Source organism: Passer montanus, unplaced genomic scaffold (assembly GCF_014805655.1).
Source record: "Passer montanus isolate IOZ18808 unplaced genomic scaffold, ASM1480565v1 scaffold2, whole genome shotgun sequence".
NCBI lineage: Eukaryota > Metazoa > Chordata > Aves > Passeriformes > Passeridae > Passer > Passer montanus.
The window spans coordinates 19847098-19979029 of record NW_024366591.1 but is presented as its reverse complement, the minus strand read 5'-3'; the positions used below and the strand labels follow the sequence as shown (position 1 = coordinate 19979029).

The 131932-nt window shown below is 40.3% G+C and overlaps 1 protein-coding gene across 1 annotated transcript; it reads right to left on the bottom strand.

Annotated features, from left to right (window-relative positions):
- Positions 1 to 17865: 17865 nt before the first annotated feature.
- On the bottom strand, positions 17866 to 72244 carry CNKSR3 (CNKSR family member 3). The gene is made up of 13 exons (XM_039707146.1): positions 72041 to 72244; positions 44439 to 44602; positions 36743 to 36945; positions 35465 to 35552; positions 32938 to 32979; positions 30962 to 31081; positions 29108 to 29167; positions 26338 to 26406; positions 25477 to 25623; positions 23830 to 23954; positions 21181 to 21389; positions 20640 to 20729; positions 17866 to 19177 (listed from the first exon to the last, which is right to left on the bottom strand). Exons 1-13 carry the CDS (start codon positions 72090 to 72092, stop codon positions 18879 to 18881), a joined length of 1668 nt encoding a protein of 555 aa, XP_039563080.1. The 5' UTR covers positions 72093 to 72244; the 3' UTR covers positions 17866 to 18878.
- Positions 72245 to 131932: the final 59688 nt, after the last annotated feature.

Below are 131932 nucleotides of genomic sequence, written 5' to 3'. Positions count from 1 at the left end.
CTGTCTGCCAGAAACACTCAGCTATAAGTTTCTCTACAGACTAACCCCACATTAAAAATCTGAACCAGAATGACCCAGCCTTCTGAGGCCATGGAGTGTTTAACCATTAACTACTTGTTGGACCACAGCAGATTTCTATCAGCAGCACTTTTCCTGCTCCAGCCGCTGCACTAAGGTTGGATGAAGCCCTGGTTTAAGAAAAGAATGCGACAGCTGGTGCAGTGCCCTGCTCCAGCAGAGCTAAGCAGGGATCTAGGCTTGCCTGCAGGACTCAGGCTTCAGTGGGATGCTCCTCTGGACTTCTTGTTCTCTGAGACAAGATAAGGAGAGTCTAAAAAGATATCTAGTTCCTGTGCATGACTGCAGGAACTCCACCCAACCAAAGCATGGTAGAAGTTGGTAATGTAGAACTGCATTCATTTGTGTAAAATGTTAGAGACTACAGATATACAAAGTATTAAATAAATCACTAGTTATGACTAATTTTTAATCCCAAAAGTGGTAGTCAAATTAAATATTTAAGTGTCCTTTTCCAATCCTGTCTTATCACATATTTCTCTTTTATTAGAGAAATTCAAAGGGAACATCACACATAGCTAAAAAGCTTTAGGAACCAGGTATGAAGATATTTTAGAAGAAATGCCACATATAAATCTGACTGCACCAAAATCTGTAAGAGATGACAGGTTCATTTCAATGATTATACCCATCAGAGGCTCCCCCACCCACAGCTGTCTGCTCAGCCTTGTGCTGCAGAATATGACAGCAGTATGGGCACCTTGTCCCCAAAGACATGGTGCTCCATGGTGCTTACACAATGGAGAAGGCAGTGGAAACACCACAAAACACAAACCCTAAGCCTCTCTTTACACAACTTTTCCATACCACAGCTCAAACCATTTCCTTCCTCCTCCTCCAGTAAGGAAAACTGCATTCTAATCCACAAGAGAGAAATATCCAACTGCATTTTTTTCTCAGGGCTTATTTGCAGACTTAAATTTTCCAAGTTCTTCACTAAATACAGTTCAGCTGAATCCTCTGCAGGCACAGAAACCCCATCAGGCACAGGTCATTTCAAAGACTGAGTAATGGCTGGTGACCACTGCCATGCACCACTGAATTATCACAGGAAAGGAAGAGTTAGGAGATTGACAGCAGGGAAGATAGTCCAGCTGCAGAAGAGCACTGGTTTACAGTTCTAGGCCTTTCCATACCCTCCTCATTTGCTGTGCAGTGCTGAGCCAGCTTGGCTTACCTCTGTCTCGGTTCCTCAAATCATCCAAGGAAAGCAATGGCTGCTCTCTCCTGCAGATGGAAGTGTTGTGAAGGGCAGATATAAATCCACAAAACACTGGGGAACTTAGCTCCCTAGATGTGGGGATTGCAGTCCCCAGTCAGCACCCAGAACAAGTACTTGTTATTCAATGCCGGCTGAGATCTATCCACCTCATTAACAGCAGCAATGAGCCTTTCAACACAGGAAATAAAAAAAATTCCTGACCAAACCCTCATGATTTTAAGTTAAGGAAGCTGATGGCAATGCCATAGTTACAATGACACAGAAGTCAGCTTTCAGAACAAGAACAGGAGGTTCTCCCCCACAGAAACAACTCTGATCCACGGGCTGCCAGTGCTCCAGTCCTCACCTAACAGAATTAGTGCTGATGCATTCTTGACAGCCATTTTCCTTAGGATTATGTGCAACATCTGCTTATGATGTCTGACAGCAGAGCCTAAATAAAAACTAAACTTTTTTAACCTACCCATCCTTCTCCTATAGAAAGCCCTCAAGCTTCCAGGCATTTACAGAGGAACATCCCCTTTTTTTTTTTTTTTTTTTTTTTTGCAGAGAAACCAGATGATGGAGTGGAACCTGTGTGTTCAACACTTAATTTCATAACATGCAATCTCAAGAAAACTCTTCCTTTTATCCCACCACTTAAAACATTCAGACCTTGCTAGACAGTGAGGAAGTTTCCTCAACTTACAGAACGCTTGCCCTTCTCTTCCTCTTCCCTTACATCCTCCAAGTTGGTGAAGCAGAGGACATGGGCAGAGCTCCAAGAAGAGTGCAGTAGGAAGAGCAGTGATTCTTGCTACCTTCTCACCAGCTGTGCCACAGACCTCCCAGACACGAGCAGGAGATGAAGTGAGCACCAGACTTTCTCTACCATGTGGGCATGTTCCACATGAGAGACAATTACACTTCTGCTTACTGAGTCTCTTCAGAGATACAGAAAGAAAAGACAACTCCAAACAAACAGAAATGCTGACTTTGCTTTCTTTCTTCAGATCTACTGACACCCCCTTTTCTCACTCTTCAGTTCCAAGAATTGTGTTTTACCTGCCAAGCTTACTTCAGTTCCGGGAACATCTGGGGCTGAGAAGCGACCAATCATTCAGAGCAGCTACTTTTTCCAAGCTACTTTTCCATCAGCCCAGCTGCAGCAGAGTTGAAGCTGCAACTGTGACAGCCAAGTGGGGAGAGAAGCTCTGGGAGTTTGCTCTGGCACAGCCTGGGAGGACTGGAAGAGCACTGACGTAAGGAGACCTACATAAGGCTTTGTGACAACTAGCAGTTGTCTCAGTGGTTTTACAAGTATCAGTTGTATTTACTCTAGCTGAGGTGTTGCTGTCTGCAATAGAAATTCAGCTTTCCTATGGCTGCTTCTCAATTCAGCATTCATGAAACAGCCAACACCCTTGGTCAGGATCAAGGGCTCATCATGGTAGATACTAGGTAGATAAAGAAGATGACATCATGCCATCCCAAAGACTTGGCAGAGATAAAGAGGAAGTAAGATGATGACAAAGTACCTGGAAAGTGAAAAAACAAATCCAACCATGCCCCCTCTTGGCCTCTATCAAAGTAATGATTATATGTAAAGCCCTGACTGTATGCATATACATAAATAAAAATCAAGACTCATACTCAGCACCAGGAAGTTGTTTAGTTAAAGTCTGCAAGCTCCTGCTTGTAATAATCTTCCAGCCTTCTGATTGTAGCCAAGAAAAGGGTTTAACATTTTTCCTTTTCTCTAACCTAATACTATTTGTAAATGTGTTTTTCCTCTCTCCTATCTTTCCAGTTGGTTTTATTTATGTAGACATGCCAGTGTGGTAAATTTCAGACCTATAATTTGTGGCTTCCTGACTTGGGGATGGTTCTGAAGTAGTTCTTATGTGGCTGTTCCTCCAGCTGAATGTTTACACACATATACACTGTGCACAGCTTCTACTTATGTGCATGAGCAAGGGTTCTGCATGCTTCACATAACTTTTCAGAGTCTACATGTGTTTCTGATCATGACAACACATCGAAAATATGTGCCTACAAAACGCATTTGAAATGTATTTATACAACACAGTATGTGTTTGCCCTTGAGGTGATTTCTATATATAGAAAAGCTGAAGATTAGGCTTCCTGTTCTCATTCTTTCCCTTTAAGTTCTTCTCATTGTAGCCAGGTTTCCATTACCACTCAGCTATACACTATTTTTCAGTGGCATGAAATCAATCAAACCTGAATTCTGATAACACACACGCACATGATAAAGCATGAGACTATTCCCTAAGGAGATACTGGGCATTCACATTTCAGTCAATTCAACAACAGTGATGGTGTGGGAACGAGCATCAGCTCAATGTCTGCTGAGAGACCATGCCTCATAAGCCTTCAAGGTATCAAAAAGTACAGTTACAAATATCAGTGCTCATTGTCACCATATATTGAACATATACATGTTTTGAATCTCTTTTCAAAAAAACCCAAGAAAACCCAAAAAAACCAAAAGTAAAGCTAACAAATTCTGTCCTGTTTTTAATGGTTTTAAACAGTGATTTAGCTCCAAAGTCCTTTTTTAAATTTGGTTGTTTTTGCTTGAGATGAGGCCTAACAAGCCATTCTAAGTTTCCTTCCAGATGTCAAACTTGAAGGCATTAATAAGAATTTTCACACCTGAATCTTGCAATAAGCTACACGCAGCATAAAAAGTCAGTCACCCTATTGGCCCCCAATAGGAAACACAAAGAGCCATGGCTAGTTCTTGATTGGCTCACACTTCTGAAAATATTCACTCTTCTAGGACTTTACAGTATGAGAGTAAAACATTACTTTCTCCACCATGACCTTCCTTTTCCTAAGGCCAAGATGCAGGAAGGGAAGGCAGGCAGGCTGCACCAGCTCTGGGACCTGCACTCACAACTTGCCAGCTCCCAGCTGACAGCTACAGCCACCTCTGGGGTGGCCTTCCCTCACTGAGGAAATACAAAACAGGTATGATCACAGCCTGAAGATGGTAACACATTAAACTAGAGGAGTTTAACAAAATGACTGTGTGTGTTCCACAGCCTTTGGACTAATCTTATAAACTCGAAAAGTCCTAAAAGTCAACAGTGCTACATAAATGTATTCACATGCTGATAACTGCCTGCAGGACCAAGACCTAAGTTAAGTAGATTCTACAAACCTCATTATTGTCTGTATTTACAGAATATGATCTGACATATGTATGTTCCCTTTCTGTCATCATTATCTTGAATGGATTTTTATTTATGAGCATGACTAGACAGGCTGTGTTTTTATGAATGCCAGCATTCATCCACAGAGACAAACAAAATGTCTTTCTTTCACTGCAAAAGTTTGTCTGGCAGCAGAGACCCACACAGCTCAGCCAAGCAGTCAAACGCCACAAAAAAATCCACATAGGAAATCATGTAAGCAAACAATTTCCAAAGGACTTGTACAGCAGGCTGTGATACATAATCTGCTTGCTGCACTGTTACAGACAAGTCCATTTTTACCATTCAGAATATTTTCACAATCTATTTGAGATAAGAAGAAACAGAAGGCTGAGAGGACTAGAAAATCCAACCAAGGTTAGTCCCCACTGACAAGCCCTCAGCAGCCCAACCAGCTGAGTAATTCCTGCAGTGCTCTCCTACAGCAGAGTCACACGGATAAAAGCCCAATGGCACCACCAGTCACACAGCAAGTGCCAGCTGCTCACAAAATAATATTTGAAAAAAAGGTTAAATAGTACAGCAGCAAAATATTGTCCAGAAATCCAGATGAAGGCTAGCCTTCTGCATGGATCCATGGCACAAGAGGAGGCATCATTCCTCCTCCCCCCTGTTAGCAGGACATGGAGCTGCTGCCACCCTTTCCTGCAGTGGGAGGAGTCCAGTGGGGAAGACAGACAATGGCAAGATAAACATCTCACTCTGGATCTCTCTTATAGCCAGTTGGTCCCCAAACACACTCTGGACTACATTACCTCCCACCCATCAACTTTCTCTTCCTAAAGAGAATGCTGGATAAGCTGACAGGATCATTGGGAAGAGTAAAGTACTGACAAGGAGCAGTTTTGGATAGATAGGAAGCCAAAGGGCATATGATGGCATGTTTGAGAGAGAAAGGTTCAAGCATGTCCTGAAAGCACAGGTGTTCCACACAAGTGTCCCTGTGCTGGTTCTGTGTATTCTAGAACCAGTCAGGTATCCAAGAGGCAGAGACTGATGGTAAAAATAAATAATTAACCCACATCCCACCATTGGGAATAATGGTTTTGTTCCCCAAAACATTTACCATGCTTGAGCCTTGTTTAAAGCCTGCAATGGAATTTCAGACCACTGTTTTACCCAAATTTTATCTAAATCCGTAATTTGGGGGGAAAAAAATACAACAGGAATTTTAAGTCAAATTATCTTCTAATCAAATTGATCTAGTTTCTTCCATTCTCTTAAACCCAGTCTCTTATATTACAAATTAAATTCAGAATAATCCCCTTTTTCATTCATTCTGATGATGGTTTTTCAGGAGAATAAATACATATTTATCAGAAAAGGAATAAAAATAAAACATTTTTTTAGAAGGTTAAGTGGCGCCTAATAGTCTACAATCCAGCAAGTTAAGCAAACAAGGAGAAGGGGAAACCCTACCTTGTAAATAAGGCAATTACAAATCTAGTTTCTACACCCTGGAATGAAGCCAAGATCTAAGTGTGAAGGACTCAGAGGAAAATCTGTTGTAAATTCCTTCAAGTGAAAGTCCCTATTTAAAAGGCAAAGAACACACTTTAGAAAGGTCATAAAGTCACAGCAGTTGTTTGGGGTTTTTTTCAAAGCACAACTCTAAGTGAAATTTGACTTCTTTTTATAAAGACAGAGATACACACAGCTGCACTTGAAGTGCAACCCTGACACTAGGAGAACAGCAATGATTAAAAATAGGTTTTGCACTGAACCTTAGTAAGTACTTCGGATACCTACTGAGTAGGAATTGCAACATCAGTGATCGTGATCCTTATATATTCTCAGTTTAAAGAAAAGGGGGAAAAAAAGATAAATGTACCTCATATAGGCATAAAATGAGAAGTTACACAAAAGCTGTTTCAGTAAACTTTCATAAGCCTGGTTTTATCATCTCTCTAGGTAAGGGGGCTCTGTGAATAGGGAAATATGGCAACAGCAGACACATTTTCCTTGACTATAGTTTGTAAGTCTAAGCTGTTTGGAAGATTTTTAGCAAAGGTAAGTGACTAAATCTGAAAGACAGAGCTGACAAGTCCTGCCATTCCATCTCAAATATTATGGTTGAGTAGTTTAAACAGAATTCAGTGCATGGGTATATACATTCACCCACAGGCATACACACATGTAAATACTTTTATACTTATATAAAGCTCAGGCAAATTCTACTGAAACTAGGAAACCAGACTGGAAAATCCACTTACATTACACCTTTGCATTTTAGTCATGAATTAAAAAGACTGTGGGTGTTGTGACTAACTGACAGAGAGTAAATTGAGTCACAACCTGGTGTTTACCATGGGGTAAACTGTTGCCTCTCCTGATTTTTAATTGGAGGTTAACTTTGGCACACTCCACTATAAACAAGTCCTGGCACTAAAAACAAAGGGGCAAGGAATCATTTCATGTATGTATTCCTGCAGTTCATCAAATATTCATCACTTACATTGCCCAGATATATTGTCAAAGGTGATAAACACACACATATCAATAACAATAGTCTGATATTCTGCTCCATTCCTCATCACAGAGATACCCAATCCTGATTCCAAGGAAAGCAACAGTGCAGTGTGCAACCATATCCAAGAACATGAAAGGTCTGGCTCTAATTCTCAGAAGCCTTCCTGAGCAAGTATAGCAAAACAGTGCCTTGATCCTGGCCCCCATTTCTATTAATCTTACATATAATTGCACACACATACAAAAGTGACTCTGAAGCAGATATAGAATGACCCAGCAACACTTCACCACACCTTCTACACAACACCAGGAGGCCTCGTGGGAAACACCCCGGTCACTTGCTGTCTCTCTCCCAGTCAGGATGCTGACAGATCACACACACACACAAGTTACTGCAAAAAAGGGTCCTGGCAGGAAAATGATGGCAAATCCCAGACCAAAGCTACTACAATACCACAGGATATATAAGTGGTCTCAGACTGACCAGCTGGCAAGACTGCCAGATTTCAGGCAGTACATGCTTGAGCATGCCCAGCTTACTTGGAGTTGTACTGTGGCTCAAACAGACATGAAGAGACACAAGTATCTCATTTATAACTTTATGAATACTTTGAAAAACAGAGGCTCTCTGTTATTGGTTTCTACCTTATCAGGCTGTTACTCTCTTGCATTGTTACTTTACAAAGTATATTATTTCCCCCAAAAAATTAAAACACAACACCCTTAATCATAGGTTGCTCCCACTAATAAATTACCTATTTAATATGTTTACATGGGCTCTTTCCACAGTACGAGTCATGTTGAAATTGCCCTAATTAAAATATCTCTATTCATTTGCATGACTAATCAGTACTTATCTGTAACATGGCACTTTATATCTTCAAAGCACTCCAACTGCATATAAATGGATTATCTGAAAACTTGCCCAAAAATGCATCTTGAAATCTGATGCAAAGACTCAGCTATTGCTTCCTAAAATAACTACTGGCTTTACATGCACTCTGAATCATAGTGAGGGCAATACTGGCAGGCCTGCAGAAGCACATGTGTTAGTTATGGAAAAAGTAAATATTACAGAGAAGAGATAAAGGCAGCAGACCAGACAGTGTTCCTTGATGACATGGAAAAGCAGATGGCTTAGTCCTTTGAGTGGTAGTAAAGGCAAAGTCTATCCCACTTCCCACCATGCTTTTTGCTTAAAAGAGCTGTCACACTCATGTGCAAATGAAGTCCCACATCCCTAAAATTGCTTGCAAGAGACTTGCCACCATTCTTTCACTTCCTCCTCTTTGGAGCTTTCTGCAGACTTCAATGTCAAAATATTCAGGACATCTGGTATTGCTTTCTGGAGACTCTGGCCACTGATGATTTGCACTGCATGAGAAATTAATTTCTTAGTACTATGCCACCCGTGTATCTCCCCATAAAGTTCATACCCCTAGGCCACCCATCGGTTAAAAGACAATGAAGGTGGGTACTTTTTTGCTTCACAGCTTGTTCCAACAAGGAACTTACATACAGAAACAAGCTACTTCCATAATCACAGAGCTACCCTACCTGTCTGCAAGTTATTTTCCTTTTTAAAAATTAAAAATCACATTAGAAATAGCAGGGATGTGAGGATGGGTCTTTCAACTCTATCAGGAAGCAGTATAAAAGAGCAGGTTTTGTAGGTCTATTGTCTTGATTTTAAAATGCCAAACTGTATTTTAGAGCTATCAATATGCTTTCCCTCATCAGAAGTGTAGCACCATTACTAATACCTTCCTCCTATTAAGAGGAAAACCCCCGCAGTTCTTCAAAACAAAAAGTGGTGGTTTTGTAATGTTCTGCAAGTGCCTCAACTGAAGGAACAACAATGGTAATTTTCAATGATGCTTTTACTCTAGATAAGTACAAAAGTGCAAAATTGCTGAATCTGAATGTTATTGCTCCCTGTCCCTCTTTCCTCTGTGGTGGCCCTGAACTGCATCTTCTCATGCATTCATTTGATTGCTTCAGGGTCCTTTAAACCTCCAAATTTCACCAGGGTTATGGTGAAGTGTGCATGATGGCTTTTATCCAGAAGGGCCTGAAAGCACGTGATGAACTCTAGCAGGATGCAATCACACACAGCCTACTCACATCTCTGCAAATTCATCAGGTTGTAGAGACATGAAGAGACCATTATGTCTGTCCCTCCCAGGAGGATCAATTATACTCGGGCTATATCTGACAGAGGCCGCCTAACCTGTTCTTTAAGACATCAAATAATGGAGGTTCCACAGCTCCCTTCAGCATCTTAAACCAGTGCTTAACTCTCATTGACATCAGGTTTTTCAACCAAATTCAAGCTCCCTGCTGTAATTTAACCTTATTGTCTCTTGTCCTATAAAATTCTTACATAAATCTTTAATGTTTGTTCGTATGACACCAATGCAATCATCTTTTCTTAAGACTATGCAACATAGTTTGAGTTAATATTTTCTCAAAGGCCAATGTTTTCTAAGCAAGAGGGGCTGTTGCCCCCTCACTGATACTACCTTCTGATATGGTAAGTACTTCAGGTTACTACAGGCACTGCCAACCCTAAAATGACAGTCACCAAAAGGAATGGAAGTGCCCCCCTTACACAGTTAATGAGAGCCTCTCTTGAAGAATCTGCTGAGAACCAGAGCCACAGCCCTTTTTTCCTGTTCTGTGTTGGTTAGAAATACAAGTAATTTGCCATCAATTCCCAGGCAGTTCATTACTCACACTGACAGAGTCACACAGTTTGGTTTAGACTCAAAAGATTTGAATGCCTGCTGGTTGTGTCCCTCTACAGCTTTGCGAAAAAAGAAAGACCCAAAGAAAAGTCAGACAAACAAGATCTGAGCAAAGCCTTTCTGCACTGCTTTTTCTATTCTGCTGCTCTTTAGACCCTTTCAACTGTACTAATAAGTACAATACAAAACAATTAAATCCCCAACCCATTACACTCAGGAAGTTAAAACTAGAAGACAAAGCTTGATTTAAAAAATCTTATCCTCTAACTAGGTAAGACAGACTGTAATAAAGGGATAGATCATTAAAAAATAAGAAAAAAGCTTCTTCATCAATGTCAATATGAACAAAATATCCACAGAAAAATAGATACATCCTAAATTAGAAAACTAAGGATGCATCTGCAGGGAGTACGTGTGGGGTTTTCTGCAAAACTACTGTTCCCCCAACCCTGTCACATGTCTGCCCCCCTCCTGACCTGAGAGATTTTTAGCACTGAACAGCCCTATATTACCACTGAGCTTCACTAGGCAAACATGTAAATTGGGTGTTAAGTTTACAACATGAGCAGCACAAGACAAATTGAGTTACCATTTTTTGGCTGGTGACTGAGGTAACAAATCTCACAGTTCACCTCCTTATTTCAAGAGGGGAGCAGGAGACACAGAAGCTACCAAGTCTGAAGGACTCCCAGCCCTAGCTCATATCCCATGTCTTCTTCCAGGAAGAACTGCTTGAAATAGAACTTATAATGAACAAAACATGCGTAAAATGTTCATAAAGCATTATTACTTTAAAATAAAAACACTTTATAACCTAATTGCAATATACATTGCCTCTTCAATCCTCTTAATATAGTTTTAACTTACCACAAATTTAGAGATCTCAGGAAAACCATAAAGTTTGCACACATGAAGCAATAGCTTCTCCCCCCACCCTGGGGACTCCTTTCTGTCTTCCTTTTTTCCTCCCCCACCCAAGCTCCGAATACAGGAAGAGAGATCACCAGCTGCCTGATGAAGAAAACAACTACTAAATAGTGTGCATCATTCAGATGGCTTGGATGATTCAGCTTTTCCATGTGAACTTTAAGTGGCACAAATGGTGCTTTGTGCATTTCTGAATCAAGAGTGTATTTAATAGTCCAAGAACATAACAAAATTTCTACTTGAAGAAAAACTTCTCATCTTAAATACAGCAGCATATCTGTTACCTTATAATGGCTCCAGTTCTCAAACCAATCATCTACCTGTGCTTATGGTATTGCAGCATCTTCAGCCTTTAAAAATACATTTTCAATTGTTCTCAAAAGTTGAACTGAGTAGCACAGTGGAAAGAGGATCTAGTGACAAGCTTATAATATTGAAAGCCATCTGATGTGATGTGCACTGGTTTTAGAGTGGGAGGGCTGGGAAGGAACAGAAAACCCAGGTGTAGCAAGCAGCCTGCTCTCCCAAAATACAACAGCACAATAATACACCAGCAGCTTGATCATAAGCATCCCACAGTTATCTTTCATTGTCAAGAAACAGGAGAATAATATTAAGTTTCCAGACAGTAGGCTGAGATATGAAAACCCACACAAATGCAAAACACATACACATTTACGTTGTGTATTTTTTGTTTAGCATTGCTCAGATAAGGAATTAGTGCCTGGTTTTACTTCTCTAGTTTCTTTGGCCTTTATTAATTTGTTCAAATGTTCATTTGAACCTTCTTCATCAACAAGATCCTATTTTCATTTCACCCTTTCGATCATAAATAAAAAATAGCTCTAATCAATTAATCAGATTTGACACAAAAGCTAGAAGGAACAATCAGACCTAGTGCTGAGGACAGAACCTCTTGCATTACAAACCCTATTTATTTAGTGGGAGAATTTATTTATGCTCAAGTACAAAAGCAGCACAAGCATGCTGAACACAACACTGCCTTCTGCAGGCACCCAAGTGTGACAATGCCAAAACTGCCTGAGGTGCTCAGCAAGGGCACCTTGAGCAAAGGGAGAAGGTGGCAACAGACTGAATAGACTAGTCATCACTGGAAATCACTGAAGACCTAGAGAAAAACAACAGAAATGTTGCTTGGCCTATGCTTTGAACAATGGAAACAAGCCTTTGGTGTCACGTAGTGTGCCACCTTCCATTAGGACAGCACCTGGAATTTTGTCTTAGGAGTGCAAACTAGGCAAGAGTACTGAAAAGCAACCAGAGAAAAATGCATTGGCAGCATCTCTACTCCCACTAATGGCTTTTGTATGTTTTTGTGATTCTATAACTGACTTTCACTTCATTTTAAAACGTAGGCATGTTACGCACATCCAGCCCAAAAAGGTTGTATCAAACTAGTCAGGGTGATGCAATTCTCACTTTACAGCCCCTGCCCTGAGACAATGCTGCAAGAGCCAGCCTCACTAGCCAAGATGTTTCTCTTCACAGCCAGCTACATGAACAGCAAATAATGTGAGAGACCAGAGGGTGTCCAAAATCTTCTGCATTTTGAAAATGCACCAAATGCTTCATTGCAAACTAGATGAAAAATCCACATTTGCGAGAGTGACATGTCAGAGAAGTCATGCGTTTTGGTAACCGTGTGTGATTCAGGTGTTTTGAACTTCAGACTTCTGGTGATGTTTGTTTTCACTCCTTGACATTTCTTGATAGGGAGAAAGATAGCAGGAGTACTGCTCATCACGGCTTCCCATCACACCTCCCCCACTTTGGTCAACCACTGGGAAAATGAGTCATGATGCCGAAACCTGAGCCTCTTCCACATCCTTCCAAAAGCCTTATTTCCCACACAAACCACATCCATTCCAAGCACAGCAGCCAGCTATGGGCAGTACAGGTCAAACGCATTTCTTGTGCCCAGATTCACCCATGTGTGAGCACCCTGGGGTATCTGCCTCGCTGCCTCTCCCAGACAGCCCCAGCTCACTTGTGCCCTTTACTTTAGTAAAGGCCTCTCTGTGCAGGACTGGGTGAAACATGCCTGTGCCATACAGGAGCTCATATGCTGCCAAACCTTTTTGTTTTAGGTAATGGCTCCCTCATTTACCTCTGCACTAACACTGTGTGACACATCAGGTCACTCCACAGTGTTCCCACACTTCTGCAGGAAAACAAACTTTGCAAATCAAGTACTTTTTGTCCCATTAGCCTTTTATTGAGAGGCCTGTCACTCCTATCCTGAGCATGAGGGAGGGTAGAGAGGGGCTGCTGCTTTAGCTGATGGGTTTCCCCTTGCCTTCTTGTCCCTCCACCCCACACAGCCATAGCACAGACAGGGAAGGGCAGGAGGTCCATACCCATCTCTCCAATGCAACCTATGAATCCAGCATTACAAAACTCAGAAAGGGGACAGAAAAACAGACCTTTCTTCCTACCCAGTGATAAGAAGCTGATGTGTCTGGACCTAAAGGACCAAGGACTGCTTGGGGTGGTCTAAGTAACTTCAAAGCAGAGTCTAAGCCAACAGCTTACTAAGCAGAGAGGAATTCTTACACAAATCAAGAACTTGGAAATGTTGTCTTGTGGGCAGCACTATTTTTGCTGGAAGGCTCTGACCAAAACTATCTCGGACATGAAAACTGATTATGCTATAAATATTAAAGACTTTATAGCTGTTTGTGAAATAAATTCTTGTAAAGTCCCTTAGCCTTAATGTAGGGAGGAAAAGGTCAGAGAGGAAAGACATAGGAAAAGGGAAATAATTAATTTAGGACATAATTTATTTTGCTCTCATCCTATTCACCTATAGGAACTTATACCAACTTCCCCCCAGAAACCAGTGGTCAACAAATATGCCAGACAATATTAAGACTTCTGCATGTTCAATGGGACATTCAGTGAAGTGGGAGAGTTTCAGCTAAAACTGTGTGACACCTAAGAAAGCCTTTGGTCACCTTCTGTGGAGACACATTTAAACACCACAGTTGCACTACAAGAATCTACAATACCTGAACTACAGCCCTCATTTTCTACTATCAGGTAATAAAATCAAACAAACCACCCAAGATGCTGCCACTAAAGTTTGGCTGATCTTTTACCTGGATGAAAATCCTTAGCTTCATTATTATTCATGAAGTCATTATTCACAAGGCAGGAAAACTGTTTTTTCTTGTGTTTTTCTAATGGATTTTTGTTTGGTTGGGGCTCTTTTACAGTTTACAGATTAAAATGTTATGGCTCATTTGTGACTGCTTGCCATTAGGAACATTTTCACTAGAAACATGGGAGAATTTCAATAGAAACATTGGTACTGAAAACAGCTAATGGGGATGAAAGAGGAAAACACATTAATAAGTAGCACTGAGAAGCATGCAGTTACTTGGGGAAAAAACCCAAAACATTAAATACATGGTCAAAACACTGAATATCAGTTTAGGCTGTGGCATATTGTATACCCCTCAGTAAATATTGCCCAAACAAAAAAGCTTCTAAGCAAAGGTCACAAGGGTCTGAGGCTCCTCACCTGCAAAAGCACTCCCAGAGCACATCTAAACACATGGTGGCTGAGCACCAAACAGTCAGCACAGCCCAGTGATCCACCAGAATCTTGTCAGATTTGCTCCACAGGTACATTTCAACAATTCCTACTCTGGCTCACTTGCACTGAAAAAGGCCTACACTAACCAAGGAGGGTGGGGTGTCAGAAACAACCAACCAAAAAAAGCCCAAGTAACTACCCCTCTCAGCTGAAGATGGCACAGTAAACAGGAATTCTTGTTCTCCGACTCCTTGGCTGCTGTCTGGCATAGAGAACATTCACCCTCACCTCAGAGAGCAAACAGAAACCACAATCATAAATTGACCCCACGGATTTTCCCTATAACTCTGCACTCTCTGGCACTTATTTTATGCCTAATTACTCTGCCTCCATACTCTGTTAATCAATCATATAATTGTCTAAGATATCTTTACCCTCTCCCAAAAAAAAACATATTGGATAACTCCATAACCTCTTAAGGGAGAAAGTGGCTTACATCATCATGAATAAGTGAGGTGACCACACAGAGAGGTTTAAAAAAATGTTTACATCTATTCTATGTCATGCTAAAACAAACACATTTCTCCCACTGGCAGGAACTGGAGGACACCCAAAGGTCTGGGGTTTTTTCCTCCATTGAATATGTAATCCTAATTTTTTCTTCCACTGGCAAAATATGTGCAACAGACAACTCCTGCCTGTTTCATATCCAGTATGTATTAAAAAAAAATCCCAACTCTAAGTGTTGTTGGTGCAGTAACATTGTTTTTAAATTTGACTTTCCACTTTTGGACAAAGTCCAGAATAACCCAAACTAACTAACCTTTTGGACCACTGCACGAGGCCTTGTGGGAATGACACAATCTTACCAGCAGTTGCTATCACAAAGGAAGACAAAATTATGGTTAGGAACTTGCACTGTGCAGGCAACAGGATAAAGAGAGGTTACTATTTTAAACTGATGCAGCAGAAGCACAGGCAGTAGAATTTGGTGAAATTACACACTGACAGCAGCTCTTGACTGCTTTTGTCAATATATCTTACAGCTCCAATGTGGTGTGTGGAACTATATTTAACTGCTTTGAAAGACTGCCCTTGTTTCATATTCTAGCTTCATACAAATGTAGCAGTAGAAACAAATGTGCATGCTGCAGTTGTGTGGGGTGCTTTCTTTGCAGAGTTGCTGCCACTCAGATGAAGCTGCATTCGACACAACACAGACCCACACATTTAGCTTAGCCTGACCCCTCTTTTTTCATTCTCCAAACTGAGATATTTGGAGTGCTCTTTCTACATTTTAAGTGAATCACAGAATATGCTGAGTTAAGTCAGTCGCTTCCTCAAGAGCTCTTGTCCATTATAAAAACCTTACAGCCTGCAAGGAGACAAAAGCATTCCTATGTGACAGCAACAAAGAGCACGTGAATAACCACAGCATGTGCAAAGTAAAGCTCAGGCTACAGCGAAGAAAGAAGACACAGTTGTACAGCAAGACAAAGGTTACTTCAAAGGTCACAACACTTTTTTGCAATTGCCCATGAGCATTTCTATCTCATGCTTTGAGATGGTGCACTAGGATGTATGGTGGAAATCAGGGAATGAATATTTTAGTGCAGAAAACTCAAGCAGAAGCCAACATTCACACTCACTCCTCAATCCTGCTGGCAAAGGCATTTCTGAGAATGCATGAACACGAAAGCCTTTCTGCTCATGTGTAAGATATTCCAAAAATTGAATGATGAATGCAGAAAAGCTCCTAGGGAAGTAAAACCTGCAGAAAAGGGTTTGTGCTGAATTCATCAAGATCTAAGTTAAAGCCTGATGAGGGGTTTAACTTGGTCTGTTCAGGATGTGATTGCAGATACAGAGCAGTTTGTAAAGACTGCCTGGTGGCAGTGTAATAAGACAGGATGCAAAATTTGGACTAAAGAAACATTTATGCAAGAAGAAAATTCTTTATCCTCTCCAACTCTAAAACTAGTCTTTACCATCTGTTTCTTGGTTTGGTTAAGTTTTGAATTCTTACTCACTCTCCTTTCTGTTCAACAAGCACCAAGACTATGGTGCATGTTACTGGTAAAACAAGCCCTGCTTATGAGGAAGGAAAAGTTATTGGCTCATTGATTAGCACAAAATTAGTATAATACTCTCAGTACTGTGTTCACCTCTGTTGGTCATCCAGAATTCAAACACTGATTAATTGTCCATTATACTAGAGGAAACACATGGCTTGGAGAATTGCCCTGCACTCTGTCTCTACAAGCTGTTAGTGTTCATTTTTATGTCTTATTTCCTTTCACACATTACCATCCAAAATAGGACTTTTTTTTTTGCAATGGTTATGTAAGAGAAACCAAAGGTATTGGCTTTCACGTATTCTACGGACTTCAACAGAAGCCTGCTCAGTATTTCAAAAGTGCATGATCCCTACTATACATATATGCAACAGTACTAAATATTATTTTTCCATTTTGTGGGTTTTATGATCTTTTCCAATTAACTGCATTTTTTGTTTTCCCACCATGAGAGTGTATTTAAAATATTGTGGAGTACTGTACCATGGCAGGATATCTGGAAATGTACATTAGGTGGTACTCATTAGGGAAGTCAGCCTAGATACAGTTCTTGATCTGATAGATACACATACCTTCAACATCAAGAGATGAGCGAAGTTTTTGCATAATAGCAGAATTTTTTGCAGGTTAAGCAAGAAGGGTATCAGCTGTGATTTATGCCTAGATCTGTGGGACTTTTTTTTACCCCTAAACTGTAGAGCATCCTCTACATTCACTATACACAACAAGAGATTAAGCATGATGGCCCCCTTTCATTTTTAAAGTAAACACAACATTGAAGATGAGCAGAATTGCCATTTTAAAAGTCTTGTTTGGACAACAGCTTTAGAACAGTTCAGCCTTTTGAGGCTGGACTATACTACAGCACAGAGCCTACAACATGGCAGTCTCAGCCCTCTTCTTGGAGGCAAGACCAAACTGTTGCAGGGTTCAGCTGCACAGGAGCAGTTCATGTCTAGTACAGACTGCCATCTCGGGGAGCGGAGGAGAGTGGCAGAAGACAGACATATCTGCTTTGATCAGAAAGGTCCAAACCAGCCAACCCAGTCATCAATGAGTCACAATCAAACATAATTAATTGAGAAGTGAATGAAACACCCTGTCTCTCTCTGCGGGGCGGTAGCACACAACTTCATCAGCTCGTTGCAGCAGAATGGTGACATCTTCACAGACAGAATTACAGTGTGTTTTTAACATCCTGCTATCACATGCGATTCCTGCCCCAGTCCTAAGTGCAAACTAGCATTTAACTTCCCTCTCTTTCCCCACCACTCATTAAATACAAATCCTTCTTTTCAGCAAGGCCAAAGGAGAAGAGGCTGCTGGCAACGTCTCATCTACAAAAATAGTTAGTCTTATAATTATAAGGTAATACAAAATCTTATTTTCTTTTCATTTGACTAAGCTGTGCCCAATACATCAATACAGGAAGGTACAAACTATCTGTTTAAATGTAAAAATATATACAACTATATTTAACATTTAAATAACTTTAAACACAACTGTTTGCATACTAACAATCTTATGTACATTCCTTCTTAAACAATACCTCTTTAATGTCCTCCTCTTTTGTTAAACAAGTTTTATTTTCCTCCCAAAATACCCAATGCTACTTTAAAATTCTGGAGGGCTAAAAATTAGAGCTATATAGAAAATAGCAAGATGTCTTACAATTGTAGTGTGTAATAGCACATATTTTTCATAAAAACAACACATCATTCAAAAACTGAACCACTGTAAAAGTTCTCATAAATCCAACAGGACTGTCTTTAAAGGTTACTTTGGTTAACAGCAAGTCATTCTTAAACAATTAAGGAAAAAATATATATTCTTTCACCACCTCTAGAGATGCATTTCCTTGGCTTGTTGTAGCAATCCATATACCCTTACAGATGAGCACCGCAGTTGTTCAGTGCTCCTTATTTGTACTGTGATTTCAAATAAAATAGATTATATATATAAGCTTGGATTGATTTATAATTAAATTAGTCCAACTTCCTAAAATCTCTGAATAAGAGAACTCTCTTCCTAAGACTTCACAGGAACTCTGGATATCAGAGAAAGAATGGTAATACCACCACTTCTTCCTCCCAAGGTTGATCTCATGCAGTACGTGAAACAGCATCACCAAGTTGCATGAAACTGCTGTTTCCCTGCTTATTTTCCCAGCCAGGAGAGTGACAACTTCTGTGAGCTCTTCATACTCTGACGCCCTGCCAGTTGCACCAGCCTCTGAGCATTCAGACAACTAAAGTGCCACTGGGCTTCACAGTAATGCAATGTTTTCCTCTGAGTCACCAGGCATTTTCCAGGTCACGTGTGGCCTCTACCTCACTGAAATTTTACTCATTTCCATGGGAATAATAGCCTTTAGTTTTTGGCCAGGAAGAGGAGCTTAATCTTTCTTCCCTCCTTGCACTATGAAACCCTCTGATCCATCAAAAATGACAAACAAAAAGGCTAAAGTGTGAGATTCTCCAGGAAAAGAATACTGCATTAGTCTCTGTGTGTCAGTTAAGCTGCAAAGTAGAGAATTCTGACCGACGAGCAAAGGCACTTGGTAACAGCGCTGGGGACGAGTCAGTGAGTCAACAATTTCAGTCTCGTGAACCAATTGACCAGCAGCGAGGGCTCCGCTGAGGAGGATTTTGTGGATGATGTAACCGATGATTTTTTAGCACCTTCCTCTTGAAAAGGAATCGTTGCACTGTTGTGGAGGTCTGTATTCATAAAACACCTGCTGCCTCGAATATAATCCGTTCCCCTCACTAACTGCTTGTCAGACACTGGTCTGCAGAGCGGGTGCTGCGTGGAGGGGCTTTCCTCAATGATCGGGGGTATCCTTTCATTGCTGAAGTACCTGCAGAGGACATCTTCACCTGCACAAACAGGAAGGGGAAAACCAATTATTGCTGACTTCAAAACCCTCCACTGACATTTGCTATTTTTATAAAAGTATTCTGGTTACACGTCAAAAACCTAAATCTGAGGTTTTGTTCATAAAACACCTGGATATAAGCAACTATCAGTAAATTCATAGCTTTTTGCATCTTTAATGTTTTTTAAGTAACACAATAATGAAATAAATCCATAATCAGAGGACATAACATTTGACTGTTATATTCCAGATTCACACACACCAAAAATGATGATACGGACTACCTTCATGCAAATCATTATCATAGGTGATATGTAACAAATTTCTTCTAATGTGTTATTCAAAATGCTGAAGAGACCAGAGTTGAATCCATGTTAAACTTCTCAGTATAACTCATGAGTAATTTAAAAGCTACTAATATTACTTTGGACAAGAGAAATTAATTTTGCAGGTGAAGATGTAAGCACTTCCCTCCCTGGTTTTGACCAGTGATTCATGATGCTCTCTCTGTTTTAACTCTTCCCCAGACACCTGACCAAGGCAGCTGCTGCTGAAGAAATCTGCTAGACTAGGCAAGCCTTTAGTTCTGATCCAACACAGCTTAAATACAAGCCTGCAGCACTTAGGTACATTTCAAGCATTAAAAAAGGCAACGCAAAACCAAAGGTAAAACCATACACACAAAAACCAGCCCTGCCACCTGGTGATCGCTCTGTTAGTATCCCTCCAGGTTGATGCTTCTCGTTATCAACTTCTACTTTTATATGAAAATAATAGAATCTAGCTTGGATTTTACCTAGAATTAGACATTAGCTTTCATAACTGATTCCAAGAATAAACTAGTCATCCCCATTTCCCACTCCAACAGGACTAAAAGTCTTTCAGATGCAAAAGAGGGTGGGAAGAGGACTGTGTAGGAAGTAAAAAAGTCATCCAACTGAACACAAAATGTTATGAGTTTCTGTCTCTCTCCCATTCAGTGATGCCTGCAGAATATGTTCCTTTCTAACAGCAGTAAAAGCTGTTAAAAGGCCCTACATTTCACATTTTGTGAACAAGCTTGCTTCTTCAACAGCCTCCAGAGTGAGTTAAACAAAAAGACTTAGCACAAAAGTAGTTTCATGATCAATATTAAATGCTGTAGAAAGGGAAAAGGCTGTGTGCAGGAGCAAAATGGTAACCTGTGCTATAAAATCACAAGTACAGATCTGCCCTAGTCATTGTAGCTAACTTTTAATGCTCACTACAAGTCTAAGGCAGAACATTTGAGTCCCATCACTGAATAGCTTCAGAAATTTAATTTACCATCTGGCATTTCTGCTAAACCCAACAATGGTCACCTTGCATCAGTTCAGCAATATGCAAACTATAATCCTCCATTCCTAATTTAAACACTTTTATGTAGTTCACCCCAAGAAAATTTTGGAGAGGAAGAGAGTGAAGGATAAAACCTAAAACCTTGCCTTTTCTCCCTGATCCTCGTGGCCTAGAGAAGGGTTCTGCAGCTCCTATCCAGCTTCCATCAGCAGGCATTGACAAAGGACGAGGTTTTCCTAGAGACAACATAGAAGGTTATGAGGAGTTACATAAAGTTGAGGGAACAAATTTTTAAATTTTTGCTTTTCTCAGTTAAACAAAGGAAGAGATAAGCAATAAGGAGTTCAAATTGCAGAAAAAAGAATATCTGAAGGTAATTCCACTGGTGACATATAAGAAATCAGTGTGCTGAGATTAAACAGCTGCTCTCTTGCTCATTTAGAGCAGGAGGGGACATAATGTTATAACCACAATACATGTGGAAATGGTGTTCTGTAGCAGCAGACCCCAGCTGAATGACATTCATTACAGAAATAACCCGTTTAAGAGAAATTATTTCAGATGTAGAATTTCAGATTCACAATTTGTACCAATAGCCTTAACATCAATCAAGTCTAACAGGCAGTTTTCTAAGACAAATCATTTCAGACTGATTGAACAGTGATAAAAAGAGAGGAATGAACTCACCGTAGGACTGTGTTTTTTCTCTCATCTTGGCTGGTAGGACGTTTACTTCCATGGGATACCCAGGCAGCTGATCTGAATCAGCAATAGTGAACCTCCGCCTTCGGCTCTCCTGATCCAAAAAAGAGTTGGGAGACTCGGCGCCCTTGGACCCCGGTAGTGGCTGACTGCGTTTGCTGCCTCCTCCATACACAAAGCTCCCCTTTTCATCTCTGAAAGGACATGTCACTGCAGTTAAAGGCTTGAAAGAGTTTAAAGCTACAGACATTAATAGGTTTGAAAGATGCTTCTAGCAGCAAGTCATGCTCGTGACAACTGGCATTGTGCTGCAAACAAGCTGGAAGAAACCCCCAAGAAAGTCAGGTGATAGAAGACTTCATTATATTTAACAAGGAGAAAAGAAAGCTACCCTCCTCATGCTAATTCACTCTTAACAAGCCAGTAATTTAACACACTGAGAAATTTAGAGGCTCCATTCCTGCAAAAGATTTTGATAAATGAGATTGTTCTGTCCTGAGGGCATCAAAGGCCCTGACTCACTGCCTGCTCAAGTACATATCTGTGACTCAGGAGTGCTACATGAATTTATCCATCTCTGTATGGGTAATGGTAACACCTATTACCTCCATCTGAAGGTTTCTGCCTTTCAGTCATTATAGGAGCCCAATACCTGTCACTGAATATTTACCACCTTCTCTCTCCCTCCTTGAGAGTTCCAGTAACAGATTCATAGTGTGTGTGTGTGTGTCTATATATATATATATATATATATACACACTCACACACACATAGATTATTTTGAGTAAATTCTGCAAGTACTTTTGGAAGAGAAGCTATCCTTCAAGTTAAGATTTGCCTGGAGGTTTTTCCCCTTCCTACATGTTACAATCTTACTGCTTGAAGCAACCACTAGCCAAGTCAGGCATACCTGACCACCTAAGCACACATATACCCCAGTGTTCATAGCAGTCCCTGGACAGCACATCCCACTTGTCCAGCTCTCCAGCAAGAACAATGCTAAAGCTCACTGAATAGGAAGGAGCTATTTATGGAGATGGAAAGACCAAAAACTGCACTCAAGTGTTACACCAGAAATGTATGTACATGGAGAGCTCTCCTACACCACCACCATGTGGAGACTGTGCCATGGGGAGGGAAACCAAACACTGCCCTCTGACTCACAGTCAGAGGAGCAGAGGAGATTCATGCCAAGAAGGGAAGAGAACAGGATGATGAGGGAGGGAGAAAAAAGCAACCACACAAATGCATCACAATTTCAAGAGAAAAGCAAAACATGCAGAGGTCAAAATAAATGACCAAACTGAAGGCAAAAGAACTATCCTTTCTCCTCTTCCTCCTGCCATAGCTTCTCACATTTGCTTTCTTTAAAAGTCAAAGTCAAGATGCCTTTCCCTTTCCACCTATCATCCAGGATGAGTTTTACATCTCGTATTGTGATTTCCATCCTTTTCAACAGGGATTCAGGTCTAAAGGCATTTGAAGCTCGATATAATTTTGTGATTCTTTAGGAAAGATAAACAAATTGAGCACATGGACATAATTCACCAACATGTTTGAGATACTTAATGATTTGAAGAAACAACTAAGGCATTCATCTGCTAAATCTATATGCTTGTCATTGTGCCAAAAGATTTAAAGATTTGAGGGTTTTTTAGTAAGAAGAGCATATGTAACCATAAAAGCAAGGCAAGCACAGGTCAAGGTGGGTCCAACTTTAGTGAAGAGACCCTATCTAAGCAAACCCCCCCCCCCAAGCCCCCCACCCTGGTCCTGCCCCAAAAACTGCAGTAATAGCACCTCTGTCTCTGTATCAGCCCTTACACAGCAGGAGTCAAGTGCCCTGCCACAAGGCCTGCAGCAAAAGGTCACAGTTTCTGTGCTGGGCTGCCTACATGTAACCTAAGGCTAGGGAAGGCCAGGAAGCATGCCTGCCTTTCACATCTTGCCTGGAAACACGTTTTCCCATCACATTCCCAGATCATCTGGCAGGGTTCTGGCATGAGTCAACATGGACTTGAGAAGAAACAACAGCCAGCCTTACCATATACACAACTCCCCTCCCGCTGTGTATACAGGTATGCACTTTTATAGCTTACACCACAGGATAAAAAAAGAGGAGTTGATGTATTGCCTCTCCCTTCCCTTCAGTGGGAACATATTTGTTTTAAACAACTTGCAAGTTTAAAAATTTAACGTGATAGGCATCATTTAACTTGACATTCTTTTCTATCCTAACTCCCACAACAGTTACTCAACTTGCTAAAAAAGAAAAAATCCAACAGTGAAAAAATGTTAGGGATAAAAATTACTTCTTGCTGTGTGCAGTTGGATTTAAACAGTGTCAGAAACATAGCTCCACAACAAAACCAGAGATGACATTGGTGTGATGTTCTGGGAACAACTCTGCTCCCTGTGGCACACAATCTTCCAGTAATAAAATCTGCTGCAATCCTGGTAGTATACACATTTAAGCATGAGTTCAAGCAATCCAACTCATTTAGGCAGCTAGAAGCAAGTTTGAGATTTGCAGCTTCCTCAAGCTAATCCGCACAGAGCTCTAACAGCAAGCCAGCTCAGGAACAAGTGCAGTGAAGGAGGTTTCTGTTGAGAGGTGCAGGTTTGTTTGCATACCGAGGAGAATACGGAACAGCTGGTGGAGGGGGGATGTACAGGTCCAAAATGGCTGGCTTCTCCTTCTTCAGCGAGGTATCCACAGTGCTTTCTGGTGACTGGGTTGAAGCTGGTGAGGGACTGGTCTGAAATGTTAAACAGCTATCAAACATCTGAGCATTCATTTATCATTTACAAAAAGATAATTTAATAACCAATAGCACCATTTTCATCCCCTAGTGAACTACCATAAACTCTTAAGAGTCCACATTTTCCTCCACCCCTAGTCTTGGCTGGCTTTACAGGGCCTCCCACAGAAGTCCTATCATGGGTAATGCATTGCTCAAGAATACTTTGCTCTTTCCAGTTCTATTTTTCATGTAAATTCCACAGACAAAAAAAGCAACTGAGACAAAACCCCCTCTTTTATATTTAGATGCATCAAAATAATGCAACTTGTTTAATACAGATATGATTAACACGCCTTGTGAAGCTGGCATATGCTACCTTTATTCCACACACTCCAATGCCTGGGGCAAGACAGGAATATAGTAAAGTTCACCATAGATTGGATCAATGGGCCAGGGAAACAAATTAAAAATAGATTTGGCATTGCTCATCTCTGTGCCTCACTTCTATATATTCTCAGCATCTCGCCATGTTCCTGTCTGCCTACAGGAGAGAAAAGGTTTCAAAGACCTTTCTTCTCCAATCACTCCCACCCACTAAGGAAACACTGCTGGGCACAGCCTATAAGCCAGCCCACCTCAGCTCTTCACACTGGTAGCACATGTCAGGCACGATGCCACAAAAACGGGGCACGTGCATTGGTGAAAGGAAGGATGAACATGTAGTTAAGTATACATCTTCTACCCATTTTGAGAGAAATCTGCCTTCGTGGAGACTTGTGACAGCCACAAGCATTTCACAGGTTGAAATCATCCCCACAGCTGTAGGGAGACTTGTATCACAACAGGAGGAGAAGGAGGGGGAACTCTCCCTGCTTTTAATAATTTCAGATAAGTAGTTTAAATTCAGTTAGGTTGCTCACTCCTGCAAGCACTAAGCTCCAAGTTTCCTAATGCAACATGCCATTCCTCAACATGGTTATTTAAGAATTACTTAACATCACTTTCTCTGTCTGCTCAGTACCCAACCTGTGAATTGCCCAACAACCAAATCTTATTTTAACAAGTTGTTTAAATAATTTTTTGAAAAAAACCACTCTTTCTCGCCCTTCACTAGACAAAAAGAGGACAAATATATGGAATAGTCTTAAGCTATTTCAGCAAAAAGATATTACTTTGATAAACAGAGAAAGCATTTATTTATTGCTCCATGCTGATGAATTCCATACATATCAGCAGTTTTGCCTCAGATAAGTTCTCCCAGTGGCATACAGACTGATTAAAATATGCAGCACACCTAGTCCCTTTGTGTACCAAGAGGGCATTATCTGGTAGCAAGGAAAAAGAAAAAAAATAAAGAAAAAGAAAAGAACATTTTCCCTTTTATCTAGAAACCATAGGAGGACAGCCATTTCAGCTAACCTGCCTTGTCGTACACTCAAACATGAGTACTTTGGGGCATTTATGGTATTTTTCTTTTTTCCAGCTGCAACCAAGGCATTCCCATCCCGAGATGAGAGTGGAACTGGCAGGCTCTCACCTGCACCAAGGGTGGTTTCCAGCGCAGGTTCTTCAGTGGAGCAGGAGTGAAATGGAAAGAGCCAGTAGGACGTTTCTTAAGCAGCAGCCTAACTCCAGCAGGATTCTCTCGCAACTTTGCCACCAGATTTTTTAGCTGCCATCCAACCTGGAAGAGAAGAAAGGCATCCTTTATTCAGCATTTCTTTTCTGAAAGCAAACAAACAAGAAAAGCCCAAATCTCCAAAGTCAGACAGCTTGTTTTGACATAAAGGAGGATTTAGAAGAGATAAAGGATCCAAAAAAGCCATCTTAAAAATTAAAAAAAAAGTAAAGCTCTTTTTTTGCAAGGTACTTCATTTTCTTTCCAAGTTCTCTACTTAAGCTCTAAACTAAATACTAAGATATCAAGCAGTGCTCTTTATACCTCAGTTCCAGTCCTAGAAGGACACTCAGGACAGAAGGATATGCTCAAATTGACTAACATAGGGATTCACAGTGAACTACTTTTGTCATGTTTCTTTCTCATATTGAAAGGCATTGCTAACATGCTAAGCAAAAATGCAATTATTACCTCCAGGTTCACAGATAAAAATGACTGGACAATCATTGCAAATTACTGGGGGGCATTTTAAAGCTCGTTATCTGCATTTCAGTGGAATGTAACGAGACATTTTAAACAGGTCTTAAATGCAACATGAACTATTTTAATAAGATGCATAAAGCATTTAAACAAGAAATACTGTATATTTATCAAAATATCGCAAAGAATAAAATTTGTCTTGAAAATAAAATGCTAAAAAGCCTCAAACATCAGAACTGCCTCCTGACCCCATCCATTCAGCCCCTGTGGTGCAGAGCAAGCATAAGGGAAGTTACTCACCACAGTTTGCCGGTTAACCTGGATCACTTCATCACCAGCGTGAATCTTCTGGGAGCGATCAGCAGGGGACTACAAAGAGGAAAACAAAAGTCATGTGCTGCATCATGTCTCCCTCTGTCCCATAACAACTCCCACCAATCTAAGTCAAAGATTGCATCAGCAATGCTCTTCACTATACATAATTTTCACCTCTGCTGATGACTTGAGAAATGTAAATGAATTAATAAAATTATTTATTTTTATGCTGGGGGAACTAAACAGGAAGAGAGAAGGCATAGACTCCATCTGTTAAACAACAAATTGTACTTAAGTCATGGGACAGTCTCCACTCTCCTTTTCTCTCCAGTTTGTACTATAGGTTTAGACAGTAATGGAAGAGGCAAGGAAATCCTGAGGAGGATTTCTGCCCTAACACAACAATCATCTTGCACAACTTTTAAACAAATGTGTATTTATGTTAAAAAATACTTTAAGAATTTGAATGTACAGAACAAAGGATCAAAACCCCTCCAAGATAGATCCTTTGCACTTACCCTTTTTGTTTTCCAATGTAAATAAAAGCTCCTGACTTTAATGTGAAACTGCCTGTCTGAATCGCCAAAGTCAGCAGATAAAAATACTTGCACAGACAGGTATTTTTCAAATACCTATCTAATAATAATACACTTTAAAATACAATTTTCTTGGAACAAAACCTAAGCTCTGGAGAGCCGTTAGCAAGAAACAGATAAGTGTGTCAATATTTAGATTTATCAACAGCTGGTGCAATGCACCAGCCTTTGCTGCAGTTATTAAAAAAACTCTCACTGCTGTAAAACACCAGCTCCTACCAGCCTTGACAACACCCAAAGCACACAGACCTGCTACCTTGGTACATGCTGCACCTGGTCACAGGACAGCAACTCCTCCCATTCCCTCCACCCCATGAGTAACCACCAGGCAGCAGGCCAGCTCTTCCTAGCGACTCCAGAATTAAGCACTTGGATTAAGGACACCCTTCTCCACCTCATCACACCTTTAGACCTCGTGTAACTTTGTTGTGAGAAAGAACTGTGAGAATAAACAGTGCAACAAAGGAAAAAAACATGGGTAATTTGTGGAAGGCTTCAGCTATCATGAGTAATCCCATTTCTGCATTGTCTTCTTGCTTCCTCTGAGAGGAAATGCCTCTGTGGAAAGCTGCATATATAGGAGTCAACCAAGATCATGAAAAAATGCTGGGCCAGAGTCAAGTTTGTGAAAAACAAAGTTCACTTCAAGCTGTCCTTTGGGTGACCAACAGCTCATCTGAGGGAGGGTGGGGAACCCTTGCACAGAGAACTCCTGCAGCAAGTGACAGGTCACAGCACTGGGATCCCATTGTGAGAGCAGAGGAAAGAGCAGAGTTTAGCTGGAGGTGGACACGACGTGCAAAGTTTCACGTAGGATGGCATAACTCAGGGATCCTCTTGGCTGACCCATACCAAATGGACTTCCCCAGTTCTTCCATTGTTCAGTACTGTCAATTCAGGGATGCAATTCCATTGCATCCCCATACATCAGCTCCTGGGGATAGCTACTAAAATCTCATTCCAAATCTAGCAAGAAAATTGAGCTAAGATCCAGCCTGGGTCATCTAAGTGATATCACACAACCATAAAGCCATCAGTTGCTTGCAGATCTCTCAGTTGCTTGTCAAGTTCTGTTGCTCCAAAGAAAGGAGTTCCTCCAAAGGAAGAACCAGTGTTGATAACAAAAAGCAGACCTTAGGTCAACAGTCAAAGCTACAGAAGGAATACAGCCCCAAAATATGACCTACATGCAGAAGCAGCTTGTCAGCAGTCAACATTACATTCTTCTGCATTTATCAGGTGTTAAAATTGCTGCAGATGTGGACATGGTCTCTGTGGCAGATCCTATACAGAGTTATGCCAGGACACTAGTATCAAAGCTATAGAATCTTACACTCTGCAAGCATAGATTTCCACACTCTCCTGCCTGGTCCCTGGACCTGGCAGGGGAACAATTAGAACCACTGGTTCTTTCCTAGTCACAAAAAAAAAAAAAAAAGAAGTATTGCTGCAAAAGCCAAGTTTCTCTGCTCTTTTTTTTCTTTCAGTCACTGCTCCTGGACAGTAGTGGCCTGTTTGAAAACATCACAGCATCATCTGCCAGCCTTGGCTGCTGGCTAGTGATCTACTCCTTCAAGGGCTGCCCAGAAGTCTTCAATAAACTCTCAGTTGCAAAGGACTCAGTGTACAAATAAAACAAGCAACCACCTGCAGTAAAAAACTAGCTGCCTCTCTTGCCAGCTACTTCCTTCCAGCTGACCACTCTTAAAGTCTTACTCATTCATAGTTGTTTTACTCTGCAAGGTAATTTTGTCATGGGACAGCTCATTGATTTCATGACTCATTACTGAATTTAACACAGTACCACTTAAATGCTCCCATTAAGGGAGATTGCCTTTGCCAGTGGAGAGCAAATACATCCAAGACTTTGTTAAGCAAGATACCATAAGAGCTCAGAACAGCAGATACAGTAACTTATTAAAGCAATTAATGCCAAGCATTTGAACTAATTTGTGTACTTGCAGAAACTGGTTTAATCAGGCTAACAGTGAAACATGCAGGCACAAAATATTTACAAACTGTGGATAAACAAATGGTGGACCATGCAGTACTTAAAGCAGTAATGCCATGCAAGTCATGTCTGAAACAACAAAAAGTAGTAATTCAAACTAACTCAACCAAAGCTGCTGTCTGAGAGAATATACATTTGCTTCACTTACGTTTTCTGTAGTTCCAGTAATTACATGCAATCCATCATAAGTGGATTTGATGTACATTCCCTAAATATAAGGAAAAAATGAAAAACAAGTTTAAAGGCAAAACAAACCACATAACTTATCTGATTAAAACACTGTTGGCAGCAGACTCAAAACATAGTTAAAACCAGTTAACAATTTGTATATTCTCCCTAAAAAAAGTGTGTAGTCTAATATTACAACACTCTAAACTTCTTCACAGATCACTTTTAGTGTAATTTATTATAATATTTATAATGACTTAAAACACCTAGTGCATGGAATAAGACTTAGAAACACTCTCTGGTTGGTAATAACAAACACTGCTGATTTTTCTGACTTGTCAGACTTTGGCCTTGAACAGAACTTTTTTTATTTACTATCCAGCCTGCATTAGAGAATTACAGGTTTTACCAGGTGGCCACAAGTTCTCTCCAAACAGAGCAGACCCACACAGGTGGTCCACAAGAATTGCTGACATGTTCTTTTACAGCTTCTCTTGGTAAGTCGATACACAGCCAGCCTCATAACCACAATGCTTCCTAAGCACTAAAGTTCCAACAGAGTATTTGTGGCTCTGTATGCTAATGCTGAGTGTGAACACAAGGACAAACTTGATGAAGTGGGTGTTGACTATAAGCCCACCAAATTAAAAATCATGAACAGACTATTAACTAATAATTACATAGATTTCCCACAAGAGATGACCAGCAAATTGATTTCATAATTTATGAACAAATGCATAACTACTTTTCCTTTCTACATCTGCTGTTAGAAACACTCACACTGAGAAGCGCAGAACTGGATGTTACTCAGGAGCTGAAAGCAGCTTAGCTGCCTGAAGTTACCACACTTACTTTAAAAATAGGTGGAAAATTAGGTGATCTTTTTGACCCTTCCTCTCTAGCCAATTCCCAGCCTGTTTGCCTGTCAGTATATCCAGTTGGTTGCACCCACCTCCTTTTTTCTTATTCAGGCCAAGGTAGACTGACTCTGCTTCAATGTAGCTTATGCATTAACAAAGAGGTTCCCATAATTTCAAAAATGCATGACTGACTCAGTCAAATCCACTGGTCTAGGTAAAACTAGTAAGACTGTGCAGCTTTCTCTAAAAATGTTAATTTCTCCTGCCTTCAGGGCTAGGAGTAAATACAAATGCACGTAGCAATTTAAATTCCCTCCAACTCATTCTAACACATCTGTTCCCTAGACAGAAAACCCACCAAGATTTCAAATTAAGTTTCTCATAACCAGCACTCAGCTAAGAAGAATCCATTGAATGAATAAGAGTCAGTAATAAGACATAGCCACCAAATAGTTTAAAAATTCTCATTTTCCTGCCAACACCAAACCTCCAAAATTCTCCCATTCATCTCTATCTTGTTGTAAACACACATAAAAAATTATCTTTCAAAACACAAACATCATTTCTCATTGCCTTCTCCCTCTCCCAGCCCCCCTAGAAAAAAAGTGTTTATGGTAACCTGAAAAAATAAAACTACTAGCTTCACAAGCACTTGTCAATTCTCCAATATTCTGGTTAACACACCTTCAACAATTAGAATAATAATAACCCAATATTAGAATAACAACCTTCAACAATTTAGAATCAGAAATTATATTTGGGATCAAGCCTATTAATGTGCATATCTGCCCCTGGCAGCCACTCCAGCACACCACCTGAGAATTGACCTTTAGGGTTCCTTCTCGTGCCTCTTTCTTTTCCCCACAGGTTACTACTGGTTTAAAACACCTTATTATAAATACATATTTGCATTGGCTCACAACGCTACCTATTAAATACTGGGAAAATCAGGACACTCCAGCATTGCTTCTTACCAGGCCTTCCCCAGGTTTAATGTTGGTTAAATGGACCTCCTCCAGACAGGCACACTGGCTCATCAGTGGGTCTGTAGTTGATCGGATGGCTTTATCACAAATGCCATTTAAAGTCTTGGCCTGCAATGAGAACATACAAAAAATGGTTAGGAAAATTCTCTGCTGGCTTCTTCCTCTTTCAGTTTTCAAAATATACAATGGAAATTCATTCTAAAATCACTGAAATTGAAGATTCATTTGTACAGATCTATTCTACAGCACATTTACATCCTTATTGTAACAAGAAACAACCTGTTTCCATTAGTGTCACTTTACCATCACTAACAGGTGCTGACACAGCCTCTGTCTGAAAAAAAACGCACACAAAATATAACACAAAATTTGGTTTGGGGCTTGTTTGCTCTAACCAAAATAGAAGTCATTAAAATATTGAAGCATTTTGATGATTCCTTGTGGGAACAATTGACAGTTTTTCATGTTGTTCTCTACTTCTGCTACAAGAATACAACTGGCCATGTGTCACAAAAAGTGATGTGCTGTCCATTGACATATCTGCACAAACCTTACAGTATAAGGTAGGACCATGCAGCACTTAAGTGCTTCTGCAGTACTTCTCTCCATTGTGCCTCTGAACTGACCTCTTCTGGAATGCTTACAGAGGCAAGGTTCATATTTCCTTTTGACCAAAACATAACTGATCCTAAGCCAACATTACCAACATTATAAATAAATGACTTTGGCATGTGTGTCAGTAAAGTTGGAGGCAAAATGGCTTTGCCTTGCAGAACAGGTAACTATCAGAATGTCTAATTAAACATGAAAAAAATAAGGAAAAAACAGTCAAAAAATCTGTGCCCTCTCTACACACAAATTGCATTATGTCTCACTGTGTTTTCTGCTTTTACATCAACTGAAGCAAGGCTGACACTCAAAGTAGGTTACAAAATCTTGAAGGAGAGGGGAAAGAAGATTAGCACACAGTACAGTAGGTAGCTATAAACAGTTTGGGAACCTGCAAGGTAAGTCACCTTTCACAAGGGGCTTGAGTCCTTCAGTCAAAGTAGACACATATAACTACAGAATGAGGGGAGCTGTGTCATAGGAAGACATTGGTTTGGATTACAATGGTCCCTGGAAACAATAGCTCCAACGTTTTCTGTTTCATTTTACGTCAGATTTCTAGAGCAGCAATAAAATAAATCAAAACTATGTTTAAGTGTGAATGCGAGGAACTGCTCAAACAAGGGAATTCCAAACAACAATACCTACTTCCAGTGTGGGTGTGCACAAATGGAAAAAGAAAGATGCAGAAAACTCCCTTTTACATGGTCTCGATATTTATGAACAAAATTATTTTTAGTTATTGTGCTACTAAATTCCTAAGGATCTATGAGCTACCGGAAGGCCTTATCAAAGAGCACAGCCTGGTTCATGTCAAAAGCAGGAAGCGATGATTAACTGTTACAAAATATAAAAAGCATTCCATTACACTCTGCATTTGGTCACAAGGCTGCTTCAAACAGCCCTAGAAACTCAAGCTCAAATACAGAGCCAGAGCTTCATTTCTGTGGCAGGGCAGTTTTTTTACATAAGAAGCATAATAAGGCAGAGCTTCTGCTTATTAAGGTGCTAAATGCACTTCACAGGCATAATTGGTTTATTTAGTCTGTGATCATTTTCCAGGACTAGTCCTCCCTTGAAAATTTGAGGTTAAATTCTCTTGGAAATATTGCTGTGTAATGAAACTTTAAGGAGCACTTGACTACATGCTACCACCACACACTATCCATCTGCTGAAATTTCAGTGATTTCCTCTACAGGAAAGAACATTCACAAAATAAGTCACAGTAATGTTTAGTTGCACAATGTGCTTGTGCATTTGGGACTGAAAAGCTGTTGTCAATACAGTCAGCACAGAAGCAACCAAAATGAATGTGAACGCAGACAGCTGAGTTTCAACAGAAACATAAACTTACCACAGTCTGGACTTTATCTTCCATGTCAGCCACAGTGCAATCCTAAAAATAAAACAAGAACAAAACCCCTACATTAACCAATAAACATAGAAACAAATCATGTCTGAAAACTGCAAAACTTCCTTTTTAACCTCAAATAGAAATAGAGTTATTCATGCTGCAGGGATTAGTCAGATTAGTTTCACTCAGTAGGGCTCAAAAGGACTATTAAGTAACTATTTTCTGGCCCTGGCAGAAAGCAATAATAAACCTTGAAAACTAAGAGAATGTGGGATTCAATTACAGCAGCTGACTTTTCTAGAAAAGCAGAACCTTGCACAATTAAATCAGACTCTCAGAAGGCCAGGCAGATAAGTGTGCTTACACTGATAAACCCGAACTCAGGTACTCCTCTGCCCCAGGCATCAAAATGGATTAAAGTATACTGTTAAAAATAGAAGGGAAAGTGATTTTTTAAAAAATATCAATGATATTCCTGAAGGGCAGAGGGCTGCACACAAGGCATTATTTATATAGTCCAGGTATAAAAGACTTTGAACTGAAACAAGTTCATGTAAAAATCTACAGAAGTCATCACTGCTGTCTGCAAGAAGTGCTGAACTGGAGAATGGTATTATTCTCAGATTAAAAAGTTAAAACAGCACATAAACAATAGACCAAGATTTACAATATCTACAAGGAGAAAACCCCCAAGCATTTTAATAGGCTTAAGAAGGAGTCGTGTTGGAGAAGTTTGTGGAGGACTTTCCCCTGCTTTTCTCTGCTAAATACATCTGCACAAATCAATACCAAATGCCACCTATCATCACACAGCCAAAATGCTCAATATTGCAAAGTCTTTCTGCTCCCACTCATTTCTGTTTACACTGTTTATTATTTCAGCCCTGAACTTAAAGTAGAGTAAAATCCTGTCCTTGAATCAATCTAGCTATCATCAAATGTAATTAGAATCGTTTTGCATTCCTGCCTTGCTTTATTATGATATGCTTTTATGTATCATTTATGCAGAGCAGCATTGGTTCCACGAGAGCCACTCTGGCCTCTTCCCCATTAGAACTTCTTTCTGCAGTCTGTGTCTTAATAAGAAATAATTTTGAAGTCTAAAAACCCTCCTAAATATTTTTCCACTGTATCTCTTTTCCACATCAGGAGACTCCTTCAGACTATTCTAGCATATGTGCCCTGTCCCAGGACAAAACTTTGTTGGTTGGTTCTTCCCCCATTAATGTTTTTCTCATATGCACCAGCCCCATATTTTATTATAGCTCATATCAAATTGGCAGAGAAGTAGTCTGGCATTTTTTAAAAGGCCAGGGCTGCTGTTCCCAACTTCCATTCCCCACCCACCAAAGGCTGACCTAACAGAAAGATTAGACACACTTTTTAGCAGCTTTATTCACACATTCAGCAATTTCCTATCTCAGTTCCAGTAGCACTCTTGGGTGAACACCATCTGCTGCTAGAAACAGGAACTGTTCCACTGCACAATCTGCACATCTGTAGCTGTAAATCACTGAGTTTGTGCAATTGCACACAGAGTGTCCCAGCTAGAAGGGCACTGAGCATCAGGCATACACACCTTGGGGTACCCAGACACCATCCTTTCCCAATGACAACTGACATCATTGGGTGGCACCACAGCTTGACAACTTGGGATGTTTCTGTCCTTTGACATCATCCCTTCAGCACAGGAAGGGAATCACCCATGTCACAGGGCAGGTCAAACATTATATGGGCACACAATATTGTTTATGACCAAGTTTGGCAGTCACTGAAGTGCTTCACAGCCACAACAGTGCCACGCTCTCAGAACAGGCTCAAAAACAGGCAGCATTATTCAGAGAGCAAAATTATGTCAATTGCCAAGATTGCCACGGCTGCTACGTATCCTTTTAGCTATTATTTACACAAGCACTCATTATACAGCTGGTAATTAAAGTTTTGGAAAATATTCTGGTCTTGCAGTAATGGCAGAAGCAGTCTGGCTGGTAGGAACTGTATCATAAAGGTATGATTGCACGCATAAAGGTATTCCATTACACACAGCATTTCCCATTTGATGGCTAAAACATTCTGCATGGGACAAGATCTATGGAGTCTGCAAATATAGGTGCAAAAACCAATGGAACCATATTTTTCTTTAGAGTTAGCACTGATAACTGTTTGCCAACATGCTGCTTGGAATGTGAAAATCTTCAAACGCAAATCAACTATTGCACAGACTAACCCTCTTTCCAGTAAAGCTCAAGAAAATAAGAGTAGCCTTTAAGCTGCAGTCCCTTAAGACACAGCCAGAAATACCAAAACTGATAATTAAATTGAAGGGCAGGGGGAACAACAAAAAAAAACCCACAACTCATAAACACAGACAACTGAAACTGATCTTCATGGACATTCAAAGTTAAAAGTAAGCTCTCATTCCCAGAACTGCCTTTCATTAGCACTCAGCATAAAGCAAGCACATTACTTCCCCAACACCTCCTTTCCTTCCCTTTTGGAAAGCAGAGAGGAAAAGAAATCAGCTGACCTTTTGAACAGTAGTAGTGAGGTCCAAGCAGAGCTGAATGATTCTGTTCTTCATTGATGAAAAGTCAGCAATACCTGTAAATGGGGTCCTACAACAAGAGAAAATTCCCCTTAGATTGGAGGGACCAGTGTTCTCTCATCCCACCTTACCAGTGAGGAAGAGCATAGGAGAGTAAGTGCTGCAATGCTGACACTGACAGGTGTGAGGATAGTTTTACAATGTAAATATTCCTGACTGCACAGTCCTGGCTCCGCTCTTGTACCAAAACTGGGAATTTTTTAGCCCTGTCCTTGGGTTTACCAGTGAGAGAAGCTCCAACTTTCAGACTGGACAAGGAAAAAACAGTTCTCTAAAAGAAGAAAAATAGATTTTCACATGTTACACACAGAGGTGCAGTGAGACTTAGAGAAGAATCAATACAGGTAGGGCAGCTTTAGGACGTGAAGAGTTCTACTTCTGACCTTTCAGACAGTTGCAAAACCTAGAAGAGGCGTTGAGAAATAACCACAGCAGGTCTGTAAAAGGACAAACCAACAATTCTGATGACTAAGTTACAGAAAAAAAATTTAGGGTGATCTGCCAGCAACAGAGTGAGAGGAAAGGACCAGGTGAGAAGCAAAAAGTGCTAACATTGCTGCCTGGACACAGATCAAGTCCTTACTTGAGAGCAGGATAAAGGATAAAAGTGCACCTTGCTGCCAGTCCCTGTGCAGTTGTTCTCCTAACTCTCCTTCTCAGACAAGCTAACAAGGGCTTTGAGAATTTATGTTCATCTCTTATCATGGACTGCATCCCTGCCAGCACCTGACCTGCTGCAGCTGTAACAAAATAACTCTGGCTCTTTCCAGACAAAAAAGACAGAAAAAGAGAAAATGAAACAGCAGAAGGATAATCTCTCCCACTGCTCAGTTTCCAAATCACATAGCTAAGGCCATGATTTCAGCAGAACATTAAAAACGTCTTTCAGGAAGGGATCTGCCAATGACAAGTAATTTAGAAACTGGGAAAACTATGTGTATGAGAAACTGACCTAAAAGGGAACACTCATACTTTTATAAATACCAGTTTGAGTGCAACGTTAACAGTTTTATTGCATTTAGCAAAAGTGAAACTGCAAGAATAGATACCCTAGGTTAAATTTATCCACTAGAGGTCTTCTAGCAACACCAAAAAAAGTAATTAGTGACCTCAAGATCTTTACACCCAAGCATCTATGGAAGGCCCTACAAAGAGAAGCAATTAGAGCACCAAATTAAAATACAACCATTTCATTCTTACCTGTCCAACCATGCAAGCAAGGCTTTAGCAGCACCAATAAGCTCCACAACGGAAGTAAGGAATTCATTGGGGGGCTTGCGAGAGGTATTTCCATCATAATTTGAACTTTTCCTACGGGTGCTGATGTAGTTTTGCAGATTATTGGATGACCCTCGCAACTTGAGAACCAGGTTCTTCATATTGTCTGTTTCAAGGCCATAGTTCTGCAAGGAACATTATTTATTAAGCTTGATAAATATCTTTGTTGAGTTATCCTATTTATTATAAAACAAGTTAAAAGCTCACATGGGATGAAAAGTCTTGATGATTTGTACAACCTTCTCATGGTTTTTTGGCAAAAATGCCTTCAAAGATTTGTTCTACACAACAGCCAGTAAAGAATACTTTTGTGAGTGCCAAACCCTAATTTCTGTCATTTATTAGATTTAAGGAGGCTTTTTAATCAGAATCAAGTCCCAGTGCCCTAACAGATATAATTTACTTGTTAAATGTGTTGTTTTTCTTTGTGTTAAAGAAGAGCAAGCACTGTTTTTCTTTAAAACATTTTTTCTCCTGTGATAAATAAACACTGAAGTAACATTTCATTTACAACAAAAGATAAGTTAAATCGGGTAAGCGATTAAAGCATCAACAGGAAGCAAATGCAATTTTGCAATCAAAAGCTTAAATAAATATTTGGATCACCAGCTTTCAGTAACTGTGCTCTTTGAGTACAATAGTGCAAGTATTTGCAAGTTTGAGGACAGTGTTAACATCATACATGGTAATTAAACCTATTTTTAGACACCAAATTTTTCATTCATTTACAAAACCTAAAAAAAAAATCTGAGTCTTGCCTATAGCTTCAACTTTATAAATTCAAAATCCTACTTTTCTTGAGGAAAAAAAACTCAAAAAACCCCAAAACAACAATAAAAAACCCACTCTCACCAGAACAAAACAAACACGCAAAAATACAAGAGAGTCCTGCCCTTCACTATTTTTTTGCTCTGCAGATTCTTGCAATTAACCTCCAGGTCCCATAGTTCAGTCAGATATACTCTCTACTCTACTTTCCTACTCAAACCCTAAACAACTACAGCAAATTTTAATTCCATCTAGTTCCTAGTTTCCAGGAGTTCTAATGCCTCCACTCAGGACCACCATCTAGGCTGAAAGGAAGCTTCAGAGGTCTCAGACCAACCTCCTCCTCAGAACAGGCTCAGCTGTAAGCTCAGACCAGCTTATTCAGGATTTTATCTTGTCAGGTCTGGAAAACCTCCAAGGACAGTGCACAACCTCTCTGGGCAGCCTGATCCACCTGGTGTGACTGTCCTCAGGGTAAGAAAATGTTTCCTTTTACCCAGCCTGAACCTCTTGTTTCAGCTTCTACCATGCACAGCCCAACTCTGTCATCCTGACAACTGCTCCCCACTATGGTGGGTGCTGGGATCCAGCTCCAGATCCAGCTGAGGCTGTTGGACCTCCCTGGAGCCATCTCTTTCCCAGGCTGAAGAAGTCCCAGTCCCTCAGCCTCCCCTCAAGGGCAAGTACTCCAGCCCTGACCAAGCTGAGAGCCCTTCACAGAGTTTGCTTGAGTTTGCCTGTCCCTTTGCTGCACTTAGGGGCAGGGAGCAAATTTAGACTGAGGAGTGACAACTAAAGGGTGATAAACACTTCCCTCTCTCTCCCATTAATGCAGACCAGGATGTTGCTAGGGCACAGTGCTGGCTTGTAGCTCCATCCCCTCCAGACTGAAGCATCTGGAAAGCAGGCTGGAATATTTCAGATTAAGCCATTTACAAAATGTAAGAATCTTTGACCCAAAGAAACACAAGTCTCCAGTGTATGGAGAGGCATCAGCTACACAGCTACCTTTAAAATACCACTACCTCCTATGGATAAGATCCCAGTGGGTTTAAGTTACACAAGTGCCTCCCTCCTCCTCCACCTCAGGGCTCTTGGCAAGGAAATACCCTTAATGTCCAGCCAGGAGTAAGGGTTGAAAGGATATGTCCAATTTTAAAAAATGCCACTGTTGCAACAGCAAAGGATATCCTTAAAATTTCCAGGATTACAGAAAGGGAAAGATCTGGATTACTAAACAACTTTAAAGTACTTACACACTGTGATGTGTGAACTTATCACCTTTTAACAAAAACAACAAAAAACCCAGCACCCAAAGAGCATTATTCGTATGTATTTCTTGCAGTTACTTTTATCCTCCTCTTAAAAGAGTGAATATTAGTTTATTGTTGAGGGAATACTTTTTCACAAACAGGTCTGGATGTGGGGCAAGTTCCTTTGACCACAAGAAAGCAGTCACATATCAGAAACCCTCCCCTTAAAGAGGGGAACTAGAGAATGCTGATCCCCTGCTTACATAAAGGGACAGAAAACAAAAAATATTTTTTTCTGTGCAGAGCTACAATCTAATCACTCTGATCAGAACTTGAGAGTTTTCATTTAATTATCTCCAGATCTTTCTGTCATTCAGATGCAGAAACTCAGCCAACCACTTGTGAGTACCTGAGATTAGAGGTGGCACCAGCATTTAAAAAGGCATGTGTTATACCAGGTAAGATTTTGGGCTTGGACTTAAAACATTCACATATCACTTAATCATACCTGTTTCACCTTATTTATACCATGGGTGAGTCTGGTGTGATTCTTCCAGTTCAGGTCATTTTTAAATAATTCTGTCAAGTAGTTCTCAGTTTTGAGGGTGACTTCAGCAACATAGGTGCAGCCTCTAGGGATGCAGGGGCTCCAGCTCATACCTGCAACTGGTGTCCCCAAAAGACACTCAAGAGCACATCACAGCCAAGCTCCAAGTCACTGCTCTAAGCTCCCTCATACAGCTTCCTCCAAAGGCTCCACAGAGTGCACCTCCACTGCTAAACCAGCAGTTTGTACTCCAGGAAGAGTCCTGACCAAGCACCAGACCCACCCAGCACAACACAGGGTACATAGCTCTTGAGTACCAGGACACCAAATTGGACAACTGTGGATCAGCCCTAGTGGATGAACTACCCCAGAAATAGGAGTCATCCCAAGCCAAGCCACTTCTGTTTCACCAGTCCCCTCACTGTCTGCTCTAACACACAGAAAGCATTTTGCCCCTTCACCAGATTTATAAGGATACTTTTATCCCAGCTGAAACTCTCTTGACCAGCTCTCACATCACCAAATATTCTTTCTCCTTCACTTGCTACGTCCAGTCTGTTGGGAGGGTTGGCTCAGGGATCTAAACAATACAAAGAAACCTAATCCCTTGGTTTAGCTCCCTGAAGTAGCTCACTTCAGGGTCAGGTGAGTGCAAGCACAAAGAATCACTAATCAGAGGACAGGAGGGGGTGGAGACAGCAGCTGACTTGGATTAATTTAACTTGTCATAGAACTGTAGTCCCAATCTATGACAGATAGGAATGCTGATATTGTGGCAGCACACCAAACAACCTTCACAGTGACACACAGTTGAAGTGCAAAGCTTAGCAGGCTTTTCTTGAAATATTTCCACAGGACTAAGGCTGCAAGAGTTAACAAATTATTATTTAAGCAACCAAAAGATTTTAGATGTTGCTCATGAACCAAAAATAAAGGTTGCACTTTACTATTGCTCCAATATTAAACATCAAAGTTGTTTTAACCTAAACACAGGCTGAAGCCAGCGGTCAAGAGCACCTGATGTCAAACATTCCGAGGCTATTACTCATTAACCTGGGAGCCACATGCAGGGCTGGAGGAGAGGCAGCACCCACACGTGCAGGAGAGAGCACATGAGCTCACTCATTCTAAACTCTATCACATTTAATAAGAAAAAATAATCTGACCAAATAACAGCTCAAGGTTAGGCAGCCAACAAACAAAACAAACCAAAAAAAACCCAAAACAAAGAAACAAAAAACCAAAAGTGGCCAACTGAAGTCAAAAGAGCAGACCAGTTGAGTCAGAGCTGAATTGGGCTGATAAAGGGCTCTGCTACTGCCCAGGGAGAGCATCCTTTCCCCTTTCACAGACAGCCATGTTCACAGGCTGCAATGTGAGGAGTTGGACATGCTTGCTGATTGAACTGAAAAGCTGCTCTGGGAAATAAAATGAATAAAACCAGTTTAAATGCTTGCTCAGATGCTGACCCAACTCACTGCAGGCTATAAAAACCTTTGAATTAACACAAGGTACTGTCACAGTCACCCATTCTTGCTTTTTTCCTTTTAACAAAAATGCATTCTAAAGAATCCTCTGGAGTAGCAAATTTCCTAATAAACACAAAATTTGAAGCCGCTAAAAAAACTAAAATCTTACGTGGCAGTGCATAGATATCCTTTGACAATGATTAGGACCCAAAGGGTAAGTCTTCAGGAATCCTTTTTTTTTTATGTTATGATGTTATATTTTGTTACACTGCAAATATGCTGGCAGAATGCTACCATCAGTAAAATTATCAAACGTACAACTATGTCCTTTTTTAGTTTTTGGTTTTTTTATGGTTTGGGGTGTTTTTTTTTAATTGCATATAACTAGTATCTCTTTACTCTAACCTCAAGAAAAATCCACCATGTTTTTGTTTCCAAACTCTCCCATCATACAGTGTAGGCAAAGATTCAGAAATCAAATCCAAAGAACACATCAGAAGTGAAAATATTTGCATAGTTTCTTGCTTACATTGTTTTATATTCATTAAGACCTCAAAAGCTTGTTTTCTGTCCCTGCTTTTGTGGTTTGAAAAGCAGAGTTATGTATGTTTGTTTCGTACAACTATGTCCTTTTTTAGTTTTTGGTTTTTTTATGGTTTGGGGTGTTTTTTTTTAATTGCATATAACTAGTATCTCTTTACTCTAACCTCAAGAAAAATCCACCATATACAACTATGTCCTTTTTTAGTTTATGGGTTTTTTAGGGTTTGGGGTGTTTTTTTTAATTGCATATAACTAGTATCTCTTTACTCTAACCTCAAGAAAAATCCACCATGTTTTTGTTTCCAAACTCTCCCATCATACAGTGTAGGCAAAGATTCAGAAATCAAATCCAAAGAACACATTAGAAGTGAAAATATTTGCATAGCTTCTTGCTTACATTGTTTTATATTCGTTAAGATCTCAAAAGCTTGTTTTCTGTCCCTGCTTTTGTGGTTTGAAAAGCAGAGTTATGTATGTTTGTTTCCCCCTCTCCCAAATACATCAATTAAAAAAGAAACATGATCTTTCTTCCATCCCTTTCCCCCCCAAACAATTTTTTCAACAAAAAGTTGAAATACTCAAATTGATGATTTTTTTCCCCTTTTTAGGGGAAATTCAGGTCCTTTGATATATCCTCTAAATTCCTCAAGTAAGTCTTCAACACCTGTTCAAAAAATTCTATTAGACCACCTCAACAGCAACAGAAATGTTGTATTCCAGTCTACACTCCTGCTGACTCTTCAAGATAGGCATATGCAGCCACTGCTACAAGGACATGAGAGAACACTGCTTCATCACCAAAGCAGTAAAAAAAGATGCAATTATTTCCTCTTCACACCAGAAACTCACAGAAATACTTTTAGCTCAGTGCTGCCAAATAGTACTGAGCCCTGAGAAAAACTAAATTAAAAAATTAGGTGCATTTGGTGTATTTTCTCAAGGCAAGGACTGTGTTCACATCCTGTTTAGTGACTTATCTACTGAGGCTGGAACAAAGGTCTCAATGGTGAATGCTTGAAAACAGATACTGCAGGAGAAAGATGTTCCAGAGAGAGCTTCCTCACTGTCACATGTGTTCCTGTGGTGTGAGGGAGCCCAAAGCATTGATCTGAAGGAAACTTAGCTGGGAAACTGCCAAGACAAAACTAGATAAAAGGGGAAATTCTTCTTGGGAACTCCAGGACTGGGAAACCACCAAAATCCCCTCTCAGCCTTTCCCCACCAAGAACGACAACCTTGCAGAGAGTGACATCAGGCTGGCCCAGCCAATGCTACATTTCCAGAGTGTGAGCTGACAGCTTAGTGGGGTGGCAATGGGATCAAAAAAGGGGGAACAGAAAAGCAAAAAAGGTTAAAAAGAAAAAAAAAATTAATTGTTCCTTTGCTTATAAGGCCCCAAAAGTTGGGGAACTATCAGCATATGTACAAAACAACCACTAAACCATAAACATTCCCACTTTCAAAGAACTAACACAGGTGGAATCAGTAAACCTCTCTCTTGCACAAAAAGAAACAACAACACAAAAAAAATTATTGTCATTAGCAATTATTATCCCCTTGGAAACAAAATCAGTGGTGACTCTAAGCAGTTCCAAAAACTCAAGGGAACAGGCATCAAGAAGGTGGCAAAGGGTATGCTGAAAACACAGGAATTCTTCCTGCACCTCTTAAAAAGGGAACAAATACATTTCAGCTGTAATATGCAGTATCTGTCTAATGCATTAACTTGAGCTGCATTTCACAAAGGATTTCCAGAAATGGGTCTGAGGTCAAAACTTTTGTCTACAAAGGAAATTAGAAGGAAATTGTAAGAGATAAAACACAGCTTTAGGCTCTGGCAGTTGTCCAGCTTTGTTCACTTTATTCTAATATTTTTAAGAGAATAAAAAAGTGCCTTTGGGGACTACCACGTAGATGACTTCAGTCAGGACCATATACAGCCCACACTACATTTACTAACTCACAAGACCCCTGCTTGCCCAACAAAAGCAGCATGAACTGCTTTTCAGTCCAACTACATTCTTCTATTAGGTTTTCAAGTTAATGTTAAAATTTTTTGGTAGATCAAATACCTAAAGGAAATAAAATGTCTTTCAAGTATAAGAGTAACTTTTTGAGAAACGTTTTAGATCGTTTGAAGAGATTTCGTTAAATATGCTTCTTTCAGTCCAATTTGCTCCAGGTTGTGGAGTAGAACACTCCCTGTAGCACCTCTCTGCAGCAAATAAAGCACGTATCACACAGGCAATAAGCACTCTCCATTTTAAGAAGAATATGCTTGCTGCTCCAAACCTTGCCTAATGTAGGGAAGACAGGCCAGTGCTGGCCAAGGAATCATCGGGCAGGCTTTCCCACCCTCCTCCCTGATGTAATTATATATACCTCTGGTGCTCATTACACTGCACTACATCAAACAGGCCTTCAAGTCTGTGACCAAACTATGGCTTTTAAATAAAGCCTGCACTAGTAAAACAATCCAAAATATATTTATGCTTTTCCGAGTATGTTTGTTTTCAAAGTATCTGCAGTTATATATCAGGAGTAGAACAAAAGAACAGCTTAAGTTCTGAATCCAATTAAGAGTTCAGCTAAACTGTAACTGAGGTGGCTAAACATCCCTCATCTCAAGAATTAATTTTTCTTCACTTCCTAGGTTTGCTACAGAATTACCCTAAACCCACTTCAACTGATGTGAGGAACTTCCAGCACCTGTCACTTCAACAGTGTGTCTTCTGTCTTCTAAAACTGTTCACTAACAGGAGCCGCAAGATCTAACGCCACTCAGACAACTCCCTTTGGAAGTGCACACAAATTAATTGAAGTTGCCTCTTATCAGGAAAAAAGAACTGTTAATACAAAAGTTAGAGAACTATCAATACTTCCAAGAATTAAACAAATTCTTACGTTTTTCTTTTATCATGATGTGTAACAGAAAGCAAGATACAAAGGTATTCCGGTTTTATCAATCTTGCTTTGGTTATTCACCCAAAAAAGCCCTTTAAGAAATTGTTTGCTCATCTCTTCACAATGGGACTAACCAGTGCACACAGGAGATCCACAGCCTCTAGAACCAGTTCCTGGTGTCCAATCCGTGAGATACCCAAGTCTTCAAGGTCCTGGTGAGAAATCTGTAACAGCTGTTCACCATTTATCTTCTCCCGTTCAAATTTATGGACATACTGCTGCAGGCAATCATCCAGGCCTACCAAAACACAAAAGACAGACAAGGAGACATTAGAAACAAACTAACAAATCCCCCCCAAAAAAAACCCAGACCTTGAAAAAGGCAGAAATTTTAAGTTCATATAATGTACAAAGCAAAATTATGAAGGAAACTTGCAATGTGACTGAGGTTGTGCCACAAGAGCATAAAAATAGAGCACATAAGTTATGGGGATCTTTGGGTCACCTAAGTCAACGCACAAACTGCCTGCTCCTTGTGAATCAAGCTCAGCCAGTAAAAATGTGCCTTTGTTGTCTGCATAGGCAAAGTGACCAAAGGGAATACACATCAGGGTAACCCAGACCCTGAGGGGCATCCATAGCAACAACAAAAAAAAACAACTGTCAAAAAAAAAAAAGAAAAAAAAAATCCAGGGCAAGGCAAGAACAAAGACCTTGCCCAAAGCCTGTTAAACAAGCAAAGAAACAAAAGCATAAAATGATGAGAAGGAAAATGACAAAAAAAATAAAACATACAGGCAAAGCAATCAAAAGGATGTTTGGCTCAAGTCTCATTATTACCTTGATTGATAAGAGCCTGCAGCTTCCTGAAGCAGCCATTGCTTCCCCTTTCTGAGGATCAACAACACACAAGTAAGAAATCTAATTCATTTTTCTATCTAGAAGTACTTTTAAAACAGTTTAGACTACTTTGTCCCAGCAATATCCCCCAAATCCTCTCTTTAAACAGTGATTCTTTGATGCTGTTCTCTACAGTAGGTTTTCCCAAGTGATTACAGAAAGTGTTTCTGGTTTTCATCTTATTTTACTCTAAGCTTCATGTGTTAATCCTGTTTCCTTGTGTATTTTCCTTATTTCCTCTGTTGTTTAAGAGCCTGTGAACAGCAACAATCTGGGGGAGAATTTGGATGGATGTTATTTTTCAAATGTTTCAGTGCTCTTTAACTCCGTTCCCCTACAGTATTTTGGCTAGAGCAAAAGGAACCGACCCAATTAGGTCTGTTTTGCAGGAATACACCACACTCATTGAAAACAGTTGACATGAGCAAAAATTCAGATAACACATTTGACATCTTTGCATTGTCCACTACAGCTACATTGTTTTACCATTCCTTTTTAAAAAAAGGCTGAACCTTTACTTGAATAAAGGATGTTTATGCACAGCTCCGGTTCAAAAGGAAACCATTGAGATGGACAGGATATCAAAGGCAGCAGATGAGAAACATGAACAGCATCCTGAACTACAGAGAAACCAGAGCCAAAAGACCAGCACTCTGTTCCACTCGTGGAGCTGCAGCAGCAGCCTGGAAAACAAGCACTCCCAGCACACTCTACCACCAAGAAAACACTTGACTCAAATCACAAAGGGGGTTTGAGGAGTCACATGAAACATATTCACAACACAACAGCGGCAGGAGCAGGCGCTGCTTCCCCACAGCACAGCAGATGTGCAGAGGATGGGCTCCCAAAGGCACGGCCTGACCAAACACACACCACTCGCCTTCCCAAGTTCATGGGCACAGACACCCCCTTACATGACTAGAGCAGCTTAATTATTACAGTAAATCAACATCTGGCTGAACGAGCTCGACTCCTCCCTGTGCAGAGCTACCAGCGCACACAGCTTGATTTTTAAGCATAATTATGAATGGAAAAACCCACATGCAGGTCTAGCAGAGTCTCCCAGGGCTACAGTTGTTCAGGGTGCACTCTTGTTGCTTTCCATATGTCTTGGCAAAGCTGCAGAAATTCTGAAAATTGAGCCCACTGTTCTCTTTCCCACAGGCACCAAATCCCTCCTTAGGCTATACAAACTCTTTTCCCAGGAAAAATAATTTAAAAAAATAACTGGCCTTCATTGTTTAACAATTTATTTTTTCAAACAAATTCACAAGCATGGCTGACATACAGTGCACATATTTGGCATTCCCAATTTTTATTGCTGCCTCACAGACCACTGTTTCCCATCACTTGCTCTTGTAAGCCCATAGTTTCCATTACAAACTACACAAACACCTAAAATAAAATACTTTATTCAGCATGCAGTCAAGGTTTTATATTTACAGTTTCCTAATGCAGTTTGCTTTTTGCCTGCTATCCTTTCTAGAACTTCATTCTATTCTAAAATATGGGAATTAAAACATATATATCCTCACCAAGAAATACAACTGTGGCTCTTTGTTTGCCTGTGCTTTTTTTTAACTCATGCTTGCCCATTCTTGAACGCCTACTAAAAACTTGAAGGGCTATTTTAAATTTTTTTTTAATCAAGAGGCCTTAAAAACAGTACTTCTATAACCACACTGTAGGACTATATTTTATATAATAAGATATTACAAAATTGCACAAACATTTACTCAAAATAGCCAACACAGTGGCACAACTGCTCAGCCAGACACATATTTAAGATTAAATGACCAAAACTATGCAAAGCAGAAAGTGAAGACAGACCCACAAACTCATGTACTGGTAGACAGAGTTTGAGATGAGCTTACGAGCATTAGCAAAGTTTTTATTGTTTTTACTAAGAAACCAGGGGGAAATATTAAACATTTTAATTGAGATTGCAATCACATTTTATAGCCTACAGTTTAGTTTTCCATGATATGAATTAAATGTCTAATCACATGTGAATCAAAGACATCATGTGCAAACCTTCTCCATTCCCCCAAGAGGAAATGGAGAAGGGAGGAGGAAGGACTCATTACCCAATTCAATAAATTTTAATAATATTTAAGCAAAGTTTTAAAATCAGCATTCAAATGTCACCAGTAGTCTAAATGAACTGCTCATTTTTCCTTTCTTCCACACATCTATATTCTTTCCATGTCTTTTCTCCATGAACTTCAGAGTCTTATGGAGACTTGGTATTGTCAATTGCAATGTCTGGATATTGCTGAAGAACTTAGATGAATTAAAAACAATAAAATGCAAGTCGACATTACTTAGATACTTTCTTACATGCCAGGTCATTTTCAACAGTGCAATATTAGCAGGTTCAAGCAAGAAAGTAGTTTTCTGTATTTCTGGAAAAATACAATTAAGATTGACATTGAAAAAAGGTATCTATATTTATTGCCTTTATCCACTGAAGAGCCTTTCTGAAAGCTAATCTATTAATTTTCAGTTCAAAATGTGTTTAAAAAGCATTTATCTCAATCGTGTGTGAAATCTTTATATTATTGCACATACAACAAAACCATGCACAAAAGAATGTCCTTTCTATTTATGTAATTGTTAGAGAATGAGGAAAGGTATAAATAAAAATAGCAATTGCAGAATAATATCCAAGTTTTAGAACACTAGTAGCAGAGGTTTTTTGGGGGAGGGAGAGTGAGCAAAACAGATTAATTCAGTTAGTGCTATGCGTGTTGTGAAAACCTTTCTGATGAACAGCAGTGCAATTTGAACAACACTCCCTCCCAAATTCTGGCAGGTGTAGAGATGTGCAATAGATCCTAAGAACTGTCTAGACTTTTCTGTCTAAAATAACCACCATGCAAAGCACCCCTGAAGACATTCAATACCTTGCATTCATGCAAAAACATTAGGACAGGGCTTACACTTAAGGATTTGCACTGATACCAATCTCAGGCTGTTTCCACAATTAAGTAAGTTATTTTGTATAAGAATTGAGGGGAAGAAAGAAACAACTTGGGAGTTAAGGATGAGGCTTGGGTCCAAGCCATAACTATGGGTTTTCTATTCAGAGAGAATTAACATTTCTATAGTCAGCCATCGAGCAGTGGCATACCTCACTCCCAAAAACTAGAGGTATGTTTTGTGAGCAGAGTCATTAATCAGTTCCACGCTTTTTGCTCAACTTCTGCCTTGGACACTACCAAACAATTTACCTACCATAAAGCACCAATTAGCTAATCCATCACAGGCACAGCTGATTTACCACCTCTTTTTTCCTCAGTCACTCCTTTCTTGTGATAGCGGAGTCAACAGAGTCTGGTAACAATCCAACACAGCAGGGCAGAGGGGGCAGAGAGCAAGGAAGAGAGGACAGATAGGGCCAGGAACTGAGGAAGGCATGGAGAAGGGAAGCTGGAATGTGACAGGCATTATTTTCCGTACATTCAAGAACTTGAACAGATTCTCAGGACAGCTCATAAAATGCTAAAAGTTGACACCGGGAAGCGGGAGGAGCACCAGCCACTTGAACAGAGGAAGAACTCACAAGTACAAAACCTTTTCCTTCACCTAGCAGGAATATGGGGATCATTGCTCACTGCCTCAAGGACACAACGCATTGTTATGATCATGTTTTCTCCTCTGTTGGGTGACTCTAACAAGCAGGCAGCACCTGGCATCTCAGCGCAGAACCAAGGTTCAACTACAACCCTCATCCCGAAACCTTTTCCTTCACCTAGCAGATCACTGCTCACTGCCTCAAGGACACAATGCATTGTTATGATCATGTTTTCTCCTCTCTTGGGTGACTCTAACAAGCAGGCAGCACCTGGCATCTCAGCGCAGAACCAAGGTTCAACTACAACCCTCATCCCATGAAGGGGCTCATCCCTGGATAGCCTATTAGGATAGGACTGCCAAAGTCATCTTTGCCTCATCACCTTAAAACTGACCTTCCCACCTAAAAAGTCATTTATTCTGGTCTCCTCTTCAGGGTCTATATAGTTGACACGTTGAGTATCTAAAGATTCCCTGCACACATCAATTTCATCCCTTCCAAGCCTTGAAAGATAATCAGTTGCATGAGAATTTTTGGCATATCCCATGGTATGTGCCATTATACTGTCATTTACATTCCACATCATTTTATAACAGCTACTGTGATAGCTTCCTCTATGAGACATTTCCTCTATTTCCAGGACTGGAAGAAATTAATCAAAGATAAAGCAGGAGGGAATCAAGGCAGCAAATGAACACTAGAAAGAGAAAAAATAAGCAGATGAACCTGAGAAGGCAAATGAAAATAAGAAAAAAGAATCTGCAAGGCAGCTAAGTAGGACAGATAGAGGGTGAAAATAAATAAGAAAAGTTCAAGGAGAAGAAAACAAATACATGGTTTTCTTTAATACAGAACACAGTAGGAAGGTTTTACACAGTAACCATAGATGCCATTCTCCTCCTGCAGTATCACAAACAGAACCAGGGATAACTTCAACAGAGGAATCAAGGCTCTTTTAAAGGAGGATAAAAAATTAAATCTAGAGTAGTAAGTAGAAACTTATTTCACTAATAATTTGATCCTAGGTAAGAACTGACTTCCTAGGATCCACATGCCTGATTGTTAGCTATCATCAATATTTTCATGTTAATCTTTCCAAAAGTTTCTGAAACAAAAGTTTAGTTATCAACTAGTGTGAGCCACTTTTATGGGCCAGAAAAGACCTCAAAGGTCTTCGCTTTCCAAGAAAATGCCTTCAAGAGATCTTTGTATTATTGTCTAATACAAATGTGAAAAAACTTCCTCATTCCACTTTTTGCTCTCATGTAATTTTAAAACTGATCATAGCACTGCCACCACCACTGAAGTATCAATCACTTAAAAACCAAAACAACACAAAATCAAAGAACAAGACCTTTTTATTAGCATCATGCCAGGAAAAATGTCCCCTGCCTAACCTGATTGCTTCTTAAGTAAGCTTTCCTCATGTAGTCAGTTGTAAGCTACTCTTCTAAGGTTTTGTCTGAGCACCTGCATCCTGATGAAGCAGGCACAAGGCGCTGCCTCCCCAGGCACTGGGTACAGCTTTGCTGAGCACAGGCATTGCCAAGAGCAGCCAGAACGGTACAGAAGATCCTTGTCAATCTCCCCCATCACACAGGGATGGTACCAGACAAATTGCTGGGCTCTGCCTGCCAGCCAGGATGCAAAGGGCAGCTCTCTCATTAAGGTCACAGCAGGACAGAGGGAAATGGTGAAGCCTTCAGCTCAATAATGAGTGCTTTACTGTCCCCTCTGTAATCCCCCCTGACTGACAGTTGCACAGAAAGGCTTTTGCAACACGTTTCTATTTTCAGTACTTTCAACTAATATATTTAGCCTGCAAAAACAAGCTCCATACTCATGCATTCATGTTACCTCGAAATAAATCCATTCATTCCACTCAAATCCATCTATAAATCCTTTTTTTTCTTTTTTTTTTTAGCACAAAACTGAAAGCCTTGCCTTGTAATAAAAGAACTCGTGGGTAAATTAGGGTTGTAAGCTATCCTGACCAGAAGAGAAACAGAGACTATGTTTAACCTTTAGTTGCTCAGTACAGATACAATCTCAGACTGACAGCCCTTGTGTTATGCTACACTTTTTATCTGTACTCCCTACAAAGCCACTGACTGCAACCATTCTGGCAGTGCCTATTACCTTGGTTCAGACAGTAAATCTGAAGACAACTCTAAGCTTTACCACTTCACAGTCAAAGTATGCTCAGGAAGAGTCAAAACAGATTGCTGAACCCTTCCAATCCTCCAGGAGTTTTATAAGGCAAGACTTTTCTCTACAAAAGCCAGAAAAATTAACTCAAATTTTCCTCAAAAAATATTTTCAGGAAACTAAGCAGACATGGAATAAGTTTTACAGAAAAAAATACTTTGGGGAGAAGGACATAATAAAGGCCTGTAAAGCCAGAAGTGGCCAGAAAGAACACAGATTGCTCATCATCTCTCCCAACACAGGAATCAGAGAGTGAAGCAAGCATGTAACAGGTCCAAACAAGTCATAAAGGAGCGACTCTTCACACAGCAGTATGCAATGAATGTTCAACATCCATACACAGATTCAGGGAAAGGTGAAGAGGTTCATGAAAGAAAGTGCCACAGAAGCCGAGTGTGACCCTGACAGAGATGGTTTAAGGCTTGAGGAACAGGAAATACAAGAGAAAATACAGCGTCATCTTTCCTCTTACATTGCTTAATTTACTCCTTTTTGGCAAATATTCTGGACTGGACACTTAGCCAGGCAGCACAGAACACAGGACTATCACCGGTGTGCCATACACAGCACCAAAACAGATGGCAGCTTCCCTTTTAAATACTTTTAGAAGCATACAATTGTTTGGGTTGGAAGGGACCTTAAAGGTCATCAATTTCCACACCACTCCTCCACCCTCCCACCCCACACCAGTATGGGCAGGGACATCTTCCACTAGACCAGATGGCTAAAAGTCCCATCCAACCTGGCACTGAACATTTCCAGGGATGGGGCACCCACAACTTCTCTGGGCATCTTGTTCCTGTGCCTCACCATTCACACAGCAAGGGTGAGCTCCTATTCTAAGACTTCAGAAAACTGTCTCTCTTCACTTGTAAAAGCTACTCTTGGTTTTAACATTTTCTGTAAGAGTGACAGGAGATTTTCCCCAGAAAAGGCAAAACTCTATATAGAGTAATTGGAGTTGGTGAGGTAGAGGGGAAGAAGAAAAAGCTACACACTAATACTGATTTGTGATATCAATTTAACCCAAAGATAGAACCAAAGGTTTTTCAGACTGGCTTAAAAAAAATACAGCCAAAAATTGACCCTAGTAATACTAGGAAATTCATCACAGTAAATCACACAGCTGCTCTCATGGGTTTAGTATTCTAGATTGAGATATTAACATCAAATGGAAAATTGCTAGAGTGAACTAATTTATAAATTGTAGCTTTGATTGACAATGAATGAACTGGCATCAGAATTCCAAAAAGAGATTTGACACGGAGAAATGGTAGTGTACAATAAGCAGTGATAAAGGCAACTCTGTAATAGTTGAGAAGTTAATGGTATTTAACTCCAAAATTTCAACTAAAATTCAAAGTAGAGTTGACTTTTATTTTTAATAGCTCCTTTTCAGATAATTCATGAAAAAAATTGGAGTGGAGAAAGAGAAACTTATTTCTAACATTTTCCATAGGGAGGTTCTTATTATGACATAGCTTTAAGACTTCAAATTAAAGGCAAAATTGAAATGCAATGTTACAGAAAAGTGAGTTGTGACAGCATGCCATATATCTAAAAAAAAAAAAAAAAAAAAGAGAGGGAAAACATAACTGGAATACCGCATAACATCATACAGGTTTAACCAAAAACGGCAGGTATCAGAATATACATGCAATCATGCTTTTCACTAGCAGAACTGGACTGGATATCTGTGCAAAACTGTGGGGCCCTAGGCCACAACCCTGTGGGGCTTTGGTGTCATCACACTCACTGGTATCACCCACTTCCCTAAGAGACTGACTCATCTGTGAATATTCAGCCATTAAATACCATTTGGCTTCCAGGGGTGAAATTTTCACTCACCTGGGAGAGAGAGGGAAGAGATGAGACACCCCCTCATTGAGGAGTTACCACCCAGCCCCAGGCAGTCAGACTCCATAGTGCTACCCTAAATACTCATCCTAGGAAAAAAATAGGACCACAAACAAGGAAGGGTTCATACTCAAACAACCAACAGCATGATATCTTGCTCCCAGCATTTCAGCTGTAACTCTTTGCTAATCCCAGACATCACCAGAAAAAGGACTCCTGACCAGAGAAGGATGAAAAAAGAAGCGAACAGATGCAAACTATTTTTTCCTGCTGACCTTGGTGTATGCTCTGTATGCATCCGGGATTAATGTCCATATGATGCAGTAGCTTCACACAGAGCAACACTCACTCTTTGGTTTTCTCTTTTAAGAATCAACTGCATCACTCACTGACCAGCTATGTTTTGCAAAATCAATCTTTCCATGTTTTAACAGATTTTTTTGGCACATTCCATGAATGAGATGGAAACAGAGCATATCCATATGTTCCGTGCAGACAGACCTGGCACTCTTAGTTTCAACAGAACATGCAATAAAAGCCAACACTCAGCAAATGCATGCAAACACATCATTAAAATAGAGAACACACCTGCTTTAGGCAGACAAGCCCAAATAGCTTCCTAGTTAATACCACAGAAAGTGTTCAGGGACACTTCTGACAACATCCTCCCCCACCTCACAGTAAAAACAATATCCTACTTGTGGCAAGGTGCAACTTATACTCATCTGCTGGGTGCACAAGCAAGGCAGTATGAACCAAATACAAAGGCAGTATGCTGTAGCTGTAATGAGGCCATTTTATTTGTTGCTCCAGTACCACTTAAGAACTACTATAAACTCCAAACTGAAACAAGAAAACATCTTTTTTCCCCAATATACTAATGCATGCAGAGGTGTGCCTATTTGTCTGCTGGTTGTGTTTAAAACAGTGGTAGTTACATGGGTTTAGAATGGCTCCCAACTGACACACAAGCACTTCAGCCAGCAGGTCTCAGATGTTGTTATTCTTTCTCACCCTAATTCTTTACCATTACATCTAGCAAGTTACCTTATACCCACCAAAAAACTCATTTTAAACCCGCAGAGACTGGTAGAGCATATTCTAGTAGACTACTGCAATGGCAGGGGAAAAAATGCACATTTTAATAAAAAATAAGGGGGTTTTAAACAAAAAAAGATTGTTCTTGAACTAATTCATGCAAACTTTTGCTAGCCATCATGCCCAGTGAAAGAAACCTTGTGTTTATCACAACCTGATAAAATCATTTTGCTGGTGAAGATATGACTGTCAGGAAATAGAGAGCTTTAATCACAGTAGGAGGATAATCACTCACTGTGACTTTACAGCTGCATACATTATGTGAAGCAAGAGACAACCAAATACCTGTACTCAGAGAGATGCAACAGGACTTAAAATACTGTCAGCTTCTTCCTACACCCTAAAGAATTCTCTTCTTAAGTGGTTTGCAACTGATATGGTGACTGAACAAAAGATGTTGCTTAAACAGAGCATCACTAGAAGAGTTAACTTATTGCACCAGCATATAGCAGCTTCATCGATTTCACTCATGCACTGAGTGTAGAACTGTTCCACATACATCAGAATATATTAATATGTCCTATGGACTGTTAGTGACACAACACATCATCCTCATGTACTGTGCCAAAACCCTGACAATGAAACTTTCACCGAAGTTTCAATGTGGGGAATCTGTTGCACCCTGGGTTTGAAAACTACACTGCTCTTGCATACTCACAAGTTGTTCCCCAACAATTCAAGAAACACACTAAGTCTTTCTCCAGCAGAAAAAAAAAAAAAAAGGCAAGTGGTAAAATCAAAAGCAAGAAGTGGAGAAAACCAGATGATTCTGGTATTCATTTTTCTCATCCCACTAAAGCTTTTTTCCACACTAAGTACACTTTAAGAAATGCTGGCTGAGGCGTTTTAAATTGTACTCAAACAGGAGTTTGCAACTTCTATAGTTCCAGTAGATCTGTTCACCCAAAAATTGTTTTGCTTCATTGATGCAAATAAAGCTTTGCCTAGGCACAGTAGAGTTTTGGCAAGAATGAAAGCACAGTGGCATCTGGCCACTGAAAGCTGCAGCTGGGAGAAATCGGCAAGCAAGGCCTTCGTCCCTCCCTCCACACAGTGCTTGGTTTTATAGGGAATCACTCCCCTCCATCATGTGCTCCCTCCTGACTGCTGCAGAAACAAAGCACCCATGGGCACACCACAGCCCCATTTGTCCCCTCCTGCAGCTAGGTGGCAACAGGAACAGGAGTGGGAGAACAATTGCCAGGTCAGGTTCAGGCTGGTCCAGCACCCTGACCCACTCTCTGAGTGAGGAGGCCTCATGCCGAAGGACAACACGACCTCAAAAGATTCACTGGATCCCAGACAGCACAGAGAGATGTACAGGTGGTCACTGCCAACTCACTTTTACCAAAAAAAACTGAGGTGAAGCTCCGCCACACCACCAGAGAGACTTGTCCCAGCCACATAACATCAACATCTCGCAAGCAAAAGGCAAGCCAGGAGGATGCCTGTGCCTCAACTGTGCAATAGGACTCTAAAAGCTCAGCAGCAGCAGCTTCAGCCAGTATAATGGGCTACAAATTGGAAAAACACACAGGAAGACACAACCCAGTCTGCCATCTCTGCTGTGGAGTTACTGCAAAACACAAGGGCAGAAAGATGCAGGAGGTGGGGGACAGAGAGCAGAAAATGGCACAACTACGACCAGGAGAGCTCCTCTATCTGAGACCTGACTCGTGCTTTGCGAGACTCCCCACACACTGCACTAGACTGGCTGCAGACCCCACTCAGAGTCGTGTATTTCCTCAAACCCATTAACAGCTCCAAAGAGAAGCCCAAAAGAAATCTCACTGCTGTTACTAGCAGATACAGCTGTTTTCACTAAATCAACGCAACCGCAGAGGAAATACATTTCCCAGAATTTTCCAGCTCACACAACTATGCTGAATTTGTTGTGTGGTTTCTTTTTAATACCACTATTCTAACACACACATCTTACAGGAGAATTTTTGCTCAAAACAAGTCTTTAAAACACTACCATTTTGCTTACAGAAGTATAATAGCACTGAACATAAAATAGTTCCAATGTTAGCTATGGAGTCATTCACAAGATTACAAGAACCAGATTCTCTTTTTGTTTAAGGGAAATAATTCAATTTTGTTTTATTGTTCAAGTGAAATACATATTGCAGCTTAATCCATAGCAGGAATAGGAAATTGTTTCAATCTCCAGAGGCAAAAACTCTAGAAGCTGTGGAAATAATGGAATTTGGACTCAGTCTGTAGTTCATGATGTACAGCTGAAGACCACCTCTTTAGCCTTATTTTTCCCATTGTCCAGTCTCACTGCTCTCTCCAACACCCCTGGTCCCCTTCTTTCTCACCTCTGAATGACAGAACATGTAAAGCTGGAAGGCACCACGGTGGGGTCTCCTGATCCAACATTCCTGCACTGTTACTACCTGCCCCTTTCCAGAAAACCTGCCAGGACCATAGCAAAAGGGAGGTGACGAGGGGGTCTCACCATGTGCTCTGACTGTATCTGAGCACATTCTGCGAGGCATGCCAGGGCACCAGAGAAACACTGCAAATAGGCTGGACCAACATTCCCCATCCCTGGCACACTAGTGTACCACCTGGCAGCAAATGACACCATGCAAGGCACAGGTTTGGCACAGCTCTGGGAAATTATTGGTGCCATACAGGGGGAACCAGTGCAGGACTGCACTTGGCACATGGATTTAAGGAATATAAGGCTCTCTAATAACTGACAGGGCATTGGACAGTGAATGATAAAAAAAGAGAGAACACTGAGAAACACAGTGTGGTATAGGATGTAGGGTTGCACTGCTTGCAGAAAAAAAAAAAAAATCTGAAGAAAGCATTAAACTCCTTACAAAAGCGTATCTCCTTTGGCAGGTTTCACTCCAACTCTCACATATCCTTAATCCAATTTTCAAAGCAGCAGACGTTGAAGTTAAACTTACAAAAAGGCAGCTTCTTACCATTGTACTTTTCCAGTTTACCTAACTTCATTATTACTATAAAGCAATTCACAAACAAATTCAAACAATTTTCACAAGAGCTGACATAGGAACACTCGTGGACAACTTAATGAGCCTTTTCCCTTTTAGAGTCTTGGAATTTCAATTGTGATGTTAATGCATTCACAGTAACACACAGCTTACACCAGCACCATCACAAGCGGAAACTTCAAGATGTCAAAAATTCAAAGGTGTCTGAAAGAGGAAGTGCTTCTGCTTCACAGAGAGGTAACGTCAATAGAACAGTCACCTGTATTTCCACCTATATTACCTTTCACCTACTGACACTTCAAAGCAGTGCTTCTTCAGTTCATTATCTTCATGCATTTAACCATTCTCTTTGTCTACACAGCATCACTGAATTCTTATGAATAATCAAGTTTTTCCTCATACTGAGATTTTTCTGTGTCACTACGCAGTTGGGCAGGGTTCCTAGTGTTTGATCTGTATGATTTTGTGTGAGTTTTTTGTTTGGTTTTTCTTATTTTAAGAACAATGCTGCACTTGGAGTTTTTTTAAGCAAAATATAATTTTCTCTGAAGGTTAACATTTTTATTAGGGATGGCTTTCATACCAAACTAATTAATCAAGTTTAAAAAAAACCAAACATAATTGCCATGCTTGTGTCAGTCAACACAAAGTCAATAGCTGAAAGAACATGAACTGGTAGATAACAGAAACCTTTACAAGAAGCACAAACTGGCAGGTACCTCCTAAAACTGTCAAGCCATTCATGGAGAAAATGTGCTACCCTAGTGGCAGATCCACCTTGTAAGCACCATATTTCTCCTGCATCATAAAAACAACTATTCTCTATTTCAGTTGTGCCAAACTTCACATCAGCCACTTTACTGCTGTGTAGTGACCAAGGTGAAGGACTTTCTAAACTGGATTTTCAATAAGGCTGAATGGATCGGATAACATTTGTGAAAGCGGTATATAACCATTTAACAGCCTCTCTTCCAAGAGATTATTAAATGGACAATCTCCCCTTAAAGCTTTGAGTTCTGTACTTGCAAAACAGATGGAAGAAGAGATGAAAATCCCATAAATGGTTTGCATTTGCAATGCCTGACAGAATTCAGCAGTCTGGGAGCACCCTACATGTGTGTGTGCATGTATGTGGATGATTGCATGCAATCTTCCACAATAAGGCCCTGATGCTGAATTTGTAATATTACCTGAAACACTAAAAATAACCTATTGTCCCCCTGCTGCAATAAACAGGCTAGAAACATACAAATGCAAATGCTGTCCTAAAAACAATGGTTGAGATAACCTTTACACCTGTTTTTTAACACAATATACTCCCCTCCCCAATTTCTACTTCTAGAGTCACCTAGACATTTTCTTATTTTTCTTCTACTTACTGTTCCACTTACATTTCAAATAGCATTAAGTTTAAAGAAGCACATCGAGCATCCTCTTAGTGCTCAGGTTTTTTGGCAAATCAGTACCAACAACATAAGTAATGAGAAGCAGTAAACACAAGGTTTCATGTGAAACTGAGTGTTTTGTATAGCTCTGTGACTAACATTACACTTGAAGAATGGGGTAGAAAGAAGAATTAGGTTATATTTCATGAGCATCATATTTTCTGGTCCCTGAAATACTGATTTGGAAGATGCCAGGACATTTATTACTAACATTTATGTTGTTTTTTAAAATGTCATGCAATGGGTATAAGGGCTGTTTGAAACTGGAAGTGCAAAAACTTAAGAAGCAGATGTTTGCCCAGTAATAAAAAGATATTACATCCAATCTGGAAATATCAGAAATCTTATCTATATACACTTATTTGTTTGTTTTGACCAACTTCAAATTGTCTTAGCAGCCTGTCTCCTGGATGCATACTGTATCTCATGTATCACAGAGCCTTATTTCCAAGGTACCTTAGGAGATCATGGGAGATCAAATAACCTCTTCAAGTCCTCAGATAAGACTTCTGCAAGTCAATCTGCCACATGGTCAGTGCTGTGTAGCAATCTCCAGTCAGTGACTGACTTTTCAAACTTCCAAATCATAAGAAATTGTTCACTGAGCCCAAAGTACTTGCAAATATAAATTCAGAAGTAATACTTTGGTGCAGTACTTTGCAAGGGAAGACTGAACCTACAACCAGGTTGAACCTCTTTAACCCCTGAGAGTGCCCTATTTGTCAACTTTATGGAAATGGACTTTTAAGGCAGTGATTAACAGACGCTTGTTTGATCACTTTATTCTTCTCTTACAGGCACTGCAGTGACCTTATGTACACCCGAGTTAATCATTAGGTCCTTACATGAGGTGGGGAATGGTGGAGGAAGGGAAGAGAAGGAGGGACAGAGAAGGAAAGAGTAGGGTTTATTTTCTGAATTAAAGGCATTATGGATATTTAGAAGTTATTACACAGCAACGAAAGTGTCTCACACTAATCTCTGTTTATGCAGACTTGGCTTCACATCCCCAAACCAAGACCACTATGGAGAGTGACATATTGCCCACATCCCTCTACTAAAACTTCCAGGAAACCCACCAGCTCCAGCAGAACCCTCTGCACCAGTAATAGAGACCCATAAGCACAAAACTGAACAACTTATTTGCAAGCTGTCATCACAGAGGCCACCAAGCACTCCTGTCTTCTGCTTGCCATTTGCTGGAAAAGAATAAGGGCTCTCCATACAATAGCTAAAACAACTAAATTTAAAAAACAAAATGCTTGCTTTTGTCACATCTATAAGCATCTTCTTTACAATGAGGGGGAAAAAAGGTCCAAATACCTCTGAAAATTATTGTAAAACATCCAGGAGACAAGTTATGTCAAGTAAGTGACAAGTTACCCAAGACCAACATGACAGAATAACATCTAGGAAAGATCACATTATCTGTGAAATACAAGGAATAAAGGGAAGTACAGCCAAAAGAGTAAAGTTGATCAGAAATAACTACTGAAAACTTTCATTGTAGACATTCACCCCAAAGTGGCCATTTAACAAACCTTTAGACAGCCGTGCTGCTTCAACTGCAGCAAGCACAAAAAATTTCTTTGCATTATTTTCCTCTTAATGTTTATTTCAAATCAAGAGAAGTAGCAGTATTTCAAAAGCAAGCAGTATCTCAAAAGCAAGCTTGTAATCTTCTCCTGTGGAGAACATTACAAGCATATGACAAACAGGGCAACATAGAAGTCTTCTTATCCCAAAGTTACTCTCTCTAGGCATCCCATCCCACTCATGTGAAATATGAAAGACATTTATTTTAGCTCAATGTTTTTAATCCTATATAAAACTATCATCAACCTCTTTGTCTGCAGACACTAACTTCAGCTGCTGTTACCCGTCTCATGCACACACACTAATCCTGCTGAAAAGATGCTGGAATGAGAGCCACAGAAACCAAAAGCATGTATTTACTTGCAAGCCAGAGCTAACAGCAGCTCCTCAATCCCTGTTCCTAGACGGTACACTGCTCAGGCCTGGAAAGCTTATGGATAGAGGGGACAGGCCAGACCCCCCACCCACCTCCATGCCAAAACCCCCAGCAAGGGAAGCCTTTAGAGATAACTGCACAGCAAAACTTCCGGGCAAAGCAAAAGTCAACTTGAAAAACAAGCAACCCATCCCACCTGGAGGCAAAAATCAACCTTCAGTCCATTCTAACCAGATCTGAGCTTCGACCACGTCATACGTACATCTCATCACCAAGCCTCTGCCCATCTCGTTTATTGTTGTAAAGAACTTCACAATAGCATAGAGAATTACACTTCCAATGGAATAAAAATGAAAGTAAGTACAAGCACAGAATTAAATCCCATGCAATATTAATATTAATCACGGTATTTACACGATGACTGAAGGTAACACAAAAGCACCGTCCCCTTCAAAGCCTGCCTCCTAAGGTGACTGCTTCCATGCCTTGTCAGCTGTATTAGGTTATGACCCTTCCATGAGGAAAATAAGTCAACGTCTTTGCAGCAAGAATAGTTTTTATACTTATTATTGATCTTTGGTGGCCCTAAAAAGAAATACTATCCTTCAACAGGTCCAGCACAAAGTTATTTCATTTTCCAAAAGCAGCAACAGTACACTCTACATTACTTGTGTGTCTAGCACATGAACCTTGTGTTCCTGAAAACTTTTTGTGCTTTATATGAAGCAACAACCCCTCCTGCCCTACAGCCACCACACAATTAAGAGCTTGTCTCTTCCAAGTTACAAGGTTTTTGCGCCGAAGGAGAAGTTCATTAGTCACAAGAGCTCCTTTTCTTGAACTCACGCAATTAACACTCTGTTGCCTGTTCCCACAGTGGAAACAAAAAGAAACACTGCAAAACTGCCTGCCTCTTATCTCCCAAGAAGAACTGGGGTGATCCCTTTAATCTGGTTTGGCTGCCTTCTCGCATCACCATGTGGAACTGTTTTGGCCGATTGCAGCAAGGTCCATTACTCACATCTGCCTCTCCTTTGTGTGTGCACCCTTGCAAACACTGTGATTACTGTTCCACCCATGAGCAAGTCAGGGAGCAGCCTGCTGCAAGGCAACAGCTGATGCCCTTGCCAGATAGCCAAGCTTTCCGATGACAACCTCCTACTCGGTTAGGAAACAAGGATGCCAAGCACCAGGGATGCGGTCACCAGGGAGGAGTAAGTGCAGGCACAAGAGAATCACCAGCCATCAGCACCTGCTGATCAATGATAAGCTGAATGACATTTACAAGCTGAATGACACAACATTAACAGAAAGGAGCTGATGGTGCATACACCTTTCCTTCATGGACAGATCCCCAGGAGTCACTACTGGATTCTCCTAGGAGATGCTGTCATTACTTGCATGCATAAATTGCTTCATTTTAAAAAGCTTGACAACATTTTCATCAGAAATTCTACCTTCTTAAAAGTTACTCCTGGCATTATTTTACCCAGCCCTCAGAGTGCCTTCCATGAACCAGGACATACTGTCTTGAGGCACTAAATACAACAGGCATTTTAAAACATGTCACACCTGAGCAGTCAAACACCAAATCTTTGAGCTTCTCCATAATTTTATAATCACTTTAAACAACTAAAGCAATTGCTTGAAACAATTAGCTGCCTGACTCATTTTAATTATTTCATATCTTTCAGACGTAGCTATAATTCTACTTCCTAAAACAGCAGAGAGCTCAGAGTTCAAGTGCAAGACTACAACCATAACAAAGCCAAAGGTATCTTAAGATCATCAGTGGCAAGCTGAGGGCTCTGTCTGAATCATAGACAAGTCCAAAATATCATTAAACTGACCAGGAGACCTACCACCTTCCTAGACAAAAAGCAGAACAGGAGAGGGCAGAGAAGAGTCCTCCAAGTAACCTAGCCAGTCCATTTGACATCCTCATTTTTCGTGCTGATGAAGAGGCAAGAGTGTGAGCAGATCTTCTACCCTCCTGGTGGGGTGGTGCCAAGGTATTTCTGACCTTCTGCTGACTTGCAGACAAGTCTCCCTGACACTTTTAAGCCACAGGTATTTGCATTGGTATTAAGCACCATCAGGTATTTGTTGGGAAGTCAGGCAATTTGATTGATGGCTATTTGCCTCTTTCTCACAGCTAAATTTGATTTGGGTTCTTTTTTTTTTTATAATCTGCTACAGAGTACAATTTTTTTGGTGCAACTTCCAGACAGTGCATAATTCCTAGATGCAAGAAGCATCTCAAGGGAAGGCCCATGCATATGTGACTAACAAAGCTGCTAGGGGGATAAGGAGCAGAAAGAAAATAGTTTAAATCTTTAACAAAAATTAGTTTTCAGTAGTTAACACATTTTTGAGAACACCCAATGACAGGGAAGAATAATGAGCAAAATATAATTCAGAAAACAAAAAATTAAGTTTCCAACTATCATTTCAACGCTCTCTTAACCCTTGGAAAATTGAGGATGATATTGGACAATAAAATTTACATGCATTATGCTCAATTATACACGTGTTAGAAACCACACAGTCTATTCAGCATTCTGTAGCAACCAAGCCATGTTAATTGGAACAAATCTGCAAGACTGCACACAACCTATCCTGGAAATTATCATTTCCATGAAAGGCAGCTCAGCAAAAGTCTCCAAACATGCCTGGCACATGACTAACTCTATTGAGTGCTAGAATTCCTCTCCAAATATATCACCTTGAGAATGCAGCAATAATCTGACTACAAAAAAAATGGCACATATTGTTGCTACTGGTACCATGGCAACATCCAATTTATCCGAATTATCTAATTGTCTTGTTTGAAGAGATGATTTTACACACCAAAGATACTAACTAGCTTGGAACTTACACACCACGCTGTGGTCTAAAAATACATGTTATGAGGAGATAAAACCAAAACTAGCAAGATATAAAAAATGTTATTGGTAGGTTTGATTTCCAAGTCTTTGTTTCAACCACATATAGATTTATTTGTCCAATGTTACTGTATGAAATGGAATAAAATAAACATGGAACACCAGGGACGCTGTGATAATGATGTGTTAATTTTAAATTAAGACAAGAATTGCATAAGGCAACAAAAGAACACTTCATCAGCTCCCAGAGGCTTTGTTTCTCAAGGCTCTACTTCAATCATCTTCTCTTGATATTTTAAAATCTGAATAAAAGTACAATTGGCCAGAATACTAGCAGTCAGCATCACTCTGGTACACCTAGTCCCAAAGTAGTAAGGAACCAAATATCAAATTAGCATGAAACTATCATAAGAGCAACCATAAAAATAGATCCCCTCACCACTCAGAGCACCCAGTGGCAGGGAGCACCTGCTATGGAAGGACAGCACCCACCTCAGTCTATTGAATGCTCCAGCCTTGGCACTGCTGCATCAAACCCTCACAAATAAGCAATAAAACTCGTCCTCAGCCAAACACCAACATTACATGCTCCTCCAAGACTATCTTTAAATTGTAATCATAACTGAGGGCAAAATATGTTCTTACCTTTTTTTTTTTTTTAATGCAGTGATGCCTAATATGTTATGAGAAGACAAAAGCAAAACCAGCAAGATATAGAAATGTTATTGGCAGGTTTGATTTCCATGTCCTTGTTTCAATCGCATATAGATTTATTTATCCAATGTTATTGTCTGAAATAGTGGGAAGTAGGTATAGCTAAGAGAAAAGATGAACTATTTTGAAATACAAGGAAACAACTACAATGCTTTTATGTTGACACAGGGATTATATTTCACAAGAGGTATAACATTACACCCTCTGGTAAAAACAAAGTCCAAATACCGCAAGACATACTACAAATTTTGATGAAAAAGACTACAAACATACAGAATTTATAGCAAATCTATCTTTTGTCTCCTCTTTCTTCCAAAGTTTCCATTACAGCTCGCTTGAGGAATGTAAACAATTATTAAGTGTAACTTTTGCCATAATACTCTTATAATTCTGTTTGGTGAAGTTGACAGAATACAAACAGAATCCAACACCTTGCACGGGATGCAGTGACTAGAACAAGACAGGGAAGAAGGAAAAGTAAAGTTTCACATCAGAGTAGGTATCTGCATTTCACTAGGTTCCCACTTTTCCTCTGCAATACTCTCTGGGCACATCTCCATCCACTAGACTTTTTCAAAGGTCACATTCTTTAGGCATGTCTGAACTTGTTATTAGAGCCCTCTATATAGGGCAAGTCCTGTTGGGGGGAGGGAGGGTGAGGAGGGATGAGAGAAGGGGAAATAAGTCTTCATCCCTTTTTGATCCCTTCTCCCTCCCCACCTGCATGGCCAAGCACACACCTCAGCAGTGCAGTGCTAAGATACCTGCTCAGGTACAGCGTTCTGCCTCCTGCAAAACTCTGAGTCCTTCTCTTCTGGCTTGAAAAGCACCTGTACCAGAGAAGGTCTCCTTTGTTTAATGATAAAATGGGCTTATTGCAGAGCTTTTAATAAAGCATTCGCCCAGCCAACTTAATTTCACTAAAACAAGACTGTGAGATAAATAAACACAATGATAAAAGGATGGCAACCTAAGCAACATTCATTTTGAACACCCAAGAGAGAGACATCAGGATGATTAGCCCAGAAGCATGTACCAACACTTGCTTAGCAGAAGCCTTAGCCCTTGATGAGCACCAATTAAGTTCTTTCCTTTGATCAAGGAGCAAGATAAGATCACATTTATGCCACAAAGCTTTGATTGCAACAACACAAGCGAAGTGTATGCACTTTGCTTACCTACACCCAACTACTAGTATAAGAAACAGTCCAAAAAATATTTTGTCATTACAGTGACAAAGAACATTCTTCATTCAAAAGGATGTATAGAGAAGCACATAACAGAAACTACTTTAACACAGAACTGATACAGTATTATAACAGAATTCAGCCAGGTGCTGAACACAAGACTGTAGACCAGTTACAGAGGTCAGAGATCTGATCTCACCAAATCAAACACAGATGCTTGGTTTTGTCCAGCATGTGTGATGTTTCATGAAAATTAGCTACATTTCATAATACCATAAATATCTATTTTAATAGGTAATGAATGTTTAAAGCCAGCAAAACAGATGAGGCTGATTCAGTGCACCTCCTGCAGATCCTGCAAGCTGTGAAATGTCATTGCTTGTACTCTGAAAAGGTGGAGGCACGCATATGGAAACCCACAGGCAATTTCCTCATGCAAAGGAAGCATGGCCCAGGGACCTGAAGGATAGACTCCCAAGTTATTCCGCTCTGGTAATGAGACCCCAAATGACACAAGGACTCTATAGCAGGTCTAATATCAGCCAGAGACCCACAGTCAAACAGCATTTTTATTTGAATCTCCTTTATTTTACTACAGTCCTGTGTACAAACACACTAGAATCTTGAGCTACCCCATCCCCACAAGCAGCTGGGGCCTGAAGAACTGCCATAAACGTGTGAGAGGTTGCTATGGAGACCCCAGTTCAATTAATTCCACCCTTCCATTCCTGTCCTCAAACGTGCCCTGCCCTCATCAGTACCTCACTTCCTCCTCTTTTGACAGGGCTTATTTGGGGTGTGTGGAGGACAGAGCAAGGAGAAACACTGCAGATACACCATTCCCCTAGGAAGGCAAGGCCTGACTGTGTGATACCATTAGGCAATGACAAGGTGCAAATTCAGAACAATATCATCACTTCTATGCAAAATATACAATGGAAATCAACGTCTTTCACTTATTTCACAGAGGCACTGTTTAGACTTATTCATTAACATGCCTTCTGTGTGAAGCATCAGTGAAAATCCTGTCCTAAAACGATGGAGCAAACCAGAAACTGAACAGTCTTGCCCACCTCTTCTGCAACTCTCTAATCCTGACCAGTCACCCACCATCTGTTAGACATGCCTGGAAGGAGCTCCATGTCTTAAACCAGGCAATTCAGAAATTTGGATTTAAGAGACAAAAAGGAACAAACAAACACCACCCAAAAACCCCCACATACTTTTGAGTACTTGATAATAGGCTGTATTCACACATCACTCATAACTGCAATTCATCCTGTAGCACATGTTGAGTAACAGCTTTTTGTTGGGGTCTTTTACTAAAGAAAACAAATCATCATAGCAAATTTCAACATACATTTTTATCCAGTGCCCTGTACTTTGTCTTTTGTAGCTCTTGCAATGCGCTAATGAGTGTAAAAACAATGAGAGGCATGATACTCATTCAAGAAGTTTTGTATGCTGAAAACACCGGGTTCAGGCAAGAAGTGAAAGGAAGGAACACACAACAAGAGTTCTGAAAACCCGGAGCCCAAGCAATATTTCATCAAAAATGAGGCTTTTCCTACAGAAGTGTCCAACAACAGATACAAATTACTTCCTGACCCTCAAGTTTTAAAAAAACTAGGGGAAAAGCAGCCTGCACAGGGCCAATCTCTGTACCTTTAACTAGGCAGTTTCACTACATTCTATGAAGTTACAATCGACTTTCCACTAATGCCTATTGTGATATTTAGCTCTTAAAATATTGCTTTTCCAGGCATTATGCTGACAGTGTTCAACTTTTAGACTTTCTGATGTTTGGTTATAGTAGTTTGAACAGCAATTTAATGGCAAATAAACAGAGCTGACTGTGAATACAAAAAGATCAAGGGGGAAAAAATTCACAACCCACAAGCAGCTCTAGAAAGTGCAACACAGAAAAACCCATGAAAACGTGATCTAAACACAAGGACACAGAGGCCAACTTTGATTTATGTTTTCATACATACTCAGCAACAACGCATGAAGAACTTTAAGACTGCAGTAGTACAAACTTGTTGTGCTAGTTTTTACTTTGCTTCAGCCCACAAATGAATATAAATAGACATATTTAGTATATTCCACCTTTTGCTAGTAAAACATTATGGGCAAGCTTGGATGTGCAAAGAGTGGTTATTCAATACCACTTTTTTAGTATTTTTTAGGTAACCAAGAAAAGGTTAGAAAAGAAGAAAGAGATTGTTCTGCATCCCAGGCATGGACAGCTCTCTCTGCTGGCAGCTCTCTCTGCTATTCCCTACCGAAAGCCAAATACTCCTGTCGCACAAAATAACCAGGGATTTCTTAGATTTTCCCAAATAATTTGAACACAACGGCATCCACTTGACAGTGCCTAAACAGAAAAGCTAAAAAATAACTCCAGTGCTAGGCATCACCTATAAATTGTACTAAAATCCAGCTCTGGTTTGCAGTTCCCAGCACACACAGTTAACATGACTGACCTTGTTGAAATCTCCCTGGGTAAGCAAGATAGCTCTAAAAAAAGAACACCAGGCCCTCACGATTAATTGCTAACTATTAATAAATTAGCATATTTCTCCCTCTTCTCCCAGACATACCTATAAATGTAGCTGCCCAACAGCTTTACCAGGAATGGAAATCTGAGTATTTCATGACATATGCAGAAATAAGTAATGTCCATGGACTACTGAGAAAGGGAATAACTGAACCTGGAGCGCCATAATGAGCCCAAAGCAGATGTGTGATCCCCAGCCAGCTGAGTCTACAGCTCCAGTGACTGAAGCCAGACTGTGATGGAGCCCCACAACAACAGAGGCTTCTAACCACAAGCACATCAAACTGTCTTTACAGTGTAAAATTTTGCTTGAAGTCACAACTCACACAAGCATGTGAAGCCTGGGGAAAGGGGGAAGAGACACATCAGGCTACAGCAAACAAGGAGGAGGCACAGCAATGTCTCTAAGACAGCAGTGACATTTCTCACACCAGAGCTCTATGACAAATGCTGTTTTCCTCCTCTTCACATCTTTTGAGGAATGACCTTAGCTGAGGGATTTCCAGGAGCCAGGGGCTTCTGAGGCCAGAAAAAGTTTCACCATACCATCAATTGTCATTATGCCAGTAAAATTAAGTCACTTTATACAGTGTACTGCAAATGTGCTGCAACTTCCATGGCCACTCACCTGGCCTGCAAGAAGCTGAATAACTCTAGGAATACCTCTTGAAGAACTCTCAAGAAATTCAGACACACGAGAGAGTGCTATGATATACAGGTGAGCACTTTGAGCCTCCAAGCATCTTCAACTGCACAAAAGCAAGATCACAGGTCAATTACAACACAAGCCAGATGTTAGTCTGTACCACAACAAAGATCAACTCAAAACAACCCAGAGAAACAAACCCCAAACACATCTCCTCAGCAGAGTTAGGAAACAGCGCAGACAATATTATTCACAGAGCATAAACTCCATGACAGCCCAGGTACAAGTAAATCAACACATCCTAGGAAAATATATACCTTTCCATGGCCAATTATGGCCCCTAAATACTATCCAAATTCAATGTGCTGTAAGAGAAACCTTTAACTACACCATTGCTTCTTTCAGATAGAAATTGAGGTGGTGATTACACAAAAAATCAGATTGTTTTCAAACATTGATGCTGTAGCTAAAAAGTTCTCACATCCTTGCTTGTAAAATGCTTCACGTACACAGAAAATTGTTGGCAATAAAAGCACAAGTCTTCCTCTGCAACTAGAGCAGCTCTTATTAGCTGCATAGCCTGCTATTGCCAGTACAGCACCCTGCGCCAGAAAAAACACCCTTGTTCACAAAAAATAGCAGCATTCTAGTCTGAATTAGCAAGAGAAGACAAGCAACTGTGTTTTGTATCAGCTGTTGTTGGTAACAATGAACAGAGCCCTTTTTATTTCAAACCTGACTACAAATATCTAAAAATATTTATGTTTAGCTTACCACTTCTTGATAGGTTCCATTTTAAATCCTAGATAAATGCATCTTACAGTATTTTCCAAGGACTGAACTTCTCAAAATCTCAGAGCAAAACAAAACTCTTCAGAACAAGAGTTACCTTGTTAAAAAAGTTACTTAAAAGCAACTAAAAGGAAAAAAAAAAGTAAGTTGACCAAGAGCAAATAAGCTATCCAGCAGTGATCATATAGCCTACTTTGGGATTTTGCTTTTAGGGGTTTGTTTCACAGAAAAAGGTAAGTTCCCATGATTCCTTTGGTTTGGGAGAGTTATAAAAAAAAAATTTAATTTATCAAAGTTTGATTGAAGATGGGGGGAAGAAGAGGAAATGATCCTGCATAAATATTCTCAGTTTCACACTGAACATTAATATGGACTGAGTCAAACCACTTATTTCCACCATTCTCTACATTTTGCCCACTTATTTTTATCATTGTATGATAAGTAAGAATCATTATCTGCAAAACCAATCTCCCCACTGAGAGCTGGCATCTCCCAGCAGTTTTTTACGTCATGCTCCTAAAATACATCTCCACAGCACCACAGCACTAACTACTGGCAGCAGATATCACCAGCCAAATAATTTTTTTCCCAGAGTTCAACCAGTTCATTTAAGATCATGGCATCACTTCTCCCAGAAGGCACGTGCAAGAAAACAAAGAGCTTAAGCTCCTCTCCAAACACTTGCTCATAAAACTAACCTTGAGAACTAAATATAACATTCATAAGGTAAAATTAAATTGGTCTTGGTCAAACATGAAACCCAGTGGTTGTGAACTACACAGTAAATAACTATTTCAGCTTGAAAATAAACTATGAGACATTGTGCTAACAAGGCTGTTAGCTAGCTATTAAAGCCTCTATTTTCATGTTCAGAGATGAAAGTATAACCATAAAGAAAAATTTTCCACATGTCATTTCTTTATTACAGTCTTGTCATGCAAGGAGTGACATAAAATGACTCTGTGTACTAAACAAGTAGAACGCTTACCTAGAAACTGAAAAACAACAGCACAAACAAAAGTCACCAGCAGTCTTTAATTTATTCCTTTACATTTCAAAGTACACGTGTTTGCATTAGTCAGAAGATCCACCTCCCAACTACAGCCAGCCCTCAAATTATTCTGCATAACACTAATTGAGGGTCCAGCTGAAGAGTTACCTGTTCAAGGAACCTGCAAGTAAAATAAATTATGCAAGAAAGGAAGCCAAGCATGCTTAAGAATACTAAAGGCTTTTAAAATGATTAGCAGGTTTACTTTTTAATTTGGCAAGGCAACAAACTTTCAGCACCCAAGAGAAAAAACACAATGAGGGAAAAGCTTTATATAAATATCCCACATGCCAAAGCAAAAGGCTTATTTCATTGGAACAATGCACTCCAGTTTAAACCAATACCAAGCATAAAAAAAAGAGAGATCTTTCTGGGGAAGTTATTTATATGTTAACGCATAACTTCACAGCACGTTTGTGTGGAATCCTCTCCTCACAAAGGCTGCTTGGACAGTCCCTCACTGGCATTGGCCCTTTCAGGCACACGTTCCCGCTCAGGAGGGCTGGGAGTATCCATCTCTGAACACATGAGTCTGCTTTCCAGACCTGCCCGAGTTTGGAGCGCGGCGCTGCCAGGCGCTGACCGCAGGCACGCAGAGCGATGCTCCGGAGCCAGGCACGGCGGTAATGGCTGCTGGGAGCGAGCAAACCCGCACCCCTCAGAGCGTTCCCAGCCTCTCCGCAAATTCAACTCTAGCTAAGCCTGCGAAAATACTTTATGTAACCAAAGAGGATCACACTAAAACCTAATGTCGCAAGAAAAAAAAAAAAAAAAAGAAAAAGACGTACGCTCCAGAAGTCATAAATCCCTCACCTAACTCATAGCTTCACTTCCCTTTTGATTCATTCCCCGTAGAGCGGGAACTGCGACACCCCGGTCGGCATTCGGAAAGTACTCGCAGGGTCCAAGCGGAGTATGACAGCAGGAAGTTGAACCTGCCCTCGGAGGAAGCCCCGGTAGCACCCAGCGCTGCCGAAATGCCCGGGCAGGAGTGGGCGCCCGTGGCCATCCCGCCCCGGAGCCCCCCGGGGCCGGGCTGCACACCGCGAACCCGCCGAGGCTGCCGCTGCTGTGCCAGCGCTGCCAACAAACCTCGAAGCAGAGGAGGATGGTTCTGCTGGCGGGAGAAGGAGAGACACAAGCACACACCCGAGAGATGAGGGGTGGGAGGACAGACTGGCGGACGAAGGGGCCGCTATTCACCTCTCCGGGCGGCAGCCCAGCGCTTCAGTCCCATCACCGCTGAACAGGATAAAGAGCTCTTGCTTAGTTGAGCTAGTTTAAAAACTTCTTGCTTAACTTACAAACCTAAAGTTTTTTCGAACTGTCAACGGCTTTCGCTTGAGAAGCTGAAAGTTAACTTTCGCGGGACTTTTCCTACCTCAACTACTCTGATTCCACGATGCTACCTGCCTCAAGGGGCACGGTAACCCCGCTCTCCATGCAAGCAGGCTGCCCAGGACGAACACAGGGAGAAGGGGACAGAGCAGACTATGGGTAGAGACCCACTCTAGATACATATACATCTATAAATGGACCTGGAGTTAGCCAGTCTCTCTGCAAAACTTTCTCTTTCCCAGCGTCAGAAAAAGAAAAAAACCAAAACAACACCGAAAATCCCGCAAGGCGAAGCGGGCGCCAGCAGGCGCGGAGGAGCGCCGGCAGGAGGGCGCGGGCAGCCGCCAGCTCCCGAGCAGCACGCCGGGGAGTGCCGGGGCTCGGCCGGGGCCGGCGCTGGCCAAGGCCGCGCTCCCCCGCCGCCCACGCAGCCACCCCGCCGGGCAGAGGAGCCGCGGCGGCAGCGGGGCACCCTCAGCGCGCCGCCAAAGTTCCCCCAGCGCCCGGACGGCAGGGCCGGCCCCCTCTTACCCTTAGTCCAGTCCACCACTTGCTTCGGGCTCCACTTGGTCACGGGCTCCATGGCGGTCCGAGCCCGCCGGCACCGGCCCCCGCTCAGACCGCAGCTGCTCCGGCCGCGGACTCGCCCCTCTCACGCTCCCATCCCGGCAGCGCCGCTCCGGGCCGCCCCCTCCCCGGCCCGGCTCCTCCCGCCGGCCACGGCCGGGCCCGCCCCGCTGCCGCTCCGCCCCCAGGTGCCGTGTCCCGCCCGGGCCTCGTGCTTGGGAAAGCGCCGAGAAAAAACTTCCTGGGGTTCCCGCTCCGACAGGTCCGGAGAGAGGGCGATTCGGGAGTCGCCCGGCATCCTTCCCCGGGAGCGGCGGGCGGGCCGTGGGGTGGAGCGGCGGCCAGGCGCTGCGCCCTGCTTCGGTGGTGGCTCAGAGTGAGTCACAGCCTTGGGGCAATTTCAGCAGCAACTGCAGGGTGCCTTGAACCGCGCTTGTCCCCGTGCTGGCATTTGGGGTTTTTGTTTCTGAATCGCTCGCCTAAAAGAGTCCTTGGGTGTGGAGGCTGTTTCACCAGAAGAGTTTACTTTTATTTTGCTGACTTCTCTTGGGGGCTGCATTAAGCCATCAGCTACACCTCAGACTCGCATTCCTCATGGGAAATGTGTCGCTTGTGTCCTGGCCATCTCCCGAAGCCCATGGAAGCCCTTTCTGAATGTCAGTCTCTTCTCAGAGGTTAAAGGGCTGACTTCCAGAATTAGGTGCCCAGTATACCGGCTTTGTCCATTCCCCAGCACTGAGCACATAATTCGGCCTTGCAAACACCTTTCCATGCCACAAGGAAACATGAAGAAAACAGGAGTTTTTTATTTGTCACAATACTGTCTGGTTCAGCAGCAAATTGCAGCCTGAAGCCCTTTTGTGGCATGCACAAATGTCCCACTGCTCTTCTTCCTCAATGAGGAAGAAACAGCGTAAGCTCTGCTGTGACAACAAGACTGTGAAATTTTAACTTGGCAATATTACAGAGTGGGCAAGCAGCTGGGATTTGAGACTGTCCAGTATCCCACTGTTTTCATCGTCTCCCTTCTCGACCCATCTGTTATCCCCAGTCATGCAGCTGAAATGTAAGCTCTTTGGGACAGGGGTTGTCAGTTCCATGCAGGGCTGTGCAGCACCCAGCTGTGCAGTGCCCAGCTTTCCCACCGTGGCATAAACAGCTGCCTTCTGGCACACACTGCTGCAGACCCCTGTTGGAATCAGGAGGAGCTTTAGTTCCAGTTCTAGTTTGGGGAACCAGTAGTTAAAAAGAAAGGTGTGCACATACACCTAAAAAGTATTATTTGTTTTTTTTTTTTTTTTTTTTGTTACATGGTGTTTGAAGGTATGTTTTTAGTTCTTTATTATAAGGTTAACTCATTCTAGCTGATTTCTCTATTTGCTTTCTAGTTTGTGAAATAGAACGGCTGTCAGTTAACCTCTCTGCCTATCTGAAAGATTATAATGCAGTTCCTCACAGCTTTAATAGTGGTGCAACAACCAAAAGTTTCCCAATTCCCTGTTGAATCATGTTGCCATTCATGATTTAAAAAAGGTAAAACAGCAGCTCTCCCCTCCTGGCAGAGGCCTGAGTAAACAGATGGACCCTGCTAATGGTTTCACAGGGGTTAATGGAACAGCACTTGTTTTAACTACACAGATGCTTCCCTGGGTTGCAGGCAGGATAGCAAATGTCTCTCACCGTTGGTGTTTGGAGCACTCATCTGCTGTCATCCTTCTCTGTCACAGGTCTTGGGCCAGTCCCTCTGCCTGATTTGGGTCAGATGAGCACCATATTTTGTGAGGAAGGCACACAGAGATGGCCGCTTGCTAGCAGATTGCCAATCCATCAAATCCATTATTAATACTTAGTATTTTTGGTCATTTTCAAAGTGACAAATCTATTTTTTTTTTTTTTTGAACAGGTCAGCATTGCAGTGACTTTCTGTTCTTTTACTACATGATGTCCCCCAACATCAACCACTTTACAGCCTGCTCTGGACAAATGAAATGGGGCTGACAGGGGAAGGCAGCATGTCTCCTGTTTCTCAAAAGGATCCCAGCCACCTTGCTTACCTGTGCTACTCTTTTCAAGCCCAGATTGCATCTGCCTTTGAGTTGATCTTTCTCATGATTGCATCACCATAATCTGATCTTTATTTGAGATGAGATTACCTAGTAGTCCACTGGCATGATGCAATTAGTTCTGTCTATAGAATAAGGTGATTTTTGTTAAAAAAAAAACTCATTGCCAAAAGAAATCATATTTTTTTTAAAAACCAACCAACTCTGTCCAATTTCTAGCAATGCCATATTAAAAAATGGCACTTCTCCTTTGAATGCCTTCAGATGCTCTGAGTTTATGAGTTTTTATCAGGTATCAACTTTTAGGAAAGATGTCCATTCCTTTTCTCTGCTTGCAGCCTTGCACGGAATTCATTGCTCTGTCAAGCACCCATCTACCTACTCTCCAGAAGTTCACAGGGATTTTTTTATTACCATTTTCCAATGGTAAAAGTGATTTGATTTGAGGAGACATTCAGACCAATTGTTTGCTGATTCCCTGTTTTGTTTTCTTCCTTTCTATTTCCTCTTCCAGGCCAAGTTTTCAAAGGGCTCTCAGGCCAGTTTGCCTGACAGCACCAAACTTAGTGTGGACCATGGTCTTTAGTTTTACAGTCTTAGGCAGAGAAATATGCACACTTCCATCACCCCAGAGGAAAGACAAAAGAGTCTTTTGTCTAAACCTACAGCCACATCCTGTCAAGATGGCAGAAGAAGCTACACAGTGTTTGTCACCTTCAGCTTTCTCTCCTGCAGCTGATCAGCGAGAGGAGGGCAGATGACACTCTGTAACAGAAAGTCTGTGGGAATAAGTTTTTCTTTCAAGAAAAAAAGGAGTATTTGAACAATGGAAAAAGCTTAGCATCATTTCATCAGCTGTATTGGCAGTACTCCAGCTTAACAGTGTATTTATCAGTTTTTTCTAAACACAGGCTGGTTGACCCTGCCTCTCAGGCCTCAGTTTTCCATACCAAATCTGTGACCTGCCACGTTACCTGGGTGGACCCAATTTTTTTTTACATATAGATGGTCACATGCTTGACAAAGTAACCAACGTGGACAACAAGGATGACATTCAAGTTCTTAAACGAGGGTGAGAGGCAATAGATGATCTAGCACAAATACCTGCTGATACAGACAGAACACACCAAAATTCCTTGAACAGTTGAGAGTTAAGTGAGTTTGAACCAGGTTATCTCTTCACATCACATTGCTGCTTTTGTCCCCTGGCTGCTGCATCACAGTGTGTCTGTTGCCAGACTTACTACCACCCACCAGAACTATTGTGCAGGTTTGCAGGGACAGCAGCTCCTTTCTCTAGGAGAGGTAACTGCTGCTACTCATCTCTAATAATAAAGGGGATGAATAAACAACTGCTTAGTCAAGAGTCACATATCAAGTTCAAAAAGTGTTGGTTTTGTTCAGAGCCACAAAAAGTTAGTTTTCTCACTGGATCAATTGTTTTAGGGGTGTCAGCATATTGCAGTTGGCATTTTTGAGTGGAAGGGATGTTTATGTTTCGCAAAGCACTATCTAGGCAAGTTTTACATTGCATTACATTACATTTGAATTACATTATTCATGAAAGGCTCAAGATCTATTTATTTCATATTCATAGCTGAAAGCTGTGAAAATTGACAAATTTAAAGTATGGGGAACAAAAGCAGTATATGGGTAGAACATCCACTCTTTGCCTATATTGACAATCCATAGGTGAGCAGTTGGGTGCTCATCCCTACCCTTTTGTTAATCATAATGCTTCAGAGACCACTTCAAATACTGTCACAGGAAAAAAAAAAAAAAAAAAAAAAAAAAAAAGGATTTTCCTTTTCAAGCATTAGCTTAATCACACACACAGGCCACAAAAGTCAGTAGGACTTTTTGCACAACAACAAGAAAATTTTACCCTACATAACTGGAACTGAGAATTTCCCATAAGGTCAGTGAGTATTAAAGCTCTTTTGGAAATTGCAACAGGTAACTCAACTGAGTCAGAGTGAGTCAAGTTCAGAACTGGGTTTGGTTCTATCAGCATGTAATTAAAAAAAGTCATACTAGTAGGAAACTGTTGTTGCACAAGAATCAACATCCTATTTCTCACTTTGATACCAGTACTGTGAATGATGTATCACTTCTATACATGAGAGTGTGGGAGATCTTGGTGTAGCCTGATGAGAGAAATAGGTCTGCCCAGTGGTGTTTCGAATACAAAGTTATGCCTGGTTTATCAGTAACCAAAGTTAGGTGAGGAAGACCCACATATATGGCTGTATTTATAATGGATCTATCAGATTTATTATTTTCCCCCCAGAATAAAAGTTCCTGTGCTACTTATTTCCTAAGGATAGGAGTTCTGTATTTGGATTGTCCTTGTTATCTTCCATTCAGCTTTAAAAATACCTACACTAAGTTCCTAGTTGGATGAAAGTTGCCACTGCCTGCTGCTATAGGTGTGTATATATATATGTCTGCATATAAATGTATGTGTGTGTGTATCTGTACACGGATGACTCTGCAGAAAACCGACATAGGCCATAAGGAGAAAGGTCTTCTCCTGAAGTTTTTCCTCAGAGCAAAATCCTATAAACTTTAACAAGTATAATTTTTTTCCTTCAAGAATGCAGATATAGGACCTGATTTGTCATATACTGGCCTTTGTAATTCCCTAGGTGGTTTTATTAAGTAGATCTCAAATCCCTGCATAGAAATCATTTCCTCCACTACACCTTGTGCTAAGGTGACACGTTTAAGAAGAGAATCACAAACCTGTTGTGCAAAATATAAATGTATTAAAAATGTATTTCATAATTATTAGAAATAAGGTTATAAATTTATTTTGGTCTACCTTAGGTCCCTTTACCTGGCTGTGAAACTATCTGACTCTCAAGTGAACAAAGCACAAAAGTGATTTATGGAAAATTACAAAACTCACCAATATCAACAAATAAAGTGAAACTTAAAGTCAAAAGAGAGCATTTTGGTACAGAGAAAGAGAGAAATTATTTTATCTGGTCTTCATTTCCCTGCCCAAAAGGCACACAAGATGAAAGTTTTGTCTTGAACATACTTCCTCAGTGAGTTTGATTGGCTGCGGAAGATTTACGTTCCCCAGTGGAAAACAACTTCTGGGAGTTTAGCACTAGCAAGGAGACATTTATGCTGCTAGAGCAGGGAAACCACTTTGCAAAATTACCAGGAGCAGCCTCTGCCCCACCAGCTGTGGGTGTTTGTCCAGCAGTCACTTATCACAGGCACACAGAAGCAGAGCAGAACCCAGTCCTGCCTGGTGCCTGGAGGGGTGGAGGGAGCGAGATGTGGCGCAGGGCAGGTGAAGCAGATGTGCACAGCTGAGTTCCTGGCTCAGGACCAGAGGAGGGGGCTGAGGTACCATTCAGCTCCCTTCAAGCACCACGCTGCTTTGGGCTGAGGAAGTGTGAGGAATGAGGGTGCAGCAGGCAGCTGGTGCAGGAGGAAAAGGGATGCTGGAGCAGATGGGATGTCCCCACCACCCCCGAAGCCACACACAGATGGTGGAAATCTCCTCCTGCTAAAGGGATACCTGTGGGTCAAGGCAGAGAAGACCACCTCTCATATATTTGTGGTACTGTCCACACAGCCTGGGCCTGGAAACTTGCTCAAAATAAGGTCTAAGAGAGACAAATTTATCGAAGGAAAAGCAGAGTTATTCTTACATGGAACATGTAGGAATATTGTATATTTGTATTTGAAGACCTTCATTCAAGAAGCCTGTGTTCTGCCTAAACCACACTAACTTTTTCTCCCCCTTTTATTTGTCTTCAGACATCAGAAAACAGCAGCCAAAGGGATTGAAGGCCAGTCTGGCTAAATGTACACATGCAACAGTAGAACCACGAGCTAGAAACATTTCTTTTAAAAAGCTATGTGACCATGACAATAAATTTTTTTTGCTCACTTTTGCAGTCTTCTTGCTCCTTCTTTTCAAAGGAAGTTATATACACAAGTATTTTAATTCACCCATTTTTCTTAATAGCCTAAATTTATGTGCAGACTCTGAAATGTAAGAAAGGTGCATTAACTCTACCTGCTAGAGCTTTTATTGCAAATGGAAGGGGGTTTTTTGGAAGGTAAAAAAAATAATAGGAATTCAAACAATTCATTTGAATATCTGTTTAGCATTAAAAATAATACCTAAAATCAGAGAGATTTTTTTTTTCACTAATTGTCATATATTTAAAGCTTTTAAGTAGAATTGGCAGCAGTATCACAACAGGCTATTATAGAAATCCACCCATCAGGAATTAAATTCCCCAGTAACTTAAGCAACGGTTTCTCTAGAAAACTAGAAAGCCAGCTATTACTGTAGTATCTTCTATAGACTTCTCAAATCTTCAGATCTTCAGACATGCTGCAAACATTAATGAGCAATCTCTCAAAATACCTGTGGTCTTGTGGTTAAGACAGCCCAACACAGTTTCAAAAGAATGATGTTCAAAGCCTTGCTCTGTCACAGCCCGGCTCATACAAGACTAAGACTGATCCTGAAATTCTTTGAGATTAGGGATGAGAGTAATTCTGTTAAATTCCATGAGAAGAATGTTCCTAAATGTTTTTATATTAAGGGGATTTGTGGACATCTTTGGGTTCAAAGTCCAAACAACCATCCTGCAGCTGCTAATAGCCTCACCTCTGACTGTCCATCGGAGCACCTGAGGAGATTCCAAAAATAATTCCATGCACTCCCTTGCAAAGGGAAGATCTCTGGCTGAGGGCCTGCTCTAAGAAATAGAGCAGGGGTAGGAGAAAAAGCAATAATATCATAAAACACAAATTCTGAACTATTGCCCCAGCTGTCTTGTCACACATCTGCTCAGGCCCTTGGTCCAGGCTCAGCTCTACACAGAAATGACTATTTTTGGACCAAGGGCTCTTCTGGGTTCGGGTGCTAACTTTGTTCACTCCTCTGTGGCACGTGGGGATCCTGAAATAATAGGCATATTCAGAGTAGGTCTGATCAAACCAGTTGGGTGAAAGCATTGGGGCTTCATTCACCACCTGGGTGAGCCGCAGGCTGTGGGGCATCTCAGTTCAGCTCCCCTCTCTGCCCCACAGGATTTCAATTTTCTTCCTGGGGCTGTGTACAGGTGTAGGTTTCACTCCCTAGTCCAGCAAGATTTCTTAACAGACAGGCTCAGCTAGTTCTTCCAAAGCTTTTTAGATTTTGTGGTTTATACCCTTTATGTGGCCAGATTTCCTCACGTGTTGTCTGTGCAATCTGAGGAGAAAGCTCACACCTCAGTGGACCTTGCCCTGACAGCAAGGGCTGTTGGTACCGCTATTACAAAACACAGTTTGAAAATGAAATGATAAATCACACTCAACAATTTGCTTGGAAAATTACAGCTTTTTTTGTCCTCATTGCAGAGAACTATATACCTGTCATTCCTTTCTTTGATGAGCAGCATTGAAATATTTCCTGCACATTTATCACAACCTTTTTCCTTTAATAAATTACTACATTATGCATAATACTTCCTTAGATTGTATGTTACTCTTGCTTCTGTAAAGAGTTGACTCATTGGTTGTGTTGAGCCTGGGATGCAAAGTGAAGCCCCAGGGAAAAGAAGCTCTGAGGAACGGAGAGGAAAAAGTGATCATTTAATCCCCTGAAAATATGGCTTTGCAGACACCAATGACTAGGTCTGTCCTTTGAATCAACGACTGCTCTGAGAGCAATAAAAGTCACAAACAAATGTTGGTACCACAAGTGTTGGACGAGCTTATAAATCATATGAGAAAGGTTAAAACAATTATCTGAAATACAATAATCCTTTTTGAAACATACTGCTCTTCAAAAACAGGTTTACAGCCTCCCTTCTGGACAATAATTTTCATAGCAGAAGTCTGATAAAAAGCTTTAGAAACTGCATTCAATAAGTATTCTTTGTCTCCACTGCATGGATAATTATGTTTCTTTTCTCCCCACTTTCAGGACTTTTTCCTCAACGTTGGATAATTTAATTAGAAAGTGTAGCAGCAGTCAAGAAGTTTATCAGACTAAATAGCAAGTTTCTGCAAGAATCATGCTTTTAGTAAAAGAGCACTTGGTCACCTCTACCTCAGTAACAGCATCCTAAACATGAAGAAGGAAAATTTAGGAAAGATTAAAAAAAAAAATATCCCAGGGCCTATAAAGACTTGAATGTAGGATAAAAAAAAACAAACCAAACCAAACCAGAACAAAACAAATCAAAAAAATAAATAAAAGAAAAAAAGTCATGTAAACAGCTCCAAAACAGCATATTCAGTGGACAGAAATTAGGCCAATACATCAAATATACACTGTTTGTTGTTGATGCCTGAGGCCACAAAATTATTTGGAGTCTTTGGCTTTCTGTGTGTACAAGATGACGGCAGAAACCAGACAATGGGCTGATGTTTGTTCTTCAAACCCAACCACCAGATGAGTGGAGTTGCTGCTTTTAAATATGTAATGTTTTTTTGGAAGGCTGGCACCTCTCACATGCTCCTTGAAAGAGAAACAGCAATACAAGGATCTGGTGGGAGCTCAAAATCCTCATTTGGCTCTCAATTAAACATCCCTACCACACAGACAGAGATGTATTTGCAACATGCTTGTTTGGGGCCTACTTTTTTTAAAATTGTGATTTTGGTTTAGTTTATGAAACTATCTATTTTTCATGGTCATGGGAAGATGTAGAGACCAAAAACTCTAAGTGAGCAAAGCACAGAAAGTTGTGGTGTGCTGAGCACGTCAGCAGCAGTGGCCTTTGGCGCAGGCTCACATCAAAGCTGTTTTCACTACACAGCCTGGCCAAAGCCCAGCAGCTCTGCTGTGTGCCGACAATTATTTGTAAGGACCCCTGCTTTTGTCTTCCCCAAATGATGTACTTTTACAAGAAAGCAGAAGGGAATTGGCCCAGGCACTGGGAGACGCTTGTTTTAATACCAAATCCCATGTAAGCATCTGAACATCAGTATTCAAAACAAGTACAAGAGGAAGACAGAACTTACTTATAATCATCCTTTCTTCACGGCTTCCCTCCATTTCTGAAGTCAAGAGGAAAGATCACCAGAATGCAAATGTGCTCTGTTGGGAAGGGAGTGGAATGCAATCTTCCTCCACTGGTTTATATACGAAGTTCCTGTCTACCACTAGCAAGATTTATTCACTTAAGACTTTCCAGTGTTCTTGAAATACTTGTCTTTTAACTTACAACTTGATTTGGGACATTTTCTGATGGTTTCAAGGGAGGACTAAAGAGATTTTGATAAAAATTTGTGCAAGAAGAAAGAGAAACCAGTGTTCATGTAAGCTCTTGTATTGTTTGTTTGCCCTCCATGGCTGAAATCAGAAAAAGTGGGTAGAAATCTCAAAGGTGAAGACCTTCCAGTTCCATGGCAACAAATCAGATGCAATTTTAACCGCGACCTAAAACGATACTACAAGAATTAAACACCAGGAGTGGAAAGGGCACATTTCCATGTGGGAGTACTGTCAGCTTTCTGGGGTAGATTCCAGCTGTGAAAGCCAACAGGAGCAACTCTCCACTCACCATTTTTGTGGACAGGATTTGCCCTATAAAGGCCTAATTGACACTAACGTGAATGGATTCTGAATTCACTGCCTAGAGCAGGTTTATATGAAGCCTGCCTTCTTTAGATCACTGGCAATTCCCTCTGCACTGTTTGCATGAAAACATGAACCTCTTCTCAAAAAGGCAAATATGTGTACTGCACATGAAAGCAATCAACAGAAACCTTTCTCCCTGAAAAAGTAGGGAAGAGCTAGGCAGCCCTGTGTGTCCTTTGTCTGTGTTCAGAAAAGAGCCAATTACAATGAAAAAATAAAATACATATCCCAAAGGCTTCGTGACTCCCTTTTCATTAAGTGCTACTGCACTGAAAAATTCTTTTATATAGCAATATTTTACTATCTTTTGACACAATTCTAGCTTTATCGTGACCAATTGCTCTGGTTTTATTGCACTATTATATGTTTGGTATCTCAATCTGTAGTTGAGGCTGCTGAATGATTTTGAACAAAATAGGTTTAGAAATGGGTTACTTGCCTGATGAGGCTTGGATCCTTTTCTACTTCTGTGTGTAATCATCTACTGATAGACACAGTTTCACAGCACTGTATATATTTGTGTTTATAACTATGCTTTCTGTTTACTGTCAGTTAAATCATGGATTTTTCTTTCTGGTTTTCTTGTTTTGAAGACATATGCTATTAAAAAAAAAAAAAAGAAAAGAGAAAACAAGAAAACTAGTTGTGATCCAGACACAAATCTGCCAATTTTACTGAAGTTGCTGATTCAACAAGCTCTTTCAGAATTTGCAAATTAGGGGGCATGACAGATGGAGCTATTTTTGAAACACTACCACTAGTCATATGTTTAAAACTGCGCTGGTGTTTAAGTCCTTTGTGGAATCAAACCTTAATTCTGTGGGTTAAACTGAGATGACTCATTCAAGGGAAAATATCATATTATGTGAAAAAATATTGTCACTTCCTGGTAAGTCATCAAACAGCTGCTTTTGTTAAAATTCCAAAGATGAGTTTCTCTTAGTTGACTCTGCTGTTGTAAGTCAAGAAGGTCAAACCTGAGTAATATCATTAATCTGAGATGTAAGGAGATGCAGCCCCACAAGCAGAAATGAAAATGGCTAGTGTAAGTAAGAGATGTCTTATTAACTTCTACGTAAAATCTCTCTAATGTGAAACGTGGTGGATTAATGAATTTAGCTAACTTCAAGTGAACAAACAATTCTGAAAATGTAGGTCCGTGGCTTTAAATGAAAAGAAGGCCAAGCAGAAGTACTGATGGCTGATGATTTACCCTTAAGTCCATGATTTCTGTAAGCATAGTGTAGTGTTGGGTGCTAAGTGTTAAACATCCTGAAACCTTCAGCAGCAGTTTCTCCATCAGCAGGCAAATTTTCCAGTCTGTCTTTAGATGATGTATTATGCTGCTCTTAACTGCAAGTTCCTCCTCTATGTGTTGTCTTCTCTGCTGCTTCTGTGTGAGGGTAAAGCCTTTAACTATTAGGCAGCTGGCACAACTTGTGTGAAAAATTCTTAACACCGCGTTTGAGAATATTTACAGAATTTATAATTCTTAAGCAGACATTTTACTCTTAGTATTTAGTTTTCTATACTAAATATTTCAGAAACATAAACAGGTAAGGCATTGTCAACTCTTTGTCAGTCAATATGCTTTTTCAATGAATGCCATTTACAACAGGTAGCTCTTCCAAAGACTGTATCTGCAGGAACAAAAAGTGCAGGTGAACAACATCAACAAAAAAACAAACAAACAAACAAACTCAAACCAAACAAAAAGCTCCCTGTTTAAGTAATATTGTCTTCCTCTGCTGAGTAAGCAAAAGTCTCAAATGTCTGCAGTTTTGGGCTATTTTTCACAAATCACTCGTTAAAAAACTCCAAAAGTACAGGAATGTGATCACGGAGTTAATGGGATTTTACATTTCATTTATCCTTTATTTTTATGGCAGAAGAGCAATAGCATTTTCTTTTTTTTTTCTTTTTCTGCCATATTTCTTTGCTCTCTTTTTTAACTTTTAAAATTGTGTTTCAGAAGATTTTGCTTACATGTGAAGATACAAAGTCTTGAAGATACTTGGAAGCTCTGGATGTCTTCTTGACATCTTTAACTATTCGATCCAACAGAAATAAGGGGAAATCTGCTGAAACTCAGATGAATTTCACTTTGGATATATATCACTAAATTTTCTCATAATCCATTAAAAGTCTAGTGTTCTTGTGCTTTTACAGGTAGCTTTGAGATATCACATATGTGGTTTATGGCAACTTCTGTGCAAACTCTCTGGGGTACACAGACCCTTGTTAAAATCCTAAGCAACCACCATTTCTAAAGATCAGTGGTCTTATTTGAATTTTTTTTTAACAAACTAAGCCATGTTTGGTGCTAATCTCAGACCTCCCATGTTGGTCTTGTTATTTGCCAAAATCTGATTAAACTCAGTTGAAGTTGTAAGTAGTGATGGTGACATTTGCTGTCACAATTTGTGGCAACATATGCATCAGTTTTTCAAATGTTTAAGTAAGGATATTTCATAGTAGCCTCTGTTGACACAAAAGTATGTTTCATATAGAAAAATAGTGAGTGGTCTCTCACTGATTTCATTATAAATAAAATTAGATTAGGCACTTTGGACTTCAATAGGTAGTTATGGCCAAATAACCAAGTTATAAATTTAACTAAATGGAGCTTCTGAATATTTTGGGAAACTTTAGCTACCATTGGTTCCCCATTTAACTCCTCAGTCTACCGAAAACTGGCCAATAGCTGATATTAAGAGCTTCCAAATCTATTGAGATTTTGGATTCACTTTTCATATGATGTATTGCTTTTGTGGTTTTAACGGTGCTACAGAATTAGCTTAAAACAAAAGGTTGTAATAATTACCTTAGTCTTCTTGGTGGCTTCAGCAGTGATGTGGCAGATTTTTTTTAAGACTTTTACAAGTGACAGCATCTCTATCCAAACAGTTCTTGTGCAGTCCTGGTTTGTTCAACTTATTCACAGGACTATTAAAGATTGATCTGTTTTTATTTGTCTGGCTATTTACACACTTCTGAGGAGGAAAAAAAAAGAACTTGAGGCAGCAAAGCCTTTAAATGAATCAATCAGAGCAAGCAATATATATTCAATCTATACTCAGCTCTGAGAAGTTGAATGAATTTATATTAATTTTTAAAATATTTTTCCATACGTGTTAATAATCTGTTAAACTTGACTTATTCCTTTTCCTTCAATATGACTCACAATTCCTTAAGCACTTTACTTTTGAAACAATTTTTTTTGAACAATTTCTTAAGCACTTTACTTTTGAAACTCACAGCTTGAAAAATTTTGACGCCATAACAGTTCCTGATTTTTGTGGGCTGATTTTGTGTTTATTCCATGGAGCTGTGTGCCAGTAGTGCACTTGAGCTATACAGGTGATAGCCTAAGATTCACCTCAAAGATTTTGTCTTCTAACCAGACCAAGAATAGCCCCAAGCTGCAAAACCTGCCTGGCATTGCGGTGGACAAGTCAGGTTTCCCTGAGTGTGGAGGTGTGCAAAGAAAGCAGGATTGTTCAGTTTAGGTTAGTAGTACACTGGAGCTGGTACTGACCTTGCAACATTCACGTGTTTTGGAGAAGGAGGTGAAGGCTCAAGTGGTCAGTGATCATGGCAGGAGGGTGTCCCTGCTTCCAGGGACACCAGGGTAGAGGAATGGAGAAACTCTAGGGAAAAGAGCTTCCAGACCTAACATATCAAATAGTAAAAAAAGCAAAACACATCAGTAAAACCAGAAATATTGCAGAGTAAATTAAATAAATATAAATAAATAAATAAATGCCTAGCAGGGCAACTGGGCAGCCAGCCTGCAACCCCTACTTTTTGGCAACTTAAACTTTTGTGTCTCCAATAGCCTGCTGTTGTCATCCAGATAACAAGGAAATGTAAAAGTTAGTTCTCAGAAAGACCCCACTCATTTATATGAGTCATGCATATGAGGAGGGGAGGAGCAAGACAGCCATTTGGATTACATACCGTAATTCTGAGAATGTGTGAAAAAAATATTTCTACAGAGAAAGAAAGGAGATTAGAGAAATCAAAAGGAGAATTTGCTTTTTGATCAAGCAGATTATAGAAATTAAGTGGTTTTTATGACCTTTGGTCATTTGTCTATATTCATTTCTCCTCAAACGTAATTTTCTCATCCTGGGCTCAGCACTTCTGTGAAATATAATTATCTTTGCCAGTTGATGTAAGACAGAATGTAGTCCAAGTTAAAACAGAAATATAATGGCTTTTATCTTTTTTTTTTTCCCCTCAAAATGTTTCAGCAGTGTTGACATAGATCAAAAATCTATGCTGCCAAATAAACACAAGGAGTTCCTTATGCTAGTGGAAACTGCAGGAAAAATTTTATATAACAAGTTGAGATGGACATGTATCACATGCATATTAGCAGAGAAGAAATAAGATTTGAATGTATTCAATGTCACAAGTATTTTAGTAAAGTGAAAAGAGGACTCTTATTCATTTGTTTTATCGTGATATTACAAACATGAGGAACATCTGCTGAAACCAATCCTTTTAGCAGAGCATCAACTTTATTTTTATTACTAGAAGATATTTCAAAAACATTACTGCAAAAGGCACTTTGAGGTCTCACTGACCTTAGCAAAGGTCTGGTTTCCAAAGGAAAGGAAAAATACAATGATGACATTATGAGACAAAGATAAGCAGAAGGAATATGTTCCTTTCACTGAATTACGTCATGATAATACATTTTGATTTGTCCTTACATAAACTTTCATCTGAAGAGTTCAAGGAAGTTCACAAATATCTGCATGGTAGAAGGAGTATGTTGTTTTCACTGAATGACATCAGTGAAAATGATACTGCATTTTAACTTGTTTGTCTTCTACGTCATGATACTGCATTTTAACTTGTTTGTCTTCGCATAGACTTTTGTCCAAGGAGTTCAAGGAAGTTCCCAAATGACTAAGCAAGTCTCAGAGAATACTGGAAGTGATAAACATTGACTGATTTATGCATAATAATTCAAAAATCAATAGCAGAGAAAGGCCCAGAGCTCACATTTTCTGACTGCAGCAAGAGTCACGCTACTGATTCATAAGTACACTGAGATTATGCCTGGCTTGAGCATCAAGGTTCATTTTGAGCATCTGAGCACTACTCAGGTGCTCAAAGTACCTGAGCTCATTTCTGAATCATGATGTAACTTTGTTTGTTAGGAAACTTGGTGAACCTTGCACCACAATGGACTTCTGCATCCATTCAGTCAGCAAAAAAAAGCTCAGTCTCTTTGGCCTCATCCAAACACAATCATGACTACAAGAGACCAAAGAAGACAAATCATCTTATTTCATGAGAGTGGCCACCATCTGCTGATGACTATAGGTGAAATGGTTTAAGTAAGGGCACTGAAATTCCCCTCAGCCCTAGCTGAAGCCTTGTTTAGCTGTGCACACTGGGACAGCCCAGGCTCAAGCTCCCAGGCTGGACAGCAGCTCAGCAGCACCTTAGATGAGCTCCAGAAGAAAGGTGCAGTGAGCAGCTGGTGGGGGGACACAGAAGGGGAAACAGATTCATGGAGAGCAAGGCATTGGGCAGAGCCTCGAGTGAAGATTGGACACCTGGAAACTAGTCCAGGTGTGAGTAGTAGTGTGAATCCCAGAAGTGCCTGACAAGATGTTCTATAGGTTTCATACTGTTAAAAAAAAATCAATAAAAGATGGGCTAAATAGTGTTCTAGATATCTATCATCCTATACAACTGTCTTGTTTTAAACTTCAGTGTAGCTGTTCAACTTTGTTCTGTTTTTACCAAGATAATAGTTGAACAGTGATGGATGCCACACAGTTCATGTAAATCAAAGAGACTAGTTGGTGGTAGGAGTTGTGAGGGTCAGTTCCTTCTGTCTCTGTACTGGAACGTGATTTATTTCCTCTGTAACCAAGTGCAGTGTCTGATCAGAATGTTTCTGAATTTCCCTCATCTGTCTCCCATGTGGCATTTTCTAGTGGCTGGTATTACAGTTGAGCTCATTTATAAAACTTCCCTCAATAGGAGCACAAATTTTCCTATGTTGTTCCAAATAACTTTACACCTTGATAAGAATTTTATAACACAGCATTGCATTTTCAAAAGTACTCAGTTCTCCTAGTCTATATTTTATTTGCAAACATCTGCCAAAGAAATCCGTACTTTTTTGGTTGTTTTTCTTGGGTTTTTTTTTTAGCAACATGTGAAGTAAACTGATGCAAGTCTCTAATGCTATGATCTTACAACACTACACTATAATGAAAATAAAATACACTTTTAAAAAATCTTCCTGTTCTCTTAAACACTGCCTGTTTACAAGAACAAGTTTCAATTCTGTCAAGACAAAGCAAGGCTTTGCAGTGAATTCTTCAATTCTGTGAAGACAAAGCAGGGCTTTGCATGTCATCGAAGACTTATTTTAAAATTTACCAGTTACATGGATCATATTGCACCCATTTCCATCAACAAATAGTTGAAAAATATCACCAGACAATTTGCTCCAGATTTGTCAGCCCTGGGGAACTAGATTTCAAGGGAAAAAAGATAATGAAAGTAACATTACAGATTACACTGAGCCAAGTTTGTTTCCACTCTGTTACCAGACTGGCAAATTGAGGACAAATTAAAGGGTCCCCTTATTTAATAATTTTTTTAATCCTAATTAGTTTCAGAAACCTGGGGAAGTGAGTAAACTAAAATCCTAGATAGAGATGAATTTATGTAGACATTTTTCTATGGTTCCTAGCATACAGGAATAAGTATTGCAGGAAAAGATTAACTTGTGTGATGTAGGTAGAAAACCTACTCCCAAAGCACTTTCAAAGCATTCAAAAAAGTACCCTCTCACGTCTGCAACTATCACAGCTACAGAAATGTATTGCTGCTACTATTCCTGTGCTTACAGACACTGTTGACAATACATTATATTATGCTTTGAGAGGACAGTTATGCTGTGAAAGACCCACCTACCTCCAGTAAAAAGAAAGTCAGAACATACCCCGACAAACTATCTAGAATCAAGACAAAGGAGAAGAAGGCATCAAAGTCCCATTTTGAACTAACCTGAAGGCAGCAATAACAAAATATGTACTGATTTACTTTGGAGTCTGCTATGTTCATTCAAAGGGCACATTGACCGGGCTGGCATAAAAAACTAGATGAGTAGTTCTGTCTTCACAACAGCTGGAAAGGAAAGTCCAGCTGACATGGTGGCTTAATAAATTGAAATTTTAGTCCATTAGACCCTGGTGGTACAGCTGGGTCAACACTGTTTTTACTGTCAAGCCAAATCATGCCCACATAACTTCTCTTTCTGGGAAGGAAGAAATATTTGCATTCATTTATCTTTTCACTGAGAGGCAGAAGTTCCCATGAAAACCATGAATGACTTGCTGACTGAGTTTAGCAGCAAGAATGCCTAACAGTGAAGGCAAATGTGTTGCACAAATTTGTTTATTCCTCCAGGTCCATCCTGGTTCCATTTTGCACTATTCCCTGAGGTGGACAAAGCTCTAAAGTTTGAAAGTAAAATTAGGGTCAGAGCAGTATGCCATCATTTCCATGCAGATCCAAGTTTCACAGTGTGGAAATCCCAGCTGGTTGGAAAACAAGCTAGAAATACCATGAGAACAGATTATTTTTCTGACTGTTGGGTGTGTTTGTTTTATCTCCCTGGGGAGAATGTGGGTTCCCTAAGCCACACTCTGCATTTAGATTCTTTACCAGGAAACCCTAGAGAGGAAATTCTAAATTAGAGCTTTCTACTAACTGTATTTGGCAGCTGAGTCTTGAAAACCTTCAGTGTCTGGTGCTGACCCAGCTAAAGCCAACAGGATTTCTACAAAGGACTGAAGGGTTTTCCCACCAGAGGTCCATGAGGAAAGTATGAGTTAAGATGGACAATTCCCATCCCAAGCATTCTCCTGTGCTTCTCTTTTACAAACAGGAAAAACCCCACCTAGCTCATTCCAGGAAGAACAAGCACAATGGCATCGATACAGGCTCATGTATACCTCACCAGGCCAGGTGTAGATATGAAAGAATATATTTTACCTCACTGATTTATTCATCTTCCTCACTAAATACGATAAAATTTGGCAATATTTTAGCTTAATACCTTCCCTTCAGAAGTTTTAGAGAAATGAACATTATTTTATTTATGTTTTTAAAGGGTCTTTGGTAAATCAAACACAAAACTCCAATTAATTCAGAAATGTTTTGACACATCTCTCTTTCAGCTTGCTGAAGGAGAAGACTTGATTTCACTGGCTACCTCAACAAACTACTGTAGTCTATTTTGTCTTTTGATTTGATATCTGATAATCCACATTTTAGGTGGTGTATTTACCCTCTTGTCTTCATAAGATTTGGAAGGCAAAAGGCCCTGCCTGTTCTCTAGGATTGTGTCACTTTTAGAACTACTTATAAGAAAACAGGAACATGATCTATTGCATCTTCTGGTGAATACTGAGAAGTAATTACATGCATGAATATAATAATCAAGTAACATCACCTATTTTAAAGATAAGCCAAGCTTAGTCACAGCTGGAGATGAGAGATGAAAGGTAGAATTTGGAGGTAAGAAAGATTTCAGGACATAAGTTATCTTCAACTGAGCTCATTTCTCTCCCTTGTGAAAGCTGAAGGTTGCCATTGGGAGTAGAGCTGTCACTCTGGACATCTTAGATGCTCTTCTAAAACATCTGGACCCCTGCAGCATGACCTGCTGCAGCTGAACATCCTGCAGAGCCACAGGAGCTCTGCTGCAGTTCACCACACAGGTCATGCATCCCCAGTGAGATGTAGGCTGGGGTTTTACCCAAGAACTGATGCCATGTAATTATCTGCATTTCTTCTTGTGGGAAAGAAAGGTCTGTGGGTCTTATTCGTGGCAGAATTCTCATTTATTCAAGCACAGATAAAAAGCTGCATGAAGCTAAATGGTGTTTAGGAACATTATTATAATATGGAAATCAATCGCTGAAAACATACAGGAGTCAACTCTTACTTAAACTAGTTTGAAGTTAGTGAATAGATCAAAGTAGTTAAAACGAGAATAATGACATGCGAAGTTTAATGATAGAGAATAAGAACCTGTACAAAAACAAATAAAACACCTGCCTGAACTTGAGGGTGGCAAGGGAATTACCCACAATGAAATGTATTTCCTGAAATATGTTTACATGAAATGTGCTTGGGGGTTGGGAGCACAAAGTAATTAGCTGAAAAATAACTAGATGGGTGAGGTCAGATGATCTGTTTGTCTAGTCAGCGGTTTGGGGCCATTGCAATGGAAGTAGAGAAAGGGCACTGCAGGTAAAAAAAAAAAAAGGGAGCAAAGGACATTTTCTTATTTGCCAGAGTCAATAATAACACCCCATAAAGCTACAGTGTTTAAATTATTGGAGCTGATCAAGGATCTCTCACAGCAATGCCTTTCCAACAGAAAATGCAGCTAATAAAGATACTTGTTTCCAGAGGACAATTATATTTAAATGTAATTTTCTGAGGAAAATAGTGTTTTGTTTTGTTGACTTGAAATGTTTTATTTTAAGTCAACTAAATTGGTTTTCTTTCCTACAGCAGATAGCCTCCTATGAGCTCTAGACTGAGCACCTCACTGTCTTAGGGCTGCAGTGGACATCGTGGCTTTACAACATCTCCAGTGATGCAAAGCAGCCGTCACCTGACTGTGGTATTGGACATCACAGGATTCACTCAAACAGAGTCCGTACTGAGAGATACAACTTAACCAGACCAGGCTTGTCTCTTCAAAAAAGAAGGAATGATTCCAACTACCATGAGGCAAACACAAGGTTCAGCTGCACCACACAGTGTCGGCTACATACCATACTGAGTATGTATGAGCTGGAGTATTACAGGAATTATGATCACAGCTCCTGCAATACTCAGGAAAAAAAAAGCCATGTAAATAAATAAATAAATAATTCTTATATTCTTTGCTATACAGCACCTATGTTCTTACATTGAAATACATGTTTGGCAAAACATCACGAGATGACAGCAAATCTTCTTTGTCCTTTAGTGACCTCACTTTCAGCATTTATCACAGCAACTGTCCTGGAAATAGGACATATTTTTGTCCATTTCCAAATGTCTTCTTGGAAACCCAGTGACTCTGGGTGCAAGTCTCAGGGAAAACTGGTTGCCTGTTCTTTCTGAAGGCTAGACAGCAATGGTGTGGTTTAGCTAGCAGGAATGAACTTAGCAAAGTCTTGCTTCAGGAAATCAGCATATGCTTAAACTCCACTGACTTAAAGCCTTGAAGGGAAACCTTTCCTGAGCAGGGGTTTGATATTTTGCCCAATTTGCAGTGATCACTGGGGTAATAGACTGCATGGAGTCTGACTTTCACCATAATGGAGCTCTTCTTAGAAGCTGATCCCCTTTATCACCATTCATGGCTATTTGCCCCTATTGTCTTAATGCCAAGTGTAGGCAAAGTGCACAGGTAAAGAAAAGAGCTAAAAGCCCTGACCTGTGCCACCATCTGCCCACCCCACCTACTGATACAATAAATTCCTGGAATTTTTCCAGGAATGCTGACATAAGGAATGCTAAATTAAGTAAGTATTTCTGGCTGTGTACACTGGAAGTCAGAAAATTTGGATCGCAAAGGTAAAAAAGAGGAAATGAGTTAGCATCCCAGGGACTTTCCACTAAGAACATTCTGTTGCAGTGCCTGGAATTGAAATCTGGGGAGTAAGCCTAAAACCATCCTGGGAAATATCATGAGCTAAGGCCCAGGTCATATGAAAAAAGAAGAGCCCTAAGACTCACTCCAGAAATACTGGAATACTTTTCTGGAGGAAGTCAGTTAGATGCAGGGACGTTCAGTAGTTAATGTCAGCAAGAGCACATGGGAATTAAGGCTGTGGGAATTTGTGATGGACAAGGTCATCCACTTCTCCTTTACACCTCTGGTGTAGAGTCTGTCCACAGACAGAGCAGACACCAAGTCCATCTCAGCTTCAAGGACAAGAGCTGTGTCAAAGGGGAGGCAGGACCTGTAACTCCAGTGTGACAATGGGAGCAGCTCCCTACAGCAAGTAGCATTACACCCACTATTGTGATGTCCTGCAGAGCCAGCCCTGGCTCCTTCAGGAGAAGAAAGATGTAAATGACCTTGTGCATTGCTCTTTATTCCAAGACTTTCCACAGTCAGGGACAGGGATCACTCAGAGCCCACAAAAGCATAAGCAATCCCTATTTCTGCATTTCTTGCTTCTTTTGACAGCCAAGCACCAAACATCAATAATTTTTCTTTCCATCTTTCACTCTGCTGGTTTACACCACTGTAAGTAAAAGGACAATCTGACTTCCCATTTCTATCCCATATATAACGATCAGCATCTAATGTGTTTGATACACAATACAGAAAATGTATATGATGCATAAAGTGTTCAGCTATCAGCTTTAATTTTGTAGTGAGAGCTGCTTTTAATTGCTACCAGGAATGTATGTCAAAGGGGAAAGAACCAAAAATAGAACTAGATGCAAAAAAAAAAAAAAAAAAAAAAAAGGAAAAGCAGCTCCATAGCTGCTGTTCTAGCAACACATGTATCTCTGTTAATCTTGAGGATTTGCCAACAGTAATGGCACATGTTTTAACTTGCTATAAAATGAATGTGCCTATGGGTCAGATTTTTATCTTAGTTATAACTATGTAAAGCAGAAATAAACTTCTTTGAAGCTGTTAGACTTATTTTGGATTTATAGTACTCTGAGATCAAAATCGGAACTGCATTTTAAATTGAGATGAGCAGAACAATGAAAGAGGCATAAGATTCAGATGGCAGTGAATGCAACAAGATCTCTAGCATAAAGCTCAATATTTCTGTGCACAGTGTAATGAAGCAGTGGAGCATTGCTGGCTAGATGGTCCATGTTACTACATAATATAGTTAGTATATAAATTATTGTATGCAGATGCACACTCTCACACGCTATTTCTTTGGCATGGATTTTTGTGAGTCTCTTTGTTCTGGAAAGCAAGTAATAAAACAGAATATAAAAATGAATAATATGCATCCAAGTGCACACATATCTACTTGGAAGCATAATGATTATTTTTTTAATCTATTTTCCTTATGATGTGCCTCCTAGAATACAGAAGACAAATACGTCTTTCACTTCTTATTAAAAAAAAAAAATCCAAAGCCTCTCTATTCTAAGTGAAACCAAAGAAATATGTAAAATTCTGGTATACGTAAGGGAATGCCTTCAGCCAGCATCTTAGAACATCATAGTACCAACATGATGTATGTCTTCTCCTGTTTACCATAAGAAATGGTAATTAATTAATAATAGGAAAATGCTGGTGGTCAGTGTAGTGTCCCATGTAGTACATTGACTTTGTTAATCTTGTGAGATAAATACAGGCACTAAGACAAACACATGGCCAAGGAACATAATTAATGGTGGTTGAAATTAATTTTAAAATTCTTTTATGTAATAATAATGTATTTGTGTTCCTACTGACACACAAACAAAAAATGCCTCTTAAAAATATAACTCTTTGACAGAAATTGCCACTTCTGGTTGTTTTGCTTTTGTAGACAGAATAAGCTGAGATGATAGATATTTCTAGTTCATTTAATGGGATCTGAATATACACAGTCTTCCAAAGTCAGGCTTACCCTGCTAAGGAAGCAAGGAACTAGAAAAGCACCTTTACCTCTGATGAATGCACCTGACTCACAGATGGGTAACTTCTCACTCAGCTTTCCATACAAGAAGCCCAGCATACAGAAACAATGACAACAAAAATGCAGTGGTATCCCATATCTAGAGCATGTGAAGAATACTTTTCTGCGTGTGAATTTGCAGTGTGAATTTAGGTAGTTAAAAAAAAATCTATTGAGGACATACAAAACCACCCCAGCAACAGGGTGGTTTGTTTTCTTGCTCAAACAGCTGCTGTACCCTCATGTTCTGCCAGGAAACTGCTTTTGGTGGGGACACAAACTGGTTTGGAGAAACCCGACCACAAAATGTTTATTGTTTTGAAAAGTTTGTATTTCTGCTGTTCACATGCAAGTAGCCGTGGCACACACTGTTCACTAGGAAACATCTGGCTGTGGGTTTTCACAGTTGCAAGCATTTTAAAGCATAATAATGATTCTGAGAGTAGATAACGTTGACACAGTTATATGCAGGCAGGTTTTAGTGACTAAACAGAAGTCACACGGAAAATTTGTGTCACCGATGAAATGTCAACATGCTGGTCTACAGGAAGACAGGGAAGAACATCCAGCCTCATAACTGCTTTGTGTTTGAAGGCCAGAAAGGTACTTCTGTGCAGCATAGATTGGAAGACATATCTGTTGTGATTCACAGAACAAGACTACGTTGCACCATTCCTATTTTGCCTTTATAAGTCTTAGGGATTTTCAGTGATTTCAGTCTCCGTAAGAAATATAAAAGCATAGATAATTTAGCAAATATAATTTGATGATGCAGGATTATTTCTGCAAAGAAGTCTGGTTGATCTGTGTACAGTAGGAGCGGTAGAGCTGCACAAGAGCAACTGCACAGGACAGGCACAAACACAGGTGGAGGAAGGACTGTATCCCTCTGGATCCATCTGATAGAGAAATGTCTGACTGTGTAGAGTGGGCATGTAAAATTTCCAGCAATGGCCTATTTCAGAGTACTTACAACTCAACTGTGTGTGTAGTAATAACTACCATAGTATGAGTGGCAAAACAGTGATGGACAACTGGGACGTTCAAAAAACCCAAGACATTAAGGTGTCGTGAACCCTCTCTCACAGTCTAAGCACAATCTTGATCATTTGGAAGAGCTCTTAATCTCAGAAGCAAACTGTCAAAGTGCAATAACCTTGTTAAAGCATATCAGTGTTGATACTCAAAGGGTGTGAGCAACAATTCCTCAACACCTGGATCAACCCCTCTGGCAAATCAATCATTGCCAAGTTATTTACCTCTTGCCACCTCTTTCCCAGTAAAGCATGGCAGGACAACTGCAAGAGCCCCAGGAAGGTGACAGGGCAGGTTGTGAGATGCAAATGGTTTGCAAATGTAATGTATTCCCTGCCAGCAGGTGAGGCTTACAGTAGCTGCTAAATACTGAATATCTGCCTCTGTGCTTTGTGGGTGCTGTCACATCACACCAGGCAGGGACACACAGAAGCTGTAGAGTTACATTAAAATCCTAAGAAATTGAATGAGCTGGTGCAGCAACATGCCTGAAATCTCATCAGCTGGAGATACTGGAATTCTTTCACTATAACATCAGAGTGCTTGCAGGCAAATGAAACACCATGGTAAGTGTTGTGTATCTAGAACATTGCAATCTCTAAGCCTTACAACATTGCCATAGAAGAGAACTTCTGCTACAAGCACACTGACTCTCTATGCATAGCCAGCAGTTTCCACAATTAGGATTTGTTGACCTTTCTCTCCTGACTGTTGAGTAATTTCTTAATATACCAGATTTTCTTGAACTATAAATACTTGATAATCATAAAATACATATCAGGTAACTACAATATTTAGAAAGTTCCACCTATACTTCTTAATAAACTCAAAACAAAATATAAAGTATTTTTGAAATAAAAATAAAGATATAGCTTAGCTTTTACTCTTTACTGTAAATATATAGCAATGCAATAACCTGTTGAACAAAAGTAAAAATAAATTAAATAAGAAATAAATTGAATTACACTTTTTATGCATTTTCCTGGCCTTGTTCACTATAATCTTACTTGGTTTCTACTATCAGCTGTGATATTACTCCAAGCCAAAAACAAACTCCTCCTGTCCTTTTGTTGGGATTTAGTGTTTAGAAATAAATGTTCTTAATCTTAGTAAATGTTCTTAATCTTTAAGGATTTGTAGAACAAGCTGTCACTTTAATCCATCTTAAGGCAACTTGCCTAGTATCTGAAGAAACTTCACTCATTTCCTTTTAGGCGAAGTAAAACATGATGACTGTTACATAGTAAAACTGCTCACTTCTGCTGCAAGAAAATTCAAGTGTGGATGAACCAACCATGTCTTGCTATCTTTTCCTATATACAGGAAAAAGGACAGTGCCAGCCCAAACAGGTTTGTCAGTAGCCTGGAAACGGGCTTGTTTTTAATATTTCCAGCAATTTTAAGGGTCAAGGAATAGCTAGGCTAGTCTACCCTTGCACAGCTAGGCACTGGCTTTCACCAGATCAACACAGGACACAGAAATAGAAGCCCAGTGTCTCAGTGTCCCCTCTCACACAAGGGCACTGCACAAGACACATCACCCATTGTATCGGCTGTGGCTTCTCTGAAGCATCTTTCATACAGTTCCTGCTGAAAATAATGTTATCCATGCCACCACACAGATTAAAACCGACTTTTATACTCCTCATCTTTGCATTAATATGCTTTGTTTATGAAATTAAACGGACTGGGAATCTGCCATGTTTTATGTACTTGTGGCACTGGGAGCTGGGTGCTGTTCTCATCTCTGTCACTTTGAGCAACTCACATAGTTTTTGTCCCAGTTCATGCAAGACATCAAATGGTGATAATAGCAATTACCTGTCTGACAAGAAAGTTGCAAAACACTTTTCATTAATGTTTGTAACAAGGTTTTTGAATTTCATACAGAAGACTTTCAGACAGGCCTTTTCCAGGTCTATATTTTTATAGCACCGAAGTTCTTCTCCTTTGCAGAACCTGCCTCATTAGAGAGGAAGAAAATGGCACCCAGATGTTTACAGTCATATTGGAGGGGTAAGAGAGGATGATCCAAATAGTAAGGTTTATGCCCTTACCCTCTTTCACTAAGGGGAGAGCCTGCCTTTAGAAGCACATTAGAAGAAGCAATTAATTCCTCCCTTGGTTCTATGTGTGGGGAACAGTCAAGTGTCTCTTCTTTATGTGGTGATAACTGTTTAACCCAAGGACTCAGGAAGAGCCCTGGAAAATTTAGGTTAACAAAGTAACAACTGCCTGTGAGAAACACTGGCTGAACTATATATTCCTTCATAGAAGAATGAGAGAGAGGCCCTAGTTATTCCCAGTACAAATTTCTGTGTTGCTACTTGAGTTCTTTTCACTACAAAAGTTTTCTGTGTTGAGAAGGTCACACGTTCTTCACGCGCTTGATCTGCAGCCAAGCCAAGTCTTTGGGTTCAGTGGCTGCAGAGGACTATAACCCTTTCAGGGCAATGAGACAAGTCCAGATAAAAACGGCGGGCAGCGAAACTTGGGAGTGCCATGCTTGGGTCCAAGGTCTGCACACTCTGCAGTTTGCTATCCCACTCCCTGTGTTCTCCTGCAGGAAACAGGCAAGAAAACAAAGATGCATTCACAGCCTGGTAGTTGAGCTCTATTTCCTGAGCCCTACCCAAAATCATCATCTGAATGCAAATACTACTATGTGTCTGTTTCTGTAGTAATTATTTTTTCTTGGTTTTTAACCCTACAAGTGTAGCAGGACAATTAGAAGGAAAAGCCTGGAAAATGCTATTATGGGCTTAGTTTGAAATGCATTTTCTTTCTCTCTCTCTATTTTTAAAGGGGATTTGTAAACCATAGTGTCTATCAATGATATTGAGCCAGTGAAAAAGACAGGAGCAGAGACTTGGATGATCACGGTTTCCCTCATCAGGACTGCCAGCGTGGGATGTACTTGACACAGCAGTGCCCTTCAGCTCCTTGGTTTCTGTCTGATTTGGCATGGTTGTTAGAGATATTGGAAATATTAACTATGTTGAACACAATAGGGTCTTCATCAGCATCTTCAGCAAATACTGTATTGTGAATAGTAACTCTTTTTAAAGCCATTCCAAAATACCACCTAAAGAAACAGACAGAAGACTCTCTATTGGACATGAGGATGTGTCACTCAGTTAGGATGATCTGAGTGAATATGCTTTCCTCCCTTTTTTTCCCAGCAAGGGAAAAAAAGAGAGTTATTAGATAGCTGGAGTTTGAGAATAAATTAAAATCTATTTGTTCCTTATAGATATATACTATCAAGCATAGCACCCCTGAATCCTGTCTTCCATCTACTGCCGCTCAAAATTTGTATCTAAAGCCTCACAGGCCACTGCCATCAGATGGGAAGTAAATTTGAGTTTCCCACAGCTGACCAAGCTACCATAAAAATATGAGGAGGCCAAATAAGCTCGTTTATGTTCTGACCCTCTAATCTGCATTAATTAAGAAAATCACAAAGAATAAAATTGACAAGGTTCTCAAAGGTGAAAAAAAAGCAATAAACTGGCAATTTCATTGTACTCAGTTCCTTTCTCATCTGTCAGTGAAAGGATGGATTTTACTAGTGCCTGTAACCAACACGACTAGTTGTGCAAGTGCAGGCTTTAGAGACTGCAAATAGAAACAAAGAACCTGCAACAGCTGAGATAAAAACGAGTCACAGGATGAATCAGATCAGTGGCTGTGGGAATGAATTTCAGGACTTTTATGAAGCTATGTGACCTGGCAGGAGCCCAGGGAAGAATAAGATAAAGAAGATTTGATTGAGGAAGTCACCAATGACAGGTCTGGTATTATATAAGAAAGTGGGAGAGGTTGGAAATAGATTTTTAGAGTCATCATCACAAAGGTGGCAGTTAAATCTATGGGAATAACTCAAGTTACTTATTCATTTACCTACCCACACACGTACACACCCTTGCTGGCTTCTTAATTGACATTGTGGCCAGAGAAGGAACACTGAATTCAAATAGAGGCTATTTGTATTTTATTTCTGATCCAGCTGTACCCAAGAGGTGCCAGGAATCTTGTGAGAAAGGCTCCTTTCAGAAAGAAATTGAGCTGTATTTCAGGCTGTGTGAATTATGGTCCTCTGAATCCTCCAGTCATTTGAAAAATACTTTTTTTTACTCACTAAGGCATCATCGTAACTTAGCATGATAATGTGCTACACTATCAGAGAGAGAATTTTTTATTAACCTGTCCTGTGCTAATTTTAAATACCAACAAGTAATGATTCCATGAAGAGAAAATTGCCAAATAATTTTTTTCCTTTTAAATTGGCATTTTTCCAGGATAATTTTTTATGGCTCACGCTTTCCATTAAAATTTAATTTCCCCACACCTCAGAAAGCCCTCAGCTTCCACACTGTGTTTTGTCACTAGTAACTGTGGAGGGGCAGGAGGTACTGTGTCTGGCTGTGCTCTGTCTCTGTGCTGGCCAGCCAGCTGCTATCCCCATCACCACTGGACCATGGACACCCTTATACTCCAGGCTTTTCCTCAACAGGGAAACCCCTCTCGGTTTTATTCCACTCTCCAAACACTGGGTTTCCTTAAGTGTGTGGAAGTTTCATGTCTCTGAGATCTTTATGCCTTTTTCAAAGTGGCTGAAATGGTTTGAGAGTTTTAAAAGGCTGCTGAGGAATACAGCAAAAAAAGTAAAAGGTAATAATTGTATTGAATTTGGAAGCCTTGAGTTTAGATGTTCCACCCGGTTCATGTCTTTGGCTTAAAATTTATATTAACATATATTTTTTAAGAAAAACAAAATTCTGTTACATCACATTTTTACTGAGATGCAGTTCATGCTCCTCAGTTATCCCAGGGAGCTACCATTAAACAGTGCCTATGCCATGCCTTCAGGACACATAACCAAGCAAGAGCTGCTGGTTGATTTCAGTCTTAGTCTAGCTGATATAGTCCATTTTTTTCCCATGAGGTAGGCATGCATATTAGATTAAAAAATTCGGCCCTGCTGTAGTGGGTGCAGTCACTGGCTCTTCTTGCCTAATAGTCACATTTGTCAATCTCTTGTCAGATCTGTGTCATCTGCTTTAGATTAAGTCCTCTTCTGCCCTGCTAATGCCAGCTGTGTAGTGATGTGTGTAAGCAAGGGAGTACTTATTCCCTGTTTATCACTGATAACTGATTTGGGATGCAGAAGGTTCAGCACAAGCATTTCATTACCTCAAGAAGTGATAGAAATAATTGAATAAAATTCCACTTTCATACCTTGTCAAGCACTCTATTTAAAATACTTCACTTCTTAGGACTAGAGGATAATTGGGAGCATCATTACTGCCACTGAGTAGGGAATAGCTCTTGGGCTACAAATAATGGAGATGGCTGCCTAAATGCATGGGGCTGCAAGAACACTGAGTTTTCATCTCCCTTGGACATTTCTGGTAGCTTGTGCTGGGTTAACTTGTTTGTTCCTTCCCTGCTTAATGAATGTAACACTAGTCTGGCACCAGTCGGTTTCACAAGAGGGGGTGTCCAGGACTATGGCAGCTCCCCATGGGGGCAGACAGGCAGGACCCAGCAGCCAGGACCCATCCCATTGACCCAGCCAGGAGCAAGCATCCACGGGCACCAGAGCAGCTCCAGCCAGAGCCCCAGGCACTGGACCCCTCACTGGGGACAAGGAAGGGCTGAGACTGGTTGGACAGCAGGTTCTGGAAGCAACTTGGTAGAATTAAACTGCAATAAGGATAACTGTCCCAAATGGCTTCATGTATGAACTCTTTTCCATATTGTTATTCTAGATATTACACCTTGCAAATAGTGGATGAGGATACACAGAAATTAATTTCTCTGCTTTTACAAGTTCATCATATTTGTCAATTTACAAATGTAATCTCCTGCAGCATTCACTGCATAAAACTCCAGCTTCTCAACACTTTTCTAAGAGGTTTCTCCTCAAGAAGTTCCTTATACTTGATTCGCTGAACTCCTTACTGAAATTACAGTACCCAGTTTGTTGCCATTATTCTCTAGAGAAGAATCATCCATATTTACTTATTTTGGCAAAATTGGGGGCCTAATTAGAAACAAGCTTTCCAGATTATTCAACTGGACATTTTGACTCACAATAACAACTACTTATTTGCATGTACTTTAAGGGATCAGAATGTAGAGGGAGTTACACATAGGAAAAAAGCCTAGAATATTTCTGCCTTACCCCACAGCTGAGTATAGAAACAGAAAAAGAACATTACTTCATTAACAGGGTTAATGTAGCCTGTGTCAATATATTCTGATCCAAAGATACCGTCCTTATTATTAAATGTCCTGCAGCTGCTTTCATTAAAAATCTCAATATTTATGCTCTGGGAGGTGCCGAAGTGAAGTCTTGCTTAAGAGCAGCAATGTAAACAACATTATACCTCGCTTCAGCAGGAACTACTCACACACCTGTCCTTTTTGGAAGAGTTTCAGTTTGATATTTTTATTTTCCTATGCTTCTGAACTCTGTAGGTTAAAGGCTGGGGGTTTTTTGTATTTTGGTTGGGGTTTTATCATTTTTGATGCATGTGCCAGCTACACCTACCCTCTAATCCTTACTTGATCTGAGGGTGGGTTCATCTAGTCCCAGGAGTGTTCAGTGACCTCGGGGCATAGTGAATATTTTGCATGCTCTACCTACGTCCACTGCGTTAGCTGCTGTTATCTTAGGCATAACTATTACCTCAGACTTGCCAAGTGTTAGGTATGTGACATGGCACATATTTTCCCACAATGTCCTGCTCTTCCTTGCAGAACTTAGTACCTCACTCAACCATGGGAAACACCTCCTTGTGCACCAGCACATTGACAACAGCAGTGAGTATCATAAAATTGGTGATACCCAATGCCTGAGTCCCCACATTTCACTATGGCACAAGAAAGTCTGACGCACTGCATTTTTCATTGTCCCTCTAGGATTTGCAGGTGTCCATATGTGCTCCTCAGCACCTCTTTACAAATGAATGTACAGGACAAATTGTGGAGTGAGGCTGGTGTTCCATTCCAACATCCCTCGGTTTACACTTTTCCCCATGGTAAAACAATGAGTCACAAATTACAGTAGATTTTACCTTTAAAAAGGCTTCCAGCAACCAAGTTTCTCCTGACAGCACAGTCCTACCATCAGCACAAAGCAAGGCTCCTTCCTTCTGGGGTACAGCTTGGAGCCACTCACCATCTGAGAGCACTCTGAGTCCTCTCAGGACTTTGGCACTTGTCACCATCACTTGACATAGTTCAAGTACAGGCAGGGACAGGGACAGTGCTAGTGCAATAATAATAATAATAATAACACACAAGTATTTCATAAAGGTTGTGACATGTCTTTTGCAATATATTTTCAAGCTTCCATAAAGACAGCAAAGCATAAACATGCTTTGTCAATAATGTTGAACCCTAGAAACAAAAGGTTTATAGAACAAACAGTACCGTAGCACATGGCTAAATCCCACGAATGTCACATCTGTTAACAGAAATAATGGAGCATATCAGTTCCCTGGAAATGGAAATATTTCCTCTGTTTTATGAGGGATGCCTGAGGACTAGGGGAAACTCATGTGCCTTAGAGCTGGAGCTGTAGAAAGGCGATTTCATTAGAGCCTCCCAGAGACTCCCCTGCAGATGCTTCCCTACATTTTGGTTAGTTACCTCTTCTTAGTGTAAAGGATTTCTACAGCTAATGTACAGTCTTATCTTATTAATGTAAATTTAAGAACATTACAGGATCAGCAATAAGTTTTATATATTGCAAAGTTTGTAATATGTCCCAAATTGTTCCCTTACTGGTCAGGATCCTCACATAAGTGAGCGACATAAGAGTGGCTTTGGAGATTTACCACACAACAGATGCACAGGCCAGGCACTAAGTGAAGATGCAAAATCTCACTCTTTTGTAACCAGGTTGGATCAATAGCTAAAATGATAATTCTGTTACTCAACAGGCATAAAAGAAGAATTGTTTCCCAGTGGTGAGCTGCCCATCTACACAACACATTGGCAATGTTTTAAATCAAGCACTGGAAACCATCTGAACTTGGTCTGTGTTACTGCTTCCAGTGCTAACAGAACTGGTATGCTGGAGGAATTTTCTTTGGGGGCAGAGGGGGGCAGAGGGGGAGGCTATTGCTGGCATAATCCTTACACTAGCAGTGAATGCAATTTGCTAGAAAAATATTTCTCATAACCCTTTTGAGACAATGAACAGCAGCTCTTATATGCCAGTTCTGACATACCTTTACTGAAAGCTAAAACTAACCAGTTTTATGCAGCTGTCTCACATAAAACAAATCATTTCTAAAAATCAATTTTCTGATTAGAGTGTACTTTAAAAATAATAATGAAAAATTAAAATTGGTTTACCTCTGAAGTGATAAGGGAAAAAAATACTTCCTTTAAATTATATTCCTGCAAAACATATTTCACTGTATTTTTTTTCAGTAAAGAGAAAGGAAGTAAATAAATAAGCAAACAAACAAATCAAAAACTGAAATGTCATTGAGATGTTGTCCCAGTGGTATCTGATAGAAAGTTTGAAGTTGGCAAACAGAAAGATTTCATAAGAAATATCTGCTAAGTTTAACTGTTAGGTCTACTATTGCAAAGATGGTGTTTTGCTTATGTTCTGTTTCAGAAATATTATTTAAAGCAATTGACAGAGAAGTTTCCTGCCACAAGAGGGGAAGGAAACCTTTTTAAAACTGTCACTCTCTGCCATATAAGTTAATATTAAGCGATTAAGTACAGCATTTAGCTATCAGCCATAACCATAAGAAATTTAAACCACTGCAGGCTGCAAAGGACATTTGTAAAGATCAGGAGAATGGCATCATCCTCCAATTATCAATAATGGTTTCAGACCATCAATAAATTCTGAAAGAAAAATTCTGTACTGTGCTGATTTGGCACTGCACATCACAACAAAGTGAGAAATATTTATATATAAATAATATTTAATGTATACATATCTACAGACACATGAACATACAAGCATGGACCCAAACTGAGCAACACTCATCACTAAAAACTATGAAGAATCTTTGAGAAGATCTTGATTCACTACTGGACGTCTCCCATCTTGTGCCCTGTGACTCCCATGTTAGAGAGCAATTTACAGAAGCCTAGAAATCTCTATAGATGTCCAAGGTGCTTGAACCTCAACAGCTTTTCTACAGGTTTGGAGATAATGTTCGGACAATCAGGAAGCCTAAATAATTCTGAAATAGGGAAGAAGAAAATGCAGATCAGGACATCTAATGCAGAAATATATCCCTTATTTCACTTTTAGGTGTTTTTAAAATGTAGCAAGTCTATTAACTTACCTGAATCTGAACTACATGCTGAGAACAATTCAGGCTGTTTGCTGACCTGCACAGGGTAGCTGTCCTGACATGAAACATTACACATCACAAGATACCGAGGAAGGGCGTCTTCTTTCTCTGTCAAAAAGATAAACCAAATTTTGATAATTTGAACATAAAATGTTAGTTAAGGACTTAAAAACTATTCTGTTTTGCTTATTCTTTTTTTTCTTTTTGAGGGTAGGGTCTTAGAAGAATCAATCTGTTGATCATCATATAAAGTAACTTCCAATTCTCTGTTTAATTCCTAGAAAATATGTTTCTTATAAACTATAGCATAAATAATAGTTTTATTTGTTATTCCTGTCATTATTTTCTTCTTTTTAAAAAAGTCAACATGAAAATAAAATCAATACATGAAAATCATAGTGCTCCAAGCCAAGCACTTTCCATTTCACAGTTCAAGTAAGAATAATTTTCTTCTCAGACAAATTACATCACTTCATAAAGGCTAGCAGATTCCTGAACAACAGCAAAAGCAGTATTATCAGAAGATAATTTCTTTAGAACTAGAGGGCAAACAGGAGCTAATATTCAACAGTGTTCCCTTAGGGTACAAACTTTAGTTACATTTTAGAAGGAGAGCAAGCTGTAAAAAATAGACTAAAACATTGCTTTCCAAAACCTACAAACTTCATTCCAATAAGCTAATTACTTAAAGCCTTGTTTCAGAAACTAAAGCTGAAATTAGCCCATGGTCCTGAGACGTGCTTCATTACCCCATGACCAAACACTACTCTGAGGTTCAAACCAGGCACAGTAAACCTGGTATAGAGCAATTGCTGTCTACAAATCAATGTATACAATCTCTTTCACAGCCAAAAATTAATATCCCATAATGGTTTTTTTCTTCTTAAACTGACCTGTTCTTGGAGTGTTACCATGTCAGAAGTGGGTTTTCATGGCAAGGGGCTCTAGGAGATTCTGAGCATCCCTTAATACCCCAATAAAGTATGGGTTTTCAGACTTTTAAAGGACCAGGGGTGAAAGTATAACCAAAAATAAAATTATGATTCAAATATTCCCAGTGTCACAACTTGAGGAAAGTAGTGCTGTGAATGTCACAAATACCAGCCTTTATTTTAATAGTAAGCACACAGAATTATGCTCTTACTATATAACTATATCAGGAACATTAAAATGCCTGAGACACTCAAATAAAGGTTTTCATAGACTCAGTGCCAAAACTGAATACTGAAAAAAAATTATGAAAAGGAAATAAACTGCATTTTTAAAAACTCCTTTATAAAAAGAATATTTGCTTTCATAGTGTGACATTAATACTTGAAAACTTTAAGTGTAAGCAATGAAAATGTGCCAAGAACAATAAAAAAAAATGAAAAGGCAAATGCTAAAAAAAACCCCCTATTTTGCTTTTTAATAAATGAAGTAAGGTTTTTAATATGGATGAAGCATTCCCTCCACAAAATTATGAGCCAAATATCCAAGGAAACCATGTAAGAGAAGGAAAAAGAAAGTTCCTTAATGAAGAAAACAGTTCCTTAATGACTTATTACTTCATTAACATGCATCAATCATTTCTAAAATATAAAAATTTTATTGGGATCTCAAATGTGGTATCACCAGTAAGTTGCTGTATGCTTACAGTGTTTCTTTCTCAGTGATGTGAAACATCTTGCTTTATTTTTTTGTCTCTCTATTTCTTTCTCCATGCATCTTCCTTGGTTATCATACTGAGTAAACAGAGCAGAAAACACAAGACTTACTGTTTTCTTTTATAAATTCAGAAATGTTTCTAAGGCTTGGTCTTACAGGTTTCTGTCCCAAAGCTTTACAAGATTAGGTAGGCATTGCAAGAGGAACTGAATGAAGTTTTGAGGGTTCTTTTTTTCAGCCAGGCCTCTTTATTTTAAGCCACAGCCTCTGACCTGCTTGCTCTGCAATGTGTGGAAATTACAATCATCAAAGCAGTTTCAGCAATAGCTTCATGAGTTTCCAGACCTGATTTCTTCATGTGGAGGAAATGGTATGTTTTCTTAAGCAACAGCATTTTTTGTGCTATGATTAGTTTTATTTGAGCAGTGATTAGGAATGGCACTCCATCTTCCTAATCAAAGATGGCATGTTGGTTTTTGGTTCCTATGCTTATTAACGATGGCCAAAATTGTGGCAGTCAATTAGCCAGATTTAGGGCTTTGCCCATCACTAATATCATAGTTTTGCTGAGATACAAACTAACCAAAATAAAATCAATTAAACTCTTGATGGAAGGGAAGTAAGAAGGATGGTGCCTCTGAAGAAAAGAAGCCTGATCCAGGTTTGTTTCTCTCAGCTGGTGCTCCTTCAGGCCAAGAGCTGACATCACAGTGGACTTCACAGATTAAAGGCTCTGGCTAGGCAAGGAGGAGGGATGGGCTGCCACTAGCAGTGACCAGAGAGGAGCTCTGGGCAGTCAGGTGATGCAGCAGGTAGCAGGCTTCCCTTCCAGTCTGGGGCACAGCCAGACCTAGCAGCAGGTCAAGCTAGGCTATGGCTTTGCTGTTTGGTCATTTCTTTGGGTACATCTTTGGCAAATGAACACAACTTTGTTTTGGAGAAGCTGTTTTCTGAGTCACTTTAATTAACTGGTGTCACAACAGAGATAAAGGGTGTGTATGTGTCAAATCCAGTTGGGCCTGTTGAGTTAACTCTGCTGCTAAGCAGGAAGGTTGAAGTTTTGAGATATAATCTGAAATTGGGAGCATGTGTGATTCCCCCAAGAGGGACAAGATAGCCAGGATCATCTGTCTCCCAAAGGTTACCTTAATGGAAGACAAAAATAGGTCACCTTTCTGGATGACCACAACTGCTGTTGGGAAAGGAGAAGGGGCCTCTCTTTAGGCAAGAGAAGAAAAAAAGTTTCCTCTTCTTAAAAGATGGGAAGTTGAAGAGAAGATTTTGTCTTCTTCTATGAGCTAGAAAGGAAGGCATGAAGAAGTGTTTCTATTAATCTGTCAATTGGTTATTAAAATGACAATCCATTGTAATTACATCACAGATTATTGTCCTAGAAAAGTAGCTTTTGCATGTGTCAGCAACACAGGGCGTGTGAAAAAGAATCAGCATGGTGCAAACCAGCACACTGTGCAATGGGCAGGGACAGGTGACACAAGAAGGCAGAAAGCCTCTGTCTACTCCACTGATGACACCTCTTAGAATTTGCTGGGTTTGCCTTGAAATTAAATTAAATTAAATTAAATTAAATTAAATTAAATTAAATTTAAAAAAAAGTTTTGCAAAAATGAAGTCAAGACTAACTACTTCAGAGGACTGACCATAGCTCTGTGTACTTCCACAGGAACACCTAAAGTTATTTCTCTCTTTGCCTTTTCCTGGTATTTTCCTCTGTCCCATTAGTGACTCATATTTGGGTTTTCCCAGGATCTAAGGGCTCTGTATGGGATGGTTGGACCATCAGAGCTATTAGAAGTATATGAAGATTATTTCTATTAAGCAATGGTACAAGAAGTGCCAAGACCTTTGCCGACTCCATGGAGATCAGTGACATGTAAAAATGCTTTATGTCTCACCAGGGAGGTTGATGTCCTCCTTCAGTATTTTCATTAACAAAAAGAGGCTGCTGGTTTTCAGCCAGCTCTGTGCCTTCTAAATTCTGTGAGGGCCTCTCTACTCAATCCCATAGAAAAGTTAGTACCCCCATCTGCGACAGCAAACTGCATGAAGTTTTTCAGTTCATGTCAAACAAACATGAATTTTGCAACCCTAAATGGGAGAGACCAAAACTACCTCTATGGAGGGAGAAGGGGTGTGGTGAAAGACACAGAAAACATGCAGAAACTAGAGGGAAATTGTGAAAAGAAAGTAGTAGAAGGAGTAGAAGATCAGAAGGCCAAGATTGTTGCTCCTGTTGTCCCAGAAGGTGTGGAAGTGGGGTTAACCCTTTCAACATTACTGCTACCCTAGATCCCCCAATATTTAGCTGGGACAATAGCAGTGTTAGTCTGGCTTTCAGAGCTCTCTGCCACCCCATCAGTTTGCCATGGCAGCAGCCTGATTTGCCTTTACCTCAAGCCAGTCTGATCCCCTTTTCCTTAGCACCTGCCAGCATGTGCTCCTAGCTGCTGACTTTTCTTTTTTTCTTTTTTTTTCCCCCTTAATAACTGGATTACAAAAGCTGGGGCTTTTACAATCAGCTGATAGTACAACATTTACAACAAAGCCTAGAAGCTGGCAATTTCACTTAGACCATAGACTCAAACCTTTGCAGATGATTTCTAGTGGGCCCAACAAGTGATTTTCTTTGCTACAGCATTTGGTAAGGGTTAAAACTTTGTTTGCAAAATGACATTAACTATAAATTATTAGAGCTGCTACTTGTCACTGAACTGCCATATGTAACTGTGTCCAAACATCAGTCTCTTATTGTTCAAGCATATGATTCTGAAAATTTTTGTTGTTTTGCTAATTGAGCTTTGTCTTTATTTGGCTGAAACTTGTTGTGACTGCAACAGTTATTCCAGGGCTGTACAGAAGCCAAAATATGGAGGCTTGATTCCAGCTGGGAGCTATAATTGATATTATTATCTACTATGCAAATAACTATAACTCCATGTACTTCCTTTTCAGTAGGTTTTTCTTGGCAGGATGAGTTGACCCTTACTGTTGAATTATTCATTTTCTCCCCACTTAAAATATAGAGCCCATTTCTTTATTCCACTAACACGACAGTCTGTTCAAGAGCTTAGCCAAATAAGGCCCAGTTCATGCACATTTCGAACCTGATTAAAGCACCTCATTGGGACCCGGATAATATAAAAAAATTACGCTGTCAAATTTTGTAAACTGATAGCAAACTACATATTAAGAAATCAGTTAATTACCTGAAGATCACAAATTCAGTATGATTTTGCCAGTGAGCCTAGTGTAACCTGGATGCAAGCAAACTGTAGACAAAGTAAGAACAAGTAATAAATCTACTTGTTCAGTATAAACAAACCTGAGATGAAGATCACAAATTCAGTATGATTTGCCAGTGAGCCTAGTATAACATGGATGCAAGCAAACTGTAGGCAAAGTAAGAACAAGTAATAAATCTACTTGTTCAGTATAAACAAACCTGAGGTGAAGAGACTGTAAATTAGGCAAAAAGGAGGAACACACGCTGGTTACAGGCGGAGTGGTAGCAGGCAGATGATGTGCTCGCCCACGCGCTCGCCAGAGCATTTGCCTCAGCAGCATTCCAGCTACCACTGGCAGAGTTCAGACGCTGGCTTCCAAACTGCTCCTTCAGGGTGAGCTTCATTCCTCCAGAACAGAGAGACAGCATTGCCACTCCTGTAAGGAGATGGGCTCCTAGTCTTTGGGAAGGGAAATGTTCTTTAAAAAAAAATTACAGCTGATAGGGCTACAAAACTTTCTTTTCTGAGTGATACTGGCTTCATCAAATCTGGTAAAATTTGCTGAAAACTAACCAGGTTTCGTATTAATTGCCGTTATCTCCTCAGATAGTGTCATTGGACAATAGGCGGTCTCTCCACAGTGTAGGGGGTGACCCCAATACAGCTTCACATATGCCTATAAAATGGAATTTCTGCTTCCATGGGCTCAGTATTATATGTAGGAATCTCTCTGAATGTAGGACATTTCCTTGCAATTTTATTTCCAGTGAAAGAGAGATTAACTTTTACAATTTTCTTAGATTGCTTATTGTTGCATATAGATGCAAAAGGAAGGGCCTGTAAAATCATGGCTCAGGCCTGTTACTTGAGGTATGTAGAAAAGGACTTTGGGAAAGACACTGAGCTGAATTAGGGAGAATTAGGGAGAAAAACAATTTATGTAACCATTGTGTGTTCACATTGTGGTGTATGGTCGTTGGTTGAATTATGTTTGTTATGTTTTAAAACTATGTAACTGATAATGAGCTAACTGCTTTAAAAGGCCAGGTTTTTGTAATAAAGCAGCTCTCCTTTGTACCTTCCTGGGGACTTTGTATCAGTATGGACCCTTCCCCACGGCTTATAGACAGTCTGGGAAGAAGGAGAAGGATTTCTGTTCCACTGTATGAAGGCTATTTTGCTGTGTCTTTTTGTTTCCAGTTGCTAAATGGTATTGTCAAACTACATTTGGATTATGGCACATACTGCATTATATTATATTCATAATTAGCAGCTAAAATGTACCTCTAACTCTTTACAGGAAAGGCAGCATTCTTCTAGCCACCATAGGATGTTACATGATTGAAAATTAATTAGACCATCCCCACGAGAGTAGGAAACATTCAAGGGGACGGTGTTGGGCAGTACTGTAACTGAGAGGACACATGAAGAGCACCTCAGTGGATGTCCCTCCCATCACAGCAGAGGTGGAAGGGAAATTTGGCAGAGCATCCTTGGTCCTCTCTGAACTGCAAGTCCCTAACATTCCAGAGAGGCCAGTTGCAATGCTCCTGTCTCACAGATTCTCTCTCAGCTTCTCATACTCCAGAGTGCCCAATATCAAATGTCACCATTGTTCTTTCTTCAGATTCTCCCAGTATTTCCCAAGCTGAATATCCAGCCTTGTACTCCTTTTTTCCAATATTCCTCCCATACACAACCTCACCATCTCCAAAACTCTTCCTTCTCCAACCCATCCAGGCCTGAGCTCACCCACACTGTATATCCTATTTCACTCTCCTTGCTGGCCTAATGCACTCCCACTTTTCAATGGGACTGAAACTTTCCAACCCCTACTTCAATTCTATTTTTTCTCTGACCTGCTGTCCTCAGTTCTGACTCAAAATACCTCCAACCCTTTTTTCTCTCACAGATCTGGGTGTTTCCATTTCTCTCAGCTCCCAGGTCCTTCTGTTCTGTTGGGAGGCTCCCAGTTGGAGGCTCTACCTTTGCGGTATGTGGGTGAGGTGCTCGGCTTCAACTTGTTGTATTACCCCTAGCCATTGGCACTTCCTTCTGCTTCCCATGTATGTGAGAACAGCCTGGTATTCCCAAACTTGCTTTGTCGGGGTAAGACTGTCAATAAATAATAAATAAATAGCAGGCAGGGACTAAAATATTAATTGTTAACCCCTATGGGACATAAAGGATAGAAAAGAATGATGTCTGAGAAAAAATTACTACATCTTAGCCAGAGGAATGTGTAGAGAGTGGCTCGTTTCATCACGAGGTCTGCCTGGTGAAGCAAAGTAAGGCCCCTGAGGTAGATGCTTCAGGGAAAGGAAACAGCAGAGGAAAATAGCTTCTGGTTATATACAGGTGTGTACCTGTTTCTAGTATGCTGGCAAGTCAGAAGTTACACTCAGATTTCTTTGGGCAGTGCCAGCTCTGAAAGAAGAGTACAGACAAGTGTTCACTTCTGCATTTCTTTTCTTGTTATACTAAAACATCCTTGCCCATGAAAGCCTTCCCCTGTGGTGGTCAACACAAAATAAACGCAAGGCAAGAAAAGGAAAGGCTCTGGGGACTTTCCTCCTCCTGTCTTTGAAGTCATAAGTCTGTCCCTTCCTTGAGCCCTTTTGCACTCACAGGAGATCCCAAAGAATTAATACTCAAATTACCCTTTTTGTGGCTGGCCTTGAGGCTTCCATTTGCAGGTTTCCCTCTTTTCTTGGCCAGAACAGCTTTTCTCATTTCTTTTTCTTCACTCACTGCCCTGCCAAGTGCTGGACATTTGTGGCAATGAAAATTGAGGACCCTGACAACAGCATCCCTAAATTGTCTTAACAGAGCTTTGCTAAGACAAAGATGTTTTCTGCAGTTTGTAGGCAAGATTAAGATTCAGAAGTTCTCCATGGGATGCATCAAGAAAGCGAATGAATGTTCATTCTCAATTTCCATGTCTACATTCTGCCACATGAAACTGCATAGCTCTCCTAGTCATCCATTGACGTTCCTGTCAAGCTTTAGTTAATTAATCTGTTAATCTTCTGTAATCATTTCAGTGAATAATAAGGTGATTGTACTACTGCAAAATACCAAGGCAAATAGAACCAGCAGAAAGTTTTGAAGCAAATTTTTAAACTTTACTAGAGCCTCTTGGAAGGACAAAACAGTCAAAAGACAAAGCACATTAGAGAAACCCAACACATATATCCACTGGGAATGCTATGCTCCAGCCCACTCTCATTTCATTTTACTCCTGAATAAATGTTTTGAAAGTGGGAAAAAGGCTTTAGAAGTTTAGGGATGGTTTGAGATACCACAAGGTAACAGACACTGTGACTGAACAGCACTTTTCAGCACAAGTGCTGTGCTTCCTTCATAATAGTCTCAGTCTGTGTTTGAATACCGTTAGACCATGAGGATTTCATACCCTGCAACCTGCATTAACTACCTATGAGAATATTTCATTCCAATTGTAAATAGACACTAAATAAAAATGCACAAGGGAAGCACTTCAAGCAAACTGAAAAACATTTTAGGGGAGAACCGCCTAACCCCCAGGAATGACCTGGGGGTCAAGAGTGAGAAACAAGCCAAGAGTGAGAAAATCTTTCTCTTAGCAAGTTTTTTAGCTGGAAAGGCAGAAGCAAAAAGCATTCTTCCTCTAGTAATCATTTTAGCTCTAGTGTTTCAACCTTGACCTCAGAAGAAAGGGCAATGAGAGAAAAACTGTCCAATCTATTTCTTCATTGGTAAATGACTTACTCATTAATGTTATAGCGGAAATATCTGAGATTATTTACAAGGATCCAGTACTACAGAGTTTGATTTAAAAAATCCCCAGATTCTGTTTTCAAAAAGGAGCACACTTTTGTAGTTTTTGGCCAACATTTTCAAGATTAGGTGTCTGGTAGTAAACACCTACTATTGGGGCCTGGTTTTCAGAGTTGTTGATTGTTACATAAATCTCTCTGTGTTTGTAGTTTGTGTGCCTCTTGCCATTCCTGGAAGTCAGACTGCTTATCTCTATACATAGGCATTGAATGCGTTTCTCTGACCCAAGGTGCTTAAGTCTGAAGGGATTTCTCTCGTGACTCCACACCTGAAAAATTCAAGGGTGGGAACCAGGTGTACCTGTTCATTCCCTGACCTTGCTAGTTTGCTTCTCAAGCTTATTGAAAATGTACCTGCAGTTCAGCAATTAGTGAATTGCAAGTAGGCACCACAAACCTACCAAGGGCTCCAGCTATCCAAAACACGTGCCACATGACTGCCTGTATGCTCAGAGCTGCTTTGCTAAAGCAAACAGTAGTACAATGTATTATGTACAATGTTTAGCAGCGGCAGATTTTAGCTACCGCTTTCAGCTGTTTATAGTTCCTGAGCTCCTGAACTCCATCAACCATTTAAACAAGCACAGAAATGTTTCCTTTACAGCTCCTGTACATAGAACTCCAGACTTTCAATATATGCATGCAAAAAATGTGATTTCCTATATCTGCATAGAATGTGTTTGTGCAACTGCTCACAATCTTCATTCTGTTCATATTTTTCATATTTTCCTTTATGACTGAATCCCATTATTCTTGAGTATTCACAGCATAAATTTATGACATCTGTCTCTGCATTTTTTCAGACCCTTGACTTATCTCATTTTGTTCATGATCATAGCAATTATCAGCATTACTTCGGAATTGGTTTCCTCCTCCCTTTCATATGCTCTTCACAGGCTAACTTCCCTCAGTGGCTCAACAGAGCCAGGTCTCCCAGAGAACACAGCCAGGCCATGCAGACAAATGGGTTTAGGGGAAACATTCTGCACAAATCCTGAAATTGACTCCAGCTAGTAGCTTCATACTGAAATGATGATAAATATGTGGCTTCTTGTTTCTCAAAACAAGCACAGTAATGCCTGTGGGCAGGATGATCTATTAGCACTTGTTTTCCCTTTATCCTCATACAGGAAAGTAAGGCTTGGATGCTCAGAAAAATCCATTGTAATACTCTTGGGACTTTGTGCCACAGAAGATATCACTAAATTAATATGAAATAAAATGGCAGAGAGCTTAAAAAAAACCAAAAACAAGGTATAAATCTCAGTCAAATTAATATTTCCTTAACTAAGCAGTTAAGAAATGCAGACATAAGAAAACCTTCATGAGACAGCTGTCCCATAAAGTCTTTTTCTCCTCCTTGGGACTCCAATCTTTTTTAACAGTGAATACCGACAAAATGACATTAAGGCTTTTAACTGGTTAGAACTTGTGCAGAGTGCTCCGTCTTATTCATGTCCATGCAAGGGGTTTCTGTGAAGAAACATATCCAGTTGAGGGAAGCTCAGTACTATTACAGTGGCATAAGAGACTAGTCCAAAATAATAAACACTTAGAAAGGATAAAATGATGCAAGTACAAAGCACTCTGTAAACATCTTTTAATCCTCAGATGTTCCTGTGCCAGTTTCCCAATCCCACTTTATAAACCAGGCTGTCCAAGGCCACACAACAAGTCAAGAACTGAGCCAAAACTTCCTTCTGATGCTTGAATTCCAGTTATGAAACCCAAATGTACCTCTCCTCTTTTATTTCCACACTGTGACCACTACCCAAATACCTCTGTTACTAAAAAATATAGAAAGAAAGATTACTGAAGCCTTTTGACCCTTGTCAAAATCCAGTCTTTGGGCTGCCAAGGAGCTTTGCAGAACTCGGTGCTTTACAGTTCTGCGCTCTCCATAGTTCAAAGTAACTTTGACCCTGGCAGACATCAGATATTAATTTCTTTTTCCATGTCTGAATGGTATCTGGATTCACACAAATTCTATCTCCTTAGTAACAATTTTGTTTGGTGACTTGCAGGGAGACAAGCAGTCTGAGGGAGAACAGACTCCCAAGAACACAAGTAAGCAGTAATAAACCAATAAAGCTGCCAGAAGGGCAACTACAGCGTTTCCCAGGTTGGAGACATGTCTAGGTTCACAGTCATGCTGTTATCTTCAAAGACAAAGTCACTTGATTGTTTCTATTCCTTCATCATAGCAACAGCTTCCTTTCCTCCCAGTTCAGCAATGACATCTTGCATCCTCCCTATCCATAAAATAGATCCCTGCCTCTAGCATTGTGCTGATGAAGAATTCTGCTTTCCTGATTGATAGCCAGCCAAGACTGCTCAGATGCAAGTGAGGGTGATTCAAGCTTTTGGATAAACAATCTTAAGTTCCTGCATACCTGAATCTGAGCCAGATTCCTGCAGCAGCATTGCTCACTAGAGCTAGCTACCATCTCCAGATCCCAGCATTTGAACTAAGCTCTCTTGAAAGGATGTCAGTGTTGAGGTATATCATTAGTACATGGAGAACAATCTCCAGCTTTGAGTCTTTAGTAACATATAAGGCTGCACACTTCCTTTCTATATTTATAATACAGAATTTTCGTTTAACATTTGTCATGTCTTCATGTATCAATGGCACATATTTTGATAAATGAAAAGCATTAATGTGCTGTCTTTTGATGAAGCAGCTGTTATATCTAGCTTCAGTTTAGCCTGACTCCTATCACAGACTCCTTTAATTCTAACCACAGATGCACAGAAATAAAGAGCATTACTTCTTTTGTTACGCTTGGAGGGGATCACAAGCTCTATCAAGTCCTAGCGTATTTGTTGCATTTTCTTTCTCCGTTGTTCTTTCATCTTTCTTCTCAAATCTTTATCTTAAGTACACTTACTGCACACCTCAGCTAGACAAGGCAAAATGTGTTTGCACTCCTTCTATGGTCCCAAGCTAGAAAAAAGCTTTTCAACATGTGCCTATCCCATAGGCATGAGTAGGACAGGTTTTCTAGAGGAAAATTTATTGCAAAGCAGAGAATCTACTGTGCTTGGTGTGATCATTTTTGCATGAGCACCACACAAGGAAACCATGAAGTCTTTCATTCCCTTGTACTTGGCAATGGTGAGGCCACATCTCAAAACCTGCATTCAGTTTCGGGCCCAAAAAAAAGACATTGAGGCACTGGAGTATGTCCAGAGCAGAGAAAGGAAGGTGGGGAAGAGTCTGGAGCACAAGCCCTTTGAGGAGCAGCTGAGGGAGCTGGAGTTGTTTAACCTGGAGAAAAGGAGGCTCAGGAGAGACCTTATCACTCTGTACAATACCTGAAAGGAAGCTGTAGCCAGGTTGGAGTTGATTGCTTCTCCCCAGTAACAAGACCAGAGGAAATGGCCTCAAGCTGTGCCAGGGAAGCTTTAGATTGGATATTGGGAAAAATTTCTGACTGAAAGGGTGATCAGGCATCAGAAGAGGTTGCCCAGGGAAGTGCTCAACAGGCGGGTGGATGTGCCACTTGGGGAAATGGTGAAGAAGGTAGTGCTAGGTTAATGGCTGGACTCAGTGGTCTTAGAGGTCTTATCCAACTGTAACAATTCTATGATTTTATGTGTGAGGCAAATGCAGGGGCCTGAAAGTAGGAACTCAATCAGAGCTGGGTTTGTCTGGAACTTTCTGAAAGACAAGTGAAAGGCAATGCAAAACAAGGCCAAGTATTCTGTGCAAGTGCTATTGCTATTTTTTTGTGTTTCAAATGAGGCTGTTCAGAATTGGGAGATTCAAATGCCACCAGAGCTGGTTGTCAAAAGTCAGTAAAATGAAGACTTAGTGCTGTCATCAGAGGTGTGGTATCTTCTGCTGTTCTCATGAAGATTTTGTAATCTCACTTTACAAATTCATCACCTTTGTGGCACTGTACTGTGGCACTTGACTGAATGGCATTTGTGAGTCTGTTCAAGGGCCCACAGATTGTGAGGGTTTTCAGAAATTCTGTGTGATTCTTTTCCCTCACTTCCCTTTGCCTGGGAGTAAAGTACTTGATTATTAGTACCTGCAGAATACTTTTATCTGAAGAAGAAAAATGAGGCTTTGAACAATAAGGGTATGATCCACCCTACAGGAGAACAAACTGGACTTAGATGTGCTTATCTATCTCATATAGAAAATTTATGCACATACATCACTGCTGTAACTTTATCAGTTTGTGGAGCTAAAGCAAAAGCAAGTGTTTTGGATGGCATGAGATTTACATTGTTGGGTTTTTTTTAAATGTACATATTCTCAAATGATGTTTTTATTATGTTTTGGAGATAGTTTAGTTCAAATTTAAAAACTTGAGAGTGGCATGAGACAGGAGTCACGTCCAGTGTTCATGCTGAAAGATCACTGGCAAGCACAAGCCCATTTATTAAAAAAATGGAAACTTTATGGAGTTCAAGATATCTTCTTATCTTTTGCTGTTGAATGACCAACAAAAGGAAGGGAAGTGACTCACTGTCACTGAAACTAAATGGAAGATTCATACTTTGTTCAGTTATGAGTTCAGCTATAAATTATTCAGGAAAAGTTGTTTCCTGACAAAGAAATTGGCCTTTTGTGTTCACAATGGCCTAGCAATCCTAACAGGTAGCACCTGCAGAAGAAGAAATTGAGATCCACTGCTGAAAATGTAATTTGTTGATTTCAGTCTATTGAAGAAGGCTGTTAAAAATTATAGTTCTGAAAAAAATTGTCATAAAATCCCAACAGCTTTGGTGCTTGGGCTGTGCATAAGTACAATTTTTCAAAAAGGTAATACCTAAACTTTCTAGAACACAGAAATATAGAATATTTTCTCAGATGATCTTGAGGGCTTAAAAAATAGCACCATGGAATTTTCAGCATTTTTTGCAGCAGGTATATCTTGGGCTATGTCAAAATAATTCAAATTTTTCTTGAAATAATACAGGAATATAATTCAAATAAAATGCAGATGTTAACACAGCCTTTTACTTGCTTAAAAGGCTGGCTTTGCATTGAACTCAACAGGAATGCAAGATGTCATGGGCATTTTCAGTGCAGCACAAGCACTTGAGCTGTTTGAAAGGCACTGGTAGCCAAAAGGAGCACAAGAGTCACAGTTCACAGAGCACCCCAAGCACTCAGGTGTTCAGGGGGCCCCTCCTGCCCTGGAGAAACCATGTCACTGCTCTACCAGCCCAGCTGAAGGCCAGGCTGGGCCCATGCATTAAAGAGCTTCCATCGCTTGTTGTGGAAGCAATTTTAAAGGAGTAGAGAGTGATTAATGTTCGAAAGTGATTAATCTCAGCATAAGCCCCTGACGTACTCAGACACCAGCTGGATGCAGCCATCTGCATGGAGGCAGGCAACAGCTGCTCCCACAGCCTGGCAGAGGAGCTGGGAGAGCACAGCGAGGAGCTTGTGCACATCGGGAGTGTATGCTGAAGGGCTTCTTTCCCTGCTATTGCTCCATGGGGAGAAAGAAATTTACTGTACTTTGGAAGGGAAGGAGGTATGTTAAGCCACTATGAGATGTTAAAAGAAAAAACAAATTAAAAAAAAAAAAAGAATTTGAGATCTCATTAATAACTTCTGTAAAGATTTCTCACATCCATTTTCCAAACAACTCAGACTACTGACCATGAGAGCTGGAGAACTTTCTTTTGTTGTTGCTGTTTTTCTGTCAAATTTATTCTTGCAGTAACCTTCCTGAAAATTACACATATCAGGGTGCAATAAGAACTCTGTATACCTAATTATTGCTCTCTCTTTCTGAGGAAATTACAATATCTGATTTTACTTTTGGTTTCTAAGTGGAATAATTTAAATGAATCATTGATCAGAGTCTTGTAGCCCTACCATTATATCCACACGAGTACCTCAACAAGTTCCGTGGACTTTGGGTTAAGTGGTATATTTATTTAATATGGATGAGAGTGAATTTTATTACTGGTCTACAAGAGCCATTCCTTAGCAGTGTGTGAAAAAAACCTCATAGTCTCATCGTGTTCTTTGCCCTCACACATTTAACCAAGACAGTGATATTACCATGTACATAAGTTAGATTTTCAAGTACATGGTATAAATATTCCAATGAGAACAAGCTAATAAGTTTTCCAAATGAACTTCACCCTTTTGTTTTTTGAGGCTACAAAACCTTCTTGTGTTTTAGGGATTAAAAACAAAACCAAAAAAGGTCATCTTCTCCATCACCTTCCTCTCTGCAGATAAAGGTGACTGGTACGTACTTGTAATGAGAGCATGTTTGCTCTATGAGTTGTAGAAATTCCTCACTTTCCTCTCAAGGAAAGTGTTGGAGGCCTGGCACAAGTACCCAGAGCACCTGTGCAATCTCTACACAGAAGGTGCCAAAGTCTTGTCCAGAAGTAGTCTTGGCTGATGGGTAAAGGCATGGCCTTCTCTCTGTATGAGAGTTTGAACTAGAGAATGTCAGAGATCCTTTCAGGCTGTACAAGATTTGGTGGTTTTGCAGTGTTGATTTCAGCTTTCTCCTAGGCATGTCCTTTATAGCTCTGGCCAGTACCCATCACAACGACAGCCTCATGCAACAATAATGCTTAGAAATGGGGAAAAACTCATTCTTGCAGTCTAAAGACAGAAAGGTAAGATGTTAAGTAAACTTTTCTCTTTTTTTCTAACTTCAGCTTTTAAAATGGATTTGTTTCCCCAAAAGAGAAGAAAAATCTGGAAGTGAGACATAGCCAAATTTTTCCTTCTGCCCTAACTTCCCAAGTAACTTTCTGAGAAGAAAAATAGTGAAATGCTTTCTTACTTGGCAACTTCTTATCATTTTCTCTAAACAGTACATGTACCCACAGTGTTTCTTTCTCCTTTCAGCTGGAGACCTCAAAAATTCTACATTATTATGTGACACAAACTAAGGCAGCAAATCATGGTTCTAAAAAATGACCAGGAGTACTCATCTTCAAATGTTTCTCTGTCCTTACTCAGAAGAGATGTAGCTGAGCAGACCCCACATGGCAAATACCCCCAAGCACTGCAAGGAGACTCTGCTTTCAAAGAAGAGGAATCAGCTGTTTTGAACAGCACTTATATTTTTCATTCTCCCCAGCAGTATTTTTTTTTAGTCAAGCTCTTTTCAAAAAAGCTTCTTTTACTTTCTTTGTCTGTCAATAAAATTCTTCACATGAGCAAGCTGTCTTGTAAATACAGTGCTTTTCAACTGGATTAACCCAAATTAAGCATTTAATTCACAGTGAAACATTGAATAAAATGGCCCTGTTTTCTGAAGAACTCTCAGGAACTTGACCCATACAGGATAAAATAAATTAATAACTAGAGATTAGATAACTAGAGATAACTAGATATTTAAAATAAATTAATAACTAGAGATTTTTATTTAAGTGCTTCAGTTTGAGAATTTGAGCAGCTAAATTTAGGCTTGCATTTTTCCTTAAATTAAAATAAATCTGAAGTATGAAGAGATGTTGCACCCTGGCTAATGTAAAGCTGTCCAGATGAATTTGTCCTGCTGTACCAAAATATAACACGTTGTAGCAATCTCGTGGTTTCTCTTTGTTAAAAGCTGTAGTTAGATCTAACATACCAATATTAATCCACAAAGCTCTTTGCTTTAAAAAAATACCGTAAATAATTATCCTGTGTTAGTACAAGCCACATTTTGCTGTCCCTAGTAGAAGTTCTGGGTTCTGAATAAAGCTGCTGTCCCCACAAACACTCTGTGCTCTGCTGACCTGGTGGGGAGCTGCAGTGGTTAGGAACAGTGAGCCCTGTGAGTGCTCTGGCCATTGCATTGTCTCACCACTCAACAGTCAGGTAACTTAAACCCCCTGGTTTAGCCCTCATTTTTACAGACGAGCCCTAACTTTAGATTCATCTGTCAGAGAGAAGCTTCACTGGCTTCAACGCAAAGAAGAGGTGAATTTCACTCACTTCCGGCAATTAGACTGAGCTCTCTGCTAAGATCAAAGTGTCTGGTTGATAAAAAGCTGTTTCCTTGAGGAGTACAATTCATTTTGGCCAAATAGCATTCAAAAGTGTTAGAAGTACTTGAAGGGACAGTGGTCTAGCTCAGTAGAGCACCTAAGCACATCCCAGCAAGCTGCAGTAGGTTTGGGAAGTCCCAGCCACAATGCACAGCCCACACCTGGTCAGGGTCTGCAGGCTGGAGGCAGAGCAGAGCAGGCAGGGCAGATTTACACAGTCACACAGCTGCTCCCATTCACATCCCAAGAAGTGAGCTCAGAGCCTTACTCAGAAATGATTAAAGGTTCAACTCCAGCCCCTTCCAACACAGTCATCAGCAGGTGAGCTTTTTGATGAACCTCAGTGGGAGGCAGCCCTCAGCAAAGGGGACAGCAGAGAGGAAGAGGCAGCAGGTGTCTGAGAAAGCTCCTTGGCTCTTACCAGAGTCCATCAGCAATGGCATTATTGGTGACATTACTGAAACACGTCTTGTGCCAAACATAATTGCTGATCTGCATCAAAACGGGGTCCTAAGGAACTATGTGATAAAAATCAACATAAGCAACCAATTTACTCTTTTTTTTTTGGAGATTAACAGACAGAAAATATAGTGGGTAATGAATTTTAGAGATGGATCTAAATTCAAACCTCATGTTGAAGGAGCAGATCTCAATGAAAATATAGTGTTTTGCCACACATTATTGCATTTAATAAATTCATATGCACAACCATGTCTGGGTGTTAGGGCTGGGTGTTAGGTGTTCAGGCTGGGATCTGCCTTTGCAGTTAAGATAGTACTACTAACTTTTCTTTCTGGAAATTACTTCATATTAAAAACCTTTGAAAACTTAAAATGTAATTAGCAGAGAAACAAAAAAAAAGGCATAAGAAAGTGGAAAGAATAAATAAATTTTATTTTTCTCACTGAAGAAAGGGGAGAGAGATTAGTGGTAGAGAAGGCTGCTGACAGCAATTTAATACAGACCGGTGTCACAGTATGTTGCTGTCCTCCTCATCCTCCTCCCTCTAGCCTGACTCAACAAGGGCAGCTGCTAATCCTTCCATTTTTAGCACAATGCAAACCTTTCTCTGTTCACTAATCCATCACCACATCAGCAGCATCAGCTGATGTGCAGCCCCTTTTGCCTACAACCCCGTAGTCTCTGCCAGCATGCCTGTACACATCTCCTGCCCAAAATTCAGTGCCGTGAACGGTTTGTGGGGAGAGCAAAACACTGCCCCTTGAATGGTGCCTCAGGAGAGCTTCGGCAGCCTAAGTTTTAGTTTGTTTTCTTTAAAAAGCAGTTCAGTCGAATAGAGCTCAGATTTACAGGACAAAGAGGGAGAAAAAACCCTGCTAAACTGTCATTAATCTCACTGCAGTGGTGGAAAGAAATTCCATTTGTGTTCCTAGGGAGGGTCTTTGCTTTATGATCCAGCAAATGCTGGATGCTACAAGGCTGTTTGAACTTGTGCCAAATTCAATAGAGACCCACAGCAGTGGAAAACAAAGTCATTTAATTCTACAGCTAACTAAACTTCTACTATAAATTGTAGGGATATACTGTACAATTAAATCCACAGCCTTGGCACCTAGACTAGTTCGAATTTGAATCCATCAAATTTTTTTATAAATAAATCCTAATATTTTTTTTAGTCAGTAACAAGCAGAGAAGATCTGTAGAGTCCAGCAAAAATAGTTTTTCTCTGGTCTTCATTCATCTTTTGCGCCATTTTGGTGATATAGAGGGCTGAGTACTGATACAGATCATGCAAGAAAGGACAACTTCATGAAACTGAAGAAGGCACACTTAAGCTGCATGCAACTGTAAAATATAAAAAAGGCATACCACCATTAACTAAAAAAAAATGAACAAGACAAAGAGCACAAAGAGCAAATGAACAAAAAACTCAAAAATCCAAACAATTCTACAATACTCTGCGCATGGTAAAGGGACATTACTATACAAGGCCTCACATCTGTTAGTTTGGTCCTGAGAAATTGTGGGATATCTTGAATTAGCTGTTATATAACGCATGGCATAAAATATAGCACATAATTCACTCATACACATTAAAAGCATTTGAATTTTGAAATCCTCTGTGATACCAATAACATAAGAGGCATTTAACCTTTACAAAGAATGAAATGTTCATCTAAAATTAAATTTATTTTTATTCAGATATAATAACCTCTGTCCCACATCCAGAATATGGATTGTGCCTCCCTCACCCACTATGTTTTTTGCCAAGGAGGACTGTCCAGGCAGAAAATATCTCCTTTTGTGCTTGCAAACATCTCGCTCAGAAGCAGCAGGACTAATGCACTCATGCAAGTACATGGGCTGCAGACACATCCCTGCACATAACACAAGGTAGTTCAAAGCACTTGGAAGCTGCTTCTGCATCTTTGGCAACCTCCAAGAGAAAATGGTCTCAAAAGTGGGATATGGCCTTGGTACTGATGGAGAGGGTTATTCAGCTCCAGGAACAGCACACTACAGATTCTTCCAAGTTGCTTTGCACCATGGTGAGTAACAAAGAGCTTTTATTACCACTAAAACCAAAAACAACCCAACCAGGAAAGTGTGCAAAAGTGTCTGAGAGTTGAATTATATCAGCTCTGAGGTGGCACACAGTAGCAGTAGTTAGGAACAAAACAATCATAGGAGGCAACTTAATAATGTAATTGGCTTCTGCATTAGGTCAGAGTTGCTACAAACCTCACCCATCTGTGAAGCTGTCAGATTTTCTGCTTGAGTTCAGCTTCATACAGTAAGCCAAGGGAAAGAGGAGTACAGAGGATGTAGACATAAAAAATTCTGGCTTTTGGCTTTGGAAGAAACAGGAAACAAATTTACAATGCCTGAGGAACTTCCTACAGCATGATTTTGCAAGGCAGTCAAGATTCAGCTATCAGCAGTACAGAGCACTACCAGATTACCTTAGAACAAAAATACTCCCAGTACAATTTCACCTTCACAGTTCAGCTTGCTGTGCTAAAAAGTGAAAAATAAGGAACAATTCCTCGAGAAAGTGCCAAAAAAAGGTCATACAATAATATAGAGAGTGATGTAATACAGCAGATGTTTGGAAACGTGGCATTTTGTTTACAAGCACAGTACTATCTACTGAAGATTTCATGCAGTAGAGGTTGCCCCAACACACTTGGGTTTGTAGAACCTGTGCACTTCAGGACTTTATCTCCTTCTCTCATTAGACTGCATGTATGACAGAAAATACCATGCTGTCCTGAAGCATGAGGGAATGTCCCCTCAGGACGAGGAGGAGGAGGGAGATACTCACCAGGTCTTGTCCCGTGACTGCCAGCATGAAGCATGAGGGAATGTCCCCATGCAGGACGAGGAGGAGGAGGGAGATACTCACCAGGTCTTGTCCCGTGACTGCAGGGAGAGGTTTTCATTCAGCACATGCACCCAGACTCAAGCTCAGGAGCAGGCACAAGGCTCACTGGCTGAGAACCAGATTAAAACCTGTTTGCTAAAGGCCTCTTCAGATAACCTTGCACAGAGCCTGGCACCCATGGGCAGTAGGGAGGGAACTCCTCAGTGACCCCACGGGGAGGACAGCCATCCCTGGCACAGGAAAATTATCTCTATACTATATTTGTTATACAGGGAAAATGAAGGCAGCCCTGGACAGACACACTTAATATAAAATGAATTTCCCAACTGTTCCTTAAAAAAACCCAAAAAAACAACACCCAACTTTCATTGTTCTTCTTCAAAGAGAGAAAAAAGCTTTAAAAGCTTTGCCTGCTGGTGTCCATCACTCTGCATGTGAAAAGCCTCCTTCACTACTGGCAAATGCATATTATGCCTCCACATATGAAGGCATTTCCCCAAAACCCAAAGGCAAGCAAAGTCTGCCTCTTCTAGCCAACAAGGAGATGAAGCATCCGTGGGTTGATCAGCACTTTTAAAAGGAACCAGAAGTTTTTAACGTTAGCTTCATTTGAATAAGAAACAAAAGCGAGATTTAAACTGAAATTAAATTCAATGACACAAAAGACTCTATTGTGATACAAAAATATAAACAATGTGATTCTTACAAGACACTGATTCATGTTTCCTTTCTGGGAAAAAAAATCTTTTTTTTTTTTAATCAATACGGGTAGGAACATATAGTTCAGTAAATAACATTTGTTGCTTTTCTCTTTCCCCCACTCCCTTCCGACCCAGTTATACTCTTATAAAAAGAGACTGATTACAGCAATTTCAATGTCCAGACACTTGAGAAGATGTTGCAGTGAACACAGACCACCCACTAACTTCATCTGCCTTGTTTTTGTAGTCCTGAATTTTTTCAGATTTTCCACTGCCCTTGATAATGAAAAACATAAGCTTTTTCTTTTCTTTATTAGTTTTTATATACAGAAGGTAAAATGCAAGGGCAGGTCAAGGAGAATTTGTTAAATGCCAAAAAATCCAAGACATCCCTCCACATATGTTTGCTTTCCTCTTAATTTGTGTGCCATCAGTCACAGCACTGGTTTCTTTTCCACTTACATTCTAGCTTCAAGATCCAAACTGGTTTCCCACTAAGTTTACTCTCACAAACCTGCTAGACAATGACCACTTTCCTCACATGAAGCTTGCTTCTCTTAAAAGTAAACTATACAGGTAAAACAGAAGGGGAATTAGCCCAGAAACACAGAAATTTTAGTGTCATTCCACAGGTCAAAGCTGTTAAAGAGCTCTCTTCCCAGAGTCCAGAAATTCTCTAATAATAAATAATAGTAATAATAAATATTTGCTTGCATAACGTAGTTTGTGTGCTATCACACAGAGCTATGTCCTTGGAGGCGTCTCTAAATGGGAGCTTACTGCTGACAGGGACAACAACAACCAAAAAAAAAAGAGACAGTTTGAACTATAGTTCACTGTTGAAAAAAAAATCTAGATAGGCTGCTTGCTAGTTAACATACTGGCTTTGCTGTTCACTTGCAAAGGTCACCTTCTTCCTGCTGTGGAGCCTTCTGCCACATAGTTGTCCAGTCTAACAATTTTTGTCAGACAGTTTTTGTCAGCTTAAGTTAATTATTAACGTGAATCACCAAAACAACCCCATCGCAAAATCCTTTTATTTTACTTGCAAACAGGGTACATTACTGACAAAAGCTGAACAAGCTTAATCTACCATAAACAGTGGTCATGTGTTACATTTACATAGCTTTTGTCAGCAGTGCTTCAGAAAAACACACACAAATAGGGATCACTTCATCCTTCACTAGACTTAATCAATTTGGAATTTTTGAATGGTATACAGCATTGGTTTGTAAAGCAAAGGAAAGAGCACAACTTTAGTGAAATACAGAAACCAGGGGAAAAATATTTTAAGCAGGTCAGGCATCAACACAAACTGAAATATGTCCTGAATCACAGAATAAGACCCTTATAAACAGGGCAGTGAAAGTTTTACTGACTGCAAATGGTCAATGGCTTTGATTTTCTGCTTCACTGCAAAGGTTCAAACCCACACATCTCATTTTATCAGTAGATAAACATCTATCTCAGGGTAAAGCACAGTCCCATAGCTGAAACCTGACACCCTGAATGCTAGATATCCAGACTTACTGAACTGTGCGGATATCTTTATATGATAATCCATCTGTAAAAGATACTATGAATTTCCAGTTGCCTAATTTTCTTCCCTTGACTTACTACCAAATTGCCTACTGCAATTCTGAAGCTTTTCTGCAGAAAAAGGTTGATTTCTCATGGGGAAAGGCAAGCTAAACACCTGAGAAAAAAATACCCCACCACCAAAACTCCAGCAGCATAGAGACTATCTCCTCAGGGAAAATTTCAAAAGCAGGTATTCAGAATATTGCCTAATTGAGACCACTTGCAACAGCAATTACGTTTAAGAACTAGTGCCAGAGGAGTAATTTTGATTTCTGTACTAACACAGGGTTTGGTGGGTGTTTTTTGAAGTTTGGGTGGTTTGAGAGTTTTGTTTGATAGATTTTTTTTTTACAATAAAATGTTTTCCATTGTTCTTCTTGATGTATTTCCCAAAAGTTTAATGAAGACAGCATTTAGGCTTAGCTACTGTCAACAGGTCAGACAAAGATAACTCTGTTGGCAGGTGTTAGTGAAACACCACAGTCAGGGCATGCTCTCAGGACATGCTTGCATACACAAAAGCTCACTCTGGTCTTCTTGATGCAACAGAGACTGCCTCAGTTGTCTAATACAGTAAACACTAGGAAAACAGCTAGAAGACCCTTGAGGATAGACACCAAACTACAGTTTAACAAGACCAGAGAACATTCTGGACTCCTGGCAAGAAGATACTTTCTCGTTGTAGGTACCAGCTCACTTAACACCACTAACTCTGCTCAGCTACAAAACACAGCTAATCAGAGTTTAAATTAGCTTTCCTACATCTCCTGGGTAAACTCTGCCTGCACCCCTGCCAAAACACACTGCTCTCCTCCCCTGCACTTCCAAACAATCCCTCACCATAGGTATTTCCCCTGCAGCTTCTCACAGTGCTGTGCACATAGCTGTAAATTGCACAGCCACACCAAATGATCGGAGGCAGAAGTGAATGCATAGAAGAGTTGGCTGTGTATCCTGGGAACAGGAGAAAACTCTCAGCCCTGCCTCAGCACTTCTCTCCTAGCTCTTCCCCCGCTTCATCCAAAAACTAGACCTAAAAGGAAGAAATATTTCCAGGCTCCAACTTCAGCTTCTGCCACGGTGCTCTGATGGGTCTCAGCCCAGCCAGCCCTAATCACAGTCGTTCTTCACATTCATTTCAGGGACACGCAGCAGTGCCTGCAGCGCTCTGCTCCCACGGGGAGCGCAAACCAAAGCTGCTGTGGGAACTCAGCCGCTGCCCCGACAACAGATAACAACAGGATGTCATTTATCCTCAGCAGCAGGGTTGGAGGTCTTGCCGAAGCAGTCAGAGGTCAAAATTAGTTACCAGGCAATGGCTGCTTAGTGATTCATGCGAAATTAGTCGTGACCGCAGCCAAAGGGACTGCGGAGAAGCGTTCACGTGGCGCTAGGGCACTAATTAGCACTGCCACTGGATGGCTCCATGCAGGTCACAGCCGGGTCTGCATCACACGGTGAATTACCCCATCCCACTAATGACGCCAGCGTTAATGAAGTGAAAGTTTGCTCCCATGGAAAACTTAAGTCAGAAATTACTGCCTTATCTGATGCAAATACAACAGGGAATGAAGGTTCTGCTCCCTCCATGAGCATCAGCCAGTGCCTGATCTCGTCCCAGAAGCTGGACCCTTTACTTCCAACCACTCTTTAAATGATTCCTTCCTCTTTTGTGTTTTAATCTCCAAAAGACACAGTTTTTTGTTCTGAAGAACAAGCAGATAACAAGCAATGTGTGAGATTAGTAGTAAGTGCATAGCAAAAGTGTAAGATTTGGTGCCACTGTCAAAACACATCCAGGCAGCTTCCTCACTTGGTGACCACAGTGTGGTTGGGTGCAGATGAAAACAAGGATTGGGTCTATTTTTCACCACATTAGAAGGACTTTCAAGAAAAGTTTGTATTTTGACAATGCAATTCCCTTGGAAAAAAAAAAAAAATACGTTTGTGTATTAGATGTACGTAAACACATTATAAGTAAAAACACACCATTGCTTCCATTCTGCATTAAATTTCATCACAATCTCCCTTTTAGATCTTAAAAAATTCAGATTTATTTAGAGAAATCAAATTCTCCACCCAGTCCAAATAATTTCAAAACATTAAAGCCCAGGAGTACCCAAGGAGACACAGTGTAGCAGCTCGTATTTTCTTGTTTGATGGTGTGGGGAGAAGACAGAAAAGACAAACTCCTGAGAACATCCCAGCTTTAGAGAAAGTGCAGATCTAGAGCAGCTAGGCAAGAACCAGGAGCACCTGAAGTCCAGGTGTAGATTAGGGAGCAGGAGTGATGGCTGTGGTGGTACCACGGGGTGCAGCAGAACTCCTGATGGTGGGCAGGTAGTGTGCTGACAAATCCTGGCCAGGAGACTGTACAGCCTGCTCTGGAGGCCCACAGCCATTTCATTTCAGTAGAAGCCTTTTCTTCAAACCTTATTTATTTATTTATTAAACTTCCTGAAATTTGACTTGGCAGAGAGAAAAAGGGACTTGGCAGTGAGAAAAGCAACATTTCCCAGTAGGGTAACTTAAAGCCGGCCAGTGAAACTTGATATGAGTTCTTAATCTTCAAGACTTGTGTTTACATCACAAGCTGTGAAAGTGGAGCCAATGATCAGGGGAGCTGAAGGTTGGGTTACATGAAGTGCTCGCTTTTTGTTTTTCCTTCTAAGCTATTATTGCTTTTAGTGCAAAACTAAAGAATTAAAAGAATTTTAAGGGCATGGGGAGTCACATATTTAAATAACAACAGCAGTATGGGATGGCCTTGGATTTCAAGTCAGTCCAAAAGCAAAAGCAGAATTAAGAGGAAAGCTGGAGGTACAAAGCTGGACTAAAAAGACTGCAAGGCTTATGTGAAAGCACCTGGCCAAATACAAGGGATGAGATCCTGTAATGTTTAACAGCCTAAGCAAAGACATTCTTTCTCCATGACTCCAGAGGAGCAGGGGATACACAAGATGGGGCAGAATGGCACTGCTTGCTAGCAAAAGTGCTCATACAGTACAACACTACTGCCCATTGTGTCACCAGCTCCAGTAATGCAGCAGCCTGGATGGTGACAACCTTCACCCTCCTGTAGTTTTGGAGAGCCCAAGGCTCCCCTGCTCCATGCAAGGAAGAAAAGGTCTGGAAGTGCTGCTGCTCCAGAGAGGAATGCAGTTTTGTAGCCATTGCCCTCGACCAGCTCTACGGTTAAGCCACTGCCTAAATTATGGCTCTGGGGTTCCAGGTGCCTGGCTGAGGCAAGAGGTCCCCAAACCTGCTAACTTTTCAGATTTATTCTAGTGAGATCAACCTTTTTAAAAGATGAGAAGCTGGCTGTGCACTGCAAGAAAGATGCACAGCACTGGTAATCCAATCCTGCTCTTACTCATGTCAAATAAGAGTTTTACTGCTGACTGCAATGGGGTCAGCATGGCATCCTCAGGAGCACTGGTAATCCAATCCTGCCCTTACTCATAAGAGTTTTACTGCTGACTGCAATGGGGTCAGCATGGCATCCTCAGAGCCATGCAGGGGAAAGAAGATTTAAAAGGCAAACTTTTCAAATCTGAATAAAACAGCAGATTTCAGAACATATATTTCCAAACAAAAGTTACTGAAAACAAGGGTTTAAAGAGCTACTTGCCAATTTTTAATGCAGCTCTTTCCAAAAGCCCACTTGGACACATCAACTCACAGTGAGGTTATGGAATTCCAAATCCTTTTACATAGGCTGGGGCAAGTTAGCACCTTAACACTACCTGTTCTTTAAGAGGGTAGGAAAGATACTTTTAATAAGAGAGGAGAGGGAGGGGTGTAACTTAACAGCAGGAGTAGCTTTCCATATTTTTCACACTGTTTGCCACCAACCTTAAACACACAGAAGCTATGTCCTGGAAGTTCTTACAGCAAAAATACGATACCATAGTATGAAGCACACCTTCTGCTCATTTGCAGAAACAGATGTCCTCACTGCCTTGCCAGGCTTGACAGAGATACATAGAACCTGGAAATCAGTAAATGTTACGAGAAAACTAAGCTCAGTTTTATAGGCCTGACTTCAGTTTGTTGACATGTAACTTAATGCCTCTCTTGAAAGAGCTCATCAAATATTTCAAAGAGAGCACATTTTACAGAATAAAACCCATAGAATAAAAACCTATCAGAGTGGGAAAGGGCAAGCCTGAGCCATTAAAAGTTTAGACTCTGTTAAATGCTCCATTCTTGCTATGTTTGCCACTTAAGCAGTCAAATGAATGACCCCAGACAGCAAAGTATGCAAACTTTAACCAGGGGGTAAAACAACTGTGTCTGACCATAGGTAACAGTTTTTGCTTAGAGTTTTACTCAAGTAAAACTCTAGGCAAAAGCCTTATTATGGTTGTCCTCAGTGCAGGCAGGACAGAAAAATAAAAAAAGCAAATAGAACTCTCCAAAGCCAGTCACACCAACAGAGAAAATGTTTTTTCTACCACAGAAGTGCTCAAACTCACTTTTTCCTCACTGCTAAGGCTGAAGACAGCTATTCATTCACCTTTTTATGCAATCATATGGAGTCAAATGAGGGTAGCAAAGAGTGAAAAGTCAGAGCTAATGTTAGCACTGTATATTTTTATGACCTTTGGTGTGTTTACAGAATACAGAAGCTATTGTCTGGAATACTTTCTTTCCATGCTGAGGAGGACGGAGCTAGGGAAGAGGATTATGAACAGTTCTCTGTTTGTGCATGAATACCAGACCTAGCATCTCCACAATGCTGGATTTCTTACCCCCAAACCAACTTAGGAGCAGACAAGAGTTGTTAAATACACACCAA

Coding starts and splice junctions, on each gene's coding strand:
- CNKSR3 (XM_039707146.1), bottom strand. CDS start 72,092: ATGGAGCCCGTGACCAAGTGGAGCCCGAAGCAAGTGGTGGACTGGACT. Junction 20,730..21,180: donor AGAAAAAACACAGTCCTACG/GTGAGTTCATTC, acceptor TGTTGTCTCTAG/GAAAACCTCGTCCTTTGTCA. Junction 19,178..20,639: donor ACGAGGATCAGGGAGAAAAG/GCAAGGTTTTAG, acceptor CTGTTTGTGCAG/GTGAAGATGTCCTCTGCAGG.